This window comes from Sciurus vulgaris (genome assembly GCF_902686455.1).
Source record: "Sciurus vulgaris genome assembly, chromosome: 12".
Taxonomy (NCBI): Eukaryota; Metazoa; Chordata; class Mammalia; order Rodentia; family Sciuridae; genus Sciurus; species Sciurus vulgaris.
In genome coordinates this window covers 3,675,647-3,782,114 of record NC_136473.1, presented here as the reverse complement: position 1 = coordinate 3,782,114, position 106,468 = coordinate 3,675,647, and the positions used below count along the sequence as shown (strand labels likewise).

At 50.5% G+C, this 106,468-nt stretch overlaps 1 protein-coding gene and 1 long non-coding RNA gene across 2 annotated transcripts; both read left to right on the top strand.

Moving 5' to 3' along the window:
• The first annotated feature begins 22,681 nt into the window (after positions 1-22,681).
• On the top strand, positions 22,682-95,747 carry NID1 (nidogen 1). Its single transcript, XM_079106885.1, has 20 exons — positions 22,682-22,972; positions 36,414-36,713; positions 38,888-39,114; positions 41,360-41,739; positions 44,246-44,395; positions 47,619-47,870; positions 50,042-50,242; positions 52,998-53,243; positions 54,803-54,946; positions 60,689-60,814; positions 66,403-66,552; positions 67,919-68,041; positions 79,236-79,463; positions 81,590-81,762; positions 85,755-85,881; positions 89,517-89,688; positions 90,568-90,725; positions 91,664-91,787; positions 92,616-92,728; positions 93,641-95,747. The coding sequence occupies exons 1-20, from the start codon at positions 22,748-22,750 to the stop codon at positions 93,760-93,762; spliced, it is 3,741 nt and encodes a 1,246-aa protein (XP_078963011.1). The 5' UTR covers positions 22,682-22,747; the 3' UTR covers positions 93,763-95,747.
• Positions 50,249-52,817, top strand: LOC306641690. Its single transcript, XR_013758245.1, has 3 exons — positions 50,249-52,399; positions 52,464-52,616; positions 52,674-52,817. It is a non-coding gene; the product is annotated as an uncharacterized lncRNA (long non-coding RNA).
• Positions 95,748-106,468: the final 10,721 nt, after the last annotated feature.

Genomic DNA, 106,468 nt, shown 5'->3' with positions numbered 1-106,468 from the left:
ACCATCAGTGCTAATACTTTTCCAAACCCTAATAATTATAAGTTTGGACCAACAGTAGTGACCCAGGTGTTATTTATACCCCTAGACTGGCTGCTGTGGGGTCCTGTCTTGCACTGCAAGAGTTCTGGTTCTGTTCTTCAATAAGTTCTTCCATGATGCTCATTCCTCCCGGTCTGTGGATTTCGTTCTTTGAATTCACAAGATGGAAGCTCAGAAAGTGAGCCAATGGTGTTGGCAGCAACATTGAAGGACGTGGCTGACCATTAAGAGCTACGATGCTTCTGGTTGCAGAGACCAGGAGTTTATGCAGACCCCACCTGCTAGCAGGAGTGGAGAGACTCTGGGGAATACAGAGTTGTGGGGAATACAGTTTCAATATTGAACAAGTTGTTTTTTCTCTTTGGTCCTCAATTCCCTAATTTGGAAATCTTGTGTTTTCTAACTGATGTGGCGGCAAATATTATGTGAATTAAGATACGTGGAGGATTTTGGAGAAGGAAATGCCTGTGACCCACAGCAAAGTAGCAACACAGCTCCCCAGCAACCAAGCCATGTGGCTGGTCTACTGGGCCCCGCTGAGAAGTGACAGCAGAGTGGCTGAGCGGTGGAATGGCGGCTAGTGTGCAGCCTGCCATGCATGCGTGGGGGTCCCGAGGCACTGCAAGCCAAGGCATGCTGACCTGTCACCCTTCGGTGGCAGGCCTGGGCATGGTATGGACGCGTATGGTAGAAGTCTGCTCAACGAAGTGCTTTGGCCTGGAACCTGCTAGCACAGACCACCTGATGACCTCAACCTCCTGATTCCTGACCTGTGGTGGGAAATGAAAGTTGGACAGACCTGACTAGAAGTCCGGACTCCAGGGTTGACTAATGGGGTTAGTATGTCTCCAAACCCTAATTATTATAAGTGGGACCAAGAGCATTAGTACTTTTCCAAACCTTAATTAGCATAATTCTGGACCCATAGCAGGGACCCTCATGCTACAAACCCCGCTAGACTAGCACAGCCGAGGAACTCTGCTCCTGGGGCCTCTCATATGGTGAGTGTTGTGCTTCTATTCTTCACTAAGTCCTGCTCACCCTCACTCATCCTGATCTGTGGATTTCATTTTTTAGTTTATGAGACAAGAATCCCGAGAGGGGGTGAGCTCTGGGTTCCGGGGCGACACTGGCTGTATCGCCCACAATCCAGAGCTGCAGCACTTCCACGCTGCGGGGGGCCTGCAGCGTGTGCAGACCCCGCCCCCCAGCAGAAGCACTGAATCAAGTTTCATTTCAAAGTTTTGATTTTGGAAGAAGACGGGGGTGGCCCACCTGGTGGGGCAGTCTGGCCACATGCCCTGTGGGCTGCGCGGCCTCATCCTCCTCAGTCCTCGGCAATGGGGAGGCCCTAACCAGCAGGGCAGGTCTTGTGAGCCGTCAGGACTCAGGGATCGAGAGTTTGGGGACCCCACTGGCCACCACGGAGGAGGTCACCTCAGTTGCTCAGAAGATCCTCAGCCCGACACCCCTCCCTGCTTCTCCTAGCACATGGGGTGGGTCCCAGCCTGTGTAGCCACAGTGGCTTTCAGAGAACTCCAATTTGGGTGTTTATAAAATGCCTTCTAGTAAGAATCCTCGTTGCCCAGGTCTGGGATGACAACACCCACTTTATTTTCTTCATTTTCCTATGATCACTAGGAGACCTCAGCAATTTTCTGGAAGTCTTAATACTCCCAAGGCCCCTCAGAGGAGAGGATGCTGACAGCAGGAAGGTCAGGACCTTTTTTTTTTTTTTTTTTTTAACCGACTGAGCTATCTCCCCAGCCCGGTCAGGACCTTTTTCTTTCTTCAGAGACAAAATCTCGATTGCTCATAGCAAAGTGCAGCACTCAGGTAATGTTGGTCTTGGCTTCCCTCTTCCCCCAATTCTAGTACGAATGCAAAGAATCCCACAGGTCTGCAGCTCGGCGGTTGGCTTCTGTCAATCTCGAGTGACCTCAGTTGAGAATGTTGTCTTCTAAAACCCTGTAGGCACACTGCCACACCCTCCACCCAGAGGAGGATGCATTTATCACCCTGGGAGGCAAACAGTGGGTCCTCTGCCCCAGAGAGGGACCAGTCCCCTCTTCTACGGGCACTTTCTATACACAGACACATGGACAGTGACCCAGAACAAAGCTGCCAGTGTGCCCACCCAGGAGGTACGCACACACGCAAGACAGCCATGGAGATCTGTCTCCAAACAATACCACCTGCTTGTTCTCGCACTGTCTCATGATTTGGCGAATTTAGTAGATTCCCCATTAGAGGATGTGAGAGCCACCAAAACAGAGCTCTGTTTACATATCTCACTGGAAAACTCATCTCAGGTAGAGCCAACCCTATACCTCTGTTTCTGTTTCATCTCGTGTAAAAATAAGACTCTCCCCACCTTCACTACAGGAAATGCTGGGCGTCTGTGTGATCCCGGGACTGCTGACATCCTTCGAGCCCTCTCTGAAGCGTCAGGGGCGCCTGGACGCTGCTGAGAGTCGTGTGCTGCTGGAGAGCTACAGATCCTGGTCTCCCCGTGAGGGCGACTCCTCTCCAGAGGGCAGGGTCTGCGCTCTTCCCGCTGGAGCCTCTAGGTGACCTGCCTGGAAGGGCTGAGTTTCTGATCCCCTCAGTCTGTAAGTGCAATACCCCAGTTAGTACCCACAGTAACAGAAAATGTCTCTACCCCAGCTGCCATTATCCTTGAGATTCCTATTGAGACCATGGCTGAGGATTATTTTCTTTTTTCTTTTTTAATGAGAGCTTTAGAGTTATGCGTGGTAGTTGGGTTCCTCCTGACAAACTCATAAGTGCATGGAATTCGGTTTCGGTTCATGTGACCCTGCTCCCTCCATCCTCCCTCCCCGCTCCCCTTCTCCTTCGTCTCCTCTACTGGACTTCCTTTTGATTGGTTGTTAATTTACTTTCAATTGGTTCTTTCTACCTATGCTTAAAGATGAGGCTCCCTATCCTATATATGCACATGACATGATTTTTTAAAGAAATAATTCTGCCTGGCCTCCCCTCGCCATCCACTCTGCCTCTGCATGTCCTTGTTCAGTACCGATCTTCCCTTTATTCTGTGTTATCCTGTTCTTCCCTTCCCCTTTCCTTTATTTTACTCTAGCTTCCCATGTGCCACCCACATGGGTGGCTGGGCCCCTTTGCCAGCCACCAGTGCTGTCTCTGTGTCACTTCCTCTCACCCAGTGTTGCTGGAGTGCCGGGTCACACACCAAACGGCAGTGTCCGTGAGGATGCTCGGCACGGGTAGCGTCCCTTCCCACACCAGGTCCACCTATGGGTGTCCTGAACCACGAAGATCAAGTCCACTTGTGAGTTCCAGGTGTGCCTGGACCCCTCCTTGGCAGGTTGTCTGGCGACATCTGGATCAGTGCCGTCCAAGGGGGAGGCCCAGGGCCACACATAGCTCCTGAGCACTTGCACGTGGCGAGTCAGAATTGAGGGCTCTCTGGTGCACAATGCACCCTGGGTCTGAGGCCTCAGAAGAAACGGACGAAGGTAATGGAGCTCGGTTAATAACAATCCTCAATGATGAGTGCAGTGAATTCTTTTTTTTAATTTATGTGATGTGAATATCACATTTATTAAAATCGTTTTTTATTTTTACAGACTGCATTTTGATTCATTGTATACAAATGGGGTACAACTTTTCATTTCTATGGTTGTGCACAGTGTAGATTCACACCTTTCATGTAATCACATATACATAGGGTACTACTGTTTCATTCTCCTATCTTTCTGTCCGCCACCCCCTCCCACCCCATTTTCCTCTCACCACCCAAAGTTCCTTCATTCTTCTCTTCCCCCTGCCACCCCGCCTCGTTATATATTGTCATGCAAATTAAAACCACCCTAAGATTTCATCTAACTCCAATTAGAATGGCTATTATCAAGAACACAAGCAATAATGTGTTGGCATGGATGTGGGGAAAAAGGCACACTCATACGCTGCTGGTGGAGCTGCAATTGGTGCAGCCACTCTGGAAAGCAGTATGGAGATTCCTCAGAAAGCTTAGAATGGACCCACCATTTGACCCAGCTATCCCCTCCTCGATTTATACCCAAAGGGCTTAAAATCAGCATACTACAGTGATACAGGCACATCAATGTTCATAGCAGCTCAATTCACAATAGCTAGATTGTGGAACCAACCTAGATGCCCTTCCATTGATGAAAGGATAAATAAATATATATTTATATATATACATACATATATATATATGGTATATATATACAATGGAATATTACTCAGATATAAAGAAGAATAAAATGGCATTTGCTGGTAAATGGATGAAATTGGAAAACATCATGCTAAGTGAAATAGGCCAAGCCCAAAAAACCAAAGGCCGAATGTTTTCTCTGATAAGTGCATGACAGTAAATTCTTAATAACGTTTCACATTATTAATTTCATGTATTTTTACTGTTTTAAAGCATCAGGGTACCGTCTTCATTGCAGGGTGTGCTATAGTGCAGACCTGAGTGGGTTCAGATTTTCTAAATGCAGGTTTAGAAAAAATATTTTTCTTTGTATTACACCTCTAGCTTTACAAAGGACTTGCTGCCTAAGAGCTTTGCAATCTACAAAGTGCTAAAATAATTTAAATTACATACGTAATTCCACTTTGTGGCTTTGTATTTCTACTGGACAGCCCTATTCTTTGTCCTCAGAAGCTGGGAGCTTCATCCATTTGTTCATTAATAATGTGAATTTTATCAATTCATTTAATAAGTGCATGTGTTGACAGTTGTGATTGACACTCCTCTTGGGAGCCATACATGAAGAGCCCAGCTATACTGCAGGTGGCCCCAGCAGGGCAGCTGCATGTCACAGGAGCCACTTCATCAAAGCAAGATCACATTTGACTGTGCAGACTGTGGCTCTTCCTCTCTGGGTCTGCCCTGTGTGTGGCCAAAGGCTCCAGGTCTTGGGAGGTGGTTGGCATCATTGCCTCTGGCCACAGACCCACTGACCCCATGCAGCCTGTCAGCCAAGGGTCTGTACAGGGAGGCAGGGAGGGCTCCAGACCCTCCAGGACACTTTCACTAGCAAGAAGTCAGAGGGCAGCTGGGAAAGCATCCACTCAGCAGATGGAAACACTGAGGTCCAGGGGTCTCATGTGAAAAACTCAAACTCATGTTTTGGTGCACATTTGATTTCAGGAACATTGGCCTGAAGGAATTATGAGTTACTTTTGGAAATTTCTGAGAAATTTCTTGGTAGAGACCAGAAGGGAAATGTAAAAGAAGAAAATAATTAAAGAAGCCACTGATTGGGATAAAAACTCTCACTTACCTTAGAAGTCCTGCAAGAGAGAAGCCATAGAGACCAAGAAGTCAGCTGAACACCTAAAATACAAGGAAAAAAATTAAACATATACACCATACTAGAATAAGTAGATAGATCAAAAAGTCAGAAAGATAATTAAAGATGGGACTCTAGTTACAGAGCATATGGGTTTAGACGAATATGCAAAAACTCTACAAACATTCTGGAAAGAGAGAGAAGATGGTGCCAGACTCGGAGGAAGAGGCCCCCTTGCTCCATGACCTCATCTCCCAGGCCTCCGCTTTCTTGTCTCAGGAAACCTGATCACCTCCAAAGAACGCTCTCAAATCCAAACTCACGGTTCTGTAAAATGAATGAATAAATGAAGATCTTTTTTTTCTTTATTTTTAACTGAAAAAATTCATAGGTAATTTTTGTAGAAAAGGTAAAAATGACATATGAGCAAGAAAATGAAAACCATCAGTTCCCCCACTCGACAGGGCCTCTGCGAGTACCTTCCTTTGTTTTCTCCAGAGTTGTGTGTACATACGTGTAGGTAAGGTCATGCAATCTTACTACCTTTTTTTTTTTTTTTTTTTTTTTTACAGCCAACAAAATATTGCGATGGCATTTTCTTGTCTTGGTTTGTCTCTGCTGTGGATTATAGTCTAAATGAAAGCACTAGGGTGTAATCTGAGTTGCACGGTGTATTATGGTGCAAGCGTGAGTGTGTTCAGGTTGGAAGAGACGAAGGACATTTAGCAAAATGACGGTATTTTTCTTTGTACAAGGCCTTCGACTTTCCAAAGGACTCGGCCCAAGAGCCTTGCAATGTGCAAAGTGTTTTTACATCTTTCATAGCTGCCCTCCGCAGCGTGCCTGGCTCTGAGGCTGCAGCCACAGGCTTATTAAATAAGCAAAGGCCGTCATCCCGGATTCCCCTACACCTGGAATTAGGCTGGCCTCAATCTCATTTTTAGAGATTTTACATTAGGTCACCTCTTATGACCTAATGCAGCATTCGCACTGTCTCCTGGTGACTCTAAGCAGGGTGGACAGCGTTGGTCTCCTTGTAGAGGCGGGAGCTGAGGGTGAGGCAGGACGGACTTGACCTGGAGCCCCAGCCCGTCGCTCGCCCCTGCTTTCCAACTGCGAGGACGCCCTGCCTGCCCTTCACTGCGGCAGCTGGTGCCGAGGTGTGCCGGCCTGGCCCGCACGATTCACATTCAGCTCGGGGTCATGGGGCGTCCTGCTTTGTCCAGGGTGCTGCTTCCCCTGGTGTGAGGTCTCACCAGTGTTGACGGACACCACTGGCGCGGTGTCACCGAGTGTGGGGGTGGGCACGGTCAGTGCACCCCTGCGCTGCCCACTGGCTCTGGCGCGCCCTGCACCGAGTGGCCTTCTGTCCTCTGCTCTTGGATCCTGGGGGCCGTCAGCGTGCGGAGGCCTTGGCAGTGCGGGGCTCTGAGGCTGACAGCCCTCCTCCGGGCTGGCCTGTGGCCAGTCCCTTCCCCTTGGCCAGGCGCCACAGGAGCTCTTGCTTTAAGACTGTTGGCCAAGCTGAGTCTCCTTCCTGTCCCAGGGTCCCAGCACGTCACTATTCCTCAGCAGGTCTGAGCCCTTGCCTTCATGGGCTGTGGGGCTGGACGGAGGTGGCAGGTGGAGGCCGGCTGAAGCTGGGCACTGCAGGGCCATTTCTTCAAACCCGAATGGGCCCCCAAATCCGTAAGCTGTTTGGAAGCCTGGAAATCTGGCTGCTGGTGAGGCTTCCCAGCGCTACAACTCTTGGGGCTACTTTTCCCTTAAGCAACCTTGCTGAAACTCTCCGCGGTGGCTTCAGCCACTGTTGGTGAGTCCTAGTGAAGAAGGGGCGCTTCGGGAGGGCGGGGTGGGAGACCTGAGGCCAGGGCGCGCGGGCGGGGAGAAAAGCCGGCCTGCGGCGCCATCTGCTGGCGGACTCTGTGATGGCGCGACGTGGGTGAATTCGATGAACTGGCCACAGAAATTCTACATTCTGTTCTACGCACAGTCGGATTTGAAAATCCCTTAGCGAAAGAAATATGGAAAACAAACTCTTAATGAAGCATTACTTAGGTACTAACTTCTTCTCCACCATTTATTTAATGCTTTCTGGCAAAGATGGTGGAATTTCAATTCTATTTGCTTTCCGTCCCAACCCGCCCTCCCTCACAAACACAGGCAAACAACATTTTATGATGATGTGAAAGGGGCACATTCAGCATTTCAGGTTTTGAATTTGACTCTTTCCCCGGGCTAGTGATATGCAGCAGGATGCTCTCTGCATGCTGGGCAGTCACCCTGAGATCACAAGGGGGAATGAGCGGAACTCTGGAGTGCCCTGTGCAACCGAGCTAGGTGTTCCTAGCTAAGTGTGCGAAGTGTATCCTTGATCCCACCTGAGCGTATGCAAAACCTGCTCTTACACAGACGTTAGAGCCACACCCTGCACATGACATTGCATCCCTAGGTACTGAAGCAATGTTTCATATCCTAAAACGTAGATGACCAGACCACACCATGCTTCCGGCGACACGGAGGCACGCCACACCCCGCAGGGCTGTTTGGTTGGCCATCTCTTAACGGACGGTGACCGGGAGGGTCAGTGCACCTTGGCGCACCTCGAACTCACAGAGGAGTCACACTTGGCCCGGGGTGTGTTCCTCAGCTGCAGCTACATACCTGATAAGTATCAATTGTGATTTTTGAGCCCAGAACAGACACCAGAATTCCAGGGTTTTCCTCTGCACCAAATGGGAAGTGAATGGATCCCAGGGGTTCAACTTTGAATCCGTAGGAAAAATCAGACAATGGCAAATCAAGTGCACTCACACATGTGAGGCAAGAGCAATCCCGTTCTTTAAACTGCTCTTATTAATATGGCACATTGGAAGTGTGTAGGATCTTTTTCCTATTTTTAGGAATTTTTTATTATTTAAGTACACATCTCATTACTAACCTTCAGAATTCGTTTTCGGCGGCTGACCACAGGATACCGATAAATAACTTTTTTTCTTGTGGAAGACGCTGGGCCTCTTTTTGTAGCAGCATAATTTGGTCTCCGGGGTCAATCAGTGCTTCTCAGAAGCTGTCAGTGACGCCATCTCACAAAGCCCTGTGATGTCCTCGGTGGTGCTTCTCCTGGGCTACAGAGACTGAGGCCCAGAGGCAGCAGAGTCTTTCCTGGCACCCAGGGACTGGGCCCTCTGACTCACAGGTGGTGGGGAGCTCGACCCCCACCCCAGCCCAGTCCCCCTGAGCAGGTGCCCTGTGGAGCTGGGAGCAGAGGAAACACTCCAGGGACACTGAAGGACGCCTAGAGCTGGGTGTTGGGTGGGCTTACACCTTTGGGGTATATTTGTTGAGCGCCTACTGTTTGCCAAACACGTGGGAAGACGTGTCCTCGGGGCTTGTCAGTGGATGGGGCAGGTGGGTAGGTCTAGATGACCACACTCCAAAGCAGGAAAGGGTCACTGTGCTAGAGACCATGGAGGAGGTGTCCCCTCTGGGGAGGACGGGGCATGCTTCGTGGGCCTTTGCCTGGGTCTCTGAAGGGGAGAGCTGATGTGACCAGGTAATAGTCACATGCTGACACTCACACGCGCTGCCCTGTGGTTGGGAATGAGCCCTCTCACCACTTGCGTTTGGCCTTATGCTCTACAGGTTTTAACAAGTATAGTAAGCAAGGAAAAAACTTTTCCATCTTGGAAAATAAGTAAAATGCCCATTTCCACTAACAATGTAATTGTCTATGTAGGAAACCCTAAGAAATCTGCAAAAGGTCTATTAGAGCTAATAAGTATGTCATCAATGCTGTAAGATAAAAGGCCAATATACAAAACTCTATTTCATAGTCCCGAAACAAACAATTGAAAATCGAAAAGAAATAATCATTTTCACATCAGAGATGTGAAACCTGTGGGGATCAACCTCACAGAATGTGTGCAGGACCCTACACTCAAAGCTACGAAACTGTGCTGATGGAGTTTAAAAAGACCAGAGTAGGTAGAGATACCATGTTCATGGATTGGAAGGCTCAACAGTGTCAAGGTGCAAATTGTTTCTAAATTTAGGCATAAATTCAAAGCCATCCCCGAAAGTCTCAATAGGCTTCTAAAAGTAGAGTTGGACAAGCTTATTCTAAAAATCATGGAAAATCAAATATCTAAAATAGACAAAACTATTTTGGAAAAAGAGAGTCCAGTGGGAAGACTTATGTTGCCTGATCTGAAGACTTTTTATAGAGATACAGTATCTATGGCAGGGTCACATTGGTAGAAAGGTGCCCAGAACAGCAGATTGAGAGACACGCAGACATGGCCAACAAACCCCTGGTCACACCAACATCACTCGGGTGGGGAGGGCATTCCTTCTGGAAAGTCATGCTGAAGCGAGTGGTCACTCGTGTGCAGCCATCAGGAACCTCAAGCTTGCTTCATATCATCAAGATGTTTCGTGCAAAATGCACCTTAGACCTAAATTTAAGGGCTAAAGCTAAAAACTGTTTAGAACAGAGGTTGCGAAACTTCCTCCGAGGACCGGGCGGCAGCTATTTTGACTGACAGGCCGCGTGGTCTCTGCGGAGATCACTCCCCTCTGCCGCAGCACAAGAGCAGCACAGCACTGCTGCGCTCCAAACTTCACAAAAACAAGCAACTGGCCTGCGAGCCACGGTTTACTGACCCCTATTCTAGAAGAAAACAGAGAAAACTCTTGTGACTTTGGATTAGGCAGAGTCCTCAGATGCGAGTTCTAAGTGTGCCTGAGGTGCATTTTAGTTGGGATGCTAACGCAGACTTGAGAATGACTGACCCAGGGCACGAAGCTGTTGTCACACAGTCCCCTGGAACAGGCGGGGAAGTGCTGAGGCAAACAAGCAGGGAGGGCCGGCAGGGGCCAGGGGGAGACTTCATGAGAGCGTCTTCAGGCAAGATAAGCTGGCCAGGCATGCTACAGCTGGGTAGTTGGAATAATTTTGGTAGCTCTGGGACATAAGGACTGCCCACTGTCTGCCACCTTAGGGTTGGTGGATGATGGCCACAAGGACATGACAGTTTAGGCTTTAGATTGGTGAGTGTATATGAAAAACCCATGTGCGGCCAAGGCCTTTGCTGAGTCCAGGAATCGACTGCCCAGAAGGGCTACCCTTCTGGCTGCGCGAGGCTCCAGATAGTAGAACATCAAGAACACAGAGAATAAGAATTCATGGCTAATACAATCTGACATCAAAAGTATTTAGACTTCATCAACATTAAAAACAATTGCTCTTTAAAGTATACTATTAAGAAAGCAAAGAGGCAAGTCACAGAATGGGAGAAAATAATTGCAAAAGATGTATCTGCTGGTGGATGGGAATCCTGAATATGTAAAGAACTCTTCTGACTCAATAAGAAGCCTAACAACCTGATTTTTTAAAGTGGGGAAGAGGGGGCAAAACACTTAAATAAACACTTCACATGAGAAAACAAACAACCAGTAAACACATGGCCAGATATCCAGCAAAACTCATCGACTAGGAAGTGTAAAACAGGACTGCAACAGAGTCCTGCTCCACACCCACTAGAAGGGCTAGAATGGAAAAGGTGGATAATAAAAAGAGTTGACAAGGACCTGGGACATCTGGGACTCTCATCTCTCACTGATGGGAACCCACAATGGCTCACTCACTTTGGAAAACAGGGTTTCTTATAAAGTTCAGTGCACACCAACTAGATAGCCCAGCAATTCTACTCCTACACACCTGCCCAAGAAACTTAAGAACGTGTTCACACAGAACTGGTACACAAACATTGGTAGCAGCATTATCTGTGAGAGCTGAAAACTGGAAACAACCCAAAGGTCCATCAACTCAACAGAGAAAAAAATATTTGCATATCCATAAAATAAAATAGTACCCAGAAAAATTTTTTAAAGGTGGAATAAATCTCATGTATAAATAAAATAATCTCCTTGTATAAATCTCTCTCTCTGTGTATATATATATACACACACACACATATATATATCTACATACACACACACACACACATATATATCTCAAAAGTGCTGTGGTATATCAGAGAATTGAGGCACCAAAGATCACTCATTGTAAGATTTCACTGATCCGGGTGCTGTGGCCCACCTGTAATCCCAGCTACTGAGAAGGCAGAGGCAGGACGATCACAAGTTCAAGACCAGTCTGGGCAACTTAGTGAGACCCTGTCTCAAAATAATAAATAATTTTTAAAAAGGGCTGGAGATGCAGCTTACTCCGCGTATTGAAAAAAAAAAAAAATCCACGTATATGAAACTCTAGATACCAAGTTGTAGTGGCAGAAAGCAGATGCCCACTCACCAGGTCTGGGGTGGAGGCGGATCGACTAGAGAACACGAGGGATCCTTGGGGAGCAATGGAATCGTTCCATATTGTGATTGTGGCCGTGCAAAACAACTACAGGCATTTGCTAAATCTTGCAAAATTATATTCTGAAAGTCGGTGCATTTTAGTGTATGTAAATTGCACCTCAATAAAGCTGATTTAAGAGAAGAATGACTAAGAAAAACTCTCCAAAAAGCAGAAAAGGGGGCAGAGAAACCCTCCCAGGGGCTCAGGCTGTAACTCGGTGGAACAGTGGACGCCTGCTTGGCGCCAGGCACTGGTTTCAACGTCCAGCTCCAGGAAGCGCCCGACCAGCCGTGCACCTGGATGAAGCGTGTACCTGCCCCAGGCCTCTATTTCCACGTGAACCAGGAAAGAATATCCCCTAGGCAAGTGTCAGGTTCTGTATCCTTTTCCTTCTCCTCCAGACCCTCAGAGCCAGCTGCAAATCAAGATGGTTACTGGTGGGTGAAGTCACTACACCCGCCCACAAGGACTTGGGATGGAACAGGTGTCCCTCTAAGGAAGGACCTCTCCTCTGCAGAGGGAAGGATGGAGGACTCCCAGTGCTGTTGGGGGAGCACGCGTGGATGCAACGCGTTCTGTTCTTCTTCCCTGGGGACGCATGTTTTGAGAGTGGCCCTTCACAGTACGAATCACAAGTTGCAATGCATAAGCCTCTCCCTCAGCAACCCACTTCTGTAAGCCACGTTAGAGAAGCACTGTCCAAAATGAAAGCAGGCAGAGGGATGCATCTGCAAGAGCAAAGCTGCTGACCACCTCAGTGCCAATCAGCGCGTCCTGGAGGAGCAACTCAGGGCCCTTCAGGTCGTGGGGTCCGATGGAGCTGACGGACAACATCAGCAGTCTGTACGGCTGGCAGAGGGAGCAGTGCCCTGTGTGTTGTCACGTGAAAGATGGCCACGCAGGCAAAGTGCACAGAGGGTCCTGTCAAAGACAGGTAGAGACCCTGGCTGAGTCCCCAGGGAGCACCCTCTTCCTCCTTCCTTCCTTCATTTCATTAGCAATGGGGGTCTGACCCCCTCCAGTCCTGTTGGCAGCGGACAGCTGAAGACTGCCTTGGCTTGGGTGTCTGAACATGCTGGGGACAGCGTGGCCCCGTCCTGCATGCGGGTGAGCAGCCAAAGCCCCCTTGGGTCCTGTCTGGCAGAGGGTCTAAGTTCTGGCCAATGGAGCGTGGGCAGAGTAATACAGGCAACTCAGGTCACATCCTTCAAAAGGGAGTTAGCTGTCCTTCACGTCCTCTGTCCCCTCCCTGTGGCCCTAGGACAAAGTTTTGATGCAGACAAGGGGCCCTGCTAGAGGTGAACTCTGGGACTGAGTCAACTGCCTGCCCTGTTCCAAGCCTCCCACTGCTTCTAGAAGGAGAAAGCTGCCCCTGTCTTATTGGAGCTAGTGTGGTTTGGAGTCTCTGTTGTAGCAGCCAGTCCTACGCTGGACGCCACACAGTGCATGCCTTATGGTGTTACAGCTTTAATAACGACATCAGCACCTGCCGGGGATACTGTGCCAGGCGCTGTCCAGGCTCTTTACACCAACAAGCCCTGGGGCTGAGGACCACGATTGTGCCCATTTTACAGAGGAGCACACTGAAGGAGGTCACCGGGGTGGGAGACGGGCACCCTGGCACTCTGACTGGACTCTGTGTTCTACCATGATGTCCTGGAAAACAGTTCTGGAGGGAAACATCTCAAATTGCCTCTGCAGTAGGGGAGGCAGGAAAGGAGGGGGGATTCTCCCTTTTACAGGCCACGTTTCTGAATGTTTGAGTCTTTCAGAAGTCTTGCATTATTTGTGTAACTTAAAAAAGCGAAGTTTAAAATAAGGTCCAGATATTTTAGTGGAAAATACATGGAATGGAGAGTCATGGCATTAGCTTAAAATATAATTGTATAGAGGGAAAGAACCCACTTTGGAGGCATGACTGCTCACAGGAGTTGACATTCTGGGAACACCAAGGTGGATCACTGGAGAGGAGCGGAGGGTGAGCAGGATGGGTGTATATTCCTGATCCCCTGGAGGCAGTGTGGAGGGTGAGTGGGGACAGGTGGCTCCAGACAACAGGGGACCATGACGAGAGGCAGCAGGGCCTGAGCCCAGGACTTCTGTTTTCAGCTCAGCACAGACATGGGCCACGTGGGCCTTGCCTGCCGGTACAGAGGAGCCACCTACATCCTCTTCTCTGGCGCACATTGTGGGGGAGGGTCTTTCCTTTCCCAGGAAGTTGTTAATTAAAGATCCTGGAAAACAATCACCCAAAGCATCAAACTCTTTCCCATGTGGTTCTTCAAAGGCAGAACCTTTCATCTCTAATCCAAGTCCTTGGTTCCCCCCTTATTTCAAATATGAGAGGTTGCCGAAATGTTCTAAGGGAGCTTTAGCTCTCCCTTAAAACCCAGGCCCACTAACTACTTGTGTTCCATCCTGGGCCCTTCCCCACAGGCAGCAGCAGGACGCAGCCTGGGTCAAGCCATGGCACTGGCCTGGGAGGATCAGGCAGAATGATCCTTGTGGGAGGCCTGTGACAGATCCTCTCTGGTTTAACAGGGAGGAGCAGGATGCATCAGTTTCCAACATGGAAAAGAGTTCTGCGGCCAGGTTGTGCTCAGAAATGCCCCTTTCAACAGCCACCTCTCACTCCCCAATATCGTACTATCACACACACACACACCCCACACATGCACACACTACTTATATTATGTGCCTTAGTCTGTTTTGTGTTATTGTAACAAAATATCTGAGACTGGGTAATTTATAAGGAAAAGAGGTATAACTTGACTCAATTTTGAAGGTGAGAAGTCCAAGTTCTGTGGGCCACACCTGGCAAGAGCCTCACGCTGCATAATGGTAGATGGCATCATAAGCGCCTCTGGAGGCTGTCTCGAAATAAAAATAAAAGGGCTGGGGATGTAGCTCAGCGGTAAAGCACTTGCCTTGCACGTGCCAGGCCCTGGGTTCCTTCTTTGGCACTGGAAAAAAGAGCAGACCTCCTAGATGCAGGACACACGCAGCATCCTTTCTCTTGGGGTCTTGGATGAGACACGAGCAAATAACCTGAAAAAAGGAAAGCATCTTTTCCACTCGGTCAAGACGCCGCTTACCCACCAACGCACGAGGGCCCCAGGCCAGGGCTGTGCGGTTTCAAAGGCGACCTTCGGCTGCGCCACCAGGACCTATGCACCCAGGCAGGGCACTCCAGCTTCGGCAGCCCGACACCCAATGGAGCCCTTAGTGCACCCCGTCCCCACCGTGGAGGGGCTGGCCCGCGGGCCTGGAGGCACTCAGGGGGCGTTGATTCCCAGGCCACCGTGCTGGTCCCACCTTTGAGAACCACAGGGTTGGGGTCCCCATCAGAGGGCTTCCTCCACCGAGCGGGGCCCTTCTTCCCGGCAGCCCCGACCCATCGGCACCTGACCCGCGAGGTGCTCGATTTATTCTCCCTCCCACCTCTAGCAGTGCGACCAGGGGCTTTGCCTGGTTCCCTGCTGGACAAGCACCGTTGTCATTGCTGGACGGGAGCGGGCCACCCAGAGAAATGGGGCTGGGTGGAAGGCACTGAGTTCCGGCCTCAGCACCGCAGCGACCATCCGACCAACAGACCGATGAACTAAAGTTACGATTAAAAAATAAATAAAAAATCCTGAAGTCACGTAAGTGGCAGGGCTTCCGCCTGGAGAGGCATGGACTGCGGGCAGAGGTCACACGCGTGCCTGCTGCCACAGCCTCCAGCTCCACGTGTTTCTTCTTAACAGCGATTTGCCTGCTTCTTGTGAGCCACGGGCTTTTCAAAATGAAAATATGTTTTTAGTGGGGAAAATAATAAGGTGATGTCATCTCTCTCCAGATAAAGGACATAGAAATCGTGTCTATCAAACCCTCCTAGGACACATAGGAATGAGTGGCGACGTGGCCGCTGGTCTTTTACTGGTGCGAATGTCCTGCGTTATTGGAAACATCTCGCACAGACGGAGGAAGAAGAGGTCTGGCGCAGGGTACCGGGCAAGCGAGGCATGGCACTCGTGCTAGGCCACTAAGAATCTTGAACCACACACTACAAACCGAGCGACAAACAGGGATTTATGGTCTCGCGGGTCAGAGGCTAGAAGAGACCAGTTTTGCATAGGGACTGTGTATTAGTTAACAGGATTGTGTTGCTATTAAACCATGATGAGTGTACTGTGGTTGTGGAAGCAAAATATTTAATCTCAGGACACCCATGATCAACATTTAGGCAAGAAGGCCGTGCTACGGTTTAGATGTGAGGGTCCCTTGTGTGTGAGAGGACACAAGAAAGCCAGGAGGTGAGGCCTGGGCCGTGAGAACCTGGACCTACTCAGTCACTCTCCCACTGGTGGTGACTGAGGCAGGCAGGCTGTGGCTGGAGGAGCTGGGTCCCTGGAGGGGAGCCTTGGGGTTTAGAGTTTGTCCTTGTTGAGTGGAGCTTTCCTTCTGCCTCGTGGTGCCATGTCCCCAGCTGCTTTCCTGCACCACACGTGTCCGCCATGATGTTCCGCCTCACCTCAGGCCTGAGCCATGGAGTTGGCCATGTAGGGACTGAGCTTCTGAGACTGGGAGCCCCAAATAAACTTTTCCTCCTCTAATTGTTCCTGTTGAGCCTTTTGGTCCCAGCAGTAAAACAGCTGACTGAAACAGGTCATCTCTGCAACTGACTCTCAAATATTCATGCAAATAGCATGATAACACACACCCTCAGGACTGAAAGAGAGCAGGTGTGGGGAGAGAGCTGGTGCGTTCGCTTTCATCTGTTACCAAATTCGCTCAAGGTTTGCTGTTTTTTCAAAATAAAAGAACTTTTCAAATAACCACCAACATCAAAAAGACATCAACCTGGTTCAAAAGGGCAAACACTTACATGGACATTTCTCCATCGCTAAGCCGGGGAAATGCGAGTCAAAGCCGTAGTAAGATGCCACCTTGCACCCTTCAGGATGGCGCCTAGTTAAAAGAAAAGACGAGGTAGCAAGTGTCGCTCAGGATGTAGGCAAGTTGGAACCCTGTGCAGTGGTGGGAACCAGCCCAGCGGGTCCAACAAATATTCAGAATTTAGTGGCCACGGGGTGCAGCAATTCCGCCGCTGGGTGCGCCCCCCAAAGAACTGAAAGCGGGGTCTCAGGAGACGTGTGTACATATGCGCTCGTGGCAGCGTTGCCCAGGATGGCTCAACGTGGAGGCAGCTGTGTGTCTGTGGAATGGAAAAACAAGATGTGGCGGATCCAAACAATGGACGTGAGCCTGACAAAGGAAGGAAATTCTGACGCGCACCAGGCACCGATGAATCCCAGCAGCATTAGGTTCTGTGCGACCAGCCTGTCACAGAGGGACAGATGCCATATGATTTCACTAACGGGACTTTCCTAGAATAGTCAGATTCCTAGAGACAGAAGTGGGATGGCGGCTGAGGGGAGGAGAAATGGGGGTGCTGTTTAGTGGGGAGAGCTCAGCTCTGTGAGGTAAGGAGGTGGTTGAGGGCTGGGGTTGTGGCTCAGCAGTGGAGCGCTTGCCTCGCACGAACGAGGCACTGGCTTCTATCCTCAGCGCCATGTAAAAATGAATAAATAAATAAAATAAAGGTATTGTGTCTGTTTACAACTAAAATATTTTCTTTTTGAAATTAAACAAAAAGGTTGTTGAGATGGATGGTGGTGATGGCCACACAACACGAAACAGGTCACAGGGTGGAACTCGGCACTACGGTGTTCCCAAGGGTAAATATCATGCACATGTATTTTACCAGAATAAAGACAAATTTTAAGGACCAAAGGAAGGAAAACTACCCACCTGTCAACCATTGTAATGATTGATTCTGGCAAGGATCATCAGTGGGTTGAAACTAGAGGGCAAAAGTTTAGTGAAGAACAAGGTGTTTACATAGCCTTGAATTATCTCCACAACAGACTTAGTAATTACAAAACAAAACACAGCGAGTTGTAGTAGGAAAGTCTAGGCCATGTGATTGTCCCAGGTGACCAAGATTAACCAGGTGTCACCCGACACATTGCCCTGAGGACACGGATCGCCTCTGAGACGTTCACGCAAAATTCTGATCTAGCTGTGAAGCAACCCTTGCCAAATTGAGGAACAGTCTACAGAAGAACTGGTCTGTCCTCTTAAGATACACCGAGGTCATGAAAGGTGGGGCGACGAGGAACTCTTCCAAATCAAAGAAGACTGAAAACAGACAGCAGTGAAACGCAATTGATGATTTGCTACTTGCTTTTGTGGATATTGTTTTGATATTTGACCATCTTTTTGTCACTGTGATAAATAGCTTAAAAGGGGGAAAGATTTATTTTGGCTCAGAGGTTTGAGCCTGAGGTGAGGTAGAACATCGTGGTGGAAGGAGGCTGCTTATCTCATGGAAGCAGAGAGAAAGGAAGGGGGGCCAGGGACAAGATGGACCCCTCAAAAGCAAGCCTCATGACTTCCTCCAGTCAAGTCCCACCTCCTATGGGACGTTCCCTACTGGGCCATCAGCTGGGACAAAGCCTCAGCACATGGCTTTTGGGGAGAATGAAGATCCAAACCTTAACAGTTAGTGTTGAGTGTTATGCCAATGACGATGTCCTTATTGTGGTAATTGCACTTGGCTATGTCAGAGAATGTTTTTAAGAAGTGTTCAGATGTAAAGGGGCACCATGTTTGCAACTTACCCTCAAATGGTTCAGTTAAAAATATGCACATATGTATATATCTACACCCAGGTGTGCGGGTGCGTGTGCATACACAGACATAAAGCAACATTGGGGGAAATCGAGGTAAAGGGTATACAGGCAATTTTCTGTTATTTTATTCTTGCAACATCTATGTGACTCTGAAAATTACACAAGTCAGAATTAAAAATCAAAATGACAACAGAAAGCAAGTGGAGTTAGGGAGGTCTAATGATAATGACCCAGGAGGACGCTCAGAGGAAAGAAGGACGCAGAGACTGAGATGAGACTCTACCCTGAGAAGCCTGGCCTTTTCTGCCTCGAAGGCAGAGCGGACATGACCATGTCTCCCTAATGCTTTTTACTGCCTCTAGAAGCAGAGGGGTTGAGCACCACTGCTGGATGCACCCCTCGTCACTGACCCAGGCCACCTTTATCTGAGTGGAGTTGAGCCTCAGTTGATGAAGGTATTCATAGGTGAGTCCCCTAGAATTGAAACAGTAACACATTTAACTCCCTGTGAAATCTGAAAGGTGAAGGATCTTTCCATGGCCACATGTGGACAGTGGCCACACCTCGCGGCAGAGTGAAGTTAGAAGGGAAGCCTCCTTCCGGGATGGCCAGCCAAGCTGACTGTTCTCCCACTCACCATGGGGACTTCTGTCTGAATAACCAGGTGGGCAACTTACTGTGGCTTCTCATAGACATGGCCTGAGAACTGCTTCCTAAATTTTTATCTTCCTGCTTCATCAGGATGACAGAAGTCAAAGAAAGAGTGCAAGTCTCAAAAGAGCAGAATTTCACTTTAAAAAAAGTTTTTTTTTTTTTTTTTTTTTAATTAATAGTGCTGGCCATGGACCCCAGGGCCTTGCTGCTCCTGCCAGGCAAGAACTCTATCCCTGAGCTGCACACAAGACACTTTTAAAAACTCTGGTGTATCAGGGAATTATGGGTGCTGTTGCTACTGCCAGTACTGAAGGATTCTTAAAGATATTACTGAGATCTTAAACTGCTAACTTTGATTAGTGCGCAGCACCCGGCTAGGCTCTGTGAACCTAGGGAACCAAATGGAGCACATGCTTCCTCAAAGAGCTTCCATTGGAGGACACCCCCCCCCCCGCCCCCGCAACCCGGGGCAGACTAGAGGAGGTGGCAATACAGCGTGCACCTGGAAGACCTCCGGCGCATCATGTGACATGGTGACATGAAGTATTCCGTGAACAGGTTTGTGATTGCCGGGATGTGCTGGTAATTACAAATTGTAAAGGAGTGAGAGAGACTCAGACCACAGTGTCCTGTTAGGAGATGCAGCACCAACATCACGTCCCACAGGACTGGGCTGTGGGAAGGAGTGTGGGCTATAAATAAGAAATGACAGTGCGTTTACAATATATACTGACTTGCGCAGGCCGGGCGGTGCTGATGAAATAAGGGAACATGGGCCTGTATAAATAGAGCGTGCATAGTATATACACCCGGTGCAGCAATGTTTCCTGTGGGTGGAAATCAAAGCAGAACCCTCCCCTGCTGTAGAAAGGCAAGATGGTGTGGGAGAGAGAGTGTCAGCTTTGGTGAGGGACTCAAATCTACCACCCGAGGGAGCCTGGGCAGGTTATCCAAAGTGCGCTGCGCTTCCTGGTATGGGCCTGCTAGCTTGTGCTGTTGTTAGTAGGACCACGTGCACTGCTGCACAAAGCACCTAGCAGAAGCAAGTGTCCCACAAGGTCTGTTAAGGCATTGCACAGTTAAGGTCTTGTCTGTCTTCCCCCAAAATACTGCAAGCAGTACAAAAGGGTTGTGCTTTAAAGGTCCTGGTATTGAAAATCCCTGGTACTGTGTCTGACTCATGGTATTTCCTCAGGAGATGCTGACATAATCAGAACCATGAAAACAGTAGCTGGAGGTCATAATGGTGGCTTAGTATCAACTGCCTATGTTCTCTGAATCTGTGTCAGGGCTTTTCAAGGATCACCTTATCTTGTGTTCACAATTCTTTGATTGTAAGCGTGAATATCCCACACAAACGGTGAGGATATGGACGGTCTGAAGCTTGCCCACACTTAAACAACTGGTAGTCTGGGTACAGGCCTTGCCAACCTGGACTCTGGGGGCTGTGCTGACCCAGCAGTCCAGAGCCGCTCTCCTCCTGCATTCTCTGGGAAATCCCGTGGGCCAATAGGAGTTCCAGCCGCTGTCTGAGTACCAAAAAGGGAGAGAATCTGTGAAGGGGTAGGAGCATTCCAGGCTCAGACAACGCTCCAGGGACTGCTCTGATGTGTGACCCAGGGTAGGGTGGGTGGGGGTTGGAGAATAGACTGTGCACAGGCGGGAAGAGGCCCCTGGGCTCCAGCTCTCCTCATCTGCAGGGCCTGGGCAGCAGTGGGCCTGAGCCGTGTGCAGGTGGGCGGAGGGGCAAAGAGCCTTCATAGGGGATCTCCGTGGTTCGAACCGGTGCAGGGCCAGGCAGCCCAGAGACGGAAGGTAGAGCAGGGGGCTGTGGAGCAGTGGAGCCAGGAAGTGCTTCTGGAAGGATCAAGCTGTGATGCAAGACTTAACAATAGACAGCATTAGCTGCTCTTTAACCCAGGGAGAAATTCAGCTGTGCTGGGGCTATTTAATGTAATGGGATTCCAAGGGACAAGGCACAGGGGTACAGCACTTAGCACGTATGAGCCCCTGGATTTGATCCCCAGCACTGCAATAAATAAGTAAACAAATGAATATGGGGTTCCTGTAGTTGGATCACCTTGGGTCACCTGCAAGGGCCCAGCTGTGTGATCTTAACAGGATGATTTAAGCCCTCTGGGTCTCTGTGTCCCTCTATAGTACAGGGATGGCTTCTTCCTTGTGAGTGCAAGGTACATTAACACCTGTAGAACACGGGGGACCTAGCAAGCACTTGACATTGTGACCTCTGATGGCTAACAAGTTTAAAAGACAGTGTCACGATACAAAACGTTTCTGCTCAGAAGCTGTGCTTCATTTGGTTTTTCTTCCTGTTTTCTGCTGCTTCAGGATTCACATCCTCTAAATATTATATAGAATTTGTTGTTTACTGGGAGAGGGATTCCAGACTAGCTTCCAGGACCTTGATTTTAGCTGTTGGCAGGAAATGGGGATGTCCTGTTGACCCCTCTGAGTTAACAGTTCTGAAACCAAACACATCTCCGGCTCCAGCTGTCCCAAACGTCCTCTTCCCTGGTGTCAAAGCCAGCACTGGTTTCCTGACCTGCCCTCAAGGCACACAACTTTGACCCAATTTTAACCTCATTTCTTCTTAGCTTCAATGTCAAATCTGTCATCAGGTTGTGTTCCTTTGTTCATTGTAACATCTCTTGGGTTCATTTCTTCCAGATTTCCATCTCTTTCTTTCTTACCCCTGCACACCCACCCGCCAACCTCCCCCCAGAGTCCTTTAGTGACCTACTGTCTCTTCTTTCAACCAAGTGCCAAATTAATGATCAATGGCTGGGCTTCTTTAGGATACCACTTAAGTCATTTATCTCGCTTTATCAAGAACTTTCAATAGTTCTTTGCATCTAAGGGCGACTTCAAATTCCTAGATCTATTATTCAAGTCTTGGAGCAGCCCCTCCCAAATTCTCTGCTGGAGGATGGTACCTTGCATCCACCTGGCTCCCCGACCTTCCAGAAGGTCCGGTTTGATTCCCACCGCCTGGCACAAAGCTTCCCCTGGAATCATTCCAGTTCTAATGTCTTATCACTTGGGGCTTCAGCGAACCTAACCCTGAATTGTGCTACACACTCGTGACTTTGTCTTGGAGGGTGGGACCCTATTTCTTACGGAAACTCCACATTAGGGAACCCAAGATCAGGCGCTCAAAAAATGCTGTGTGAATGGATGGTTGAGTACAGGAACATGCTCCTGGCCCAGTCCCCTCTCCACTGATGCCCAGTGCATAACGGGGTCTTCCCTCAGGAGGCATGCTACCCGACACCGGACACAGCACCGGCACTGGGTTCCCGAGCCCAGAGCGTTTCCAGGTCGCCGGCGGGACCACGGTGCGCAGCCCCATGCTTTGCTCCCTCCAGCTGGACCCGCTCGCCGGGAGCCCACGGTTGGTTGGTTTCAGAACCGCGGGCATCAAGGCCTATTGCACCAGAACGTGGGGGACCCGGTGTCCCCCCGCGCTCCCCGTAGCCGCCACTGGCCTTCGGGCCGCGTCGGCCGCGCGGGGTGGACGGGGCGGGGCCCTCCGCATCTCCCGCGGCTCCCCTCCCCGTCTCCCGGGGTGGGAAGGCTGGGAGGCGGAGGCGAGGAGGGGCTGCAGAGGGGCGTCCGGTTACGTCTCCGCCTTCCCAGCCGCGGGCCGCCGAGCCGCTCGTTGGCTTTGCGGGACAGCAGTCGGGAACATGTTGGCGGCGAGCAGCGGGCGCGGGGCTGCGTGGACGCGGGCGCTGCTGCTGCAGCTGCTGCTGGCGGGGCCCGCGGGCTGCCTGAGCCGCCAGGAGCTCTTCCCATTCGGTCCCGAACACGGGGACCTGGAGCTGGAGGACGGCGACGACCTCGTCTCCCCGGCGCTGGAGCTGAGCGGGGCGCTCCGCTTCTACGACAAGTCGGGCATCACCTCGGTCTACGTGAGTCGAGCCGGGCGGGAGGGCGCGGGCTGAGCGGGGGTCGGCAGGAAGGCCCGGCGCGCCGGGGGCGCCTGCGGAGCCGGACGGACGTGGGCGTCGCGGGCGGGACCCAGCCTTGGGCCGCCGGGGCGCGGCGCTGGGTCTGCGCGCCGAGGGGTCTCCGGCCTCTCCGGCCAGCCCGGGTCCCCCGCGCCGGGCGCTGCCTCCCGAGGGGCACTCGCCTCCGGGCGGCACCGGCTCGCCGGGTCTGTCGGGCTCCGCGCGCGCCCTGCCCGGACGCGGGGACTCGGCGACCCGGGGAGACAGGGCGGAACTTCCTCCCCGCGGCGGTGGGCTGCACGCCGCCGGCGGTCGTCGGCGTCCCGCCTTTGTCCCGTGCCTTGCGTGGCAGGACCCGGCCGGGTGGGGCCAGGTGCGGACTCGGAGCCTCGCCAGGAGAGTGACCAGGGCAGGACCGAGCCCGCGCGTGGACCCAGGGACTGCTGAGGGTGCCGGGCGGGAAAAGAGACAACCGGCTCCCCGCCCGACAGCCGCCTGCATCGGTGTGTGGGGACTGTGGCTCTGTCTTGGCAGTGACTCTGCTCTCGACTTGGGCGCCGTTCAGAGTCCAGAGTTCAGGGCTGGGAACGCAGGGCGCCTGGGTGATCCAATTTCCTGTGGCCGAGCATTGTCACCCCGGGGGGCCCAAATGAGGAGCGAGGCCAGACGACCTTTAGCTCTCTACATCCTTTCCAGCGCTGGCCGGGCCTGGGGGCGTTGTCAACTCCGTCCAGCCCTTTGGTGCCGCTGCCTTCCGCAGACGCGCACCATGTGGATTTCATAAAAGCTGCGTGCATTCCAGCAGTGGGGGGCCTGCGCAAACAGCGCCCGAGCCGGTCCTGCTGGGGAAATGGCCGTGCTCGCGTCCCGCCTGGACAGGGCGCGCCTTGGACGACACCCTCGTGGAGGTCGTGGGTGTGCCCGAAGCGATTGAGTCCTTAGTCCCCGACCCACGAAGAGCGCTCAGCCTTGCCGGATGACCTCCCTGCCCCGTTGGGCAGTCTGGCCCGGTCTGTAGACCCCTTCTCTGTATAATGCTTTTAAATGCATACAGTAAAATCCACGAGCTTACCAGAGATCGCACATGTTGAAATACAGATCAAAATATATTTTTAAAATGTATGGAGTAGTGTAGTTCTTACTTTTAACCACATTTAACAACACGGTGGGACAGTGGATTCAAGGTTGAGTCCGACAACTGTTGAACTGTGAAGATCATGAGGACTGTAAATATTCAGAGATACCTGCAGCAACTATAATGTGATGTGAATTTTATTGGGGTCAAAGACAATAAGTGCTACTCCTGTTATGCTTAGTTGCCTACATTCATGTTGAAGGAAATACTATGTATCAGTTAGCAGCTACTGAAAATAAACATGAAAATTTCTCATGTAAGTAAGCAGACCTATTGGAATCCACTGACCTTGTACTGATGCCGGGTGGCGTTGGTGGGGGTTTGGGCTGATTTCCTCTGCTTCACCCTTCTCTCATCTTCCACAGCTGTTCTTTCTAACACAGTAACCACTAGCCATATGCACCCTCTAAATGAATGACCATAAAATAATATGAAAGTACTTGTCAGCCTTTTGGTCCTTACTGGCCACATCTCAAGTGGCCAGCTCTCCCAATGGCAAATGGCATCTGTGTTGTACACCGATGCTCTAAACATTTCTAGTATTGCTAAGAGCTCTGCTGGACGCTGCTGCCTCCTGGGGCCAGCTTAGACTCATCCTTCTCTCGTAGGGATGTCTGTGGCGCTGGAGGGTAAGTGGAAAGACCTGAGTGCCTTCTCAAATCTCTGCTTGGGCCACGCCTGCTGGCATCTCAGGGACCTCATCAACTCATATGACTGTACTCAGGGTTAATCAGGAGTCCAGTTACCCTATCCATGGTGGTAACTGGCGGGGGTGTAAGGAGGGGGAAGAACTGAGGCCAAATGATACAACGTGCTGGGTGGAGCATCATGGAAGATGCTGGTTGTGGTTGGACGCTTGGGTAATGCATAGCTGGTCTGTTTTGCATGCCTGCCTGACGGAGCCTTGCAAGATGGCCTGGACAAGCAGGTAAGGGAGAGTTTGGAAGCAGAAACCAGTGCCAAAAACTGCTGGTTTATCCAGGCATGTGAGGATGGAGCCTACAGAAGAGGGAAAGGTGATCTGAGAGGTGATCTCTCAGGTCACGTAAGGGACAGGAAGAAGGCAGACAGTGATGTGGTGATGGGGAGGGCTGACTCAAGTGAAAAGTTGTTAGCCCAAGTTTGACTGTGGCTTTGGAGACCAGAGAGGGGACCAGAACTTGGAGATGCACTGCAGCTAGCAGATCCTCAAGCAAGAAGTCAGACTAGGGAGGAAAGTGGAAACCTGGAGACACTGATTTGCAAAGGGAAATAGTATAGTAAGAAAGACTGGATTTGGAGCCCTGGAAAATGATCCCCACTAGCGATGTGGTAAGGCAGCAGTTCTCAGCGTGTGGTCTGGGGATCCCTGGGGGCCCTGAGGCTTTCCCAAGGAATTTATAAGTTTGAAACTCTTTTCCTAATCGTACCAAGGTGATATTTGCTTTTCGTACTCTGATGGTCTCACGCATAACACAGCGGAGCTCACCAGAGGCTACATGACACACGCACACCATCACCGTAGATCAGACGAGGAGGCAGATTGAGAATCCAGCTGCTTTCCAATCAACTAGACATAACACTTCTCTTCCTAGGTATTTTTGACCTGGAAAATGTAATTATTTTCATTAAAAATGTCCTTTAACATGTAATGAGTTCATTATTTAAATATTACCAACACTTAAATATTTCTCAGCTTTAATTTCTCATAGGATAAATATGGATTGTAATAACTTACATAAATCAAGTCTTTGGGAATCTTCAAACTTCATTAGGAGTGTAAAGGGTCCTGAGACCCAATGCCTGCTGTAGTGCTGCTGGTCTGGTGGGATCGGAACATCATTTGAGCCTTAATGAGCTCAAAGGCAGGAGGAGGTCGTGGCTGGCAGCCCTATGGGAGGGCAGGGGCTGTCTTGGTTACAGATCTCTCCCTGTGGACCCCGCAGGCTCCCTCTGATGAGGCCCCATTCTCCCCGTGGGATGACCTCTGAGCTTTGGATGGTAAATCAGCACAGTCCCACCAATAAAACCAGCCATTCTTCAGACTTCCTCTTGGGTCTGACCAGCCAGCTCACTGAGCCATTGGACGATTCACTTGAGCTCTGCTGCCTCTGCCAATGAATCTTGAACTCCCTGGGTGAGAGTTTTTCAAAATCGTAACAAGGTTGAGCAGAGCAGTGAAAACATGTTCTTCCTTTGACTGGAATTATACCATCTCAGTTTACTTAGGCTGAGCATCTCATGCTGATTGGAAATTTTGATTGGGGGAATATTGAATGATCAATAGAAGAATTTCTGGAATATGACTTTATTGCGTATTAAGTTATTTATCTTTGATTCATAGAAATGGAGAAATGAATTAATTGTTATTATTTAATGCATTCTTTTTTTGGGAGGGGGGGTACTGGGGATTAAACTCAACCACTGAGCCACATCCCCAGCCCCATTTTTTGTATTTTATTTAGAGACAGGGTTTCACTGAGTTGTTTTTAGCACCTCAGTTTTTGCTGAGGCTGGCTTTGAACTCAGGATCTTCCTGCCTCAGCCTCTGGAGCTGCTGGAATTACAGCGTGGTGTGCATCACAATGCCTGCCCAGTTTTTGTTTGTTTGTTTGTTTGTTTTGTTTTGTTTTTATGGATAAAACTCTTCATGCCATGGAAAAATACTCAAGGCTATCCTTGGATTGTGTGCCTCTATCCTGACTCCTCTCTGTGCTTTTGGTTTCCTTCCACCTCTCTCTCTCTCTCTCTCTCTCTCTCTCTCTCTCTCTCTCTCTCTCTCACACACACACACACACACACACACACTCCCTTCTGGTGTTTCAGGTATAGTGTGGCCACATTTTCTGGCAGTCAAGGAAGTTTATGGATTGAGCGGTCAAGCACAGGGCCACCACCCAGGGTTGTGCAGACACTGCACAGAAGGGTTCTGGCCCAGGACACAGGAGGACTGAAATCCAGCTCCCATGCTGTCCACCAAGCCCTGAGCCTCCGCTGGGACTAGTGCCACTTGGAAGAAGGGGCCCCTGCTTCTGGGCTGCCCAGAGTTGCTCAGTGCCTGTGGTTGAATGGCAGGTTTTCATCTCCACTGGGGGCTAACGTGTAATTGATTAACAGCGAGGCCTTTGGTGGGTGACAGATACAGCAGGGAGCACAGCTGTGGGGTGCTGAGAGATGCCTTGTGCCCCAGACCTCTCCCCGACCCACTTATAATTGGAATCAGATCATTTCCTTTCTCAGCCTCTTGTCCATCTGGCGTTTTTATGTATAAAATGAAGAGGTTCGACAAGATTGTCCCCTAAGGCTCATTTCATCTTGGATCTTAATAGGTTTGACTGGTGACCCCCTGCCGAGTAAGCAGTGTGACGTTTTTCAGGGTGCTGGCTATCGTGGTTATTTTGTGACACACGGTCCAGTGTTAAGATCTACCATTGATTCAGTTCATGAATACTTAATTTGTTCCCTAGTGTGCCAGGCACAGTGCAGGGATTTGGACAGAAAGTGGAAGCAGACCGTGTGTTTCTCTCCTCCCAGGGTGAACAGTGCCATGAGGAGGGTGGACATTAAGCCAGTGGTGACCTTCGTCACTGTCCATGTGCCACCGTGACGGGCTTTCTGAGGGAGAGACTCAGGGTGTGGATGTACTGGTGTGAGGCCTGGGAAGAGGCCTGAGACCCTCCCCAACGTGGCAGGGACAGAAGGGTGACAGCTTAGCTCTGTGGGAGGGGCAGGAGTGTGGCTGCCTTATACAGTCAGGGATTTCAACAAGGACAGAGCCCTAGGGTGGCCTGGCCCTTTCCCCTTGGATTAGTGGATTCATTTGACAATCACTGCCTCTCACCCTCCTGCCTTTCCTTGTCCCATTGCTTAGTGTGTTACTTCATTTCTGCATTTCCTTAAGTGGGTCATTGAATCAGATCTTGAAAATAATCGGTTAAACTTTTTCCTTTGGAGAACATGTATAATTTCATTTTAAAGTTAATTTTGAGAATAGTGATGCATCTAAGATTTCCAAAAAACAATCTAATAAAAACAGTGGAAAACGAGGTTTCCTTCCCACCCTGCCTCCGGCCTCATCATTTCCTCCTTAGAGACAATCACCGTTCATGTTTTAAAAATCTTGCAGAGATTCTCAGATGTATATATCTCTCTTCTCACTTTATACACTCATCTCACACATTGATTTTTAAATAGCAACTTTATTGAGATATAAGTCACATACAATAGAATTCACATTTTAAGTATGGTTTTTAGTGACTTTGAGTATTTTTAGAGAGCTGTACAATGATCACCACTATCTGAGATATTTTTATTAGCCCCAAAGCAAATCCGGTATCCAGTGGTCACTTCCCATATCTCCCTCCCCCAGTCCTGGCAGCCACTAGTCTGCTTCTGTCCCTGGATTTGCCTGTTGTGGATGTTTTGTGTAAGTGGAGAGTGTGATCTTTCAGGACTGGCTTCTTTCACTCGGCGTGACCTCCTCGAGGTGTGGTGAAGTCCTTGAGGTGTGCCCCTGTGTGGCACTCTCAGGACTCCTTCATGGATAACAGTCCCTTGTTTTCCTTAACCCACACTTTGTTTGTCCATTCCTAGTTAATGGACATCCAGTGTGTCTCCTCTTTGGGGTATGCTGCTATGAAAATCACGCACAGGTTTTGGTGTGGAGCTCTGCCTCAGGATCTTGAGCACATACCCAGGAGTGGACTTGCCTGGTCATTTCCAACTCTGCTTAGTGTTCTGAGGAGCTGTTGGAGCTTTCCACAGTGATTGCAGCATCCCACGGTCCCAGCAGAGTGTGCGGGTTCCAGTTTCTTGAATCCTCACCAACACTTGTTAGTTCTCTTTCTGATTCGTAGCCATGCTAGTGAGTGTGAACAGTGTCTTGTGATGCTGACTTGCATTTCCCAGTGGTTCCAAATGTTGGGCATCTCTTCCTGTGCTTAGGGCCACTAGTACATCATCTTGGGAGAAATGGCTATTCAAATCCTTTTTAATTGGATGTTTAAATTTTTAATTTAATTTTAATTGTATTTTTATTGATTAATTAAATTAAAATAGGTTTGTTTTTTTTTTTAACTAAAGTACTTTATAACTGAAGCTGTGTATGTCACATGGTGTGACATCAGAGGCTGCTGATGTCTGGTTGTGGCTCTGTTAGCCATGTTAAGATTGATAACAGGCACCAAGGAGATGACAGCCGGAGTGTCTGTTAGCTATGTTCTCAAGCTTGTGAGCAGAGCTGCGGGTGGCATGTTTGTCTCCCAGCCAGTCCCTGCCCCTGCCTTTCATCAGGTGGCCTTACTGTCCATGGCTGATCTCGCCTGAATCCCTGAGTCGATTGTTAAGTGTTGCAAAGTGGTGTTTTATTTATCTTTTGTCATTTGCTAGTTTCCTTTGTTCTTTCAGCATTGTTATTGGGCATGTTCCTTGACAGGCTTTTCCTTGCTCTCTGTGATTTGGGTGGTACTACAGTAGGTCTCCTTCTGGAAAGGCAGAAGCAGAACACCTGATTCCTTAGCTCTCTCCCACAGCCTCTGATGTTCACATGAAGGAATTAGTGTATGGGGAGACTCCTGTGGCCACAGTGCTGATTCTGTACCCAGTTACTCAGGAGAAGCACTGTTCTACCCAGAGACCAAGGGGCAAGGCCCCTTCCTTCCTCCCACCCACCTTCACCATGTGGAATGCTCAAGGGCACCATGATCGCTTCTCCTTCAGACACACCAGGTAGTTAAAATGTAAAGACCTTGACCGTTTCTGAATGTGAGAATGTCATCTGGGTAGCCATTTCCCACAGACGAGATCCGTAACTCATCCCAAATCTCTCATTAGACATTAACTGGATTAAGTTGAACTTGATGACTTTCTATTACCCTTGGTTGACCCTCATCTTTATTTAGTAATCCTTTTTTGTTTCTATTTCTAATTCAAGACAGAGCCATTTCTCTGGTTCTCTGGGGTTAATGAAAACACATTTGCCTTTGGACTTGGGGCTGCTTGCCTTCCTTCCTTCCTTCCTTCCTTTTCTTTTCGATGGTGCTGGGGATCGAATCTGGGGACTCATGTATTCTGGGGACACGCAGTACTATGGTGCTATGCCAGCCCTCCTACAATTTTGTTTTGAGACAGTGTCTCACTCAGTTGTCCAGGCCGGCCTGGAACTCGGGATCCTCCTGCCTCAGCCTCCTGAGCAGCTGGGCTAGCAGGTGTGGCCACTGCAGACAGCCAGACTTGGAGTTTTGTTCTGTCACTTTTCGGGTGTGGTCTTAGGCAAGGGATGGACACTGCAGCTCAGTTTTTTCCCAGACGAAGAATGAAGAAGCTGTTCATGCTACTCTACTAAGTTCAGTGAGAAAACAGGAGAAAAGTGCTTTGTAAACTGTAGAGTCCTGTCCCAATGGACAAGGCCCCAGGCCCAGGTCTTGGCTCTAGGCTCTAGGCTTGTTATATCCTGGACTTGTTTTCCAAGCTTTTCTTTTCTTAGGCCCATTAGTTTTCCAGATTTTTCTGGCTGCCCAACCCTAACCTGGAAGCTATCTCCTACTGCATCTATGACTTCTGCCCCCATTTCTCCAAAGCAGCCACAAGTGACAAGAAAGACCCTGGGTATGAATCCCACTTGATGTGGATCCTGGTTTTATTGCTGGGCAGCTGTGTGAACCTTGGAATAAATTAGCCTCTTCATTTCCTTGTCTGTTTCATACACGGGAACAGAGGGATGACTGTGTTGAATTACTAAGCTTCAAAAAATGCAAACAGCCGTGGCTAGGACTACAGACTTAGCACACACCCTCTAAACGTTTGATGCTTTTCCATTCTTTATTCTAAATAATTCTACCTTAAGTTCTTTCTGCCTCCTATCCAGGGAGTTTGTTTTCCAGCAAATTTCATTGTCTTCTCAGCACAGCTATTTGCATTTCTAAAGCCACCCTGTTTGTTTCTCATTTGTGCTACCTCAAGTATTCTGGGCCACACACCCTCTGGAGAAGCCCTTTCCCTCTATCGCAGGCTGCTTTCTGCCCTGGGGACTGCTGCTTGGCTCACTGAAACCAAAAAAGATGGCTGCCCTGTTTTGTCTGAACTAAGTACTTGGGTATGGGACTCTGATCCGGATTTCAATTGTCTGCACTTAGACTTTCTCCAGTGACTCCCGCTGTCTTCAAGAGGAAAACAACAGCAAGTGCTTTTGATGCGGGGAGTGCTCTTCCCCTGTTAGTAGCTCCTTCTTGTCAGATGGGTTGAAAGGACTGTAGGCGAGCGTTTCCAAGTGTTCATCACTAGGTGGGCGACATTTTTGCCTTGGCATATTGGTGATGTGATTGACATGTTCTGCCCTAGGGCAGCAGATGAGGCGTTGTATTATGTGTTGTGTGTACTGCGGTGGGTGCGTGGGAGAGGAAGGAGTTGCTGGCCTTGCTGGTGACATGCGGTGCTCACATTTGAACGCTGCTGAGGGAACCTGGCTGGGTTCCAGTGTGACCCGAGCGGGTAAGCAAGCTTTAGGGCAGTCTTCCCCTTGGTCCACCTGCCTGCCGAGGTGCTTTCAACAGATAGTTTTTACTCTTTGATGTAAGTCACCAAGACTCTCACCGGACTTACAGGTTTGTTTCTTTAATACTACAACATAATTGCTCTCATGTTTAGCTCTCTCAATAATTCAGGTAGGCTTCCTCGGGAGCATGCCCTCAGGGTGGGTTCCTGGTGTGACCCCCCAGCAGGAAACATGCGGGTGCCATTGAGTAGGGCTCCTTTTTTCTTTTTGGTACCAGGGATTGAACCCAGGTGTGCTTAACCACTGAACCACATCCCCAGCCTTTTTTTATATTTCATTTTGAGATAGGGTTTGCTGAGTTGCTCGGGGCCTCACCAAGTTGTTGAGGCTGGCTTTGAACCCGGGATCCTCCTGCCTCACTTCTGCTGGGGTTACAGTTGTGTGCTCTGAGAGGCTCTGCACAGAGCTGGAGAGTGCTGTGCCCTGCTTGGAGGTCAGGAAGGCCTTCCAGGAGAAATGAGATGTTGACTGACAAGCTGAGAAAGGTTTCCCCGGGGAGGGGACCATCCTGCATGTTCTGTTAAGGAGGCAAAACACCAGGTGAGTCTGGAGAATCTCAGCGACCCCAAGACTTCCTAGAACATACATTCTGCTCCAGCCTTCTACCTTTGGACCTTCAAGCCAAACTGAAGGCTGGTCCCATAATGCCAGTCGTTTTGGGCAGCCGGGGGTGGTGGGGAGGGCGGAAGCAGAGCACTGCGACTGCCGGGCACCTCCTTGTTGAATAACTGCTCCTTCTGGACCCGAGGCGCTGCTGGGTGCCGCAAGGCCCTGTAACCTCTGGTTGACTTTAATTACTAGGCCTGCTGTTGCCAGCACTTCTGCTCATTAACCAGGGGCCCAGCAACCAACGCTCCTGAGCTGGCAGGGTGCTGGGAGGGAGGCAGCGAGAAGGCTGGGACAGGGCGGGAAGGAATGGGAGGCCCTGACAGTCCCACTTTCTTGTTTTGGCTTTTGTTGCTTGAGTTTTTGGTGCCACGCCCCCAAGAAAGCATTGCCAAGCCCAATGCCCAGGAGCCGGTTCCTTGTCTCCTTGGGAGCCTCATGGTGTCTGTGAGCGCCGTACAACAAGGCTCCGATTTTATTGTTTTGCACAGATAACCAGTTTTCCTGAAGACCCCTGGCCCTCTGTGTTCTTGGCACTCTCGTCTTGTGTTAGTGGACCGCATGTGGACAGGCCCCTTCCCCGTCCCGCCACCTGTGTGGTCTGGTTCCCCAGGTCTGTGCACCTTGCTACCCTGTCGTGGTCACCCCTTCCCACCACATATGTATATTCAGCCATCAAGCTCTCCACCCCAAACATATACCCATTTTTCAGTGAGCTACCTCAATAAAGCTGGAAAAGCAGAACAAAATCAAAGATAATGAGCTCCAGGCCCCACTCGTGACAGCACCCGAGTGCTGGCTTGTCCGTGAAAAAGATTAACCCCTCTGCTAAACTTTAGACAATGACATTCATTATCGATTTCCAAAAACCAGACCTTTTCTGTGGAAATCTTCCAAATGTGTTCAAAAATAGAATGATACAATGGACTCCTCCTATGTCCCCGTTACCCGGCTTCAACAGTGGTCCACAGGTGACAAGTCTTGTTTCCTTTATAGCCTCAACTGTTCGTGATTTTCCCTCACTGGCCCAAAATTGTTATTTTCAAGCAAATCCCAAACATTTTATTTTGTTGTAAATATTTCAGAGTGTATCCAAGAAAAGATTCTCTTTAAAAACCAAGCCGAAAAATCATGATCACTCCTAGAATTAATAATAGTTTCTTAACAATATTCAATAGCCAAATGATTTCATAAAATGCTTTATTTTGCTTTTCAGTTGAATGGTTTAAATCAGGGTCCAGTTGAAGCCCACAGATTGCATGTGGTGGTATAATCTTTTCTTAGAATTTAAGCAATCTATATACAGATTTCCCCACATCCCACCTCTTATTTCCTTGCAGTTTTTGGGGGAGCTGGGGACTGAATCCAGAGGCCCTCTACCCTTGAGATATACCCCCAGCCCTTTTAATTTATTTTTGGGACAGGGTTTTGCTCAGTTGCTGAGGCTGGCCTCGAACTTGCAACGCTCCTGCCTGAGCCTCCCGCATGGCTGAGATTACAGGAGTGTGGCATCACACCTGGTTTCCTTGCAATTTATTTATTAAAGAAACTTGGTGTTTGTTTTCTCCCAGCATCCCAATTCTGGATTTTGCTGATCACACCCTTATTATAATATTTTACATGCTCTTCGGTCTCCTGTTCTTCCTGTAAACTGAGGGATTTGGTCACATTTGCATTATGGTCTCATATTTAGGCACGCTCTGCTTTGGCAGCAAGTTCTGCAGGTTCGGGACAGTAACAGAGACCTGAGACCCTTGGTGCTTCCAGCTGAACTCACTCTCAGGCATCGTTTCCAAAGCAGCCTGGTGCACAGGGCTGATCCTGCCTTGAGCCTCCCCGTCTACTACTGTTGGAGGAAGTCGGGAAGGAAAGGAGGCAGGTAAACTATAGGGCTGCAGTGGTGACCTAGATGGACGCAGTCTCCGACCCCAAGGAGCTGACCTCACAGTGCAAGAGCAGCCAGAATCCGCAAACAGGTGGGAAGGACACACATGGGAGGTGGAGGTAGAACTCTGGGTGAGGGAGTGAGGGAAGGCAGGAGCAGAGGCCAGTGGTAGGAGCCTGCGGGCTGTGGAGGCTCTCTGAGGAGGTGCCAGTCAAGTGAAGGAAGTGGAGGAGGAAAGGGAGAGGGGCAGAGGCCCACCCCAGGTTTCCTGGCATCAGCAGCTGGGGGAGTGTGGTGAGGGCCCTGGTCCTGGGCAGCTCCTCAGGGCTGCATGGACCCCCAGGGGTCTCACGCCTGCCTAATGTACAGGAGTGATGTTCCAGGTTGCCATTGACTGGTATGTCTGAAGGAAGTTCATGGGGGAGACGCTGAAGGCTGAGAATCCAAAAAGTTCCTGGCTCTTCTGCGTGTTACATTAATAATGAAGTCAGTGAGTTGAATGCAAAGTCAAATTGGTTGAAAGATAATCTCCATTAATAATGCTAATGAGGATTATGCCATCTTTCTCTAAAGCATTTGCAGTTCTTCATGATACTCGCATGAAAACTTGATTATTTCTAAGACATTCCTTTTGAAAATAGGAACATTCCTGGACCCAGATTCCAAATAATAAAAGACATTGGGAGTGTTTTCAAAATTGTTGGGTTGATTTAAATTTCACTGAAAACAGCTTTAGACAACTGAGTGGTCTGTATGTGGCCTCCATGCGGTCACTTCCCACCAGCAGCTGGTCACTGCCAGCTCGTGGTGGCCGGCTGGGAAGGCGAGCTGTTTCCCACGCTCCCCGATGCAGCCAGCTGGGATGTTTGTGCTGGGGCTGTTGGACTCTGGGAGACTGGTGGCCAGAGGTGCCTTTCCTGACTCCCTTGTGTGGCCTGGCAGTATATTCTAGAAAGGTCCTGCTGGTGCCCAGTGGTGATGGAAAACACATCACCCAAGGACCTGACAGCCGTGGCCTTTTGAAGAGTGGGTTATGTCGAGCCCACGCTTGGCTCCAGAGCTCTCCTGCCCAGCCCCAGCTTGGCTCTAGCATCTTGAACCCTGTACCAGGTTCTTGGCAGTTACAAGAGCTTGGTCTCAGGGTCCTCTTTGCTGTTGCCCCACCCCCTCCTCTGGTTACGAGGTATGAAGTGATGAGAGAGTGCTGCTGTGGTTGAAAGAGGGGAGACAAACAGCATCTTCAAGCCTCTGGCTCCCCAGCCACTGAACGCTGCTCTTTCAGGTTTGGGTGCTTCCAATCTGCAGGCTGTAAAACAGCAAACTAGGAGGAACCATTTGCAAAATCTCTCCTATGTGATTAGAGAATTATAAAAAGGTACAGAGTCTCAAATAAAAAGATGGCTGGATTGGGGTTCCAGCCACCAAGACACGTGGTTTTGCAGGGGCCCTGGGCCCCCTCCCCGCACAGCCATGGGGCTGGTTGCCCTGGATCTCAGTGGCCCCTGTTTTCCCAAGGAGTGTGGGGTTTAGCTGAGTGAGAGGGTGGTGATGTCTCTTTCAAAGTGGAAATGATTCCAAGAAGGCTGTGCTTGTGGTGATTAAGACAGCCAACTTTGGTTCCCTGGGTTAGAATCCAGCATTGCCACCTATTACTTGGTGATTAATGTACCCAATTTTCTCCACCAGAAAAATATGGTGTTCGGGGTTCTTTGGAGGATTAGAGATGCTAAAGAGATGCCCAGAAGGTGGTGGGCATTCAGTACCTGTTAGCTGTTACTCTAACCCATAAACCAGCCACAGTGAGCGGGATACCACGAGGCCCGTTCTCCGGGGGACTGCAGTCCTTGGAGGCAGGCTTGGCTCCTTCCTGCTCTGTACCCACAGCCCTTCACAGTCCTGGCGAGGGAGGATCACTCCATCTGTGGAGTGAATTAATCAAGGCCCGAGCAGTGACTTATGCTTGGCAGGAAACAAAGCACTTTTATTCCATGTTTCACTGGAGGTCAGGAGGTTGCGTGGGGAACTGGAGACGCCAAGTCTGAGGCGCTTGCCCACGCTCCGCGGCGGCAGTCCCGGCTTGGGGTCCCCGCCGGCTCCCTCCCAGCGCGCCGGGCCTGGAGCGGGGATGCTGGATTGCGATTCGCGGTTGGGGTGCAGCAGCCGGGTCAGCCAGCGTTCTGTGAGCAGGGCTCCCTGGGCAGCGGTCGCCTCTGCATCCCCTGGAACCACTCTTGGTTTCCCACAGGTCACCACAAATGGCATCATCGCCACCAGCGAACCACCAGCCAAAGAATCGCACCCCGGGCTCTTCCCGCCCACCTTCGGCGCCATCGCGCCGTTCCTGGCGGACTTGGACACAACCGGCGGCCAGGGGAAGGTCTACTATCGGGAAGACCTGTCGCCCTCCATCCTGCGGCTGGCGGCAGTGTGTGTCCAGAGGGGCTTCCCGGAGATCCCCTTCCAGCCCAGCAGCGTGGTGGTGGTCACGTGGGATTCCGTGGCCCCGCACCAGGGCCCGGGCAGGAGCCCTGCCCAGGAGGGCAAGGTAAGCGCTTCTGCAGGTAAAGTGAGGTCTTCTACTTTGTGCCACTCTGAAAGGTCTGCACTGTTGATCAAGACGGGAATCCCGATTAAGATTTAACAGGCCGCTTACTGTAGGTATGAAACTTCCAAAGGCTTCTCTGATAGGCTACCTAAGTGTGTGTTCCAAGCCAGGCACGGTGGCGTGCATGCTTGCAACTGGGGGTGGCTGGGGCATTGCCAATTGGAGGTCAGCCTGGGCAACTTGGAGAGACCCTGTCTCAAAATAAAAGATAAAAAGGGCTGGGGATGTAGCCCCGTGGTAAAGTGCCCTGGGTTCAATTCCCAGTATAAAACAAAGTTCTGCTGGCAAGATATCCTAAAATTTATAAATAAATACATAATGCGGTCCAATGACGATAGGATATAAAAAATGCAAATCCTGAGAAGACTGCTACTTAGCAAAAATAGTGCTGCTAAATGGCAGCCCCCCCATTCTTGCTTCAGATGGGCAATGGTGGAAGGATACTTTCTAATTAAAGAGAGGAATTATGTAGGTGAAGTGGTAGGTTATGGTGGCCTAGGACCCACGGGGGTTGGGGGGCCAGGCTCTAGTGAGGGAGGCAGGAACCACTTGTGCCCCTGAGTGTTCAGAACATGGGTCTTCAAAACCCAGGTGGGCTCTCTTGGGCAAAATAGTCTGAAAAGTCCTGGAGACCCTCGAGTTTCTTGAAGGAGGAGGAGTAGGTCGAGAAATGACCTGCCATGGCTTTTTGGGTCAGACCTCAACTTTTCCTATGAAAAATAATTTTTCTCTACCATTATTTAGTTTTTATAGGATAAAGGGGTAGACAGAAACTTGAAAGATTCAAAATCATGCCAAATGAGAGATGTTGCAAGACTGCTGGTTCCCAAAGTGTGTGCGATGGAACACCAGCCCTATAAGACAGTCCTTGAGGAAAGGCCTCCCCTGGCCAGTTTAGTTTGGGAAATGCCAGTTATATCTCCCTCTTGGTGATTCACTCTGAAAAGTCCTGCAGTAAAGAAACTTGCTTAATAGTGTTTAGCCCAGCATTCCCCAAACCTTTTGGCTGGATCTCCCCCTATACCCTCACCCCCAAATAGGGCAGGTCACATGGGTTCTGGACCTGCATGACACATTCGCATCGCCAACTGTTACCTGTCAGAGTGCCGTGCTTGGAGGACTCCCAGCCTCTTGCACAGAGCCCCGGCAGGCTCTTCCAACAGCTGTTCCAAGATCTTTGCAATTCCCCAATCACGCCCCTCCTTTTTACAGTGTTTTGCATGTGCTGTCCTTTCCACCAGGGACATCCTCTCCCTGACCCCTGCAGGTGGCACATGGCTCCTACTTGTTCCTGCAGGCCCGTCTGTGAGGCCATGACCAATGGCGGCCTCCTCCACTCCCATCAGGCACTGGACACTCTCTCCTTTGGCTCCCACATTGCTTCGCTCATGTCACTGCTGCGGAATCTCTCCCCAGGTTTTGCAAGGTTTTGTTGACACGTCAGCCTCTCTGCCTAGACTGTACATTAAGTGCAGGGCCACGTGTTGTCTCCTTCATGTGCACAGAGCTCAGGGCAGTGTCTGGCATGTGGAAAGGTGTGAATGTCTAAGAACACGTTTTCTAAGTCTGGCCTTCATTTGCTACCCCAGATATGTGCTCTCCCAACTGTTCTATACACCAGTTGGTTTTAGCTCCATCGTACAGAGAGAATTGTTGAGGTTTAGGGAACTTCAATATCATGCCCATGGCCACATGACCAATAAGGAGTACGGCAAAGATCTGGATCCAGGACTGTTTTCTCCCCAAAGTCATGTTTTACTACCACATGATAACTATGCTTATTAAACATTTACTAACGGATAGATGTGTTTGGATATGTTTAATGGCCCTAGAAACAAATTCTGTGGGTAAGAATTTGCTAAGTTACATAAGATTTAGGCCACCATCCTGAGGGACCATCTGTAGAATTTTTGGTCCATAAGATCAGGGTTATGCAAAATCCATTCATTAATTAATTGGGAAATGTCATGGGGACAGAGCCCTAGAGATATTTCAGTGGAGCCATGTTGAGAGAGAAGGTGAGAACATACTTCTGTTCAGAGCCAGGGAGTCACACGTCTGGAGATCTGTAGTGTGCTGTTGCTGTGTAGCTGAACTTTAACTCATCTCCACAGAGAAACACGTTCCAGGCTGTCCTGGCCTCCTCTGACTCCAGCTCCTACGCCATTTTCCTTTATCCTGAAGACGGGCTGCAGTTCTCCACCACGTTCTCCAAGAAGGATGAGAACCAAGTGCCCGCCATGGTTGCGTTCAGTCAAGGTTTAGTGGGACTCCTGTGGACCGGCGACGGAGCCTACAATGTGTTTGCCAATGACAGAGAGTCGATCCAAAACTTGGCCAAGTACGCTTTCTTTGGGTCCCAGTAGATTCTTCCCTAATAATATTATTATTTTACCAAGGAAAATATGTAATGGGCATTATAGATCATTCCCCAAAAATGTTCCTATGGATTTAAATTTTGTAGGTAGTTTTTCATATTATGAAATACTATTTTTCTCAAGAGCTTAAGGAAACGTACCCAGAATAAACAGATATGCTATTTATTAGAAGTCACCCTTGTTTAGAACAGTTTCCACCATGTCCTGTGGAAGTGAAGTCAGGAGTAAGGTTATTCACATCTGTCCTCTGCCAGGAACTGGAGGGTGATGAAGTGTGAGCCCCGCCCCTCCCCACGGACAAGGGGACACCCCCACAGCATTGACTGGGCTCAGTCCCAGATGCTCTCAGACCGGGGCAGTTTTGACCAAAGGGAAAAGCCCTGTTTGGATTCTGAAAGTTAAAATCTTCCTTCACACCGTGGGGTCCTGATGAGTGCCTGACAGCTGGTTTTATGAGGACAGAAGGAGCCCAGATTCTTAGCGCTTGCCTGTTTCTGTGGTGTAAATATTCCTGCTGGGCTCAAGTTTAAGCTACTAGTGCCATGTCACTCAGTGCAGAACTGAAAAAAGATGCACCTTGTGTACTTCCTCACCATAAAGATACCACGCATCTAACCCAAGAACACGGATACTGTGAAATAAGTAGGACCTGATGAGTTTTCAGCATTTCTTGCCTTTAAAACCATGTACTTTATTTAATTGTGAATTTATATAATTTTTTTTTTTTTTGCAATGGCTGTGTTTAATAACTGGCTTGGAAAATTTCTAAAGATTCCAGAGATTTGCATTGTATAATCTGATCGTTTTATGTAAGTTTCTGATGGGGACATCTCTGAGCACAGACACATAAGTAGGGCTTTGGGCTGTTCTACCGTTTTGGGTGAAATGCCTTCGGGTTTGTACCTCCTTGGCTTTTCAACCACACCCTTTGAACACAAAATGGTAAACTGAGACCTGCACAGAATCCCACAGCCAGGGAAGCTGGGATTTTTAATAAATCATACCTGCACTGTTTTTACTCGGAGGGTGTCTAAAACCAAATGTATGTTTTTTGGTTTCATTTTTGTGTCAACACTCCCCGCCCCCATACCAAGTCTCCGGTGCTCTGGGCACCGACTGTGTGTCCTGAATTTCCATTTCAGTCCTGGCATCGACTTCCTGCAGTTCAAGAAGATCCCACAGGTTCAGGGCCCAGCCCCACCACACTACCCCCACTTCAGATGCCAGGCGCCAGGCCCTACAGCTCCGCCTGCTCTCTGACCTCCCTGCTAGGAATCAGGGGCTTCCATGACTCTGTCCTCAGGTTCAGCTATTCAGTAGGACAGTTCACAGAACCCAGGAAAGTGCCTTACCCACTGTTACCAGTCTGTTAGAAGGACACCCCTCAGGACAGCCATTGAAGAGGGCACAGAGCCTGGCTGGGGGAGGGTGCTGAGTCCATGCCCTCCCCCTCCCCCCTCCTCCCAGCACGGCCAGGTGTTCACCAACCCAGCAGCTCTCCACTTCCTGACGTGTGGGGTTTATGGAGGCTTCCTTACATAGGGGTTGTTGGTTAAGCCTCTGGCCACTGGTTTTTGACTGAATCCCAGCTGGTCCCTCCACCCTGGAGGTGGGGGTGGGGGTAGGGTAGGGTTGGGACAGGACAGAACCTTCCCACTCTCTCATCATGGCTGGGTCTTCCTGGCCACCACCCTCTAATCTGAGGCTATTCGGGAGCCCCCCAACCAACAGTCAACTCACTAGCTTACAAAGGACACTTCTATCATTTTGGAAAGTCCAGGTGTGTTCAGAACTCTTGTGTCAGGAACCAGGGACAGAGAGCAACTGTGTATTCTGTTATATCGCCAGGGAAAGGGCATAGCGGAGAAAATGAATGCCTGCAGCCACCCTAGCACATGAGGTAGGGCAGGTAACCAGAGGTCAGCACAGCAGGCAGCCTTGTGAGTCCTTTAAAGTCCTTTAGCCCACCTGGGGGGATGGTGGAGGCTGAGCCCTTGCTAGTGTTGTGCCCATTTGAGTACAGCCACCTCAAATTGCCCTGAACCACCTGTGATAACCAGACCCAATGGCTGCTGCCCCCCACCATCCAGCCCCGGCTGAGGGTGGGTACGGGCGATGGGTTTCACATCGACAGAGGTCCCCAGGGCTCCTCCCCTTGGTGAGTAGGGGCTGCTGGCCAGTTTCCGACAAGCCTTCCTTGCTCCCTAGGAGTAGCAACTCTGGGCACCAAGGCGTGTGGGTGTTTGAGATGGGGAGTCCAGCCACGACCAGTGGCGTGGTGCCTGCAGATGTGAACCTCGGACCTGACGATGGAGCAGAGTATGAAGAGGAGGATGAAGATTACGACCTGGCGACTGCTCGACTGGGTCTGGAGGACGTGGGCACCACACCCCCCTACAAGACTTCACGAAGGGGAGACACCGACACATACAATGTCCCCACTGTCCCCTCCCCACGCCACGGGGCTACCGAGAGACCCTTAGGACCCTCCACAGAGAGGACCAGGTCCTTCCAACTGCCCGTGGAGAAGTTTCCTCAGCAGCACCCCCAGGTCATAGATGTGGATGAAGTGGAGGAAACAGGAGTTGGTAAGACCCTCAAGCCACTCTCGGGTTCCCAGACGGGAGCACTGCTGGGGGTGTTGGTCACATGCGTTGTGTGGGGGCTTGTAAGGGTGGGCACTTGGGGAAGCGGGGCTGAACTCAGAGCTGGGAGCAGGGGGTGCAGCCTTGGTGCCTTTGAAGAGCCCAGGGATCTCTCCAGGGATTAGGGCTGTGGTTCTGGAGACTGGGGTTATGTGTCCTCTTTCAAGATTCTTTGTATTCCATTCTGTCTGTTTTAAAGAGAAGCACACTTTAGAGTTGTTTTGAAAGTCAGATTTTCTTATTTGTGACTTCTGAGATCAGAAATGTATTCATCCACCTGAAAAAACATTGTAAAAGTTCTCTTGGCTGTTTATGTGGCTTATCTTTCACATGTATTTCCTCTTGGTTTTGGAATTAGAATGGCCGATTATTTTTTCTCCCAGGACCTCTCAGTCTCAGAGTTGATTTATGAAGGTTAAAAAATACAAAATAAGCAGATCCTCTTTAAAAAATAGTTCTACAGCATAATATTTTTTAGTCAACTGTATTAGGGTTTTCCTACATTTTGAAGAAAAATAGTTTGAGCATAATTCAATTTGTCTAATGAGAGATGTTCAAACTAAACTGTACTGTATTTGTTCCTCTGGAGGTTGCCTTGCAATCCATTGAGATTCCTATGAATGCAGTGGCCCAAGACTTGGAACCTATTTCTTATGATTCTTTATTGTTTCCACAAAGAAGTTATCATGAGACCCCAGGAGAGTCTAGTTCACCCAACACTCTTCACTCAATTTTAAAAAATTTCTCCTTCTTTTGATGGGTCTCATAGCATTGGTCAGAAATCCTGGTTCTTAGCGAGTGTCCCAAGCTACAGACAAGCTGGGGTGCTTCCTGGGCAATGTGATCACTCACTTCTGAGGCACGGAAATGGTAGGCGTTGCCATGTGACAGCAGGATGGGTTCCTGTCTGAACCACCGCCTGCGCGGGGATTCCTGGGGTGATGCCCACGTCTCTCAGGAATGGCACCCTGTCGTGGGTCTAGTTTGATCTCCCCGAGTGTTGAGTATGTTTATTTGCACAGATCGAGTTTGGAGACTCATCCTATTTCCACCCTTCCTGGGCATCTTTGAAATTCTCATTTGTGAAGCCATTGCTTTTCAAGACCATATCTAGCCCCAACAGCTTAAGGCAGTGTATTACTTGATGCTGGAAAAAGCCTAGATTTGAACTCAAAATGTGTCTGTAACAAGAGGTTCCTCTGTCCCTCTCTCCCAGGTGTTTCGTTGTGTTTATTATAAAGGTTGGCTTTCTGTGGCCAGCAGCACATTCCTGGTGTTATCTGAATAGTTGCCCTCAGACACGCAAGTCACAGGGCCCCACTGAGAGCTGGCCACAGCTGGGACTTATGCAATCAGCAGTGTCCGTATGTTCAGTTCAGGTCCCAAATGCCTCTCACCGCGAACGGCATCCTTACACACACCGGAAATCCCCTCCAGGCTGCAGGACCAGTGGAATCTACCTGGGGTGACTCTTTACTTTGATCTCCACTGGTAACAGTCAATTATAAATGAGATCATTATCCCCTCTAAAAGTTCACTCCTCTTGTGCTTTTGAACTCATTCCAAATTAATTTGCTCTGGATCATTAAATTTAATGGGCTAGTTCATGATTCTAATAAAATGAACTTGGGAGGTGGGAATTCCAACTAGAAGAGATTCTTTTTGATACTTGGGTCAAAGACTTTTTAGACCAACTGTAACTGAGGGATTATTTCTGATCAGCTTTTGAGTATCAGAATTTCTGAATTATTCCCTGGGAGAAAGGAAGAGCTTTACATAAATATGTAGTAAATATATGTATTTACACCAAAATCAAGCTATCCAAAAACTTTTGAACTTCATCTGCTCCACACACCTGTAAACACTTCAACTACAGGTTCCAACTGAGCTTTGGATTCTAAGTCTGTATAGATAAACAGAATTTCTGTTAAAAAAGATAAAAATTAATATTAGTACAAACTTTATGCAATTCTTAAATAATAAAAAATTAAAACATCCATGCATCCTTTGTTCTCAAATAAAACTTTCACAGAAAAAAAAAATATGTATTTAAAGGTTGTTGAAATGACAGATTTTATGTTGTATTTTGCCACGGTAAAAAAAAAAAAAAAAAAAAAGTAGTAAAAACTATGTAGATATTAGTTTAAGTTTCCCCCCAAATGGGAAGCTGACCCTCCTGACCGCATCAGACATCATCTAGATTGACCCCAATGGTGGCACTTCGGTGACGTGGGGAACCCTGGGCTGTGGTGGTTTTGGTGGTTCACGCCCGTCAGTTCTCAACTGCTGTTAGACCCGTTTGCCCCGGTGGTGAGCCGCGGAGCCCCGTCATCCGCTAGCTGCATGCAGTGGCCCGGGTCTTCCCGGGTGAGCTGATGCCCAGGCAGATAGGGCCCCGCGCCCAGCGCACTGCTGACCGGTGTGCCCTCTTGTTCTTTTTCGGAAACAGTGTTCAGCTACAACACGGACTCCCGGCAGACGTGCGCCAACAGCAGGCACCAGTGCTCGGTGCACGCCGAGTGCAGGGACCACGCCACGGGCTTCTGCTGCCGCTGCGTGGCGGGCTACACGGGCAACGGCCGGCAGTGCGTTGCGGAAGGTAACCGCTCCCAGCGGCTCCCCCTGGGGGAGGGAGACCCGTGTCCACATGGCAAGAGGGCGCAGGTTTCCTGCTGCGCCAGCTCTCCCCCAGGCCTTCTCCTCGGCTACCCTGCGTTCCTCTGGAGATGTCCACTTTTCTAATATGGTGAAGCGCCTTTCTTTCCTGTGCTTCTTCTGCATCTTGGAGGTGATAGCCATTGGGAGCACCGGGAGGCCCTCTTCACAGCTGCCCCAGTGCTGAAGTGCTGCAGCCTGGACCAGGCATTACCCAGGCCCCTTATTTGCCTCAGTCTGTGCCACATCTCTTCCACGTCTTTGTCCCTGGAGTCTCCAGTTTTCCCTGGTGCTGCTCACAGACCTGTCTTAATGGTCGTGGCCCCGCAAGACCCAGGATGCCGGTTTAGCCGGTGACCTGTAGTGGGTCAGGATTGCACCAGGTTCCTCATGTGTTTCTCTTTGCTCCTGCCCTGAAATCATAGCAGGGCTGTTGGGGAGCTCAGGGGTACACTCAGTTCATCTCAGAGGGCCAGACCTACTGTGGGGCCAGTTCCAAAGGAGACTCCACAGTGGGCTATCCACCCTGAACTCTCTCCCCAGAACCCGCCTTGATGCCCCCAGATGGTCAGAGGAATCTTTGCTGTGCAAATCCAGGGCTCCTGGTTAACAGTTCACTCTGAGTGAGGCCAGAATTAAAACAAAACCCCACCATGCTAAGCCTTTGTCCCTTCATCTGCCACCAAATTGCTTCACTTGTCATGGGTCACTTTCCTTGTATGCTTAATGGGAACTTCAATTGCTTTGCAAAATTCCACTAAATGAATGCCAGTTGGAGAATCTGATTCCTGGCCATAGCTGTTGTTAAGTCAATCATTTTAATTTGTCAAAAAAAAAAAATTATTTCCTTCTGGGTCTTAATTAGATAAAAAGTTTTAATTTTTTTAAAATACTACCTTCTGCCATGGAAGAAAATTCAGTATACTTTTCATATTAATTTGGGGGGTTGTTTTTTAACTTCTTTAGCATGTTTTCTATTTTCTTCCAAATCTCGTCACCCCAGGGATTGTGTGCCTTTGCCTCTTTGTTTCAGGCTTGGCTTTTATATCTCCCCACCCTGGAGAAGCTTCCAAAATCCACAATGAGAGCTTATTCTTAAAGAGCAACCTCATTAGCTCCCTGCACCAAAGAGCAGAGCTCAAAATGCTGAGCAGTTTGTTTGGCAGCAAGCTCAGAGATCACAAACTGTTCAGCCACAAATTTTGACGTTATATACACACCCTGTAATAGTTTTGTGGTTTAAATATTTGTTGGATCCTTGCTACTTTTTTTTTCTAGCCCGAAGTTTGGTGGAAAATTTCTGTTGCTTTTCTCCACTTGGCTTTCCTGCTTGTTTCTGTAATTGTTCTGGGATGCATTTTTTCGCTGTTAGCCTGCTGGATTCACAGCATTCTCCAGTGTAATCGAACAATGTGTGCAGAATTGCTCTGTCAGATGTGACCTGGCTTGTGGGTGACCCTGTTTAGAACCTGGGCACGTCCAACCAGTAAAAGGTCACCAGAACATAGAGGACGCCAAGCTATGAACCCATCTGTGCAGGATTATTCCACAAAGTTTACTGAGAATTTACTATGTGAAGAGAACTGCCAAGATCAAGTAAGGGGATGGGCGAGTCATGTTCCTGGTGATTCAGATCCAGGAGGATAAACAAGATATACACTCAGTAGCTGATAGAATTTAATTCCCCATCACATCTAAGCAACCAAGGTGACCTTCATTTTATCTTCTGTTTACCTCTTGCTTCGGCTTTTGTTGTGCTGAGATACAGTTCACATACCCCATCAACCTAGACAATTTGATGGCGTTTCCCGGATTCGAGAGGTTGTGCAGCCATCGCCTCTGAATAATCCTAGAACAGATGCATCACACTCACGATCAGCGATCACTCTTGATTCCCCAGAGTCCCCAGAGGCATCCACCACTAGCCTGCTTTCTGTTCCTAGGGTCTTTCCTATTCTGGACATTTCATATAAATGGAGTCATGCGCTATGTATTCACTTGTCACGGTGTTTTCAAGGTTTATCCTTGTTGAAGTACCCAGCAGCATTTCATTCCTTCCTCTAGCTCAATAGTACTTAGGGATGAATAAGCCATATTTTGTTTATCCATTTATCAGTTGATGGACATTTGGGTTGTTTCCCTTTTGAGCTGTTTTGAGTAAAGCCTGCTAAGAACATCTGTGTACACAATAACCTGTGGACATATGTGTTCTGTTCTCTTGGGTATATATACTGAGGAATTGGAATTGTTGGGTCACATAGTAATCTTCAGTTTTCTTATTTAAATACAATAAGAGCCATTTAATTTCTTTAGTTCTTATTTTTTCCTTATTCAACAATACTAAATATATGCAAGGTATAAATATTCAGATATGTAATACAGAAAACGATTCACCGTACCGTCCCGCCTTGGCCTTTTAGCAGTTTCCCCCTAGCTGTAGGCTAACACTTAAGAATGTGACTTCTAAAGCAATGATGTTCTACATGTGCTGTTTATCAGTTCACCAGGGGAGCTTCCACATTTGCTTTGTCAGGTCTCTGTCCCATCATTTCCAGTTGCCTAAAAGGACCAACACTTCCCTCTGCTATGAGGGAAGTGAGTCTATGAGGTGGCTGTGTTTCAGAGGGCCTGTTTGTGGTCTGTGATGTCCACCCTGCCCACATCTCTTCTCATGCTGCCTGAAGCTCCAGGACTTAGCTGTTCACCCTAAGCTTTGGGGAATAAGACATAGTTGAGCCCAGGTGCTTGTTAAGGTGTGTCCTGGATCCATAGCCACATGCCCCAGATTCCTACGGCCATTCAGTTTGGTTTCACTGCTGTCCTGGAGAATGAGTAGTTCTGCTCTCTTCCTCTCAGAAGATCTAAGGTGCTATTGTGCTGTCTAGATCACCTGTGATACTGCTCTTCTCCTGGAATTATTTACCCCGAGGTTCCAGATCACACAGTGGCTCCCAGTGGAGCTATCTTTCATTCTGTCCGTTATCAGTGACCTGGAAGAGGCAGCCCTGTTGGAATTGCTAAGACTCTTGGTGCACAGTCATGGCTGTGGTTGCTTCTCTTTTCCCAGTGCTTTCTTCATGAATGGGCACAGGCCCCTGTGGACATGCTCCTTTGTTTGGAAGCCTGGCTGGAAAGCTTCTCCACTTCTCCTTCTGTTTCTGTCTCAGGCTCCCCGCAGCGTGTCAATGGCAAGGTGAGGGGAAGGATCTTTGTGGGAAGCAGCCAGGTCCCCGTTGTCTTCGAGAACACCGACCTCCACTCCTATGTGGTGATGAACCATGGACGCTCCTACACGGCCATCAGCACTATTCCTGAGAGCATTGGCTACTCTCTGCTTCCTTTGGCGCCCATTGGAGGCATCATTGGATGGATGTTCGCGGTGGAGCAGGACGGATTCAAGAATGGGTTCAGCATCACTGGTAATGTACATCTGACGTTAAAATCAGTGTCCCACATGATGGGACCTGGGGAGGCCTGGGAATGAGTGCAGAGGGCACTCTGAGGCTGCAGGCGGTTTTTGATGAGCACTTTGTCTGTAGAAGTGTCCCTGTAGTTCTGTCCTGGAAATACGATGATGAGGCCAGATTAAAACAGTCTTCATTAACTGAGACTGCCTAGAATTGTTTTAAACAGGGAGCAATTTATTGGTGACTATTCAGAATAGAAGTCTCTGCAGAACAAGTGATGTCAGCTCACATGTCCCCACAACCTCATTCTCCTTGTCAAGCCTGCCTCCAAATTCCAAAGCAATCTGAAGCTGACATTTGACCTTCTCTCAGTATCTTCTCAATAAAAAGGAACCTGCCACATCCAGGTAGTAAATTAAGCCTGGTAAACATCACCCTCATGACTCTTAGGAAACCTCAGAGGCTCTAAGAGGCTGCGTCCTGTCAGGAAGTTCAGTCTTCCATGGATGTGTGGGCAGATCACTTGAGGATGTTCCCTTGGTATGCCAAGGCCAGTCCCTCTGTGTGTGCCAGGGCCCATTCCTGGGAACGGCTGGAGCGGAAGAGCCTGCAGCCTTCATTTCTGGGCACTTCCTGGACCTGCGGCCTGTTGCGCTGGGCCTCACCTCTGTCCCTGACTCCCTGTGCCCACCTTCCCCCACTGCCTGAACCACCTGGAGCCTCAGCCCGGGCTGGTTGGTGGGAGCTCTGCTGGGCTCAGGGCCTCTGCCTTGGCCTTACCTGGTCATTCTCCTGAAGTCACAGGTGAAAACGCACAGCTTCCTGAAGCGTGGTCATTTAAGAAAGGAGAAGACCTGGTGTGAACGGGGGAACCTACCCTAAGACTTGCCTATTTGGGCCTACTATCTTCTTCCTATTCCACGGGCATACCTATTCTGAATATCGTGACCACATTCATGTTCTCAGGCCAGCAAAATGCTCTTTGCAAACAGCTGAGCTGCAGCCTGCCCACGACCCTACGTCTTCCCAGCACAGCTGCCTCAGGGGTGCTGATTAGTAGTCAGTTACCGTGTATGGGTGATGCTCTGTAGCACAGGAGAGGGAGAATTTCAAATTCCTTACACCAGCAAATCTTTGTAACTCTTAATTTCTCTAGGACGTGTGTTATCAATTGGATATTTCCTTGAAAATTGGGTAAAAACAAGGCAGAAGTTGTCATATGGTTCCTACAAAAGGCCATATTTTAAGCTTTGACCAAATATTTTAGGCTCCATGGCCTCTGCTGTAGCTACTCAACTGTCACTGGAGAGGCTACTGTAGGCAGTATGTACGCAGATGAGCATGACTGTGTTTCAATAAAACTTTATTAGTGAGCACTGAAGTTTAAATTTCATATATTTTTCACATATCATGAAACAATATTCTTATTTTGACTATTTTTAACCATCTAAAAATGTAAAGAGCATTCTCTTGGGAGTGATGCAAAGGTGGCAGCCCGCATGGCCTAGCCCTGGGGCTGGGGCTGGTTTGCTGTTCCCTGCTGGGGTGGGAGTGTGCCCCGTGGAGAAGGAAGCAACTGGACGGAGGGGGAAGTGTCTCCCTGCCTGTTGGGGCTGCTGCCTTGCTCAGACCATGGGGAGGTCCCTAGTCAACACTGAAGCATGTGGTGGCTTTCCCGGAGCAACGGGCCCATGCTGGCTGGGACTTAGCTGCTTCAATAGTTATCGCCACGCTGGCATCACAGAGCGCTGGACAGTTTTGCAGAACACTTTTTAACATACTTCCTGTCCTCTGATCCCTATGAGATCCATTGTCCCCTTTTATAACTCCGGGAAATGGAGGCTCAAGGGTTTAAGTAGCTTATTCAAGTTCACCCAGCCAGAACTGAGCACACCTGGGCGCAGACCAGGTCCCCTGCTTTTTCTGACCCAGCCTGGAGCCAGCACATTGCAGGTGCTGGTGGTGGCTGGGAAGCAGCTCTCCTCCGTGTGGCTCTGTTGGACCACAGGGATGTCCGGGCCCTGTCCTCAGTGTCTCCAGCCCCATGTCCTCCCAACCAGACGGAAGCACCTTCAGAGGAGGTCCCTGCCCACCCTGCACCTCATGGCACTGCCCCTGGAGCCCATGATGGGCAGGAGGGGGCTTGCCAGATGGCAGAGTGACAGGCCAGTCTTGCTTTCCAGGGGGCGAGTTCACCCGGCAGGCTGAGGTGACCTTCGTGGGGCACCCGGGCAAGCTGGTCATTAAGCAACAGTTCAGTGGCATTGACGAGCACGGGCACCTGACCATCAACACGGAGCTGGAGGGCCGCTTGCCACAGATCCCATCTGGCTCCTCGGTGCACATGGAACCCTACACGGAGCTCTACCACTACTCCAGCTCAGGTGAGTCCCAGCCTGGGCCGCCCGGGGTCAGTGCCACACCACCCTGAGCTCCTGACCAGTTCTGTGGCCTCATGGACCTGGGCCTGCTCTGGGGTCTGGAGAGGGGATTATGCAGGACCTTTCCTTATTACACTCCCTGTCCCCCAGGATAGACCGGAGTACTGATGTAGGGAATTAGTGCAAAACAGGAAAAAACTTAACTTGGAAATTTATTTGAGTGTAATTCCTCTCCCCAGCATCTATCACAAATGTCCCAACCTGTTCCATAGTTCAAAATAAAATGATAAATTTTACCTAATATACATCTGCTTGTAGCTTTTTAAACTGCATTTATTCTCCATTTGTTACCACAAAGAATTTCGCATACCGTGTATCCAGTTTTACCCATTAACATTTTGCTACGTCCCTGTGTGTGCGCGCGCGCCTGTGTGTGCGTGCATGTGTGTGAACATGCGTGCAATTTTTTCCTGACCATATGAGAATCCGTTGTATAGATCATAATAGTTCGTCTCCTAAACACTTCATGTGTTTTTCCTAAGAACAAAGACATTCTATGATCAAAATCAGGAAATTTAACATTGATATGATTATATAATTTATAATTGGATGTATCATTTTATTTAAATCAAACTGCAGTCATGTTGCATTGTTTTGTCTTTACCTCCCCAGCTCACATCACACCATGACTATTTAATAATTCCAGAAAGTAGCCCTCGGAAACTCCTCTAAAGGAGTCTCCAGTTCTGCTGGCTGACTGTTAATTTAAACCATTCTCCTGTGTCCTAAAGCTCAGGTTATGTCTAGCTTTCTCTAATGACCGTCCTTACATAACTCTTGGCCAAATTTCTGACTCTTCTGGGACTCAGTTCCTAGAAACAAAGGTACTCAGTAAAAAAATAGGGAGTTTTTTTTTTTTTTTTTTTAAGGCCCCTGTGAAATCACTTGTCCAGGGCTCTGGGCCTGAGCCAGTCCTCCTGGGGTGGGGCCTGTGGAGGGAGTGCCAGGGCTGCAGGGCAGCCTGCCTGGCCTCATGGCCTTCTGGCAGCCTGCAGGGCAGCAGGGCCGGAAGGGCACGCTGATCTGGTGTTTATCCTCCATGCTTCTGCTATGGAGGCTTCTCCAGGCTTCCATGCTTCTGCTATGGAGCACACTGCAGCAGAGCACACAGAGATAAAGAGCCTTTTATACTTTCTTTTAAATAGGAAGCTGAGGGTTCATCTCATGGGCGGATAGCAGCTGCTCTGCGTGGGGCTGCCTCTCCTCGCCTCTGCTGAGGTTCACTCAGGACACTTGAGTTGTTTTGCTAAAAGTGGCTGCTAAGATGCATTTAGTGTTCCATTTAAAAAAAAATTTTTTTTAGGTGTTGATAGACCTTTATTTTATTCATTTATTTATCTGTGGTGCTGAGAATCGAACCCGGTCCTCACGCATGCCTGGCAAGCGCTCCACCACCGAGCCCCAGCCCAGCCCCTAGTGTTCCATTTTTTTAATATGACAGCACTGCTTGATCGGGTTGAGGAGGAGCAGCCCTGTTTATTGACCCCTGAGCGAGGTCAACTGCAGAAAGCAGTGCACACGCTGCTAGCTGTGTCGTTAATGCTCAGGAAAAGGTTGTTTTCTTGGTAATAGTGTTAGTTTGCTTGATTCCAAAAATTTTACAGACATTATCTGATCCATGCCCAGCCTGTTTCAAAAAAGAAACTGAGGCTGGTGCTGCTTGTAATCAGCAGGCATCTCATCCCCTGGTGGTCTGAGGAGTGAGCTCAGGTTCACCTCCTGAGGTGTGTGCTCTTTCCACCAGACCTTGTCTCTAGTTCTTGGAGTCCTACCAACCTACGGAGAGCTCCTTGATTCAAAAAGCAGCACACATTTAATAATGCAAATCCTATCAGTGATGGTCAGGGACATCTGGCAGGCAGCATGGATGGCCTTCCTTGACCAGCCTGTGGCCCTACCCTCTGTTATATCGTGGACCGGACGCCCTGTGTGGTTTCAAAGCCCAGGGTTAGAGGAGGAATCTTGCATCAGTGAAGGTCTCTCTCTCTTTCTCCTGAACCCAGTGAAGGTCTCTCTTTCTTCCTCCTGAACCCAGTGAAGGTCTCTCTCTTCCTCCTGAACCCAGTGAAGGTCTCTCTCTTTCTCCTGAACCCAGTGAAGGTCTCTCTTTCTTCCTCCTGAACCCAGTGAAGGTCTCTCTTTCTTCCTCCTGAACCCAGTGAAGGTCTCTCTCTTCCTCCTGAACCCAGTGAAGGTCTCTCTCTTCCTCCTGAACCCAGTGAAGGTCTCTGTCTTTCTTCTGAACCCAGTGAAGGTCTCTCTTTCTTCCTCCTGAACCCCAGTGAAGGTCTCTCTCTTCCTCCTGAACCCAGTGAAGGTCTCTCTTCCTCTTGAACCCCAGTGACGTTCTCTCTTCCTCCTGAACCCAGTGAAGGTCTCTCTCTTCCTCCTGAATCCAGTGAAGGTCTCTCTCTTCCTCCTGAACCCAGTGAAGGTCTCTCTCTTCCTCCTGAACCCAGTGAAGTTCTCTCTCTTTCTCCTGAACCCAGTGAAGGTCTCTCTTTTTCTTCTGAACCCAGTGAAGGTCTCTCTTTCTTCCTCCTGAACCCAGTGAAGGTCTCTCTTCCTCTTGAACCCCAGTGACGTTCTCTCTTCCTCCTGAACCCAGTGAAGGTCTCTCTCTTCCTCCTGAACCCAGTGAAGGTCTCTCTCTTCCTCCTGAACCCAGTGAAGGTCTCTCTCTTTCTCCTGAACCCAGTGATCACTTCCTCCTCCACCCGGGAGTACACCGTGACTGAGCCGGAGCGGGACGGGGCTGCGCCTTCCCACACCTACACCTACCAGTGGCGCCAGACCATCACCTTCCAGGAGTGTGTCCACGATGATGCCCGGCCAGCCCTGCCCAGCACCCAGCAGCTCTCGGTGGACAGTGTGTTCGTCCTGTACAACCAGGAGGAGAGGATCTTGCGCTACGCCCTCAGCAACTCCATCGGGCCCGTGCGAGGTGAGGGGCGGAGCGTGTGCCCTCTCTGCCCTCGCTCCTTGAAAAGCCCTGTGCTGTGTTTTTGGGTCTCTGGTCGCTTACTCTCCTAAGAACACTATGCTAAAGTGACTCTGAAAATTGCTTGTCAGCTGTGATTCTTGCAAAACCCAGTTAGGATCCCACTGGGGCTGGGTGCAGATGAGTGATGGACAGGGTCCCAAGCCGAAGGCTGCTGCTGGCTTGGACAGCACTTTCTAAAATTGTTTTTATTTTTAATTGGCACCTTAGCCACCGTACGTATTTGTGGAGTGTGGTGTGATTCATTTCTACGCAGGTACACCACGTGCAATGATTAGGTCAGGGACATTGGCTTATCCATCCCTCAAACATTGTTCCTTCGAGTTGGGAACATTCCAGATTCCCTCTCCTGACTATTTTGAAGTAAGTGCTGTCAACCTCAGCTTCCCTGCTGGGCTGTGAGGAGTTATTCCTCCCACCGGGCTGCCCCCACCACCCTCGGCCCCTCCTCACTGTCCCCCCTCTGGTTCCCACACTCTTTCACTTCTGTGAGGTCAGCTGCATTAGCTCCGCTGAGCGCCCATGTTTAAGTGAGACCGTGTGCACCTCGTGTTTAGCATTGTGTTGCAAATGGCAGGATCCCTTCTTTATGGTGACTGGCCTTCCATGGTGGCGTCTGCCACCTTTACTTCACCATTCCTACAGGCTTTGCAAACACCCAGACCCTCCACTGGGAAGGTGTCTGGGGCCCAGGCCACCCTCCCCAAGACCCGCACCCGGGGCTGGGCTGGTGGACAGGGCTGCCCGGGGGGACTGTTGCCACCTGTCAGCACCTGTCCTCCCATTGTCCCACGGGGTCCTGTGTAACTGGGCACGTCCCCTTTCTAGTTGTGGTTCTTCCTCCATATCCCAGTCACATCCCCAGCTCTCGATTTGTCCCACGTTGGCCCTGAGGCAGAGGAGAGTAGTGGAGCCTCTTCCCCTTGACAGCTGGGCCTCTGGTCATCAGGAGTCAGCACTGTGCCTTTTTCTTCTTTTTGGGGGACTGGGGTGGAGCCCAGGGGTGCTCAACCACTGAACTACATCCCTAGTCCCCCACCCCACGACACCTTTTTAAAAATTTTTGAAACAAGATCTCACTAAGTTGCTGAGGGTCTTGCTCAATTGCTGAGACTGGCCTCCAACTTGTGATCCTCCTTTGTCAGCCTCCGAGTCACTGGGATTATAGGCGTGTGCCATGGCGCCTGGCACTTTTTTTCAGGAAGGAAGAGATAGTAATATTTTAGCCTCTGCCAGCCACATATATCTCAGCTCTGCCAGGGTAGCATGAAAGCAGCCACAGGCCATTGGTGAGAGAATGGGTATGACTGGTTGCCAATAAAACTTTATTTACTGAAACAGGGAGGGAGCCAGACAGGAGGGTCGCAGCTTGCCTGGGATAATGCAGGGGCTGGCTCATCCTCCCCTGCTCTCCAGCGATGGCCCTTGGGTCACCGGTTGTGGTTTGCTTTCTGGGGAGGGAGACCTGATCGCTCACTTGGTCCCCGGCCCTTGCTTCACAGATGGCTCCCCCGATGCCCTCCAGAATCCTTGCTACATCGGCACTCACGGGTGCGACACCAACGCGGCCTGTCGCCCTGGACCCGGGACGCAGTTCACCTGCGAGTGCTCCATCGGCTTCCGAGGAGATGGGCGGCTCTGTTACGGTACAGCCTTTGATTCCGACCCTTGGGGCTGGGCAGTCGGGCTGGCAGGAGGCATCAGATCCTCACGCCTGGGTCTGCTGAGGACGCAGGGACGAGACGCAGATCCCGACGTACAGGCCGTGCCCCTGCCGTCCCTCGCTGGAGCGAGGGGTCCCGTCCCTTTAGTACAGCAAAGCTCATGTGCAGACACAGCAGCAGAGCAGAGGTCCCGAGGCGGCCTCCTCTCCATGCTGAGCGCACAGGGCTGCAGGAGGCGGGAGGCACTGTCGACGTCCCGGTGACGTAACTGTGCTCTGGTTCACCGGCCGACTGCCTTTGGTGCTTCCCGAGCCCTGTCTCATCAAGTTCTCCAGCACTTCCATGGGATAGAGTCTGTCATTCCTGTTTTTAAAAAGCCCACATTTAATCTTGGTGAAAGTTACCATTTTAACTATTTTTACCTGTGCCATTCGGTGCTGCTGAGGACGTTCCTATGCAGCCCTGGGCACTGTCCTTCTCTAGAACGCTTCATCTCACACTACCGACTGACCCATTAAATTACCTCCCCCCGTGCCTGGCCACCATTCTACTGTCTCTGTGAATCTGATGATTCTTGGAACCTCAACTAAGGGGAATCGCACAGTATTTGTCCTTCTGTGACGGGCTGATTTCACACACTGTAACATCCTCAGGGTTCTTCCATGTAGCACCTGTCAGAGTTTCCCTTTTTGAAGACTGAATAATATTCCACCATATACACAGACTATATTTTGTTTATCCATCTTATCAGTTGGGCACGTGGGCTGCACCCACCTTTTTGTCTATTGCAAATAATGCTGTTATGAATACAGCGTACAAATACTGTTGAAGCCCCTGCTTTCTGTTCTTTGGGGTGTATATTCCAAAGTGGGATTATTGGATTGAATTGCAATTCTGTGCTTAATTTTTTGAGAACCCCCACACTGTTTTCCATAGCAGTTGTACCACTCTGCACTCCCATCTAGAGTGTGCAAGGTTGTGATTTCTCCACATCCCTGACAGCACTCGTTATTTTTTTTTAAATAGAGGCTCATTAACATGAGCCAGTGACAGAGGGTTTGAACTCAGCCTGTGACTCAAGCATCTGTATTACTCTGCCTTCTTGTGAGCACTTGTTTTATTCTTAATGACTGTACTTCAAAGGCTTTCCCGTGGAGAGCTTGAAATTTATGTTTGTTAACAACACTAATCCAGTACCGACGGCAGGAATGACCGACCCCCAAGCCAGCACTACCTAAATCTGCAGTATAGAGCTCCCTAGTAAGGCTAAGGAATGCTGGACCCCAGACTTCCAGCACAGGGCGGAGCATGTTCACATGTTTGCCCAGAAAAACAGGCAGCTCCCTCCACCCTTGCTTGACTGGGGAAGAAGAATCTGGCAAGCCGACAACCTTGGAATTTGGGAATAATGCCTTTGGTCTGGAATTCAGCTCCACTGACCGATGGCGGCTGTGGCAGGTGATTTAATGTGGAGCTCAGCAGATCCCGCAGGGCACTGCGGCCTTTGCTTCAGTGACCCTTGCATGCAAGGTGCTCATCAGGATGCCTGAAGCATCGGAGGGTGGGAACTTGACCCAGAGATAGGCTGGCGGATGACTCTGTATGTGTGGCAGAATCCAACCTGAGACGCCCCTTCCTGGTAGCACACCACCAGAGAGGACACAGTGCCTGCTCCACTAAACCGCCATTTGCCCAGGCTTTCCCGAAAGAGCCAGGTGGTCTTGAGTGGCTGTGCTGACCCAGGACAGTCCCCAGCAGCACAGCTCTGCGTGGATTTGTAGAGCCCTCCTGCACTGTGAGGAGGTGACGGACACCGCGCGGGCCTCCTTCATTCAGCCACACCTCCTTAGTCCTTCTGCAGCCACATCAACTTCGTAAGCCACTGAGTGTTACTGAGGCGTGGGGGACCCAGCCTGCTGCTGATTCTGCTCTTGGTGCCTGAGCTCAGCGAGAGGTTGCTTCAGCTCAGGGCTCTGCCAGACATGCTTCATGCTATCCGCCGCTGTCCTCAGAAGTTCTCAGGGGCCCTTGCCTGGGAGGGCAGGTAGTCATATATGCATTGCTTTTGTGCTGAGGTCAGTCATCATTCTGGAATGTTAGCTCTGTGGAATGTGGGACCCCAGCCGGCTAGTCATTGTTCCAGGTCACTATAACGCGCGTGGGAGTGTTAATGTGTCAGGACACATTTCAATAGGAAAGTGCACTAAGCTTCCTGTGTTGTTTTGACCTGGGAAGTGCTGCGGAGGAGAACAGGGTGGCCTTTGTCGCCATTGATATGATGATGTGTGACATCAAGCAGGCAGTTGGGTCCTGGCTCAGGGCAAACCTCCCCGGGAATTTTGATTTCCGGTTGAACGGCGGCTCTCCGCGCCCTTGTGCATGGCATGATGGGGCTGTGCACTTCTAGCGAGGACTCTGTCGAGACAGTACTGGTTAGTCTCTCATCGAGTCGTTCTTCTGAGTATGTAGAAGGCGTTGAACGCATCAGTAACAAGACTCTTCTCCTCGAAGACCTGGCCTTTGAAAAAGAGCCAGATTGGAGGAAAATATGTGAAAAGTAATTACTCTGAAAAAAAGCAAAAAAGAATGACCCAGGATTTGCTACTGGACCAGGGAGTGGTTACGTGGAGGGACTCTGTCCAGGGAGAAGGTTGACTGCAAGTTGAAGAATGTGCATCTTCAAGCAGATGCTGTGGTTGCTATGAGAGGCAGTTGTCAGTTACCAGGTCACTGTTCCCAATAAAGAAAGGCTTAAGGTCCTGGCCTCAATTTACAGAAGAGAAGATTTATATCATACCTTCGGAAAACTTTCCAAACTGCAAGGACCCTGGAACATTAGCAGGGAAATCGCGAGAGTCTTGTCTCTAAAGAAAGGGTGTCATCCAACTTGGCTGGTATGTGGGCACCTGCATGGCAGGAGAGGCTTCCTAGGGGCCACGTCCCTCCCTGTCCCTCCTCTGAGATCCTGTTTGCCCGTGGTTCTGCAGGTGGAGCATGCAGAGAGAGCGGGATCGCCTAATGAACAGTTTCGAAACACATAGCTTCCCTGTCCATAAATGCCCCCAGGGAGGAACGGAGCTTGGAAAAGTTCCCCTCGTGCTTTTACTCTGTCTTCGTGATTGAAAATACTGCTCTGCACTCCGGTGCTCCGGCAGTTGGGGCCAAGCCTGTCGGTCCTGCAGCCTGACCAGTGTGTCCGGCCATCTGCGCAGGAGGATCCTCCCAGAGGTGTGGCGCTGGCTTGTCGGAGAGCAGCTGGCAGATGGAGCTGTGGGGCCCCCACCCGCCCCTGCTCCAGCTCATGCTGTTCCCGAGCCCCGCCGCCGTGCTGGTGCCGTCCTCTTGCCTAAGAGCCTGTCTCTCTCACACACCCCAGTTTATTTTTAAAAAGTGGAACAGTATTTGGGTTTTTAGTAGGAGGGGTTTGGCCTGGGCACAGGACTAACTGTGGGGCTGATGTGGCAAAGGTGCTTGTCCGAGAAGCCAGCAGGGCATTTGTTTCGACAATGAAGGGACTGGCTAGATGGGCCACTGGAGGTGGACATAGGAGGCTTTGTCTCCCAAGTGTGAAAGGTTCACCTTGAAGCACTGGGGAGGGGGATTTCAGGGGGAGGGGAGCCGGGTGCCCTCGGCCATTATGGGCTCCTGTGCACACATCTCCAGAGGAACTGCACTCGAGACTGGTGCTGGCTGGCGTGGGGAGGCCCCTGTGTAACTGTTCCAACCCATTGGTGGGCAGGTAACCAAGGTTATGAGAGGTCAGCTCAGTTTTTTGTCTGGACCAGCCTTACACTCGTGGCAGCAGCAGATTAGCCCCCAAAGCCTAGTGGCCATCTGAGGACTGTGTCCCCAAAATCAGCCAAACTCCTCACCATGGCTGGGGGTTGAGGAGAAATTCCTGATAATTTTAATGGTGACTTGCCCTGAGCATGCTAGGCACTCCTTTGGCATGCATCCATTTTCTGTAATCCCCAGAAGAACCTTCAAGATGATTATCAACATGCTGATTTGCCAATGGGGAAACTGAGACTGAGTAGTTGGGTAACTTGCTCAAGACCACAAGAGCTCGTGGTGACAGCAGGTAGGACTTGAACCTAGCGATATTCAACTCCAACACTTGTCTTCTGCTGTACTACCTCACAGCAAAGGCTGCACTACTGTCGTATGAAAGGATATCACCCTACCGACTGACTTTCTGTCTTATTGAAACCAGAGTTTGAGGCAAAATTGGATTTTCTGTCTTATTGAAACCAGAAAAAATTGGATTCTCCACTTACGGCTAGTGGGTGTGGCCTGTAAACTGCAGGTCCCGGCAGCCGAGAAAGCATGTTTTAGGGTTAGCAGCTGATCACAGCATGGATGCCTGTCAGGGTCAGGGCCAAGGTCCACAGCCAGCAGCACTGGGTTCTTCTCCACCACTGTGGAGGGGCAGGGGCAGCTCTCTGTGGTGGTGTGTGCACTCCAGTGTTGCAGCAGACCCCAGCAGCTCACTTCCAGCTTCTTTCCAGCTTCCTGTTACTACAGAAGCCAGGGTTAAAGGGGGTAGAACTATTTGCAGATGTAAAAAACAGGAGGCTCAGCCAGGAGGATCACACGTTCCGGTCCAACCTCAGGAATTTAGCGAGGCCCTGTGCAACTTGATGAGACCGTGTCTTAAAATGAAAAATGAGGAGGGCTGAGGATCTGCTCAGTGGGAAAGCTCCCCTGAGTTCAGTCCTCTGTATAAAAAGGAATAAGAGGGGACAGTGATGGGGCTGCTGTGGGAGGGTGCCAGTCTAGGGGTTTGTGTGGCACTTGGATCTGTGCTGTGGTCACACTTAGGCTGATCAGGGTTTGAAAAAGCACTAATGCTATCCGTCCAAATTTATGCTAATCAGGTTTGGCAAAGTAATAGCTCTATTGGTTCAAACTTATGCTAATCAGGGTTTGGAAATGCTGTTGGTCCAAACTTCAGCTCATCAGGGTTGGGAAAGGCGCTGTGATTGGTTGGCCCTGCCATCCCTGGCAGGTCCGCCCCACTTCTGCATTCCTCTTGGGGAGGTGAGAGGTTGAGGTCGTGGGATGGTGGATGCTCAGGGTCCTCGGCTGTGGCACTGCGTGGAGCAGGTGCCACCCTGGGCCTGGACCAGTCTCCACGGGGCTGCGGGTGTGCCCGGGCTTGCTGAGCCTCAGGGCTGGGCTGGCGTGGCTGCTCTGCATGCCGCCTGTGCTCCAGCCTGACCCGGCTGCAGCTCCGCAGCTCTGGAACGAGGACTTGGCTTCACTGTGAGTTGATGACTTTCCTTTTAGTCCATCAAGCTTCAGATAATGTTCGAAAGTTCACAATTAGGCTTCAAATTGTCCGGTTTTTTTGCAGCTGTAACTGGAGAAAGGTCACATTTTTAAGCAGTAATGTATTTAGTATGCTGTCAAGTTTGGGTCTTTATGCAAAGTGCTTGAGTCCTTCACACGTGTCTCTGCGAGTCTGCTGTGAGCGGCTTTTTTGGATGGGCTGCAGACTCGGCCACTGGCTCCAGCAGTGCTAGAGGAAGGACCCGCTGACTTAGGACTTGGGCCTGGGAGCTGCTCTCTCAAGCTGTGCACGGAACACCTTCATTTACACTATTTTTAGATATAGAAAAATATGTCCAAAAAGCCATCCGTTCTCAGGGGGCGTGCTTTCTACTGTACTACGTTCCGTGGCATCCAGGGTTAAAAAGCGCGTTTGCAAACAATCTGCTGCAGATATTGACGAATGTTCAGAGCAGCCCTCCGTGTGCGGCAGCCACGCCATCTGCAACAATCACCCCGGGACCTTCCGCTGCGAGTGTGTGGAGGGCTACCGCTTCTCCGATGGGGGAACGTGCGTGGGTAAGTGCTCCAGGTAACCTTTCAAGGTGTGTCCAGGCACATGCTGCCCCCCGTGGGCGTGGGCGAGGGGCTGTCCCATATCCGTTGAGCAGGGGACATTTCTGCTGTCAGAAGGACAGTTTCCAGAGGATGGTCGACTTTCCCCTGCCCTCCCGCTACCTGGGGCGTCAGGGCGGCAGGGACGGGTGTGTTTCCTCTGGAACTGTGTTGTCATCGCCTGGGCTGCTGCAGGCAATCACAGTGCATTTGCTTCTCATCCGCTTCTCTTGGCCGTGCTCAGCATCCTGCCTTAGAGGCTGTTAAAGCTCTCAAACTTGCTTCTCCCTTGTCATTTGCAGCCGTGGGACCAGTTTCAGGGCACCTGTATGCCCTCAGCTGTCGTAGACTGAATTCTACCTGAGTTATGTCTAAAAGTCTGTTCCCATCTTTTTAGGAATCTTAATTTTACAAACCGCAGGTCACAGGATAACTTTTTGGTCTCATCGAGTTAATACTATTGCCTAGGCTCGCTGTGTTCTGGTGGTTGATGGTTTGGTGCTGGTGATGATGGACCAGAGTCACAAACAGCATTGTCTAAGTCCTGCCTCGTTCTTTGACACTGCTCTTGACCTTGATTCCATGGACATTAAGGTTTCCAGGTTTAGAGGACCACTTGCTGGACGGCCCCCTGAGCCTGACATGTCTGCCCCGTAAAGCAGACCCTTGTGCCCCTTGTGCCAGCTCAGCTGGCCATCCCTTTGCCCTTCCTGGCTGCGTGCAGAGCCCGGGTGCTCTCCCTGTGTTCTGTCTTGCAGCTCGGACGAGGAGCCAAGGTCACGGGGTGAGGAGTGACTGTGTGTTGGAGGGAACAGGGAGTTCTCTCTCTCTCTCTCTCTCTCTTTTTTTTAGTTCTCATGTTTTGAGTGCGACCCAAACATCTGCGGGCTCAGTGAGGTCCTTCCCTCTGCACAGCTGGGATCTCAGCCGGCTCTGCTGGAGTTTTGTCTTTAGAACATCAGTTTCTCAGTACTTGGCCTGACTTCCTCCTCTGCTTTTTGAGGTCAAAGATTCCAAAGTTTGCTTTTAATGGCAACACTATTTACTGACTGTGTTGTCTCAAGCTGGGTAGTGGCATCTTTACCCCTTGGGTGGTGGTGTGCACAGTAACTGAGATCCATTCTGGGACACGTATGGGAGGCTTGGTGACCTGGATCTGACCTTTCCTGATGCCCACACTCACTGGAGGTGCAGGGAGGGTGCAGTGCAAATGTCTTCTCCCAGTCATTTGATTTTGAGGACACTTAGCCTCCCTGGGCCTCAGTTCCTTATCTGTAGGACAAGGTGATCAGTGGTTTCCTGTGTCCCATGGAGTTCTTGGAGGTGCCTCAGGAGTTGCCCAGGACACAGGGCAGCCATAGGCAGACTCTCATCGTTTCCTTCTGACCTCTGGCCTTCTGTTTTTCTGTGTATCAGATTCTGGATAAGATGTTTGAATAGTGGACTCCATTGCTCAAAAACAAGGGTGAAGAAGGCAGGTCAGCACTGATCCCCGGGTTCAGCCACCTGAGGCTTTTGCATGCCCCCTCCCCCAGCCCCTGCAGGGTCCTGGGCACCTCCATCCTGCTCAGCCCTTTACCCTTTTAATCAGCTCTTTTTGAGACTCCCTGGGAACCAGGTCTGGCCGAATGCATTTAAATAGCTGGCTTGTCACTGGACAATCAAGTGGTCACTTCGTCCCTTGCAGTTCCTTCACTGTCTTAGATGGAAGTCTGGGCCAGGAAGGTTTCTCTATGGGGTGGACAGGAAACGGTGGAGAATAAGTCCCGGCGGCTTAGGAGGCTGCCTGTTTCCTGCCAGCTACTTGTGGCTGAGGCTCTGGCAGGGCGCATGGGCTGCCACCCGGGAGTCTCCCTTCGTGATTGCTGTCCATGCCTGGGGACTTAGTAGACTTGCATACTGGTATTTTCTATAAGCCTATGACTTTCTTTCCCACTTGATGCAAACTTCTGTAGTTAGTTGAAATATACAGAATATTTTTGAAGGAGATGAATCTTAGCTTATCCATAGTCACCTTGCTATAAAGACACAGATGTACCCGAGTGGAGATAGCCCTGGGATCCTTGCCAGGCAAATGGGGCGTGGAGACCTGGAGATTGTTCGCCCCTCACTGGACATCTGTGCAGCACACACCAGCCCCTGTCAAGGCGGCAACGGGGCCATGCTCAGGCGAAGGCTGCTGTGCAGTCCCCTTTGCCTTGGCTTATCTAGTGTTCCTGTCCCCTCCCTTGCCAGGCGTACTGTTAGGAAAAGCTGTCCACTGCGACCTCAGTATTGGGGCTTTGTGAAACCTCCCCGCCACCGCCTTCCCCTCTGTCCCTCCATGTGTGCTTCCTCAGCAGCTCCTTCCCTCCCCTGTTGCCTCACTTCACAGCCCTGACCTGCCTACGTGTGTCTCTCGATGACCCCGTCTGTCAAACCAGCATGGCAAGCCACCCTGCTGCCACCCTTAGCCCGCCATCCCGCTTCAGGAATAAATGAACCAGGAACGTGAAATCCCGACCTGAGAGTCTTTTCAAATCCTCTTCCAAAATCTTCCCGTCCATTCTTCCTGTGGTTCCCTTTACTGGACGAGTGAGGAGGAGGGGAAATCACCTCTCAGTGGTTCAGAGTCTTGAGGAAAACGGGGCTATGCTGATGTCCCCACTGGAGTGTCAGGTCTTCTTGAAGTCACTGAGTCAGCTTTGCTCTTGTGGCACCGGCCACTGGCTTTCCAGAGCACCATGGCTGCTCAGCCAAAACAAAATCGGCAAGGCCATCTGGACCCCGCTAGACACCTTATTTCCAGGAGAACCAAGGAAACACCCCTATCAGCTGAGTGTTCCTTTGCACAAATCAGATTGAAACCCCAAATAAGCGAACTGCAGCTCCCTGAGTGTTAACAGCTCGGAGCTTTAGAACCCCAGGGTCTTTCTGCTCTCAGTGCCACACCTCCAGGCTTGGCTCAGCCTCAGCCTCGGCTCTGCTCTGGGCCCTCCCAGCAGTAGGTGCCCACAGCTCCCCTGTGCTTTCCCAGCAGCTAGAGGTAGCAGCTCTCTAAACCCCTGTACCACTCTCTGCCTCTGCCCTCAGTGTTAGCAGCCCTGGCTTCTGGTCACTTCCAGTGCCAGTGTGCTCTGCGTTGACAGCTCTTAGTGCAGCCAGCTCAGCCTGCTGTACTAGAGATAAAGGTGACCCCACCCCCCAAAAGGGGCTTCATCAGAAACTTCTGCCGCAGCACAAGGAAAGACAGCTCACACACTGCTCTGATAAGGGGAAGGGAAGCTGCTCATACAGGCTCACGCATGTGCAGTGTCCTGCAGCTGACTTTCTGCTGAGTCACGGGGAGAGGGGGGCTCCCAGACCTGATTGGGAACAGCTGAAGGGATGCAGAGGGGCAGAGTCATTCGGATGGACCTGGACAGAGGCTGCCAAAGCTAAATATCAGGACACCAAGGCCTTTAGGACAAACCTTAGCTGTTAAGGACAGAAGAAAAATTTAAGAAGTACCTGGTGGGGAAACCAGGCCTTCTCTGTCTCAAACTGGAGACCTGCGGAAGGCACAGCAGCCACAGGGAGACCTTAGGAAGTACTTTCCTTCCAACTGATGTAAAAACCGTTAGCTTACAAATGCTTTATGGTATTACACTATCTAGGGTTGTTAAGTCGACCTTAAAGCTTCTGTGAGAATAAAATCATTTGAGCATGAAAATCTTATATTAAGTAAAACACAACTTTAAAACATTAAATTATGGCTGGGAGCAGTAAGTGATGCATGCCTTAGGATGCTCTAAGTAATTTAGCAAGACCCTGTCCAAAAAAAAAAAAAAAACAACTGAGGGGTGGCTGGTACTATAGCTCAATGGTTAATCCCTGGTACCCAAACTAAATAAAATAAGTATGAACTGCCTTTTCCTACCAACAATTTGACAATTCCAGAAACACGCTGGAAATGATGGCTGAGCAGGAGAGTTAAGCCCTGCACACTTGCACCTCGTCAGCAGGCACAGCCATGAGGGCAGAGCAAGCCCACTGGATCCAGGCACCCGAAAGCCAAAAGCAGGACAGGTGTTTGGTGGTAGAAGGAGAAACAGGAACGTGGAAGAGAGAGACAAAAGCCACCGTTGCCTGATTGTTGTGTCCATGGTGGGAACAGATTTTCTTGCCTTTTATTTGTTCTTATTTTTGTCTCCCCTCTCACATTTTGCTAGCTGAGGGGGTGGGGGTGGGAGGACCCTGCAGAGAAGAGCATTAAGTAGTGGGGTGTCAGGCACAGAGGGGAGGATTCCATGGAAGCAAGATCGTCCCTTGGCTAGGTAGAATCTGGGTAGCTTCTTTTCCAACCAGAATTTTTTTGCTCCACTGACAGCGACTTCGAATCTGGCTATGCTCTTGTCTAGGTTTGGTTTGGTGGTGCCCATTCCGCAGCAGTGAGTTAACATCCTGGGCTTCAGGAGTTTAGTTGCTTGCGAGGTGCACAGGCCAGGCCTCCACCCTCATCCTTCATTACCCTCTCACCCGGCACAGGCCTCTGAAGAGGCTTCTAGTTACCTGTCCCCAGAGGGATCACAGATCTCTCTCCCTCTCTGCCTCTTTCCCCCTCTACCCCTGAGGCAGGATAGACGAGAATCAGCTTTGGGAGGACTTACCTGGAGAGAGAGATGAGTCCTGCCCTGGGGTACCCAGCCCTGCGGGCCTCCCTCAGAGGAGTTCTCTTCCTGTGTGGGGAGGGATGGGACTCTGTCCTGGGTCTTGGTGCTGCCAGAAAACCAGAAGCAAAACAGTTCCAGAGGAGCCCCAGAGTAGCTGAACCAGCCATTGGAAACCACCCCCTCCACCTGGGCCCTGGCTTCCACCTTGAGGCAACGTCATCGCCAGCCCCCAAGTCACCTGCCTGCTTCCTCAGCCCCTGAGCACTGTCATCAGGGCCCTTAGAAAATATTGTCCTCTCTGCTGGCCCGTGCTGCTGCTGGAAGAAATTCCTGCTATGCAGAGGAAGGACAAGAAGCTGGAGGAAATGTGGGGTTTCCCACGTATTCCTGGTGAACACCAGGGCCACCCGGCCCCAAGGCCCACCGTCCTTCAGCCTTGCCTGTCTCATGGCCTTGGAGAAGTTTCTTTCTTCTTGGTGGGAGGGGGTGACTGAATGGAGGTGGTGGGGGACCCAAAGCTGTAGACCCCGTGTGTCTCAGGTCCTTGGCTCCAAAAGCCACCCCAGCATGGTTGCTTTGGCAGTGTGGCCTCTGCAGATGTCCAGCCTCCATGTCCAGAGGAGGAGGAGGAGCTTGGTCCAGGGCCTGTGGGGGGGGCTGTGGTGTGGAGAGTGGCCTGAGCCAGAGCCCTGGGGACAGTCAGGCTGAACGCCCAGTCGGGATGTTGGTCAGTGAGGACTTGGGGCCTAATCTAGGAGGAGGGGATGGGAGGGAACAGTAGAGAGCAAGGGTGAGGCCTGGGCACCTGGGCTCCAGCCACGGTCCTGAGCCCCACTGGGCCAAGCCATTGGTGTGGGGGCCTGGGAGGCGCCTGCTTGCTCAGGGGCTCTTCTGACAGCACGTTGACCGTTTGTTCCAAAGCCATTGTGGACCAGCGCCCCATCAACTACTGTGCCACCGGCCTTCACGACTGCGACATCCCCCAGCGGGCCCAGTGCGTCTACACCGGAGGCTCCTCCTACACCTGCTCCTGTCTGCCCGGCTTCTCTGGGGATGGCCGAGCCTGCCACGGTGCGTGGGTGCCCTCTTTCCCACTAGGGGACCCAAAATGGCTCCCGAGGTGGGGCTCGTTCTGTGCTAGTCACCACCTGGAATTGTCCTCGCAGTGCCCCTGGGAGTCGGCCGCTGTGACCTCGGTAGCTGGGGCTGCTCTCACTGGTGCAGACACGGCCCCCGACCCCTGCCGATGTGTCCTGTGTGACTGTCTCGCTGGGGCAACGGCTAGACACCTGCTCTCTGTTGGGGACTGAGAATGTTGTTTGTCTTGCACAAAAAGACAAACAGTCCTTGCATGCTCAGAGCTTAAAGTCCATCCTTTTATTTAGTAAAATACACATAGTTATTCAGCTGGCTTGCTCCGGCCTTCTCCACAAAAAGCAGTTTCCTAATGGAATAAATGGTCACAGAGTCGGAGAGTAAAAGACGCCGCAGAACCTCTTCAGGTTTGACCTCAGCCCATCTGTGATGCCAGAGTGCCCTTGAAGGTGACCTTAGGTGAAATGATCCCTGGGACCAGGGGAAGGAAAGATAATGGAATGAGACAAACACCATTACCTAGGTGCATGTATGACTGCACAGACGCTGTGACTCTGCTTCATGTACAACCAGAGAAACGAAAGGTAGTACCCATTTGTGCACAGTGAATCAGGAAGTAATAGTAAAAAAGATGATCCATGAACAGACTGCCTCTTGGAAGCAAAATTGCTTAACATTATACCAGAGTGTTTCTGAGAAGGCCACACTTTCTGAGATCCAGGTGACTTCTGAGCTACTATCTCTTCGTTACTGCACACGTGGATTTTCTCTTGTCTCTGAGGCTCTTCTGTCCAGCAGTTAATGATCTGTTTCCAAATACCCAGGCATTTCTGAAGCTCTCGTTTATGATGGGAGGGGTCATCTTATGTTGCAAACGAATCCTCTCTTTCCCCTGTAGCAAGCTTGAAATTTTCCTGAGAACATTATTGCCAAAGCGAAATACACTTGTAAATGTACTAGATAGAAACTGAGGACCTAGTGTCCTGAAAATTAATATTTTGCTGGACATGGTGGTACACACCTGTGATCCTGGCAGCTTGGGAGGCTGAGGCAGGAGGACCATAAGTTTGAGCTTGGCCTTAGCATCTTAGCAAGACCCTGTCTCAAAATAAAAAAAGAAAAAGAAAAAGGTCTGGGATATAGCTTAGTGGCCACGCCCCCCTGGGCTCAGTCTCCAGGATCCAGTAAAGAAGAAAAGAAAGCTAACACGCGGTGGCCTCAAAGTCACAGCACTCAGATCAGAAGCCGGCCCCACAGATGTGAGCGGGTAGCCTTCATCGCTGTGTAAGCCTCAACTTCCGGAAGCGGTCTCACTCTCCCTGGCCCCGTGACTGTTTTGCAGACGTGGACGAATGCCAGCCCAGCCGGTGTCACCCTGATGCCTTCTGCTACAACACTCCAGGCTCCTTCTCGTGCCAGTGCAAACCTGGTTACCAGGGAGATGGCTTCCGATGCGTGCCTGGAGGTGAGGTGGTGGGACCTGTGGGGTTGGTGTCCCTCCTCCCTGCCCAGGAGTACGCGGCTCTGGGGCAGAGGGGAGGCGGGAGGCGGAGGCTCTGCAGAGGGTCCTGAGATTCCTGAGGTGGGCTTCTGGTGTGCACTGCACAACCCCAGTGGGGGCCGCACAGGGACCAAGGCCGTGCTGGCAGCCTGGAGCCTGTCACCCTGGTGACTTGAGCCAGAACTGCAGAATCAGAACTGATCCGTGATTGTCGGTTCTCCAGAGAAACAGAGCACGTGGGGGGGGGGGGGGTGAGATTTATTGTGAGAGTTGAGTCATATAATTATGGAGGCCGAAAAATCCCAAGATCTGCAGTCAATAAGCAGGCGACCTAGGAACGTTGGTGGCTTGACTCTAGTCCAGAACCCACAGGCAAGTGAACCAGGAAGAGCCAGTGCTTCAGTTCAGTTCTTGAGATGCGGGAATGATGTCCAGTTCGGAGACCTTTGGGCAAAAAGAGTTCTGCCTTCTCCTCAGGGCAGGGCCCGCGTCTTTGTGGTGGTCCGCCTTCACTGATCGGATGAGACCCACCCACGGAGGTTGGGGAGGGCCATCTGCCATACTCAGCCTATCATTTTATATATTAATCTCATCCAGACACACTCTGTGGAAACACCTAGAATGATGTATGGCCAAAACTCTGGGCACCTTGTGACCCAGGCAAATTGACAAAATTAACAGGGTTCTGAGAATCCTGGGGAGTGGAGTTAACTTGGGGGGAGGGGACAGGGTGAAGGCCCCAGCTGGAGGAAGATGCAGACTGAGGACTCCCTGGAAGGTCCTGCATTGCCCGTATTCCAGACCTGAACTTGCAGCTTCGACAGTCGCTGCTGATCTGAGACTCAGGCGGCCTCTCCTTGGAGCACAAGATCCCGGTGCCTCAGGCCAGTCCTGACAGGAGTCTGGGGAACTCTCAGCAGATACTGTTGCATGTGTGAGCACAGCTGGCTGCTGTTTGTACAGAACTTATCACATGCTTGGTGGTTGTGCTGGTCAGATTTCTATTGTGGTAACACAACACCTGAGAAAATCAACTTTAAAGGAGGAAAGGTTTGTTCTGGTTCTTGGGCTCAGCCCGTATTTGGTTGGCTCTGTGGTCTCTGGGCCGGTGGTGAGGCAGAACCTCATGATGGGAAGTATGTGGTGGAGTGGGGCTGCCCACCTCTCCATGGCCATGAAACAGGGCTGGGTCCCAGTGTCCCCTCGAGCGCATGCCCCCAGTGACCTCACTTCCTCCCACCAGGCCCCACCTCCTGAGGGTTCCACCTCCTCCCAAGGGCACCAGGGGCCGCTAGGGGCTGGCGACCAGGCCTTCCATACATGCGTGTGGGGGACATTTGAGGTCCAAACCTGGCGGGTGCCACAGCCACTGCTTCATGGTGGGCTCCTGCTGTCCTTCTTCAGGCAGGTTCGTACACAGAGGCTGCTGAAACGGGGAGAAAGGCATCTCCAGGCCACCTGGAGAGTAGCCGTTAGCGCCAAGACCCCAGCCTGGTCTGTCACAGGGCCTCTCGATCTGCCTTCAGCCCTGACCAGTGTCCTGATGTGGGATAGACCACGTCTGACCCCTCGCCCTGGAGCTAGTGGTCACGGTGTTTGTTTTTAAAGGCGGCTGCTGCTCCTGGCCAGCTGTGTTCAGGCGACTGTAAAGGTCATCTGTAAGAGGTGTGGGGGCGTGGTCACCCCACCCGTCCCCACGGGGCCACCCGCCATCTGAACATCCGTTCTTCACCAGCCCGCGTGGCGCTGGGCACGGGAACAGGCACCGTGCTGTGGCTTCTAGGGCCCGTGGGGGCGTGGCTCCCGGGGCCAGCTGCGGACAGTTGTTGAAGAAGGAGGTGAGGCCCGAGTCTCTGCTCCTGCCAGCCCAGTGTTGCCTGCACCCTTGGCAAGACCAGGGTTAGAATGGCGTTGACCTGGGAGAAAATGTCCAATCCAAGTTCACATTTTGACCTATGAAACTACATGTTGCTCAGCTAAATCATTTTCTCCCTAGAACAGGAATTAGCAGCCTATTTGTTTATTTCAATTTTACCGAGGGTCTCGCTGAGTTGCCCAGGCTGACCTCAAACTAGTGACCTTCCTGCCTCAGTCTCCTGAGTCCCAGGTTTGGCCCACTCCCCGTTCTTGTAAATAAAGGGTGTTTTTTGGAGCACAGCCCGGCTCATTAGCTACTGCATCGTCCGTGGCTGCTTTCACGTTCTGAAGACAGAATCCAGCAGTTGTGACAGACCATAAGGGCCAAGCTCCCCAAAACCCTGACAGCTTCTTTCCTGGCTCGTGAGAGGAAACATGTGCTTACCCCTGGCTTAGCTGGATCCAGGCAGGGCCAGCCTTTTGTTCCTGAGCCCACAGGGAAGACTCTAGCACTGCCCCCAGCTCTGGGTACACAGGGTACAGAGAGGGCTTCACGTGGTTTGGTGGAGGCCTTGCAGCAGCTGTTAAAGATGATGTTCTCCAGCTGGATGTGGTGGCCACACCTGCAGCCCCAGTGACTCAGGAGGCTGAGGCAGGCGCATACCAAGTTCAAGGCCAGCTTGGGCAAATGAGCAAGCTCCCCAATAAAAATAAAATTGAAATTAAAAATTTTTAAATGGTCTGGGGATGTAGCTCAGTGGTACTCGGGGTCCCTGGGTTCAAACCCCTGCACTGCAAAAAAAACAAAAAAAAGAAAAGAAAAGAAAAAAAAAAGCCCATCCATTATTTGCACAGCCTGCTTCATGTCTCCACTTCAAAGAGAAGCAGGTGTTCCAGTTTGGGGTCTGCTTGTCTTAGCCTGACGCCTTGCCCTCTCTTCAAAGCTCTGTTTACTAAACAGAAATTCAGACCTGCAGGTGTTGTGGGGTGATGTTAATAAGAGCCGTGTGCCAGGACTGTTCAGGGGTTCAATCCTGTTCCCTGAAGAAACTCCTCTGCTAGTCGTGCACCAAGAGAGACCAGGCGTAGGAGACGGGCAGGAAAGCTCACCGCCGTCGTTCGTAATAGAGGAACACCTAAGTGAGCATCAGCAGGAGTGGACGGCCGACTTGGTTCTGTTCATGCTGTGACCTAACATAGTGGTTAGAGCGAACAATGGGCAGGGAGTGGGGCTAAATCTAAAAGCAGCGTTGGGCAGATCAAGTTACAAAAGCGTGCAGATATGTACAGTAGGATCCCAGGTACCTGAAACACACACCTGTGTGAAAGCAGACTCACTGCGAGAACCCCAAGTCGAGGACCAATGTGCAAGGGGCGTCGAGAGGCAAGTGCAGAACAGAAGTGCCCTCTGTGGTGGGCAGGGGTGTCCTGGTCCATGTGGGCTGCGGTGACAGAGTGCCCTAGACTGGGGCTTATAAACAGGGGAACCGTTTTTCTCAGTTCAGAGGTTGAGAAGTCTAAGAAAGTTCTGGGCCTGGTGAGGGCCGATTTCCTGGTTCACAGGCGGCCGGATAGACGTCTTGTCCTAATGTGGTCATGTGGCGGGAGCAGCGAGGGTCTCTGGGGGCTCGTTTGTAAGACCCTGCTGGCCTTCACCAGGGCTGCACCCTCATGACACGATCACCTCCCAAGGGCTTGACCTCCTGCTGCATCACCTCCAGGGCTGGGTTTCAACGTGTGAATTTCGGGGACACAACACCATACATAGCACAGGAGCAGCATTTGTACTTCTGACATTTTGTTCTTCAGCTAGAATATGAATAGAGAGAGTTTATATTATTCTGCATTTTGCATGGCCAAAATATTTCATGAAACCTTACAGAGATGACTGGCTCCTGGTGCCAAGCATGGTGAACGAGGGTCAGGGAGCACACAGTCAGCACTGAGTTGGTACCTACTCTATACAGAACTGAGCTGGCTTTGGGGTGAGCTGTTAAAGTCATGGCTACTGCATGGTCAACCAAGGACAGACAAAATAGAGGAAATTACTATTATTACCAAGTCACCTTCATGCGTCACTATGACCTTTTCCTTTCAGATGCTCTGCATGAAATAGAGAACACTATCTAAAAGATAGAGTGCATAGAAAGCATCTTCAGTAGGAATAAATACCATTCCAAGAAACAGTACTCACATGTGTCTGTGTGTGTAAACGGGTGTGTGCCTGCATTGCAACATGTGTGTGTGTGTGTGTGCACCTGGTTACCAAGAAAATGCATTTCTTTCTGTGCACCATAGTTAGATAGCTGGAAGCTGTCTTATTAGGTATCTGTTGTTTGCATGAGAAATCCAGAGGTAGCTGCTTAAAACAATGAACATGAGTCATCTCACAGTTCCTTGGGTGAAGATTTTGGGAGCAGCTTACCTGGGTGGTGCTGGGTGGGTTGGGATGGCAACTGGAGTGGGGGTCTGTTCTGACCTTGGGGAGGGATCTGTGCTGAAGGACCTGCACAGCTGTTGGCAGCCTCAGCCTGGGTCTCTCCAGAGGGCGGCCTGGGTCTTCAAGGTCTTTAAGCCTGAACAGCCAGCTCCCTCCAGAGCCAACGGTGGGGCCTGGTGGAAGCCACCGTCTTCACAGCCTACTTTGGGAAAGATCTTCTGTCACTCTGCTGCTGCTGGAGTCTCACCCTCTTAGAGTGTGGGAGGGGACTGCCAGGTGGGGAGAAGGGAGGCCATTCTGGAGGCCGGCTGCCCCCGCCTCTGACCTTGCCTGGGACAACATCAGAGGGAGTGTCGCTGGCTAGATCTCAGAAATGTAGGAGTTTAGTAGAGGATCAAAGAGGAGCGTGAGTCCCAGGCTGCAGATGTGAAGCCTGGTCCCCCAGGGCAGACACCAGGCCTGCTGGCAGATCCCTCTCTTCACTCCTGGCCCCTGTTCTGCCTCTGGGTACCCCTGGCGAGCCACACCACACATCTGTAGAGGAAGATAATGAAAGGGTTCAGAAAGAAGGGCCACCAGCAGAGATGAGAACAGGCAGGACAGCACAGCTCAAAGGAGAGGGAGTGATGAACAGTTCAGTGTTTTCTGTTTCTTGGACTTCTGTCGTGTGGGGTGGTTTTCACCATGATTCAAGCAAATCAGATGTGAGAAAACTGGAATTTCCTTGCTGGAGCTGGAAGGGACTCTAGAAGCTCTGTAGTTCATTCCCTTTATTTTAAGGGAGTGAGGCTCCATGATTTCTTCGTTCTGTGTTTAAATTGGCCTGCTGCGCTTTCCAGGGGCTCCTCTTGAAAGCCCGCCTGTCCCCAGAACTTGTGCATGCTCTGTTGCTTCCCTTTGCTGTGGCTCACGCAGACATGAATGAATGTCGGGAGGGCCTGCGGCCATTAGTGGCATTCCACACCGGCTCATGTTTCAGGGCTCCAAGGGCTACCTTGTCACCTTGTTTCTTTGTAAATGGGACCCGCAGGCTTTGGGCTTTGTCTTGTGTCCTCATCTGTAACTAGGTTCTAAATCCAGGCTCTCTCCACTACTACAGTCACTCCAGCCACCTCACCCAAACTGCTCCTGTCAAGGTCAGAGACAGCCTCCACCGTACTCGAGCTCAGGTTCACCCTGACTGGCAGCACTGGGCACTTGGTCTCACTGTCCTTTCTGAAATACTTCCTGCATTTGGTGTCCCCTGAGTTTTCTGCATCATGGGCTGGTTTGTCACTGCTGGTCCAAGCAGCCCATTGCCTGGGTAAGAATATGGGGGTTTGGCGAGGCTGGCTGATTTGCCCAAGGCCCCCAGCTAGCGAGCAGCATAGTTAAGTACCGCGCAAGCTTCTCCTGAGAGCCTGCTGTCAAACAGCGCATGGACAGGAGTACCTCCACCTGGAGGAGGGAACTGGCAGGAAGAGGGAGCCCTCGGAACCAGTGACTCTGTTTGTGACACGAGGCTGGGAGCAGGAGGCAGCGGGGCTGGACATGCTGGGAAGCATGAGGAGAGGGACTTGCACCCAGCCTCGAGGGACGGGCAGGACCTGCAGAGGTGCGGAGGAGGAGACGCGAGGGAAGGTCGTGGAATCCCGCCCAGGGCCTGCGGGGCCGTGGAACTTCCCCGGGCCTGACGCTCTTGGCTTTGCCAGCACAGTCGCTCCTCAGAGATCTCACGTGGCCTCATGTCCACACGGGCTCAGCAGTGTCACGGCTGAGCCTCGAGACTCCTCCGTTCTTCACCTTGACTCTCCTCTAACCAGCATCGAACCTGGGGTTTCGAGACGAAATTTGATTACCCACTTCCACCGGCAGGTAAGACTGAGTTTCTCTGCTTCTGCAGGCTGGTGGGGTCCAGCCCAAGGTTGCAGGCCTCTGTAGCCAAGAAGTGGGATTGCTCTTAACGGGGGCTAGGTTCCCCAGGACCACAGCAGGCCTTAGCTTCTTGTCATCAACTTCTGTGCAGATTCTTGTCTTGTGAATGCAAAGAATAAAATCCACAGAGCAGGATGAGCGAGTGTAAGATTTGTTAAAGAATAAAATCAGAAACCAAATTCTTATGCCATTAAAAGAGAACTCAGTAGCAGGTTTTCTCCCCCAGTGGGCCAGGCTAGGGTTTTGTATAGAACTTGGTTCAACTCTTGGTCCCCACTTACGCTCATAGGGTTGGAAGAAGTACCAGTGCTGTTGGTCCACACTTATGCTCAGTAGGGTTTGGAAATGTGCTAATGTTATTGTGCACATCCGTTCAGGTCTGCCCCACCCCCAATTTCCCCCACAAGTCAGGAAGTGGGAGTTGAGGTGGTGGGATGGCCTATTCCTGCAGGTTCTGGGCTGCAGCGTGGCATGGAGCAGGCTACTGCACAGGTGTCTGTACCGTGCCCAGGCCTGGCCACCAAGGGTGACGGGTTGGTGCCCCTTGGCTCACGGTGCTTTAGGACCCCCAGCCTCCAGGGCAGGCTCCACTTGTACCCTGGTCGTGCTTGCAGCCTGCACTCCGACCCACCTGGGCTGCCACTCCCTGGTTCTATGGCTCCATTGCCGCTTCTTGGCCGGGACCAATGGGCTGGCTGCTCGGCTTGGCACTTGGGGAGCTGTGTCACCATATGTCTACCAAGTTCACCACTGTCCTGGATTTCTTGGCTCCTGATTCTTTCTCCGCTTATGCCAGCCTTCTGCCAGTCAGCCACCACACCAGGCCTCATATGGGGGACACCACAGATTTGTCACCCCGAGGGTCAGATAAGCCCTTGGTGGAAGTGGATGAGCTTCTCCTCCTCTCTGTCCCATGGTGGCCACTTCTCCTCTGTGCTCCCCTGACGAGGGTCCTGGTCTTCCCCTCTGGCCTATGAGCTCTGAGGCTGCCTATTGAGCCAAAGACCCTCTGTGGCAGGCCGGGGCACACTTGGCTCTTGACTTCCATGAGTGCTTTATCACAAATAAAGGAGGTGAGTGGTTCAAGAGTCTGAGAAGTTCAGTGGATGCAGTGATTTGAAAAGCTGACAGCAGTGAGGGTTTGGGGAGAGGATGAGGCAGGTTCTTTTTCTTTTTGGTACCAGGGATTGAACCCAGGTGTGCTTAACCACTGAGCCACATCCCCAACCCTTTTTATGTTTTATTTAGAGACAGGGTCTCACTGAGTTGCTTAGGGCTTCGCTAAGTTGCTGAGGCTGGTTTTGAACTCATGACCCTCCTGCCTTAGCCTCTTGAGCTCCTGGGATTACAGCTGTGCCACTTTGCACCTGGCTTGTGATAGCCGCTTATTTGACAGAAAAACAAATCAAATCCCACAGAGGCATGAAATGCAAATCCAAAGGTCAAGAAGGGCTTTTTCCTCGCTTCTCTTTCTCCTTGGTTGTCCTTGACCCTAAGTCTCCTGGTCCTCACCTCAAGAAGAGCCCCTAGGTGTCCTGCCCTTCCTCAGGTAAGGGACCATCCAGGAAACCCACCAAGGTCACAGTTTCTGATAAGCACACCTGAAATTCATTTTCCGAGTCAGAATTGGGGTCCCCCCTCCATGTAAGTTGAAGACGCAGCACCTCAGGGTTTCACAGTCAGTTCCAGATTGCTTGAGATCTTGTGTGTCACACTCCTCTAACACAGAGCTCTGTCGGCTGTGTGAAATGGAGCAAATCTGACTCTCAAAAGTTTCCCTTGATTCACGACTTACAGAACACCCCTGCTGTTTCCCAGCATGGTGTGGAGATGCTGATGAGAGGTGAATCTGTCAGCCCTCAGATAACTTCAGTGAGTGCCTTGAGGCTGTGGGTGCGTGTCGTGACAGTTGGTGCCTGTCAGTCATCCTGGGACATGGAGGCAGACATTCAAGGCTGGAAGGAACAGGGCCTGGACCAGGAATTCAGAGATTCTGGTTTGAGCCCAGCCACTTACCATGCTGGGGCCTCTGGCAAGCCTGTAACCTCTTGAGCTTCGGGTTTCTCCTTTGGTGACGTCAGCTGCGGCTGAGTGTGGTGGCGTGAGTCCACCATCCCGGCTACTCAGGAGGATTGTACGTTAGAAGCCAGTCCAGGTGATTTAGCCAGATCCTATCTCAAAATTAAAGGAACAAACCACAGCAAAGAAATAATAAAACAGAAAGAGCTGGGGATGCAGCTCAGTGGTGGAGCACCCCTGGGTTCAGTCACCAGCACTGCCTACGAAACAAAGCAAACCCACAGGGGCTGGGCCTGGGACTCAGTGGTGGAGCGCTTGCCTAGCATGAGTGGGACCCTGGGTTCGATCCTCAGCACCACATAAAAATAGAATAAAGGTGTTGTGTCCACCTACAACTAAAACAAAATATTAAAAAAAAAAAACCACAGTTGCCTATCACATAGGATCATAAGGGGAACTAAATAAAATGTTCGTGTGAGTGGGGACTGCTAACGTGGAAACTGTAAGACCTTGTGGGAACGTAGGATTTTGAGAAAGTACACGTTTGATGTCTGAGATTGGAGGAAAACCGACGTTCTTGTTCTAACCTGGTGGCTCATTCATGTCCTTGGCCCTTCTACAGCCAGTGTTCGATTCTGGTTTTTGTAGTTGCCTCTGGTAAAAAGAAAAGCAGACAGTTTTTTCTTGCCAGGTTCCACACACTTCTGGCATGCTAACTGCCTCTAATCAAGGGAGTACCACGCCGGCCCACCTGAAGCCTGGCAACCTAGACAGGAGGCGTGCTGAGCTTTGATTGGCAGCTCGTTCACTTAACGTCACCACTGTGTGTGGGTTCAGTCACAGATGAACATTCGAAGGCAGAGCTTACAATCCCCTTCCTGTGTGTCCTCTGTTTCCTGCTGCTGTAGCTGGATGTGAGGTTGGGTAATTTATAGGAAAGGGAAATTTATTTGGTTCATGGTTCTGGAGACTGGGAAGTCCAAGGTCCACTAACCAGGGCCCTCTTGCCACGTCATAACATGGCAGAATGCACCGCACGGGTGAGAGACGGGGTGGGGTGGGGAGGACAGAGCCGAACTCGTCCTGTAATCGGGAACCCACTCCCCGATGACAACATTAGCCCATTTGTGCAAACAGAGCCCTTGTGGACACCGCCCGACAGTTGCATTGGGGATCCAGTTCCAACAGGTGAACGTTGGGGGACACATTCAAGCCACAGCCCTGTGTTTCATTTACTTCTTGCAGTGGTCCTGAGATGTTAGTGCTAATGCCATCTCTGCTCTACAGCAGATGTCAGTCAGCACTGTTGGTGTGCCCGGGGTAACCCAGGAGTGGTGGACCTGAGAACCAAAACACTCTCAGGCACAAAGTCTGTGAATACACAGCCTTTTAGCATATTATTACAATATATTAAGTCACACATACTGGTAATTCCCCCAACATAACAAGTAATGTCCTAGAGCAGAGGGTCTCAGCCATAGTCCTTATAAGCCAAATCTGTGGCTCCCAACTTTTCTATGAATAAAGTTTTATTGGAACATAGCCACTGCATTCATTTATGTATAAAACATAGCTGCTCTCATGCTACAACCACAGTTGAGTGGTTGTGACAGGGAGTGTGTATCGTCCACAAAACTGAAAATATTTACTGGGCAGAGTTGCCCACGCCCTGCCCCAGGGCTCTGTACATGGCCTCTGTGCCCTCCTTTGTCCCCTGCCCTGGAGAAGAGTCTTCTGCATGTCCACCATATGCTGGGCCCTTCATTCAGACCCTCGCTCCAGGATTGTTAAAGGGCGTCCCTGCTGGCTTCCCTCCAGCCGGGGCAGGGTTGGGTCTTCAGCATAGCCCAGCCCTGTAGGGGTTTCTCAGTGAAGGTGGAGGACAGCGGGCCTCAGCCCTCTCAGAGCTGTCTGCTCAGGGAGACGGATAAGGACTAGCCCTGGAGCTGGTGCCAGGAGAGCTAGAGTGAGGGAGCCGGAGGCCCCCGGAGCTCACCAGGGGCCAAGAGGCCTCCTCCAGGATGCATGTGCCTAAGCGGGTCCTGAGGGGTTGCCAGATGGGGGGGCCTGCAGGGGAAGGGCAGCAGGACACCGGTGAAGGTAGCTCATGGTCAGCAGTGGTATGAGGTGGGGGGCCTGGTTTTGTGTGGTCAGTGCTGCTTAGGCGGCCTGGTCCTCATGTGGCTGGATTCCAGCAAGTGTGGAGCAGCTACAACTCTGCGTGCTAGGAGGTTGTTTGTTCCAGGAAATACTTAGAGATCTTTTTCCTTGCCTTGGGGTCTGAGTTGCGCAGTTCAAAGGCCAAGTGTCCAGCCAAACACAGGACACAGCTAGAGGGAAGCACCAAAGTTGGCGGACACTCAGGTGTTTGGTTTCCAGACTGTGCCTTTGAGTCAGTGTGGGTCAGCAAGAAGCCTGTGGGGGTCAAAAGGACACATTTAAGAAAAACTCGAAGTCCCTTAGAACCCAGTGATGTCCATCAGTGGACAAAGTTGTGGCATGGCCAGAGCCACATCCAGCATCAGGGAAGGCAGGACTGAAGGCTAGGATGGGCTGAACCTTGAAGACCTTCACCAAGAGAAGGGCCAGGACATGGCTTGGTGGTGGCCAGGGGCGGGGAGGAGGGGACAGGAGCAGCTGCTTGCTGGGCCTGGGTGGACGCAGGGTCCTGAGAAGGTACCAGCTGTTCCATGGCATTTGAAAATGGTTGATTTTGTTGTGTGAGTTTTGACCCAGTTTTTAAAATTTTCTAAAAACTGCTTAAGAGAGAAAAGAAAATATAGATTCTTGACAGGTAAGTAAATTAATTAAGCGTGATCTTTTATTTTTAAAACACCTGACAGAATGAGTCCCATGGGGGGCAGCCAGCCTGGGTGCTGGCCGGTCATGCCCCAGCCGACAGCCCCCTTCTGCTGGTCTTCCCCACAGAGGCGGAGAAAACCCGGTGCCAGCAGGAGCGAGAGCACATTCTCGGAGCCGTGGGAGCGGCGGACGTGCAGCGGCCCAGGCCGCCTGGGCTGTTTGTCCCCGAGTGTGACGAACACGGGCACTACGCGCCCACCCAGTGCCACGGCAGCACCGGCTACTGCTGGTGCGTGGACCGGGACGGCCGCGAGTTGGAGGGCACCAGGACCAGACCCGGGATGAGGCCCCCGTGTAAGTGGACACAGGCTGGCCCCAGCTAGCCACCAGTGGGAGCGCCTGGCGGGCTGCCTGTCACCCACCAGGGCCTCTCCACCTCTGCTGTCACCCCGTCCTCCTGCCACTTCTCCTCCTTGGTGCACAGGCGTGTTCTCCACACATGCCCCCCTTGGCACTGGGTGTGTAGGAGGCCTGGAACTGTCCGGGCAAGGGGATGGCAGGGAAGGCGGGAACGGGCCCTGGCCCCTCCTCAGAGCTCGGCTTGCTCTGCTGGCGGGGCCTGTTCCCATCCTTCAACACCTGCCCGCTTCACAGTTGTGCCCGAGGGCCTTGAGGTGCCCAGGCCCCCTGCAGCCCACAGGGCAGCAGCCACACAGGTCCCTGCAAGCTGACTCTGGACGTCCTCGCTGTGCCAAGGCTCTGGGGGCCTGTGGGGCTCTGGACAGACACGGGCCCCAGGCTCAGTCCTCAGCCTCAGCATGAGGGATGAGCGAGGATGTTGCCCAGCTCTAAGGGTCTGCTTCTGTCACAAATGTGGAAATAGGCCATTGTCACGTCACCAGAAGCCAAGCTGACAAACTTCTGAATCTCCACACTCAATGTAGCTCATGATCCTAGGTTGATCCCCTACCAGATCTTTCTCCAAAGCTGCTAAGAAACGCCAGAGCGAGTGTTCACAGACTCCGTGATTCACTCAGCCAATGTGACGTGGGCAGTAGTGCAGGGGATGCTGGGGAGAGTTGTGGTGCCACCCCAGGGTCCCAAGGATGGGACCAGACAGGAACAGGGCAGAGAGGAGGGCTGGAGGGAGGGTGGATGGTGACCAGTGAGCCCACAGGCTTCCTGGATTGCGTGGGGTCTGATGGGGAGGCCTCTCAATGCAACACCTCATGCCCCACCATTTTGAGGAGAGCCAGGAGTGAGCAGTGCAGGGAGGTGGGTGGCTAAGGCTGAGGTCCAGGAAGCAGGGCGGGAGCTGCAGGGGCAGGGTGGGGTGAGGAGAGAGGACGGCGTCCAGGACCAGGCTGAGCCCCCTGGGCCACCGGATGGGGCTCCTCTGATAGGCTCCCCAGGCATGAAGGGACTCAGTGGCACCCAGGGGAAGGTGACTCCCTCAGGGGCCAGGATTGGCGGCTGCTGCGCATCACCACTGCAGCCTGGTGTCCGGTTGGAGGTGAACAGTGCAGGCGCTCCTGTTGGGCTGAGCCCCTTCCCCACCACACCCTTGACGCTCAGCTCCCGCACTGCCTTTCCTTCTTCCCCAGTGCCCTGCACTGACCGCAGGCTTTCTGCTCTGGAGTGTCCAGATGGAAAGGGGCCTGTGTAGCTGTGCAGCTTGTGGTGCCATAAAGGTGATGTGACCTGGCACGTGGACGCCTGTATGGGTGTGTGCGTGTGTCTGTGTAGTGTGCACACGTGTGTGTCTGTGCATGTGTGTGCATGCATGTGTCTGTAGGCATGCGCATGTGTGTGAACGTGTCTGTGTAGGCGTGCACATGTGTGCATGAGTCTGTAGGTTTGCGCGTGTATGCATGCATCTGTAGGTGTGCACATGTGTGTGTATGTAGGTGTGCATGTGTGTGCAGGTATGTGTGTGCGTCTGTAGGTGTGCACACGTGTGTGTGTCTGTAGGTGTGTACACGTGTGTGTGCAGGTTTGTGCATGTGTCTGTAGGTGTGCGCATGTGTGTGTGTCTGTGTAGGTGTGCACATGTGTGTGCATGTATGTTAATGTGTCTTTAGGTGTACACATGTTGTGTGTATCCGTAGTTGTGCACATGTATGTGTCTGTGCAGATGTGTGCATGCATCTATAGGTGTGCGCATGTGTGTGTCTGTGTAGGTGTGCACACGTGTGTGTGTGCATGTGTGTTCACATGTCTTTAGGCGTACACATGTGTGCGTGTGTCTGTAGGTGTGCGCATGTGTGTGTGTCTATGCAGGTGTGTGCATGTGTCTGTGTAGGGCTGTATGTGTGCATTTGTGTGTGAGCATGTGTGTACTTGTGAATTGCATATGCATGTGTGCACATGTATGTGTGTGTCTGTAGTGTTCATGTGTGTGCACTTGTGAATTGTGTGTGTATGCATCTGTGCATTTGCCGTGTGCACAGCCCTTGCTCAGTGACTCTCCTGTCCCCTAGGTCTGAGTACGGTGGCTCCCCCAGTCCACCAGGGACCCTTAGTGCCTACGGCCGTCATCCCCCTGCCCCCGGGGACCCACTTGCTCTTTGCCCAGACTGGGAAGATCGAGCGCCTGCCCCTGGCTGGGAGCACCATGCAGAAGACCGAGGCCAAGGCGCTGCTCCACGTCCCGGTGAGTGCTGGCCACCTCGGCCTGGCGGCAGCTGCTGCCCCCACACCCTGGAGAAACCACAATGCACAGTCAGACCAGGACCCCAGGCTGACCCCTGGAACCAGGGCACCCCTCCACAGGGCCCTGAGTCCTTGTTTCTCACTGGGGCCACCATATTCCTGAGCTAGCTGTGAGACTCACGGTGACAGAGCCAGTGCTGGCAGGCCTTCCAGAGACGCCTTGCCTGGGGCTTCATGTGAGTGGTGTCTGGTCTGTGTGCCGCTGCTGGGTTGGACCTTTCGTTCCTCTGGAATCCGTGGTGACTCACCTCTCAAGGGCTTCTCAACTCAAGGTCCTCACATCTGCCTTGAGGCCGGAGCAAGCTCTGCTCAGAGGCTTTTGTCCCTTTGGCAGGAGCTGCCCTCTCCTGCCCACTCTGCACTCACTGGCTCTGGCCCCCTGGCTAGTGCTCAGTCACGCCACACACAACCTCACCCCAGGGCCCTCGCACTGGCTGTTCCCTGCCTGGAGTTCCCTCATCCCCAGACCCTGATGCGGCTCGCTGCCTCACCTTTCATGCAAACTTCTGCCCCCAAATCTCCCAGAGGCCTGTGCTGCCCCGACGTCCAGACAGCCTTTTCCTCTTTTAGTGCTACTGCATGACATTGGATATTCCGTTGACCTCCTGTATCTGATGTCTGTCTTCCCACCCACAGTGTCTGTACCACAGGACAGGGCACTGTCCTCATGCAGAGATGGACTCTGCTTCATGGGCGGTGGGCTTCACAGTGGCATTTACACACCCATAACGGCGCATGGGAAGTGCTCAGAATCATTTGCTGAACAACCTCATGAGTGATCGTGTATTCCCAGTGGCCCTGCTGAAAACCCGTCCTCCAAGGATCAGCCTCAGGTTTCTCCAGCACAGGCTCCCAGGGAGCGGGAATGGGCTAAATTCCCTGTGGGGTCGTTTCCCACAGGACCCAGGGAGAGAATGTCCTGAGCTCTTGCACAGTGTGCGGCCACCACCTCCGTCGCCTGGAGCGATCACCATCTGCCCAAACCGAGACTCCACCCCCTCGTCCTCTTTCACCCTGCCCCAGCCCGGGCAGCCACCATGGTACTTTTTGTCCCTAGCCAGTTGACTCCTCCTGGTACTTCGGAATCATACCGTGCTTGTTTTTGTGTGTCTGACTCTTTGCTGGGCATGTTGTCCTCACGTTTGTCCACGCTGCAGCAGGCATCGGAAGGCCCTTCCTCTGGGGCCGAGTCACATTCCCTGTGTGTACACACCACGTTTGACTCTTCTGTCAGTGGACAGTGGTTGCTTCCACCTTCTGGCTGTTGTGAATCATGCTGCTGTGAGCACAAGTCCCTCCTTTCGTGTCTTTGGACGCATACCCTCCAGTGGCTGCAGGCCCTCAAGGCGCCCGTGGGAACCCTGTTTGATTTTTTGAGAAACTGCCCTGCTGTTCCCACAGTGGTTGTACCATGGCACATTCCCATCAGCAGAGCACAAGCCTTTAAGCTTATCCACATACTTACAGCACTTGCTCTCCTCTGCTTTCTTTTCCCATAATAATAGCTATCCTGATGGATGTGAGGTGCTGTCATGTTAGGGTTTTGATTTATGATTCCCTAATGATTAGTGGTGTTGAGCATGTTATCAAGTGTGCATTGGCCATTCATATGTCTTCTTTTGTCCATTCAAGTCCTTTGCCCATTTTTAAAATCAGCTTTTTGTTTAGTTAGTTGTAAGAGGTTTTTTAGATATATATATTCTGACAATTAACCCCTGAAAAGATATATGTTTTGCTAATATTTTCTTTTTCTTTCTTTTTCTTTTTTTTTGGGGGGGAGGTACCAGGGATTGAACTCAGGGGCACTCAACCTCTGAGCCACATTCCACAGCCCTATTTTGCATTTCATTTAGAGACAGGGTCTCACTGAGTTGCTTAGCACCTCACTTTTGCTGAGGCTGGCTTTAAACTCACGATCCTCCTGCCTCACTTATAATCCCAAGCTGCTGGGATTATAAGTGTGCACCACCGTGCCTGGCTTACTAATATTTTTTCCCATTCCAGAAGTTGCCCTTTCATTCTATGGATTTTATCCTACAGTGCACAGAATTTTACATGTTGATTTTGTCTAATCAGACTATTTTTTCTTCTGTTGCCTGTACTTTTGGTGTCATATTCAACAGATTTTGCCTGGTCTAATGTCAAAAGTCTTTTCCCTTGTATGTTCTTCTAAGTGTGTTATAGTTTAGCTCTTAAGTTTAGGCCTTTGATCCAGTTTGAGTTTATTTTTGTATGTGGTGTGAGGTAGGGATCAGGTCACTGTCACTTTGCCCTGACCTCTTGAGGGGAAGTATGTGATGATAACCTTGATATCCCAGTAAAAGGTGGTTCTGATCTTCAGAGCCTCCCTCCTGAGCCTTTGCCTGGCCTCATGATGCCTCGTGCTGTGTCCACAACCAAGCACCCACCCCAGGGTTTCTTGTACCTGAACAATTCCATGTTCCCAGGCTGCTGGCAGAGCCTGACCTCATTATGGACTGAGATCACACAGGCTGCCAGCTTTCTCAGGCTTCTCAAGAGCAACGTCTAGAGATGAAGTTCTTTCTCTTTGATCAAGTTTGTGACCTTGTTTTGTGTTTAACTTTTTGATTGAAAATTATTATAGAACCACAGGAAGATCAAAAGCTAGTGTAGAGAGATCCTGTGCACCTTTCACCCAGTTCTCCCAGTGGCTAAAATTTATCTAAATACCTAGATTTCAAATACTTTAATTTGCAAGAGATGTGAACTAGGCTTTACCAAAACACCCTGTGGGGAAAGGGCTTGTTTTAAGACTTTGGACAATTTTAGTTACTTGATGTTTTTACTAGGATGGAGTCCTATCTAAATATCACCATAGTTCATTATACATGATGATGTTAAAGAAAAAATTATTAATGCTCATTAAAGCCTGATAAAGAGGCTTTTTCAGGACCATCTCAATAGGTATAGGGGCCACTCACCTGGGTCTTAAATGAGGAAGAGTTTGGGGCTCAACTCTAAACACAGCTTGGACAGGTGGGAATTTATAGTCTAGGAGCAGCATAAGGGTCAGTGAAGGGGGAATCACTAAGGAAGGTTGAGGGGGATTCTGGCTCAACCGGCCTAACGAGGTACTTGCAGAAGATGGCCAGGGTGGTCAGACATCACTGGACAGTGGTGGAGGATAAGGAAGCTGATCAGTTATCAAGGATGCAAGTTTCTTGCTCAGCTCCCTTGCAGAGGTCCACTTTCTCCAGTAGCTGGCTCCCAGTGGCTCTTCAAACGTAAGAATGGCCCAGTAAATTTTTTTGTTCAGTTCCAATCACATGTACAAAAACTAGTCACCTGTTTCCTCTGATTCTTTTGTAAGAATTGGTGTGTGGAAAGAGAGTCTCAGTGTGTTTACTATAGGAAATGTTCCTTCTTTCCTAAGATGAGGATCAGAGAAGCTGCTGAGCATGGACACAGTGGGAGAGGGACCCAGAGGTGGGGCCTGAGTGCTTGGTCATGATGGTCACTCGGTCGTGTCTGCCCAGGGGTGCACAGAACCACCTTGTATTCAGAGGCTATCTAGTTAGTTGATGGCTACTTATATAAGAAAGCAAATACAATATATAATATAAATGTATAATTATAATGTAAACTTAATCTATAACCTGTATCTAAATATAGTATGGGCTTATGGTATTCATATTTACAATTCGCTGTAACAATTTAGAAGTGCAATCCTCTGACCCGGAGTGTCCTGCAGAGCTGCCTGTCTGTACTGGAAGCTTGGCCTAGGAGGGGAGCTCACGCCGAAGAGTGTGAGGATATTGTATGATTTTTTTCTCGGAGCTTTCTTGTTTCGGCTTTTACTTTTGCCCGTGATGTCAGGTCAGGTTGGAAGTCGTTTACCCAAGTGTTTATCCAGCCCGTTATGTTTATCAGCGGCTGTAGTGGACTGTTCTCACCACTGGTCTTCACTTCCAGGCGAAAGTCATCATTGGACTGGCCTTCGACTGTGTGGACAAGATGATTTACTGGACGGATATCAGTGAACCATCCATCGGGAGAGCCAGCCTGCAAGGCGGGGAGCCAGCCACCATCATTCGACAAGGTGGGCCAGCAGACCCTGTCGCCTTTGGCTCTGCTCCTGGTGGTCCGAGTGGCTCTGGGTGGGAGGGGGAGGGGGAGCGTGAGGATGCTCCCAGGGTCCGGTGGTGTGCAGTGGGCCGTGGGTGACCTGCTTCAAAGCATCACCCTCCCAGCTCCTCTGAGGAGGGGCTTCATCATTAAATCAGGGAGCCTGGGCTGAGATCCACTGCCAGATAGCCTCAGGAGAATGACCTCAAAATAGGACAGAGGCCTGTGCCTTTCTCTGAGCGCTCACGTGGTCAGCTTCAAACCATCAAGGCCAAACTCACCGTCTGTTTGTGACACAATCTCCCTCTGGCTGCTGAGCCAGGTGCTCAGAGTGCACCGCAGCGTGCTCCAGGAGGAGCCCTAAGTCACAGGCCAGTGAATCACCAGGTCAGGAGAGTCACCTGGCACTACCCAGCCTGAGAGTTGAGTCTGTGCCTGAGGCAGTTGTCAAGGGAAAGGGCTGTTGGGGCTGGGGTTGGGGCTCAGGTGTAGAATGCTTGCCTAGCGTGTAGGAGGCACTGGGTTCGAGTCTTAGCACCACATGAAAAAATAAATAAGGACATCATGTGCATCTAAACTAAAAATATCTAAATACAAGAAAAAAAGATAAAGGGCTGTCACTTCAACCTGCAGCGTAGGGGGTGGGGGTTGCTGCTCTTTTCTTTCTCACACTCCTGGTACTTACTTGATCAGAGGAGTGCAGCACACTGGGCTGAATCTTCAGACAGTTCTGTGTGTGTTGGTTACTGAGCGTGAAGTGCACGCTGGCTTGGCACATCCCACCTCTACTGTTCACCTCTGTCCCATAGCTTAAGGCTGCTGAAGTAAGCCAGGGGCTCTGCATTATTTTAATGCCTCCATTTGTCAACTCTAGACCATTTTATTTGGGTATGCTTTATCTAGATGGAGACCATTATAATAAAAATCCCAGCATCTGTACAAATTCCCCTGTACCAAACTGTCAAGCAGTATGTGTTGCTTAAGTCAGGCCTCATCAGCTGACTCCAGAATGTTCTTACTCGAAAGATACTGCCTTGGTGATGTTATTTGGTGTGTAAAGCACTCTTGCTTCCTCTGTTAATATTCAAATCAAAGATGCATCTCTGCAAGATAGAGGCCTCACCTCGAGTTTCTTTTTACTTGGGACTGAGTGTGGCTTCTTCAACTGCCAAGTTCACATTTCTCTCACCATTGATGTTCTGGAGTTGCCCATGGGGCATGCTTTTCCTTCCTCGGTGATTTCCCTAGAGACGATGCGCAGGAATCAAACTGAGTCTGAGCTGAATCTGCCTGGCTTTGCCCTTGGACCCCGAATCCCTTTCTGGAAACTGATGGGGTACTAAATGATGTCTGCTAGTGTTCCTGCTCTACATACTACACTGCTGCTCTGGCTTAATAAGCAGAGGTTTGAAAATGCCCTTTTGCCCCTCATCTCTATTGAAAAGCTGTTCCTATTTTCACAATTCAAGTTCAAACCCTGGTGGAAGAGGCGAGTAGGTCATCTTCTGCTATTTCCTGTTGCCTTTGGAGTTGATCATCATCCAAGAAAGCCTTAAGCACAGCAAGAAACATTTCAAGCAAAAGCCTGCTTCCTGCAGAAACCCAGAATTAAACCAAAATGAGAAAGAAACTTCCAGCAAACTCCGTGGCATGACACGGGCGGTTTCTTCACTGGGGAGTTCGGGCGGCACTGGGTATTCTCCCTTCTCCCCCTGGTTCCCTACAGTCCGAATCCAGGGCTTGTCTTTCTTCCCATGCACTAAAGTCCCGACCTATGTCTTTAAAGACTGCCATCACCTATTTCCTTTTGACGTGGCAGTGGGTGGCACATCACCTTGCCGTCTGCCCTCTTTGTCTCCTGTGGGAAGGGGACGGGCTCTCCGGGCCTTCCCTTTGGAAGAGCAGCCCACAGAGCAGCGTCTTCCTGGGTGAGGGAGGGAGGCTTGGTGGCTCCCTCGTTAGGGCTCCTCTCGTTGCCTGCGAAGACACTGTCGTTGGGCAGCCCGCGTTTGTTGCGGATGCCCTCATTCCCCCTGTGCACAGGATGGATTGTCCAGGTTCCTTCTGGAAACCAACGGGACCTCCTGCTTTCCTTTGGCCTCTAGGGATCTGGGGAAGATCCAAAGCTCTCCTTTGGGTGTGGATAGTAATGAAGACAGAGTTCAAGTGTGGTGTCTGATCCTCACCTTCTGCTGGGGGCTCCTGTCCCAAGGCTCGATGTTCACAGCACCCAGAGCCCACGGCTGTGCTGGGGTCCAGTGAGGGCTGATTCTAGTGGGCTGAGGGATCGTCACTCACGCACAGACCAGGGAACATGGTATTGGGATGGTTCTCCTACCCCAGGGAGAGCAGCCTCTTCCCCTTCCTGCCTGCACCCCAGCCATGCTCAGGGACCCTCAATCCTCCATTCAGGGGAAGAACCCCAAGCAGTACCAACAAATCCCACAATGTCAGTTTTTAACTTTTGAAAAATTTAAAGTCAGGAAACCACAGGGATCTTGACCTTTGGATCAAGTGCTGAGGGCTCACGGTGAGGACTCTGCTATGTAGGGACAACAGTTGCTGGGTCCAGAAACTGGCCCCCCTTTTTGTCACCCCTTATGCATGTATGAAAGTCCTGACAGCTGCAGTTTCCTAAAAACACGGTTTCCCTGAAATGTCTTTGTCCCCATGATTTATGGGAAAGATCTGTTGTCCCATCACCACCCTGAGACCTCCCCATGCCTCCCTTTGCCTGGGAGTTAACTCTAAGCTCACCACCCAAGCATCCTCTCTTTGTATCCACTCTCCAGCCGTATGGTTCCCAGCCTTATAAAATGACAGAGTTCACGTCAAGCCTTGCCCAGTCTTCCTTCCTGCCTGTGTCCTGACCCACTACCCAAAAACGCTAATCTAGGATCTTTGCCTGACAAACTCCTATTGGTCTCCTAGGAGCCAACTTTGAAAGGTGTCCCCACCCACAGGGAACTTTTCCTGGTCCCTGCAGTCTGGGTCCAGTGTCCCTCCTCTAGGTCCTAGTAACTCAGTCTGGACGGAGATTGGCTGTGGTCTCCTTGATGGCCAGGGCCACAGCTTTGTAGTCTGTCCCTGTCCTGGTTCCCAGTGCAGTGCACAGGAACAGACAAGGAGCGAATGAGTGACATTCCTACATTTGTCACTTTACGTTGCTTATCTTAGAAACAATACGCATTTCACATTCCGTGCGGTTTCTCAAAGTGCACAGATCGGTTGCCCTGTGAAGCAGCATGAGCCATCTGAAAAGACTGATCCTGTGATCCCAGTGGCTTGGGAGATGGAGGCAGGAGGATCGTGGAGGATCTCAAGTTCAGAGCCAGCCTCAGCAACTTAGTGAGGCCCTGTCTCGAAATACAACATAAATCACCTGGGGATGAAACTCAGTGGTAAATTACCTCTGAATTCAATCTCCAGCATCCCCCTCCTCCCCCGCAAAAATGGTGATCTTAGGCTGGGGACGTAGCTCAGTGGTAGAGCACTTGCCTAGCATGGGCGAGGCCCTGGGTTTGATCTTTAGTGCTGCAAAAGAAAAAGAAAAGCCTAATCTCACCTGCTTAGAGAAAGCAACCAGAGGAGCTCTGTCTTTGGTTCTAGACCTCGGAAGCCCGGAGGGCATTGCTGTTGACCATCTTGGCCGCAACATCTTCTGGACGGATTCCCACCTGGATCGAATAGAAGTGGCAAAGCTGGATGGCACGCAGCGCCGGGTGCTTTTTGAGACCGATTTGGTGAATCCAAGAGGCATCGTGACGGATTCCGTGAGAGGGTATTTTTGTGTGAATGTGTGTTGTGCCTCTACTCTATTTGCACCTGGTCCTTTGAATATTTCCAGACGTAAGGTTCTAACTCCAGCATTGCTCTCCTAACATCAGCCCGGGATGCCTGTCCGCCCACAGTGGGTGACCAACAGGTCTCAGTGAAATGCCAGCACTCTGATTATAACAGGGACTCCACACCATGCTCTTTTTCAAATATTCTACCAAGAGACTTTGTAAGGTTACAGCTCAGAAACTGGGCGTCTTGCATGTGGGCTGGATGTGGATCCACTCTGTCAGGGTGGCACAGACGCACCCTGGGGCTCCATCCCGGGGCAGCCCATCCTGAGACCCCGGGAGACGCCTTCCGGTGTTTGTTCAGTGTGTCGCTGCTTTCTCTTTCCCCTCCCTGCAACTCTGAATCTCACCCACCAGGCCTCTGGCTCCTACGCACCTTGGTTCCTTCCCCAGTGCTGTGGGCGCTCAGCTACCTCCTGGACAGCAAGGACCTTGACCAATATCTCTTCCAGCCTCTGCTGCTTGCCTTAGTCAGTCCCCCGGGCCGGCCATGCCCTCCTGTGCAATGGCAGCATGCTGGGTACTGTCGCATGTTTATGCCAGTTACTGTGTTTTGTTTTGTTAACAGCTTGTTTGAGGTTTGTCAGGTTTGAAGTTAAAGGGAACTGGATTCATTAGTAACTGAATAACTAAATTCGAGGAGGAACGAGTCCAAAGGTCCTTGCACAAGGAAATGCTCCTTAGCACCTCCAGATCCTGTGTAGGCCTTGTTTTCCTGTCTGCCTGTCTTGTCTTCAGATTCCTTAAGAGTGATTTTTATTAGCATTTCCCTCAACATCTTCAACATTCCTCTTCCTCTTTCCCTTCGCTAGGAACCTTTATTGGACAGACTGGAACAGAGACCGCCCCAAAATTGAAACTTCCTACATGGACGGCACGAATCGGAGGGTCCTTGTGCAGGATGACCTGGGCCTGCCCAATGGCCTGACCTTTGATGCCTTCTCGTCCCAGTTGTGCTGGGTGGATGCAGGTGACAGGAGCTTGACGCTGTCTGGGGGCATCCTTGATCCTCAGGCAGGAGTTAGCCAACCGCGATTCTACCTGTAGCCTGGTTTTGTATAATGGGCAGCTCTGAGTGGTTTTTTATTGTAAAACATTGCATTTTAAGTGGTTATGTAAACACCTGGGTACCACCCTAGATTTTACTTCTTGGCTTACAGAACCTAATATAATAACTACCTGGCCCTTTAAGAGGTGGCCGACCCCTGTTCTGAGTGGCATTGCGCAGAGCCCCCGCCATCCTGGCACCAGTTAAGCAGTTCTGCTCATGTTCCCATGGCTCCCTTGCGTCCCTGTGGGCTTAGACAGGACTCTGAGCCCGGGAAGACACAAGAAAAGCAGCCCCCATGCAGTCCCTGCTGTGGGCCCTGCTTTGGCCAGTGTGGGTGTCCCTCAGGCTAGGGGCGTGGACAGGATGCCAGTCGGGGAGGATCACCCACCCGTCCCTCTCTGTAAGCGTCTGTTGCGTTCCTTCTCCATTCCCGACACGGTCAGGAGCACACAGGGTGCAGACCATGGGACTTGGCCCGTCTAGCTGGGGCAGGAGTGAGGTGAACTCTGAAATGAGAAGTCAGCCTCCTGGTTGGCATGGCGCAGGCCTCCATGGCCGCCTGCCGCTCTCAAGCACTCTGAACCCAGGGAGGAGGGCTTGATCGAGAGCCAGAGGAGGAAGCCTAGGGTTGAGGTGCGGCTCCTCTGCCCTGGCTCATGTCTCCCCGCAGGACCAGGTGTGGGCGCAGGACACAGGGGTGGGACAGACGAAAGGGGCAGGAAGGGAGGAAGAGCAGGCTCCGCGTGCCCCTGAGCAGCGCAGGGCTTCTCCCGCCCTCGCCCTCCTTGGTCTGGTCTCATGACACAAGGGCCCGTTTCCTGCGTGAACAACGAGCGCCTTGTCTTTGCCACACACAGGCACCCATCGGGCGGAATGCCTGAACCCGGGCCAGCCCAGCAGGCGCAGGGCTCTCGAAGGCCTCCAGTACCCCTTTGCTGTGACGAGCTACGGGAAGAATCTGTATTACACAGACTGGAAGACGTACGTCCGCCGCGGCCGTGGGCACTGGGCGGGCCTGCCGTCCCACCCTGTCTCTGGGAGGCCAGGCCCTTCCTTCTGGCCTCTTGTCTTGGTCTTTGAGTCTTGAGAGATGTCCCCTCACTGTCACCCTTCCGGCTGTGATAGAGGAGAGTGGAGGAGGGAGGGAAGGGCTCTGGGGAGAGCAGGAGGTGCATTTATCTTCTGGATGCCCCTAGCTGGGTATTTCGAGTCTGTAAACTTGGGTTTCCTGAGTAAGTCTGTTCTTTCCCAGGAGCCGGCCAGGGTCACTTAGCTGGGGGACTCAATGCCTGCCTCACACCCTACCTTGTTATTGTCCTTAAACAGCAGTATCTTAGTCTCTTCTTGACCACCCTTTCCTGCAGATGGAGGGTTAGCCCGAGGGAGAGGCCGTCCAGGGCCTCTGGATACCGATCAGGTCTCTCTTGGAACTTCAAGTGTGAGGGAAGAGCAAGCTGATTTTTGCCTTTAAGAAGCCCAAGGGAGGCTGGAGTTATGGCTCAATGGTAGATGCTTGCCTGGCACGTGTGAGGCCCTGGGTTCAATAATCAGCACCACATATAAATAAATAAATAAATAAAAATTTTTAAAGATCCATTGACAACTAAAAAATAAAATAAAATAATACTAATGATAATAAAGGAAGCCCAAGAAATGCAGGCTTGACCCCCAGGAGGTGGGAGGGATGCCTAGGGCCCCCATGTCTATTTATGGCCTCCGATTTTTCCCCAAACTGCCAGAGGCTGCCCTGTGGAGGAAAGGTCAAGCCACCAAATGTGCTCTTAACCTCTGCCCTTCCACACTTCATAGGAACTCCGTGGTCACTGTCGACCTAGCTATTTCCAGAGAGACGGATTCCTTCCACCCTCACAAGCAGACCCGGCTGTATGGCATCACCACTGCCTTGTCACAGTGTCCCCAAGGTACCTCACCCATGCGGAAATGCTGAAGCTCTCAGGGGCAGGGGGTGCTCCTCAGAGCCCACATGCAGGCTGCCACCTGCGCCTCTGCTAGTAGCCTGATCCCGCTGTGGGAGAGCAGCAGGCTCCCCATCACTGAGTGGGGAGCTAGACAAGCAGAAAATGTGAAGTGGATGTGGCGGGAAAAGTCTTGAGTCTCAGACTGGGCCTCTAGGTGCTTGGTCTTCACGTTCCCAAAAGGTTGACCTTAATGTTAGGCTCTCTGCAGCTTTACCTGTTCATCCCTTTGGCCTAGGGGCAGCAATAGTTAATAATAACAAGGAGAAGGGTTGCAAACCCAACATGGTGCGTGCTGTGAGCGAGGCACTTGATGAACAACTCGGAGTTCATTCAGTCCTTGCAGAAACCTCTGCAGCAGGCACTATTATTATGCCCATTTTATAAGCAGCCTGCTCAAAGTCACACTCATAGTGTCAGAGCCGCAGGGAGGTCCAGGTGCCTGGCTCCCCAAGCTGTGCTGCACTGCCTCTTGAAGGCCTTGCTCCTGACCTTCCCTCCTCTGCCCAGTCCCAGTGAAGGTGAGTGTGCAAGCGAGATGGTGAGTACTTTGTACTTGAAAATTCCAGCTCTGTGTTGGAGCTGGGAACCCTCCGTGAGGCCTGTTTAATAGCTTCAGTGATGAATCTGTGTAGCTGCCAAATGAGGAATCTGTGCTTTTGCCCATCTGGTGTAGTGAGGAGGGAAAGATAACTAGCTCAGCTTTAGCTGAGTGCTGTGCATAGTGTTCCCTCCTCTGGATCCCTAATGAGCTTGTCCTCTTAGAAAACCCAAAGAGTTAAAAGGGAGGCCACTCTCTTAAATGGCTGTCAAGTCAGTTCAGAGAGGGGCTGCAGAACTGATTTCTGCCTTTTCCAGGTCACAACTACTGCTCGGTGAACAATGGTGGCTGCACCCACCTCTGCTTGGCCACCCCAGGGAGCAGGAGCTGTCGCTGCCCTGACAACACCCTGGGAGTTGACTGTATCGAGCGGAAATGAGGACCGGAGTGTCTTATCCCCCTCCAAGTACTTCACAGCAACACCCTACTTGAAACTACTTGGTCCAGACTGAAAACTGTCCTCCAGCTGAGTGACCACTGGGCCCAGGTCTAGCCCAGCCTGAGCAACAACTTTTCCCTCACTCTTCTCTAGAACATACACTCTGGACTTCTGCAGTGGGAAATCTCTACTCCTACATGAGGACAGAATCACCCACCCCGACCCCAATCCTCAGATGAGTTTTTAGAGCCCAGGTGAAAATTATGTTCCATCCAGTGCTCTAGGTCCTTTCCCCAGGGTGAGCAGACTCTTCTCAGGCCTAAGTGGTCCACTGTTCTGTGGCCTTATGAGCTCAGCCTTGATTCTGAGCCAGCCACCATCCTGGTAGCTCCTCGTCACACCAGCCAGGGCCTGCCTAGGGGAGGTCGGGAGGAAGGAAGGGAAAGAGGGAGGAAGCCCTCACACTCCTCCCTTTACTCCCATCTATTTCACCACCTTCAACCTCCCTGAGCTGACAACTGTACTGTGCATGCTCTGCCTTTTAATCACTCCATCCTAAGAACATATGGGTATTTAGTGGATGCTAATGAGCAGCACCCCCTGAGTAAAACATTGGCATTTCAGCAGTAGCCCTGGGTAGTCAAAGGCTTAAGTTGAGAGGTGTCCTGTGGTAGGAATTTTCAGATATTTGAGGATAGGGGATTATTTTCATGTGCCTTAAATTATACCAAAGATTACCAAATTATTTCTCTCTGTCCAAAGTGCCTGCTTCTAAGTCTTTGATCACTAATGCTGTGCTAGTCTTCAGCCCCACTGCTGGCACCTGTTTCTGTCTCCTCATGGAGACATATCTGAGGCACAAACTGGAACTGGTTCCAGGTGACCCATCACAGACCTTCACCTCTATCCTCCATGCCTGAGAACCAATATATTCTCAACCATAAACTCACTTCTTCGTTTTTCCCTCTATCTGTGCCTCTCGCTGGCTGTATTCTCACTTAAAGACACAATCCAGGATGATCTAGTTGAGTGTTTATGGTAATAGTCTAGACCCTTAATTTCTCATTGGTCTAATTCAAGGGACCATTGCTTCATTTCATGTTTATGTTTCTACAAAAAAAATCTGACCATATGAGTAGCTAATGTTATCTTTTTTTTTCCAACTGCTTTCCAGATTCTTAAAACAATAGACCTTTTGGATTGAAAGTTGGGCATAAGTCAGTAGAGTGCAGAGCAAGGGGATAGAGAAGACTCAGTGGAAAGCACCAGAGAGAGACTAATGGAGAGCAGGAAAGTCTGAGAGGAAGTGTTGGGGGGATTCAAGAACAGCAGTAACTAAACCTTTAAATAATGCTGAAGAGACTGATGGAGCGCAGGAAAGGAGAACCCCAGAGGAAGGGGAAGGAAAGAGGACTAGGAACAGCAATAACAAAAACCCTTAATTAGTACCAAAGAGAGAATGGTATGTTCTGCCAAAAATGCTTGTCCCTGAGGACGCAGAAGATTCTGCCTGAAATTCTCCTGTGGAAGAGATCCCCTCTTTTCGTCAAGCCCTAGCCACTCAGCACCCCCAGCCCCTCCTGCTTCTATTCTCGCCTGCTTCTGCAGTACCTGGGAACCTGAGTTGGAAGGGTGGCTTTCCCTAGATAATTGGAGTTTGAGAGGCAACTATGTCCCCAAGAATCACAAGATTTGGGGAACACATGGATCTTGTATGTAGCACAACTCAATAGTCTTTTTATATTTATCATTCCATATCAAACCCTCTATATCAAGTGTTCAACATGATGTTGTGTAATTTTCATAACTTTTATTCATTTCAATAGAGTCATTGTAAAATGTCTTAAATGGTAAGTTCTTAAACTGTGGAAACATTGAAGGTGCTTATTAACTGTTCCCCCATATTTTACAAGTGTTGAATGATTCCTTGAGTTTACAGCTGTACAAATATTAGTGCAGGAAATTAAATTTTTGTTAAAAAGAAAGTCTCCATATTTTTTTGAATGAAGAGATATTCTGTTGGGGGGCAGATTCATGGTGGGAAAACCGACCAGTTGTTCGGGCTGGTAGCACAGGTCTGTAATCCCAGCAGCTTGGGAGGCTGAGACAGGAGGATTGCAAGTTCAAAGCCAGCTCAGCAATGGCAAGGTGCTAAGCAACTCAGCAAGATCCTGTCTCTAAATAAAATACAAAGTAGGGCTGGGGATGTGGCTCAGTGGTTGAGTGTCCCTGAGTTCAATCCCCGGTACCAAAAAAAGAATTAGGATGCAAAAATGTAAAGATCTACCACTCAACAACAACAACAAAATTCAAAAAAACAAATACAGTTGGCCAATAAGCATGTGAAAAGATGCTTCTAGGACTGAGAACATAACTCAGTGTTAAAGTGCTTACCTGGCACACTTGAGTAAGGCCCTGGGGTCAATGCCCAGTACTGCAGAAAAAGGAAGAATTTCCTTATCATTAGTCATTACAGAAATGCAAATCAAAACCAAAATATGGTACTACTTCATACTTGTTAGGATAAAAAAAAGTATTGAAAAGGATGTGCAAGAATTGGAACTTCTCTGCATTGCCAGTAGGAATGTAATGGTACAGTCTCTGGAAAACAATTTGGTGGTTCCCCAAAAAGTGGACTACAGAATTACTCATGATCCAGTAATTCCACTCTTAGGTACAGACCTGCAGGAATCAGAAGGGAGGGCTGGAATGGACACTTGTAAACCAATGTGCATTGCAGCATTGTTCGCTATAGTCTGAAGGTGGAAACAACCCCGTGTCTATCAGCAGGGGAACAGAGGTACGTTCCTTCCTCCTGCGGCGTGCACACGGACCGATTCAGCCCGAGAAGGAGGAAGTTCCAATACCTGCCACAACTTGGATGAACTCGGAGACATTACGTTCCATGAAATAAGCCCAGAACAAAGGAAGAAGTGCTGAATGAATCTACTCACATAAGGAATCTGGACTGGGCAGATTCACAGAAACTACAAGTAGATCAGAGGTCAGCAGGGCAGAAGGAGTGGAGGGTTACTACTCGATTGTTTCTGAGCTTTCCCTGGAGGCCATGGAAAGCTTTTGGAAGTGATAGTAGTAATGGTTGCATGACACTGTGAATGTTTTTTATGCCACTAAGTTGTCACTTAAGCATGGTTAAAGGACGAATTTCATGTCTTTTGTATACAGATTCTACCATGGTTCTTAAAAATTAATAATGTAATAAATCAAAAACCATTACCTGGGCTGGGGATATAGCTCAGTTGGTAGAGTGCTTGTCTCACAAGCACAAGACCCTGAGTTCAATCCCCAGCACCCACCCCCGCCAAAAAAAAAAAGGAAAAGAAAAGAAAAAACCATTACCTGTACACTTTGAGTGAAATGTGCGTATGTGAATTGTACCTCAGTAAATCTGTGTTTTAAAAAAATCACTGCAAAACTAAAACTCCTAGTTACCTAAGATCAGCACAAAGCCACTCGTGGTTGCAGCTGGCTGGATGCTGATGATCCTGAGTTAGGTATGGCCGTGGACTGCAGTCAGGGTCAAGGTTACTGACCAGCTGACCCTGAGACAGGGAAAGGATCCTGGACTGCCCGGGGGGGGCTTTGCAGGCAGACAAGGAAGGCAGGGGTCCTTGAAGCGAGGCAGGGGAAGGCGAAGAGCAGGAGGGCACCGCCGGCCTTGCTGGGTCCAGGGTGGAGGGTGGAGTCAGGAGCCCAGGAGCAGGGTGGCTTCGGGAGGCGGGAACAGCTCCTGCGGTGGGGACTTCTGTCCCACAAGTTCAGGAAATGGGGGTAGGGGGTTAAGTTGTAAACAGATTCTTCCCAGGGCTCCGGCCTGTGACACCGTCGACAGAGGACGTGGCTGAGCCACATGGGGCGGTGCTCCTGCTTTGGTTTAAGCTGCTGTTGGTTCAGGCGGCCTGGCGATTTGTTACACAGCGATAGAGAACTTTCTAATGCATTTGTTGCAGTTGGGTGTTGCCAAATGGGGTATACCTCATCCCTTCCGTGTGTCCCTCGGCCCACCCTGATCTGGGCCCCAAAAGGCTGATCTGAGCCGTCAACACCTGTGCCTCCCCTGCTCCCTGGCTTCCTCGCAGGAGGTGGAGAGTGGGTGGGTGGGTGGGGGACTGGGTGTCTCCCCCACTCCCCACCCCATTGCCCAGGGCAGGCTGCATCCCCTGACTGAAGGTCACAGCCCCTCTCTCCACACTCTGCCTGAGCCCCAGGAGCCACTCCCTCCCTAGGCTCAGGAGGTGACAGGCCCCTGTTGCTCTCTCCTGGGACTGCTCCATTCCTCTTCTTTCCCTGCATCCCAGACAAAGCTTCCAACCTTTCTCAAGTGGTTTAATTTGAGTACATCTGTTTGTTGCTGCACCCCTAAAACAGCAATTCATAACTCCACGACACCTACTTCTCTGGATGTTTGAAAATTTTCTATAGTTGGGTTTCTGAGACATTAAAAAGCTATCTAATAATTGCATCTCATTTGATCTGACACGTGTTCATTACAGTGTAACTAACAGGTGAAAATTACCCAAATATCCCAAAATGGGACAGAAATGTCCGATTTACTTAATGGCTCGTTTCCATTTTCAGAGCCGCTTAATGGCAGACCACTTGTCCTGCTCCCTCCTGGGGACCTCCAGCCCCACACAGTAACTCTTCAGTCCCTGTACTCGGGAGTGCCGTTGCCCTGTCCTTCCTGGGGTCTCTCCCCAGACCTCCCGCTAAACTCCACAGAGCCTGACCGGTGTGAGGCTGGGCTTGCACCCATGTGCTCCCACCAGGTCCACCCTTGGCCTCCTCATCCTGACCTCGCAGGACCTCAGCTCCTCCGCACCCCTTCTGCACATAGGCAAGATCCAGCCATCCTGCCTCCCCCAAGGGAGACCGGGCAGTCCGTGGGTAATTCTTTAGGGCCGCTCCGCCCTGCAGAGGGCCGCTCGGGGTGTGGGAGCCACTATCCACACACTTGCAGCTTCTGCTCCACAGCGAGCACACTGTTCTGTGTGACCTCCACCTCCCCTCCCCTCCTGCTCGGCTGAGCTCTCCCAGGGGCAGTGCAGTGCAGGGCCTGCAGGTCTCTTCCTTTTAAACCTTCGCTCCCTGCCATTTCCATTGCAGTGCCCAAGGACAAATGGAGGCCCCGGCAGTCTCATCCCAAAGGCAGAGTCAAAGGTTGGGGTGTAGACAAGGGTACCCGCAGGCTGATGTCTCAAGTGAATAAGCCCAGCACAGACCACACTCGGGAGAGTCCAACAAAGAACCAGCAAAGGCGACCCCCCCACACACAAAGACAGACGGCAAGCTCTCACTGCGATCCGGGCTCCCAAAGCCGGTGAGTCTCCTCCCTCCCCAAAGCCGATTTACCTGACTACTTAGAGTTCTGACCCGAGGAACAGAGGTTTGGGGTCTGATTTTCAAGTCCCAGAAGGCCGTCTGTTTCTTTCCTCATCAACTCACAGACTTTGTTTTAAAAAACTCAGCTGCTCAGAGGGATGAAATGACTAGTCTCCTCTTGGCCCTTCTAGGAAAGAGGGTCTGCATGAAGCCAGGCTAAGTCCTGCACAACCCACTGTCAATCAAAAACTCCCTAAGTGCAAAATGCGCTCGGTACACTTCACCTACCCGATACCTGGTCTAGCGGCCCAGTGAGAGGCTGTCTGGGGCCTGCTGCTGCTCCACCTCTCTAGCCAGGAGAAGAGCAAAATTCAAAATTCAAAGTATGATTTCTCCTTCATGCACCATTGTGATGTCAAAAAAATCACAGCTCAAACCATCGTACGTCAGGGATCCCTGAAGAATGGAAGCGGAGAGTGACGTGAGGACGCAGAACCACCTCACAGTGCAGGGGACGGAAGCCACTCACATCCCTCAGGAGCTGAGACCTGCTGCAGAGGACCTGCCCAGCAGCCAGTCCTTCCCTGGTGCTGGCACTCTGTGCAGGACAGGAGGTGACCTATGCCTGCTGGGTCACCCACTGGCTGCTGGTCCTGTGAGTCTTCAGGGGCTCCCCAGTGTGGGCAGGGCACAGGGCAGCCCTCTCCATGGTGTCCTTGTGAAACTACAAACTGGAGTTCTTGTCACACAGCCAGCCAGAGAGAGCCCAGAGCCCTGAGGAGAACCCAGGCCAAATGCCGGCTCCTGACTGTCTGGCAAACCCGGTCCAACCCAGCAAGCTGCTGTGGCTTTAAGACCAGCTCCATCTGGATACTGCAGCTGCTCTCTTAAACGCACATGTTCCCCAGACATCACGCGCCCTCTTTCCCCCAATCTTTTCTTTGGTTCTCCAGACCTCCCGGAGGCCACCTGGCCTTATGTGTCCTAGGTTGCAATCCTAATTTTTATATCATTCCCAAATAAAGCTTTTATCCGTGGGGAGTGGTCTCTGCGGCTTTACTAGAGTATCACCTTTCATGTTCCTCCACAGCACCACACCAGGTGCTGACGGGCTTTCCTGCAGGCTCACAGAAGCACGGGAACTGTTAACATTATTACTTTAATCGTACAAGTTTATGGGGTACTCTGATAATTCCATACAAGTAGACAAAGTAGCATGCTCAAATCAGGGTGGGTAATGTTTCCTCCTCAAACATTTAAAACTTTTATTAACACATAGTAACTGTGTGTATTCAGGAGGCCCTCACCACGAAGGACCCCTGTGAAAATCAAGACATGGAAGAGCCCCAAAGCCTTGCTCAGGTGGGCACCAGAGAGGCAGCCGGACAGCCAGGGTGCTGCAGTAGTCACCAAGTTGAAGTCCCCAGGCCCGTTCCCAAGGCAGTTCCAGGACAGACCACATGAGGGCATCAGAGCCTCTCAGCGTCGGGGGAGGAAAGGTGGAGTGAGCGCAGTTCTGCTAAAGCCACCAGCCTTCCTTCAACCTTGGGCTTCACCCTGACGAGGGATCTAATCCTGATGACCTGCCAAGGTCCCACCTCCAAACACCGCGGGGGGATCAAGTTTCCACCCTCAATACCTCACGATGCAGAGTAAACTCCAACTTGAGTTGCAGAAGAGACAAGCCACAGCAGGTGCAGACAGGCCGGGATTTTCCCAAAGTGGGCACCACCGTGGAAAGTCACATTTAATGGTGAACGAGAACTTGGAAGTTGAGGTTTGTGAGCAACAGAGTGGCATCTGAATCTTCGGGGGCGTCTCCCCCACCCTGCAACTCTGAACAAGTGGTGCTCTGGCCATGGTGCTGGCCAGCCCCACCTGCTGGCCCTCCTTCCCTTAGTGAAGCTGCCACTGAGCTACATGAAAGAGCTTCTGGGGATGTGGCACCAGACACCGTGGTTTTCTTAATATTCCATGGGGCAGGGAGGGAAACGTTTGGGATTTTAATACAGATTCCAAGTGCGATCAGCTCTTAGGAATCTAGAGCTGCGTTTTGTTGGTTGCTTTGGTCAAGCAAAATAAAGGAGAATATGTATCTTGTTGGAACCATCTGGTCCCTCCTCAGTCTCAGTGACCTCCCTTGTGAAGTACGGGTTATAGTAGCACCCAGCCCTGAGGACACCTCAAACTTCCCGTCAAAATGCTCTTCAGGACAGAAGAGGTGTCTTGCAGCCCCAGGGTGGGGGATGGTGGTGAGGAGATGGAGGAGATGCTGGCAGAAGGCAGGGGCTGGCCAAAGTCAGGTATTCCTAGGACACGTGTCAGTTGGCCTTTAAAAATCATGTGACTCATTAAACTCTATAGTATAAAATTTAAAAGTAAAATACAATTTTAACTCTTTAACACCAGCTATGGGTGGAAATGGGGTCTTTCAAAAAGATATTTGAGGCTGGGCATGGTGGCGCATGCCTGTAATCCCAGCAGCTCGGAGGCTGAGGCAGCAGGATTGTGAGTTCAAAGCCAGCCTCAGCTATGGCAAGGGGCTAAACAACTCAGTGAGACCCTGTCTCTAGATAAAATTAAAAAATAGGGCTGAGGATGTGGCTCAGTGGTCGAGTGCCCCTGAGTTCAACCCCTGATACCAAAACTAACAAACAAATAAATAGATAGATATTTGAAGTCCTAATCCCAGTACCTCAGAATGAGATATTTGGAAATATGTGCTTTGTAGATGTAAGAAAATTAAGATGGGGTTATTAGGGTGGACCTTAATCCAATAGGACCGGTGTCCTTATTACTTATTGAATGGAGAAATTTGGACAGAGATAGATGGGACTCAGGGAGAACACCACATGAAGATGAAGCTAGAGGCCAAGGTTCTCAGGTGCAAGTGAAGGGCACCAAAATAGTACCATGGCCCAGGAAGAAGCCAGGGGAGAGGGCTGGCACAAAATCCTGGACAGCCCTCGGGAGCAACCCTACGGACACCTCTGTCTCAGACTCCACTGAACAGTGAGATAAACTGCTGTTGTAAACAGCAGACTAATGAACCATTGAACCACATCAGCATTTGAGGGAGACCCTCCACGTTACCCTACATCTCCCACTTCTCCCCAGCTGATGCCCCTCTTGGGAGACACAGTGGAGCTGTGTGGATCATCCAGGGGACATGAACACACACAAAGCCCTTCATGGATTCTTGAATGGTATGAGGAATCCAGCTATTGCCAGGAAGTGGCAGGAAAAGGCCAAGAGTCTTCTGGGAAATGGTGACATCATCTGAATCAAGACAACTGAGTGACTTGGAAGTCTTCCAGGGTGCTCAGGAAGTTATTCAAGTCTCACCCAACTTGTATGTGTAAAAAGCCCAGGTGATAGCCTCTTTAATTGTCCCACATAAATTGGCTCAACACACAGGGTATTCAAGTATAATTCACACAGCTGTAATGTAGCAGAATGTCCAGCCTTCTACTTGAGGTCGGTGTCGATCTTTGGACTCATGCTACTTGGACAACTTGTCTCCAATGGAAAGGCAAGGAACACACATCCAGAGAAAGATGGTACTCACCATGCTTCCGGGCAGTGTTTCAATGTAGACATATTCCCAAGGGAGAAGAGATTTGGGCCAATATTTTGTTCAATGGAAAAAAGCCAGAATTAGGTTTACAGTACCAACACTGGAAGCCATTTTGGTATATCTATTTGAAATGCCAAGAATGGTTTATATTAGCATAACTTCAGGCACATAGAAGGCATTAGACAGACTCCAGGCCAGCCTTATAACGGCTGCTGAAGACGTTGGCTGATGAGGACCTTGGACACTACTCATGGATGTAAACAGGAGCACAACTCAGAACAAGGCAAGGGCCAGCATGGTGTGACACCAAAGTCCCTGCTTCATCCCCCCAAGAATAAACTCCTCAATAAATTATAAGTCTCCAGATGTGACTCCTCAAGATACCAATTTTAAAGAAAGTGTGATGAGAGTGGAATACGTCAAGATCCCAACACTGGCAACCATAATAGGCCTGCGATAAGCAAAGCCTGCCTGTTAGGTAAAACCGTGAGGTTTGAGAGGCAAACAGAAGATATTCCATGAGTTTACAGATCTTTTTCTTTTCATCATTTCAGGTCTTTGGTCTTCACTGGATGCTATCAGTTCTGGGGAAGGTGGGTTCAGAGATGTGGTCCCAACATTTTCAAGCAGGTTTCCTTTCCAATGTCAACAAGTGTTTCAGGATCCTCTTGAAAGAGCTGTCTTTGAAGAAAACAGGAAATCATGAATCAGTGATCCTTCTAAATAAAGTTGCTTATCATTATCATCAGATCAACTAGGCACATGGAAGAGTGTCGCCCACAAAATTCCCTGACAACTGCAGTCACTTTAGGTGAGGCTTGGTGCACATTGAGGGTCTAGATCCCTTGCAATAGCATCGAGGAAGAGCTCACACTGGGGACCCCTGGTCAAGGAACCAGGTTTGTCATCGCAGGTTTCTGTTACACACCCGGTGATGGCGGCTGTGGAGGAGATGCCAGCCGGGACGAAGGCTGTGGAGGTCCTGGGGTCCTGGCTCAGCTGCCTTGTGGCAGATTGGCTAATCTCCTTTTAGCCAAGAATGGGGTCTCCATTTCTCTTCTGAAAGGACACCTTGCAGGGCAGTACTCGGAACGAGGTGAGGCTCCCCCCAGAACTGTGGAGCTGGAGCACTTGAGAGATGCTCAGGTCTCACCAGTCAAGAGTTCCTGGGGCTCTATGCTTCCTGATCACTGTGAGGATCTCTTTGTTCCAAGGAGACCACCTAGCTGGACCAGCATCTGCTCTTCTAATTTCCTGAAGTGCTTTAGATGGAATGAACAGTGCTTAGGAATAAGAGGAAATATGTGTGTGACATTGCCTGCATGTGGAGGAGGAGTCCATTCATGCCCTCAAAGTCAAAGACCGCTGTGTTCAATCTTCAACATTAGAAGGAGAATGGTAAACGTCACTGGTAAACGGCGGTATCAGATTTGGAGGTCCCACCGAGATTTACGCCAAGCTTGCATCTTCCATTTTTAATAGACATCAAAAAGAAAGAAAAGGGAACATATAGGGAAGAAAAAGGACTTATTAAAGATCATTCAAGGCCATTTTGAGACAACAGCCAGGCCCCGTAGGACCCCTGGCCGGACTGACTGAGCCCCGTCTCCAGGATCCCTCAACCCAACCGATCACTTTCTGCCTCTGGGGCCCTCACATCAACTGACTGCTCCCTGCCATCAAGACCCCCAGACCAACTGACTGTGCCCTATCACCGGGAACCCAGACCGACTGATTGCACCCAGCCTCCAGGATCCCACATACACCAAACACACCAGACCTCCAGGACCCCTGCGGGACCAACTGCATCCCATCTCCAGGACCTCCAGCTGACCATGTCCACCCCTGAGCTGCAGCTCCCCATTTGCCAACATATTTTGAAGCCAGAGCAGCCATCTTGGATAATCCTGGCAGCCATAGCTCCGATCTTTGGGTGGGGCAAATCCCATCCTGCGATGCCTGCTGGAGGCTTGAAGCTCATTGTCAGGTACCTCTCATGCATCAGGCTACTGAACACTGGGAGGTTTCATTACTATATGACTGTTATACAGATTTTCTTTTTTCTCCTTTTTAAAAAAATTTAAGTTTTTATTTCTTTACTTTTCTTGCTCTCTTTTCCTTTTGTTTACCTATTCCCTCAGAGTCTCTTTCTCCCTTTTTTGCATGCTAACATCCGATTTCTTTTGATTATACTCTCACCCTTTCTATTTTCTAGAACTTCTGTATATTCTTTTCTTATCCCATTAACAGCCACATTCTACATCCCTCTGCATCCTCTTTGTCCTCCATTAGAAACTGCAGACCTTATTGCAAACCTGTTTGTTTTACCGAAGATAACATTTGAACTCATTTTGTTTACTATGACAATTTTGTTATTGTTCCCATAGGGGCTATTTGGTCTAGGATTGCATAGTGTCTGATTTGGGCACTGCTAATATTGATCTCCCCTTAAAGAAAGGGTTTTGGAAACCTATGGGGCCACTATAAACCTATAGGGGGAAATCTGCACTACCCCAGATCTGCACTGCTAGAGGGGAAGATACATGAACAACATGAAAAAACAAGGGAAGAAAATGATCCAAACAAATCTAGATTTTATAGTAATAGAATCCAATGACAGTATGTTAGAAGAAATGTCAGAAAAGGACTTCATATTATACATGATTGAGATGATTCGTGACGCAAAGGATGAGATAAGAGAGCAAATGCAGGCAATGAATGATAATACCAATAAGCTGACAGAGCAACTGCAGGAAGCAAAAGATCATTTCAACAAAGAGATAGAGATTCTCAAAAAAACCAAACGGAAATCCTTGAAATGAAGGAAACAATAAACCAAATAAAAAACTCAATGGAAAGCATCACCAACAGACTAGACCACTTGGAAGACAGAACCTCAGACAATGAAGACAAAATATTTAATCTTGAAAATAAAGTCACCCAAACAGAGAAGATGGTAAGAAATCATGAACAGAATCTCCAAGAACTATGGGACATCATGAAAAGACCAAATTTAAGTATTATTTGGATTGAGGAAGGCACAGAGATACAAACCAAAGGAATGAACAACCTATTCAATGAAATAATATCAAAAAATTTCCCAAACCTGAAGAATGAAATGGAAAATCAAATACAAGAGGCTTACAGAACACCAAATGCACAGAATCACAACAGATCCACTCCAAGGCACATTATAATGAAAATGCCTAACATTCAAAATAAAGATAGGATTTTGAAGGCCGCGAGAGAAAAGCATCAGATTACATATAGGGGGAGACCAATACGGATAGCATCCGACTTCTCAACCCAGACTCTAAAAGCTAGAAGGGCCTGGAACATCTTTCAAGCTCTGAAAGAACATGGTTGCCAACCCAGAATCCTATACCCAGCAAAACTAACCTTCAGATTTGAAGATGAAATAAAATCTTTCCATGATAAACAAAAGTTAAAAGAATTTACAAATAGAAAGCCTGTGCTACAGAATATTCTCAGCAAAAGACTTCATGAGGAGGAATGAAAAACCACAATGTAGGTCAGCAAAGGGAGGAACTACCTTAAAGGAAAAACCAATCAAAGGAGAAACCAAGTCAAGTTAAAAACCAAAAATAAGCCAAATGACTGGGAATACAAATTATTTCTCAATAATAACCCTGAACGTTAATGGCCTAAACTCATCAATCAAAAGACATACACTGGCAGAATGGATTAAAAAGAAAGACCCAACAATATGCTGCCTGCAAGAGACTCATCTCATAGAAAAAGACATCCACAGACTAAAGGTGAAAG

Bases quoted from the DNA above. Each gene is read 5' to 3' on its own strand.
- NID1 (XM_079106885.1), top strand. From the start codon at position 22,748: ATGTTGGCGGCGAGCAGCGGGCGCGGGGCTGCGTGGACGCGGGCGCTG. The intron at 44,396-47,618 runs GTAACCGCTCCC...TTTCTGTCTCAG, and splicing joins CCGGCAGTGCGTTGCGGAAG to GCTCCCCGCAGCGTGTCAAT. The intron at 66,553-67,918 runs GTGCGTGGGTGC...ACTGTTTTGCAG, and splicing joins GGATGGCCGAGCCTGCCACG to ACGTGGACGAATGCCAGCCC.